The sequence below is a fragment of the Lineus longissimus genome, chromosome 10, assembly GCF_910592395.1.
Source record: "Lineus longissimus chromosome 10, tnLinLong1.2, whole genome shotgun sequence".
NCBI classification, from domain to species: Eukaryota; Metazoa; Nemertea; class Pilidiophora; order Heteronemertea; family Lineidae; genus Lineus; species Lineus longissimus.
The window spans coordinates 6,883,491-6,989,012 of record NC_088317.1 but is presented as its reverse complement, the minus strand read 5'-3'; the positions used below and the strand labels follow the sequence as shown (position 1 = coordinate 6,989,012).

General features: G+C 40.7%; 6 protein-coding genes across 7 annotated transcripts; 2 read left to right on the top strand and 4 right to left on the bottom strand.

The window, feature by feature from the left end:
• Positions 1-472: 472 nt before the first annotated feature.
• On the bottom strand, positions 473-3,406 carry LOC135494746 (mediator of RNA polymerase II transcription subunit 11-like). The gene is made up of 3 exons (XM_064783009.1): positions 3,330-3,406; positions 2,482-2,622; positions 473-1,974 (listed from the first exon to the last, which is right to left on the bottom strand). The coding sequence occupies exons 1-3, from the start codon at positions 3,403-3,405 to the stop codon at positions 1,769-1,771; spliced, it is 423 nt and encodes a 140-aa protein (XP_064639079.1). The 5' UTR covers position 3,406; the 3' UTR covers positions 473-1,768.
• A 91-nt stretch (positions 3,407-3,497) lies between these two features.
• On the top strand, positions 3,498-18,025 carry LOC135494832 (very long-chain specific acyl-CoA dehydrogenase, mitochondrial-like). Its single transcript, XM_064783119.1, has 14 exons — positions 3,498-3,625; positions 4,507-4,597; positions 5,078-5,150; positions 6,112-6,176; positions 7,144-7,252; positions 9,301-9,527; positions 11,566-11,765; positions 13,365-13,668; positions 14,100-14,186; positions 14,739-14,903; positions 15,403-15,573; positions 16,014-16,086; positions 16,621-16,769; positions 17,446-18,025. The coding sequence occupies exons 1-14, from the start codon at positions 3,561-3,563 to the stop codon at positions 17,581-17,583; spliced, it is 1,917 nt and encodes a 638-aa protein (XP_064639189.1). The 5' UTR covers positions 3,498-3,560; the 3' UTR covers positions 17,584-18,025.
• Positions 18,026-19,694: 1,669 nt separating this feature from the next.
• Positions 19,695-40,887, bottom strand: LOC135494947 (cation channel sperm-associated auxiliary subunit delta-like). Of its 2 annotated transcripts, none has more exons than XM_064783318.1 (19): positions 40,798-40,887; positions 36,815-36,902; positions 35,925-36,001; positions 35,036-35,114; positions 33,955-34,060; positions 32,906-33,093; positions 32,421-32,492; positions 31,551-31,710; positions 30,164-30,259; positions 29,390-29,472; positions 28,173-28,349; positions 27,538-27,732; positions 26,465-26,505; positions 25,744-25,923; positions 24,236-24,364; positions 23,830-24,016; positions 22,594-23,197; positions 21,913-22,132; positions 19,695-21,018 (listed from the first exon to the last, which is right to left on the bottom strand). In XM_064783318.1, exons 1-19 carry the CDS (start codon positions 40,878-40,880, stop codon positions 20,775-20,777), a joined length of 3,009 nt encoding a protein of 1,002 aa, XP_064639388.1. In that variant the 5' UTR covers positions 40,881-40,887; the 3' UTR covers positions 19,695-20,774. The 2 variants fall into 2 exon arrangements, with proteins under 2 accessions (XP_064639388.1, XP_064639389.1); XM_064783319.1 differs by having other exon boundaries at positions 21,913-22,129.
• Positions 40,888-41,122: 235 nt separating this feature from the next.
• On the top strand, positions 41,123-68,517 carry LOC135494430 (arf-GAP domain and FG repeat-containing protein 1-like). The gene is made up of 8 exons (XM_064782379.1): positions 41,123-41,286; positions 53,484-53,577; positions 55,483-55,743; positions 56,085-56,385; positions 57,211-57,468; positions 58,172-58,279; positions 59,386-59,930; positions 60,208-68,517. The coding sequence occupies exons 1-8, from the start codon at positions 41,123-41,125 to the stop codon at positions 60,265-60,267; spliced, it is 1,791 nt and encodes a 596-aa protein (XP_064638449.1). The 3' UTR covers positions 60,268-68,517.
• A 12,329-nt stretch (positions 68,518-80,846) lies between these two features.
• On the bottom strand, positions 80,847-87,079 carry LOC135495079 (uncharacterized). Its single transcript, XM_064783497.1, has 2 exons — positions 84,412-87,079; positions 80,847-83,099 (listed from the first exon to the last, which is right to left on the bottom strand). The coding sequence occupies exon 1, from the start codon at positions 87,077-87,079 to the stop codon at positions 84,479-84,481; it is 2,601 nt and encodes an 866-aa protein (XP_064639567.1). The 3' UTR covers positions 80,847-83,099; positions 84,412-84,478.
• A 6,011-nt stretch (positions 87,080-93,090) lies between these two features.
• Positions 93,091-99,537, bottom strand: LOC135494627 (thioredoxin-like). Its single transcript, XM_064782764.1, has 5 exons — positions 99,380-99,537; positions 98,468-98,572; positions 94,870-94,938; positions 94,276-94,338; positions 93,091-93,641 (listed from the first exon to the last, which is right to left on the bottom strand). The coding sequence occupies exons 1-5, from the start codon at positions 99,401-99,403 to the stop codon at positions 93,579-93,581; spliced, it is 324 nt and encodes a 107-aa protein (XP_064638834.1). The 5' UTR covers positions 99,404-99,537; the 3' UTR covers positions 93,091-93,578.
• Positions 99,538-105,522: the final 5,985 nt, after the last annotated feature.

Sequence of the window (105,522 nt, the reverse complement as noted above, 5' to 3'; positions counted from 1 at the left end):
GTTTATTCTAATTCAACCACACGAGTCCGACTGCCGTTTATACTTGTAACCCTACTATCTTCATAAGGTACCCGTAATAAATCAATTTATTGATTGTAGATGTAGGCTTCTGTCAGAAACTTTCTCTGCATACCGGCAAGACTTTCTGTAATTTCCGATACCAGATAAACGGTGCATTCTCATTTATGCCAGCCAAGAAGTGGCTTTACCGTTTTATAGGTCAATATTGTCAATATTTATAAAGAGGTTAAGATCAGGATTATAGTGTAGATGAGACATATTAGCTGTCTTATGAAACTACTCAGAGTAAACTTTTCATATGAAGTAGAATGCGGTATTTGTATAGCTCCGGTTTATTTGTAGCCCTGCATTGTTTGATGCATTGGGATATCAATCAATATCATAGGCAGGGAATAGTATTGAGAAACCCTCTCTATAAGAAATGTAAAAACGTTCAAACTTCATTGTGATGTATAGATTTATTCTGAAAATAAATATAGAAAATGGCAGTGCAAACTGTATTAAGGTACATGTACTTAAGTCACTTAGTAAGATCAGCTTGTTTGTCAATTTCATCACCACACAGCATACCACATGTAACTCTGCTGACAGAAAAGTTGGGTAGATATCATATTTTATTCCTAAACCATACAGTACCAGGCATGCCCATACTGCAAACCCTTCATCCTCTTTGTCAATTGTACAAAAGTTATTCAACATCCTGTTTCACGGCATCTGGGAAATATAAATACAAAACAAATGAAGACATTAAAATGCAATCACCTCTAACACTCAAATGACATGTAGATGGGGTAGGCCGACATACAGTTATTTGTCAGGAATTCCTGCAATGTCAGTTTCAATATTTTCGGAGTACATGTATACATTCTGGTCGCCAGACAGCATCAGTTCTAACACAGAGACAGTACGTCTCTGCCCATCATATTCCGTGAGCCTAAAATACTGGCAAGTCTTTACTTAGTCAGAGAAAATAATACGGAAGACAGTATCAACTGAAAATGATATTAAACTCTCAGTACTTGTATCAGAAAATGTCACTTATCTAATGCAGGATATCCTCAAAAAGACAAAAGCACAACATCTGAAATCTGACAGCCATATGAATTCAATCAAGGAGGCAATCCAGCTTCTGACTTCACCATCATGTCCCCCATCCCCTGCATCTCTATCTGCGGTGTCCTTGCCTCCATTATCAAGGAGGAAGAGCAGCCTCTGACTTCACCATCATTTCCCCCATCACTTCACTGGCATGTCCCCATACCCTGCATCTGCTGTGTCCTTGCCTCCACTATCAAGGAGGCAATCCAGCTTCTGACTTCACTGGCATGTCCCCATCCCCTGCATCTGCTGTGTCCTTGCCTCCACTATCAAGGAGGCAATCCAGCTTCTGACTTCACTGGCATGTCCCCATCCCCTGCATCTGCTGTGTCCTTGCCTCCAATATCAAGGAGGCAATCCAGCTTCTGACTTCACTGGCATGTCCCCATACCCTGCATCTGCTGTGTCCTTGCCTCCACTATCAAGGAGGCAATCCAGCTTCTGACTTCACTGGCATGTCCCCATCCCCTGCATCTGCTGTGTCCTTGCCTCCATTATCAAGGAGGCAATCCAGCTTCTGACTTCACTGGCATGTCCCCATCCCCTGCATCTGCTGTGTCCTTGCCTCCACTATCAAGGAGGCAATCCAGCTTCTGACTTCACTGGCATGTCCCCATCCCCTGCATCTGCTGTGTCCTTGCCTCCATTATCAAGGAGGCAATCCAGCTTCTGACTTCACCATCATTTCCCCCATCCCCTGCATCTGTTGCGGCTGCATCTGCTGTGTCCTCATCCTCATTGTGTCATTCTTCATCCTCTCCAGCTCGGCTAACCGACTTTTCACGTGTTCCAACCGATGCAGAGTCATCTGGAGATCTTTCTGGGCGGCATAACTAGAACCTTCATGGGGTTGCCCTGAAAAAAAGCAAAGAGGATAAATATCTAGATTGGTGTAGTATGTATCATTAGATTTAGAGACCGAGCTTCTTTTACCTTCTGATGATTTTTATCCCTTCTTCAGAGACTGTAAACAATACAATCTCTTTGCATAAACAAGCCATCAACACATGCAGACAATATTTTAATGTTATTACATTTAATCTTTTGTGGCGTTTTAAGGTTTTCAGCGTTCTCTAGTCAATTTTCCTGTAGTCCGGTGATAGCTTAGGTATTGTTAAAGTGTTCCTAAACATGGTAAGAAATCTTTGGTCTGGTGGTCTAACATTTTTTTATTGAAAAACCCCTAGCAAACATAAAAATGTTAGTCTACATGTAGGTGTATGTTTTTTTTCTGGTGGTAGTGGTAAGCGTCAAAATACTGTGCTCAGTCGCACGTAATACCAATCACCCCAAGACTATGTTGAGGTGGGTGATAAGTTGAAAAGTGGGTTACAATGATTAAGATGGGCACCGGGAGCATACCAGTTGATACTTGAGTGAGATAGTTTATCTGTTTTGACAATCCATTTTCAACTCCCTCCAACGTCTTCAGAAAATTTGTCGTGTGATTCTCAACCTGCTTCTGACTGGGTTTGTCTTTAGACATTTCAACGATAGCTTGACCTAGTAAAAAAGAAATTGAAAGAAATGATCACCACGAGAAGAGACTGACAGGTCTAAGGATCAGGGCAAGTTGATTGCGACTGACCAACACTATTACACTGTCTTCTTCTTACAATACCAGAATAGAAGGCCACTTATAAAAGTGTATACTAAGGGTAATGGTACAGGATATGATGGAAGAAGTAGACGCCTTCGTGGCCGACTACCCCATCCCCACTTTATCCTCTGCAAACATATCCAAATGAATCATGGAAAAAACGAGCTCATGAAATACGTGTGAAAGCCATTGGTTTTGGCTAAAATTTAGAATCCCCGATCGGAAATGACGTAGTTTGATCGCATTCAACTATAAATCCATTGAACAGTGGTGCTTGGTTAGTCAACCGATGACCTTTTTTTGGGGTGTGATCGGGGATTCTAAACTCGTTCCTTGGTTTTCCCCATCGGGTATAGTGTGATACCTCAGAAATCACACTCGGGTGGTTTCGTGTATATTTGTCCTTTCATGGAAATAACCACTTGAGTGACTTTGTGTACACAATCTAATGTAGACATACAGTGCAGTACAAATGCACGGCCAAGATAGGGCCAGAATCCATAAAATTCAAGGGGTGATTTCGTATTGATTAAGGCAACCTTATTCGTGCAAACTTCGCACATCAATGCAACAATCATAAAGGATGAACTTTGAATATCAGATAACGGACCTGCACATTGCAGAGCGTTTGCAACATCCCTTTCAATATTGTCGAGTTGCTGAAGCTTGTCACTCGGCGCAGCCATCTTGATATTTAGGCAACCTGAAAACCAGGGAGACTATTGTGTGCAAAATGTACATCGACTTATACGTAAAAGTTTTCTGGGTACAAGAGTGCCAGATACACCATCGAGTGAACGGGAAAACAGGAGTCAACAACTTCTCCTAAACAATACCGAAAATGATGCGTTTTCGGCGAGCTGTGTCTTTGCTGAGGCACTTAGAACAGTTCCAGTCTTCATCTAGGTACTATAGATATTCATTTTGTTTAGCAGTTTTTCGAATTATCCGAGATATATCCTATTCTTTGATATGCTTTTTTGTCCTTGACTAATGACTGTTCAATGCAGCAATGCTCGTCTGTCATGCTTGTATTGTGGGCATTGAACACTGTTAATTGTTAGTTATGACCCCAGTTGACCCCATATCCTCAACTTTTCGGGTCAAAGTAGAATTACGTTTGGTCAGTAGGTCAGTCAGAGGGGCTTGTGGTATTCGGCTCGACGAAGCGAAGACTCGATGACACAATCGTTGCTATGGATTTGCTAAAATCCGAGCTACGGCACACTGCAATTGCTGCTATTGGAGTACCAGCTATGGAAGGATGTGGGCCTAATGTGCAATCGCTATCATTTTGGTTCCCGAAGCTACCGATCTGAAGCTACCCCAGCGCCGCATATCAACAGCGATAAGAACCAGCCAGCTTTTCCTACTGTATTCATGCAAAATTGGGATGGGTACCAGTTGGCCTGCAGCAGCATGGCGCATGGTTTTATCGAAAATGCTATCTTGTGGGAAACAAAAAATGTACGGGTTAAATACGGTGGAAACAGCTGAAAAGGGGGTTGTAACGTTTGATACTTTATTGTATTTTCCTCCACTTATTGATAAATTACATTCCAAGCATATTCTTCAAAAAATGTCAAACTCGATCGCGTCATTGTGTCGTCGGGTCATCGAGTCGAAAACCACAAGCCAGTCAGAGGTCCTATTATTTTTGTTTCATCAAATCTTGTCATTGCCATTGGATTCGTATTAACATGTCAGTACATGTTAGTTTTAAAACTAACCCCATCCCCTCTTCTATTTTCAAAACTATTATACATGTATTCATCTTTGTATGGTAGACCAGCTGCATTTGCCGTCACCCAGAAAAGATATGCACAGTCTCAAACACAGTCAGAAGCCACTCCAGCAATAGAAAAGAAGGATGTACCGGTAAGAAGAACAATGTATTGAATTTTAGGAGTATTCTTAGTACTTCTATTTCATTGTATTTCTCCTTTTTTCTGAATGGTTTGATCTTTTTCTCTTTATGTTTTGATTTTTATCAAGGCAATTTAGATAGACCCTGAATGCCTGATAATTCAAAAAATCCCATTAGAATAAATGAAAGAGTCTTAAGAAGAGTTATGGCCTTCTCCTAAATTGTGATTGTATAGTGAAAAATAAAAATTTAAATATCCCTTGGCAAGAGTTTGCATCTGTTCACCTGTCACACGATGCCAGTCTACAGAATGTCCTGAGAAAGACAATGTCCCTCTTTCTTGTTAGCAGGCTTTAATACTATTATGGCATTTGCACTTTATGAACTCAATCAGGCAGAAGTAAGAAAAATAAGACATTTTATAATTTCTGTTGCAACAGCTGTTGTTTATGTTATGTTGTCTCGAACTCCTTTCATTTTGTATTTTCCAGCAATCGAAATCATTCGCCATGAACCTATTCAGGGGTCAGATCCAAGCTGACCAAGTATTTCCTTTTCCTGAGTGTAAGTTATAAACTCTGTTGTTTCAACCTGAGCACTAAGACAAAGAGTGAGATAGCCTGACTAAAATTCAGGCGTTTTTGTAATGTGAAAAGTGACACGTTACATCTGACATCATGAGCTCTAGGACCAGATCGAGCCTAAAAGCCAAATTCACAATATAAGCTTAGTTCTTTACTTTGTCCAAATTTGATCACACATCGGATGCCGGTGGTCATGTGTTGGACTAGTGCTGGGTTCTCCGTAGCCTTGATGGTCTGAGGGGGGGCCTTGACCAAAAAAAAGTTTTGGAATATTTTTATGACCCTGGGACACCTCTATAGATTCATGCACTTGATTGGGAACAACGTTTACATAGTGTTGGCCGTCGTCACGTCACTATGCATTGCAGCTCTGACGGTTTTGCATTACTGCAACGTGACGTGACGCGACGTCTTCGTAAACGTTGTCCCCAATCAAGTGTAACGATCTATAGTCCACTTCCTTTAGCTCCATTTTGCCTCTAAAGACATGAAAAATGCTTTATTTAAAAGTTCATAAAATTTGACCCTCTATGGCATGATGAGTCACATGTCACTACGAGCTTGACTGGTTGAGATGGACTGGTTGTTCATTTCACTATTGTCTGCCTTTTATGAAATATGAGTATATCAATTTCTTCTATTATGTCCTGGTATCATTTTAGGCTCATCTTCTGTGCGACATGCGACTCATTTTGTCGTGGTGGGTCACAAATTTAAGAAATGTAACTAAAGAAGAACTTTGAAGAAAAATGTCGATTTTTTTTCCCCGCGTGCCCGAAAGATTTCGTCAAATTTCGGAGATCCGCCTGACCATTCACACAGATCCTGCGGAGAACTCTGCAAGTGGCGTATAAATTTGGCCGATGAAATATTCTGTACATCGATACTCAGTTACGTATTGCTAAAGTCTCATCATCTTCTTCCCCTGATATCTCTTTCAGTTTTGACCGACGAGCAGAAGGAGACACTTGAAATGCTTGTCGACCCCACTTCTAAATTCTTCCAGGTGAGGCCAAAGTTTAAAGTCCTACTCCATGTTGATCTGTACCGAACTGATAACTGTGAAAATGAAAATATGGAGGTCACGTCTAATAATAATTGCAATTGAATGTTATCCCTGAAACCAAACGCCTTGGCCTGAAAGGGCAAAGTCTTTTGGGGTAAAAAGTGATGCGTTTTTGTTCAAAGTTCAATGAGTCCAGACATCATGAGTACTATTGTAGCCTCAGTAAGGTGAATTGGAGTTCTGCCCAGTTGCTAGTCAGTTCTGGTTGTGTGAATGAGTACCCCTCCCTCTGAAAAATCAAAAGGGTGCTGCTATTCTGATGCATTATACATACAAACTACTGGCTATTCTTACGACTATCATTTTCACCTTTGGGCCTTACTCCTTACCCTAATGCTAACCCTTACTCCCAGCACTAACCCTAACCCTAACCCTTCCCTTATACTAATCTTTTAACTCCCTAATTTTCTGTTTAATCTCTAAAATCCCATTAATTTAAGTTACGACTAGTCGTAAGAATAAATCAAAATGTCCTCCTTGTAAATTACGAAAAAGGACCGATTGGTTGCCTTTAACTGACCGGTGGCAGTACAGTGGCATCCAGTTTAGTATAACAATAAGATTTTTAAAAATGTAAACGTACTCTCAAGACCCCCTTTCCTCTCCCCTAAATAGTAAAGTATAAAGTTGATTTCTATCTACAATTTCACTTATTTTCGAGAATGTACAGAGGCTGCAGTGCACCATCACCCAACACACAAGTATCATTCTTGAGATACTGTGGAACCATCCCTAAGTTTGTTGCCTGTTATGCTGTCTATTATAACTGTCTCATTGCACAGATACTTAACGCACTGCGCTACTCGGTCCGAAACCTATTTTAATTAAATTCTGGCAGAAACACCATCCTCTCAACTTTATGAAGAAGATACCCTCTTGACATCCTTGACTGTGCATTTTATTGCAGGAAGTAAATGATGCCGGCAAAAACGACATGTTGGAAAAAGTTGAGGATCAAACGATGGAAGGATTGAAGGGCTTGGGTGCATTTGGTCTCCAGGTGCCACAGTCATTTGGTAAGTCATGGTTTTGGCGCAAATTTCTGTCAATTGCTGCTCATCTGCAAAGGCACCCTGGAGAGTCAGTTCCCAACAGGCCAGGAATATTTATACAAGGTGGACCTTGGTCCTGTTTAGAGCCTGGTAGAGACCTGGAAAAGGACTCTAACGACAGTTTTCCAACATGATTGACACTAATGACAGGCCAGCTAAGCAAGTTGCAGGAAGTCCTGGCTGATTATCAGCATGTTGGGAAATTCTCCAGGGTACTGAGGATTTATTCTTAATAGATCCTCCGATTTTTAGTTTGTGCCTCTGTTGAAGTGGTCCTTTGATTTTAAAATTGCAGTCAATTTCTTATTATTTCAAGAAATTCCTATACTTATCAACCTTATATCTAACAGGATTCATACAGAGGGGGAGGGGGGTACATATCCCCCCATTATTTGGGCATGGGGGGTTATATACCCCTCCCCCTCCATCATCCTGATTAATTAAGTTTTTGAAACATACAGTACAACCTCTCTATTGCGGACACCCATGGGACTTGGCGTTGGTGTTCGTAATGTAGTGGTGTCCTTAATAGGGAGGTTATGCCATTATTGTCCAAAAAAGTGTATTCATGTGATGAACATGGGGGTCGTGAAGCCTACATATTGCATATTCAATTTAGTTGTAAATATGAACTACATGTACATGTATTTCAAATAATTTGATGCCATTTATATATATATATGTATATGCGAACTTGAAATTACTTTATTGTAATACCTCATGGCATTTCTAGTGGAGGTCATATTAATTTGCCAACATTAATATATGCAGGTTGTGTTCGCATGCTACATACTACATAGACAGCGTACATCCTTAATTAGTTGCATAGAAGCATTTGATTGAGCAACTAGTAATTAGAACACAAATGGACAAACAACTCAATGGACTGCAATTAATGTTACAATATACAGTAGCTTGGCATTGTGATGCACAGTGAAGATAATTAAACAATACATTTGGTTTTAGTTAGGAGAGCAACGGACATTAAATTCACTCCACCTATGTTCATCAAATACGCAAACTACACACCTGTTAGCTCTAATCGACTACCTAAGTGAACACGGGAAGCCATCGTTTTTGTCTACTGTCCGTAATTGTGAGGTGATTGGTCCAAAAAGTCACCATGGCTGTGTCCGCAATTTGGAGTAGAGAGGTGTCCACCCTACAGAGGTTTTGTTAAAGCGAATGACTTAGAAAAAATCGGGACTGAACGAACATGTCCGTAATGTGGAGGTGTCCGCCTGGCAGAGGTGTCTGCAAGGGGAGGTTCTACTATATGTTTTAAAGTCTAATGTGGCATTTTTTAAAGATATATTAATCAAAGCATTAGTTGCAAAAAAAGGAGGGGTCGTTTTTCGAAGAAAAAATTTCCACTGACGGAAACCCTGTCCAATTATTGATGAGGTGAAACCTTCCTTTGGAAATAGTCTCGAGTGGTTCAGGAATTTCATGTAGCATGGGGAGTAATTTTGGGAATATGTTGGACATCAACAATTCCACCATCTTTCAAGGAATGTCGAGGTCTTGTTTTATAGCAGACTTGTGTCCTTCCTAAAGTTGGTCTGCCATTGCATCATCAACAACATCCCTTTCGAAACACACTGTTTTGACTATGAATAAAAGAAGTTCCTGTCAAAATACTTTCAGCATAATTTATGGTGAAGGTCACAGCGGCCTCTGAGTCAATAAAACCAGCAATTATCAGTTTAACTGCAGAAGAGAGATCCTTTCCATGCAGTAGTGGTGATTATAGTCGCATATTGCTTGTTTGCGCAGCGCTTTAGGGCAACATAGATGTTTTGACTTTGTATCTTGAGGTTGAGAAAGAGAGTTTGACTTAAAATTTTTACATCGTAGTGATTATAGTCGCATATCGCTTGTTTGCACAGCGCTTTAGGGCAACATAGATGTTTTGACTTTGTATCTTGAGGTTGAGAAAAAGATTTTGGCTTTCTCAATTGCATTTGACAAAATTTGTTAATAAACTGATATCTCTTCCCATTGGACTTCAGGTGGTGTCGGCCTAAACAACACGCAGTATGCCCGGTTGGTGGAGATCGTCGGGGCACACGATCTTGGCGTGGGAATCACTCTTGGTGCTCATCAATCCATCGGCTTCAAGGGGATCCTGCTGTTCGGTACCAAAGCTCAGAAGGAGAAATATCTGCCTCGTCTTGCCACCGGTAAACAGATGGCTGCCTTCTGTTTGACCGAACCTAGCAGTGGTTCTGATGCCAGCGTAAGTTCAATTCTACAAAGTACAAATCAGTGAATTTCTGGACTTCGCTGTCTTTTTTTTGGCTCACCATTAGGGGAGTCTATACGATAGCCCTGTGTCCGTCGTCGTCGTCGTCGTCGTCGTCATCCGTATCCTGTGTGGCACGTTTCTCAACCGCTTGTGCTATGAACTTGAAACTTTGTACACATGACCCCCTAGGTCAGAGGTACTCTGACACTGAATTTCGGTCCGGTCTGGTTCATGACTTGGCCACCAGGGGGCTAAAACTTAAAACATAAAAAGTGTGATATGTCTCTTATTAATGATCCGTTTTCAATAAAAATTTTATGGTAGGTACTCCTAGCAAGGATACATCACATACCATACGGGTTTTTGATTTGACCTATTTTTCAAGGTCACAGAGGTCAAATGGTGTAAATTGGCCGTTAGGATGTAACGATGGCACGTTTCTAAACTGCAATGACTATTGATCCCAAATTTGGTACACATTTACCCCTTAGTCAGGGGATCTCAGGGACCGAAGTTTGGTCCAATATGATTCACCACTTGACCACCAGGGGGCAAAATCCAAAAACCTTAAAAATGTGATTATTCCTTAACTTCTTGCCCGATTGCCACCAATTTGGTATCATGAGTACATCTAACCACCATACAGTATATGTCACACAGGTTTTTAATTTGACCTTCTTGTCAAAGTCACAGAGGTCAAATGGCGTAAATTGGCCGTCAGGCCGTAACTATGGCACGTTTCTTAACTGCAATGACTATTGATCACAAATTAAGTACACAAGTACCCCTTGGTCAAGTGATCTCAGGTACCGAAGTTTGGTTCGATCTGATTTGCCGTTTGGCCTCCAGGGAGGGGGCCAAATCCTAAATTCTTCAAAATGCCATTATTCCTAGTAATTACTTGCCCGATTGGCACCAATTTTATATCATAGGTACATCTAATTCTAACAACCATTCAATGTGTCACCCGGGTCTTCTTTGATTTGACCTACTTTTCAAGGTCACAGAGGTCGAATGTACTGTAAATTGGCCATTTTGGGGAAATTGTAATTGCTTGGACCTACATCAAACCTAACACTACATGACACAATACAAGCCATCTTTCCTCCACATGAGGTGAGCACAATGGCCCTGGCCATTTCATTCAGGAGTACATTACAACCTCTCTTTCAAGGACACCCTCGGGTCTGACATTGCTGTCTTTAGAAAGGTGTCCTGATTAGAGAGGTCGAATTGAATGGAAACAACCCATTTTGGACTAGTGTCCTTAATAGAGAGGGTGTCCTTTATTATAGAGGGTGTCCTTAATAGAGAGGGTGTCCTTTATAGAGAGGGTGTTCTTAATAGAGAAGGTGTCCTTAATAGAGAGGAGGGAGGTTCCACTGTACAAGCCTGTGAAACGATTTATTTACAAAACGATTGCATATGTATGGTTGCGACAAATGTCGTTATGACGTTATATACAATCTTGTGACGTCATACCATGCAAATGGCGGCCTCCATGGACCAGTGCGGTGTTTTTGGGGGGGAATTGCCAGTCAAACATGAATGGGCCCATACTATACTATAGTAGCCACATGTGACCAGGTATATCCACTCGGAACTTTCTTAGTCGTTTTATGGTTACTGTAATGAAGAGCAGTGCAGCTCTGATACTCTTTAAAAAATAAACTTCTAAAGCTCCTTATGTTCTGTCAAATTTGTGGATGCCCTTAGAGGTTTATATCACTGTTAATACTTTTAATATAGGGTAAGTAGTTAGATAAGAACATTAAAGGGACAAAATAGGCATTTCATGTAGCCAGGCAGACAAGATGAAGTTACACAAAGTTGCCAATAGGGTTCTCTCATATTTCACAGTATGTCGAAATTATTCATGCTTGTACGAGGAATGTATTTAGTGCTGAATCTGACCTGACCCAGAGCCCTTCCAGTGTATATTAGTCACCTGAAGATGGCCAAATTAGCCCCTCTGCTCCTGTCTATAGTCCCCCTTTTAATCGACCATCATATCGTCATAACTTTACAGTCAATCCGCACCAGGGCCGTCAAGTCGGCTGATGGCTCACATTACGTCCTCAGCGGGAACAAGATTTGGATCAGCAATGGAGGCCTGGCTGAAGTCTTCACCGTGTTTGCGCAGACGCCTGTCAAGAATCCAGAGACTGGAGAAGTGCGCGACAAAGTCACTGCATTTGTTGTGGAAAGGGGATATGGTGGCGTCACCAAGTAGGTTTTTAAGGATCTGTTGGACTTGCATCAGAGCGTGGCAGAAATCACTGGTTTCTGGACACCCACAGCTTATGGATGGCCAATATGATTTGGCTGCTGGAAAGATGGGTTTAAAACCCTTTTTGTGTGGCTGCCAAATATAATTTGCCTATCCTTAGGTTTGCGAATCATATTCACCCACTGAGTATCATACCTTCATGCCTGGTTCATTTGGTTTTTTTGGCTTGGTTGTATATATCTTGGGGGGGGGGCAAATTGTTAAACTTTCTTTGGGTTGAAAACCAACAAATGAAAAGTCCTAATGCATGTTTGTCAGGTTGGCCACATGCCATGCCGACTTCCACGTTTTGTTGCCACAAACAAAAATGGCCAATTTTGACATGAATTCTCTGCAGTCTGGCATCATGGAATTAGCCCTAGTCTTTCAGATAATCAAGTACGGTCATTGATGCAGGGGTAGAACTACTTCGTTGGAAGGGCCAGAAGTTTGCCTTATACCACTTTTAATTGATGGAGGCACCAGGGCTTTTTTTCTGTGGTTGGGGAGGGCATCATTGCTGGCTAGAATTAGTAGCATTGGCACTAGGGCAAAGTGCAAGAAAGTAGGAGAATGCGTAATCTGTCTTAAATGTTAAAAAAACGTTGATTAACTTAAAACCGCCTGAAGATCACCTATTCGGTCATCAGAAGCATTCAGAAAGAACAGAATGCGGCTGCTCGGCTGGTAGTGCATATATAACTCCAATTCTACATAAACCATGTAAACTGCACTGGTTGCCTGTAGCACAACAAATTCAGTACAAGGTTCTCATATTTCCTTTTAAAGCAATCTAGGGACTCGTTCCATCTTATAGTTCCTAGCTTGTTGTCACACAGTCTCATTCATTTGACCTGAGGTCGCTGGGGTGTGTGAGGCTGCGGATATGTAGGCCAAAGCCAGTTGTCCCATCATATGGTGACCGGGCCTTGCCTCTTGCTGCCCCACAACTCTGGAATGCTCTCCACTGAACACTGTGACGCACTTCTGCTTTACTCAGCGCCGGTGGTAATTTGACGAGGGAATGAAAAATTGGCAATGAAAAACCATGCTGTAAAATTTATGTCTCTGTAGTAGTCCATCATGCTTTGTGTTCACTGATGACAAATCGTCATAGGCTGGGCCACGAATCATGCGCGATTCACCTTGTTTTCCGTAATGAATAAATTATAGGGAAACCGCAGAAATTTGTTAAAGGTGCTACTCGTTGAATCAATTCGGAACTCAAGAAATTGAATAATGAAAGCTGACGGAATCAGTTTGTTTTCACAAATTTTATTTTTTCTACGATCTCTAGCGGGTTCTTAATATGTAAAAAGAGCACTGCTGCAATACGGGTAAAGGACATAGCAACTGTCTTTCGGAAAGGTTGTGCAAAAGTCGGGGGCAACACAGGAAAAAGCTTGGGCATGGCAGCTTTTGATGTCAATGCTGTCGATAATTTTGACCCCTGATTTAGAAAGCATTTACCAGCACTTGTGACAAAAAAACTCACTACCGTAGTGAAACACAATATCCCAAATGATAGATCTAAAATATTTTGACCATTCGGTTTCCAGCGGTGCCCCAGAGAAGAAGATGGGCATCAAAGCTTCAAACACAGCCGAGGTCTATTTCGACGAGGTGAAAGTCCCTGCTGAGAACGTCCTTGGCGGAGAGGGTGGTGGGTTCAAGGTTGCGATGAATATTTTGAACAACGGCAGATTCGGAATGGCGGCCGCTCTTGCTGGCACGATGAGGTATTGCATCCAGAAGGCTGTGGAGCATGCGGGGCAGAGGACACAGTTTGGGAGGAGGATCGATTCTTACGGGACGATTCAGGAGAAGATTGCAAGAATGGCAATGGCACACTATGTGACTGAGGTGAGAATTTGTGTTGTTTGAAGCCAGTTTATCAAAGGCTTTCAAGTTTTAGCACAACTTGGTTTCATTCCTCAGGATAACTTCATACTCGAATTTATACACAGCCAATTGCCAGAATTTATTCAAGCAGGAGTTCATATATTCATTTCAGGTTGGTCACTACAAGTCTCTCGACGGGGTTTAACTTTGCTCGACTTGAAAAATTGCTTGATGTACTTCTGTTGAAGCTGTCATTTGTTGCATATTCTAATAATGCTTTTGTACAATTTTCGCACTTTTGTGATACTGAAAGGAAAACAAACTTTTGCTATTCACCCGCTAGATTCATTAGTTTTCGTTTCATTTTCGCCTCGGAAGAACAACCAAATCTGGGAGTGGAATATAAATTCACCTACACCTTAATAAAATGAATAATGGTTGGTTTCTTTCAGTCGATGGCATACATGATCTCGGCCAACATGGATGGAGGTTCAACTGAGTTCCAGATTGAGGCAGCGATCAGCAAAATATATGGATCTGTGAGTAGTTGAAGCTTTGCAGCGTTCGAGAGCAAAGCATTTTTTGTGTTATTAAAAGATTTTCAGCTCTTGTGAGGCTGTTCTGGCAAATTCTTAGGATGTTTAAGTAAGTGCAGTCTATATAAATAAGACACTCGCAAACGTTGACTATCTTTGGTTTGCAAAGGTCTGTATTAAGTGCGCCGGTTACCAAGCCAATTGGTGATTGTTATTGCTGCTGAACTTCCAGGTCTTGGGCCAGCGCGCCAACTTTAAGCCAGAGAGGAAATCCTCCTTGTCTGGCAGATTAAGTCGTGCAATATAACTGCACCACGACTTGGAATACAACTTCATTATATCCACCTTACATGTATGCACAGGTCCGATCCAAAATTCAGAATATTATTGTACAGGTTGTTTATCAATTAGAAAACGTTTACCAGTTCAGTTGAATCAAAGTTGTCATTAGACATCTGTAATTTACTGTCAAAAATGAAGTCTTGAGTGGAAGCGGTAAATTATATTGTATCTCCTGCAGCCTCTGGTTAGTCTGTATTATGATGATCTTTTCAGGAAGCTGCGTGGTTCTGCGCCGATGAGGCCATCCAGATTCTTGGTGGGATGGGTTACATGAGGGACTGCGGCCTGGAGAGAGTCATGCGAGACTTGAGAATCTTCAGGATCTTTGAAGGGACCAATGACATCCTGAGGTTGTTTGTAGCTTTGACTGGAATCCAGGTTAGTTAAGCTAAAACCTGCTTGTTCATGCATGTTATGCTCTTGGTGAAATCATTAATGTGATGCAGATTATGTCATATCTGCCCCATGGAATATGGTGATTGCCTGGCCATCGATGGTTTTTAAATATTCATAGAAACCGGCAAATAGATATGTATATGAAATGGCTACTTATGGCAAAAACCAGTTGTAATTCATGTCTACCTGATGTGTTAATCATGATACTGATATGACTTGACGATGAGGATCATGCTAGAGAATGAAATTGTTTTCGTAATGAGAAATCTTCTGATTGTGAACTTCAGTCTGTTGGGGTTTTCAATACAGTCTTCGAGGCTGCTTTGTTTGCTCTAAGCCGACAGAGTTCATCACTGCAGTTTCCATTGAGTGCCAATACTGTTCATCGACTATCGTAGCTCCATTGTTTCAAAGTGCTCATAATTTGGGTCCTGGCTAGTCAATATGTCACTCAACTATTCCCCATCTTTATCATTTACAGTATGCTGGCGGCCATCTCCGTGAGTTGCAGAAAGCCCTGAAGAATCCAACCTCCAACTTGGGCCTGATTCTTGATGCCGGTGCCTCAAGGGCCAAGAGAATGGTCGGACTGAGTACAGGAGAATCTCTCACATCTCATGTCCATCCAAATCTCTCTGGCAGTGGTACCTTGGTGAGTAGGAGTCGTACATAGGCCAATAAACCCTTCCGCTTGCAGGAGTCTCTTGCTTTCCATGTCTATGCAGACTTATCCAACAGTTGAGCCTTGTCAGTCGTACATAGGGATTTGTAGTCAGTTAACCCTTTCAGTGGGAGAGTCTCTGGCGTCTCATGTGCATGCTGACCTCTCCGGCAGTTGAGCCTTGGTGCGTTTTCAGCTGTACATAGGCCCTTGTAATCAGTTAACTTTTTCACTGGTGGGAGACTCTCTCAGTCTATGAAGGCCTGTTACAGAATCTATAAAAGAAAAAAATGACAGATTTATCAGATTTCCTGTTATTGATTCTATATCGGTGTCATCATGTAAATCACGAGAACGCTGTGTTCATCTGACTGTTCTCAGTTGTATTTTTGAATGAAATATGGCGTCTAATTGGTTGGGATTATTTCCAGGCTTCCAAGTCGATCGAAGACTTTGGCTTTGCTGTTGAAAACATGCTCATGAAATTTGGGAAGAAAGTTGTGGGTAAGTGAAAAGCTTTATTCCATTGCTCTCTTTACATGTAGTTAATGTTAGAGAACTTTTCCAATGGCGTACCAGCATCTCTCGCTGGGGCGATGCTGGCTGCTCCTGGGGTAGGATGGTTTTGTTAAGTGATGTATAAAACAACTTGTCTCAATGGATCAGGCTGATTTTAACAAGGGCTCTGACATGATAATATTGGTGATGTTGTGACATAGACGTAGCAGGTCCCTGGGAGTGTGACGTTGCTAATGATGTTGTGTGTGGGTTAGGGTTAATGAAAGAAGAATTCTAAAACATCTAGATTTATAACGAACCACAGTTTTCAGTTTAAATGCACTATGCATTGTTTGAATTCAGCGGTTATGATTAGGCAACAGTGACCGCTTGGGTTGGTGCAAAATATGGAAGCAGTCAAAAATTATTTAAAACCACATTATTCGTTATCTAATTTGAGATGTTTTAGAATAGAAATTGATACCTCTGATGTTTTATGCTTTAAACCTTTAACTGAATTCTTGCACCATCTTCCTCCAGATGAGCAGTTTCTCCTAAACCGCCTTGCTGAGGCCGCTATAGACATCTATGCCATGGTGGCTGTCCTCTCGCGGGCCTCACGTTCTATCAGCGAGGGCATGCCAACAGCAAAACACGAGGAAAATCTGGCATCCGTCTTCTGCGAGGAGGTAAGTGATGTGAACACTGGTTGTATATTGTTTTCAACTTCATGCTACAGTTCCAGTCATTTTCTTCACTTTTGGGGGTCAGGTGGTCACGTGACCTGTTGGTGGCCATCTTGGATTTCACTTTTGTGAAAATGTTCAATAAAACATTATAGTACTGAAACTGTATTTCTTATTAGTTTTTCTTTCTGTTTTTTTATGTATTATTTGCACTAGTATGTCTCCTCCACAACCCTGAAAAATTTATTTGAGAAATTTTTATTTTTGAAAAATTCCAAATGTGACCCCTAGGAGAAAAAATTAGAACTGTCAAGATCGTTAAATCACTCCAATAGCAATCCAATAGTTAGTTCCACAGTTGATTCTCAGATGGCAGTCGTGTAGTTCTGTAGTTTTAGGGGCACCACCGTACCCGCGATATTGGTACCGGCACTGGCACCGCTGTACCTACGCACTAATGGGTTAACTCATTACAAGTAAAACGTGAACAGTGACAACGTCCCTGCTAGTGTGACCATTCATTTTATAAACTGGCATTATAACGCCAGAAGTCAATCTTAGTCACCTGGCTATCAAAGCAACAACCTTTTGATTAAGGACAAACTAAACCACCAGCACAAAACCCACGGATGTGGTTGGCTGAAAATATAATTCGGCTGTCCTTTCTTTTTAATTCCAGGCTGCAGAACGAGTGAAGAAAAACCTGGCTGTCCTCTCATCTGGTCCTCACAAGCAGAACTTCAGCAAGATGTCAAGTATCTCCGAGGAAGTTGTCGCAAATGGTGGGCTGGTGCAGCCTCACCCCCTCGGGATCTAATTCCTAATGATACAATCACTACCACCGGGATGCACTAGTAACGAAACCTTTGGACTGCATTATACTTTGGCATGTCATAACATGAAATAGGTTTTTGAGTTTCTTATCAATATGAATTCTCTTTTATATCAAAGTGATATACACGTATCGGCCACACCATCCCATTTATCAAAATAACGTTTTAACTTGAGAAATTCTATTTGAGTGTCTCAAAGATCACAATCTGTATTGTAAAATTGTAAGAACATTTTTGAGTTACTGAAGTGTACTAGAAACCTTAAAGAATCACCTGAATGAAGAATTACTATGTAAACTGTAAAAATGTACAGAAAATGTTATATTTATGTCTAACTTTCTTGTAGATATTCTTGATTGTGTTTCATATTTGAGGTACATATATAAATTAAACGTAACACTATTACATATAAAACAAGTGTTTTTTATCACTGTGAGCATATAATACGAGCATATTAGTGTACCCATTGATTCAGTCGACAAGACATTGGGAGAAAAACGAACCCTGAAAGTTCATTCAAACTGAACAAAAAATCAAGGACCGTGAATGAGAGATCGCCTTTTATGAGACAATATTATAAAAAATGTTCTCACCGCACTTGACGACATTGCAGAACACGTTTTGAGAAAGATTTGCAAGAGATGCATGCAAGAAATATCGCATAACTGAGAGTGCAGGCCGACCACGCAATTTTCGGACTGCGAGGGATTTTTTCTCATTCATCCCAGATGCAGATCAGATCAGATTCCCGATTGTTGAAAGAATAGAAGACCTTCCCTCCTCAGTGTGATTTTCATTGTTGCTCCCTGTTTAGACTCTTTCACCAGGTCTCCTCCATTCACTCATCACAGAGACTGGTACTTGACAGTAATTCACGCGTCATGAACTCGATTTGGGGGCGTAAGCTTCCCGTGACCGGTCACGTGTTTTTCTGTAGGATGGGTAACCTTGATCCAAGTGAATAATCTGCAATACCAGAGCGCTCGGTATGACAGCTCATCCACTGTATACACTGAAAATATATGTGTCGCCTTGGGTAAATCAACGAGGCTTCCTGGAGCCCCCCCCCCTGCTGTGCGGCGGATAGGGTCGAGGTTACCTGGACTAATCCCTGTTGCCTCATAACGTAAGAATTCCCACGTTGCAACTTCACGCTTTCATGTGGTCTTGTCATCGACAAAATGGCCTTGTATTTGCCATTTTCTTGATATTTCTGGGGAAGTGTGGTGTTAGATAATAAGAAAGGTGTAAGAAAATAACATCACATAGTGAGCATGACCCCTCGGCCCACAGATAATAAAGGTGTGATGCGAGTGGCCATATTGAATTTCGAATCGTGCAGATTCTTTTTAATTCTTCATCACGCGCAGGAATAATTGAATCGATGTTGAAAGCTGTTTTCCTTGAGATTGACGGAAACCAATTACCAAACAGACAGACAGACAGACAGACAGACAGACAGACATCACATATGACAGCAAAAATACCCTTCCAGCCAAAATTAGGTTGAGGGGTAAAAATGGCACTCGTGTCTGATCCTCATCATTCAGATCTGGATGTTTTTAAAATAGCTAAACGATAGCATCATTAAGGGCGCTCCAGGTATAAGTTACCTCCCTTCTCAAACAGTTCCAGAGATTTTGAATTTCAACAGGTATCCATTTTGTTTTCTGACAAAAGTTGATTTCAACTTAGCACTATAGACCGTTTTACACCAGGTGGAGGAAGTCATTGCAGGCCCAAACAAACATAAATATAGGCACAACGAACAAAAGATCATGTGGTGTGCGACATACGGTCTTTTTTTTGTTGTGGCCCTCAGTGGCTTCCTCCGTCTGGTGTGAGGGCCTCAATTGATAGTTGATAGTTCCAAATGTCACTTTGCACCAAATTTCTCTTGCAATTTCTAAAATATTCCTGGAACCCTAGTCGTTGAGATTTCGTAGGTCGGTGCCATGAGAACACTTGCAAAGCTTTGTAATTGGCTGGGAAGGTAATGGAAGGCTTGCCCTTTTCTAGGTCTATGTGGAGTTGAGAGTAAAAAACAACCAAATAAGAGTAAACAAAAATAAACATTTTATTAAACCTTCCTTGAACAAAAAACATTAAAATATGGTAAAAACCATTGTATCAAAAATATAAGGTATAACACTGTTGAAAAAAAAATTAAACATGATAATAAAACGAATTAACACTTGCACAATTCCGAGTAGAGGAACAGTTTATAATTATTGTTTGCTGAAATGCAAATTAAAATCAATCAGACCGATAAAAATAAATACACCTTAAAAATACTGAGAAGTGTCTTCCCTAATCGCATTGAATGATGTGTATTCACATATTCTTCCCAGCGTAGGGAACTGGTCCAACTTTAGATGATCTGATATTGCAGCAATCATTGTCAACCCTGTAGTGTACCCACGCCCCTGCCCTTCGTCAGGTGTAAAACCCTTGGCATTTTACTCTTAGGCCAGGATTCGACACTGAAGTCAAACAGATTTTACACAGATTTTTTACTTTTATATTAAAAAAAGTTGATGAAGTTGAGAGGTGTTGGTCACTTCAAATTTTGATTTAGAAGTGTCAACTTAGAAGTTGACACTATTTCAACCTGTAAAGGGGGGACTATAGGCAGGGGCAGAGGGGCTAATTTGAACCCACAGCTATTACAAGTTTTATCCGCAGACGAGAGATTTTTTGCAGCACATAGCGTCGATTGTAATTGCAGGTAACAGTGATTTATATCGCTCATTTGCAGGGCGCTTAAGTCTCAACAAATTGTGTAGCCGATTCTCTAGGCGGGTTCAGTGGACTACCAGGCCTGCTGCACTTGATTTTTACAAATGAAAATTGGATGGGGAATTAGTCCCTTGGCCTTGCTCATCACATATCCCTGCATTATCATTATCTGCTTTACATGTAAAGTAGAACCTCTCTCTTGGGACTGACAAATGCTGTTCTTAATAGAGGTGTCCTGTTTAGAGAGGTCAAATTGAATGGAAGCAACCAATTTGGGACCAAAACTACTGTCCTTAATATAGCGGTCCTTGATAGAGAAGCGTCCGCTAAGGGAGGTTCCACTGTAAACGTATCAAAGTTTGTCATGGAAAGATAGATTTCTTGAGCAAATTTGAACTCTTTGCTATAAATTTGGGTCAAAATTGATAACAGTCTCTTATTTCTCTTTTTTATCAATCACATGTTTTGCCACGTTGGGTATCCTCAAATTTTTGAGTTTCTCACTTTCGATCTCCCCTTTCATGACGGACCTCTTGTTCTCGAGCATGGTGACGAATATGACATAAATGGCTACCAAAGTCACCAGAACGATTCCTCCAGTGATAACCAGGGTGGGGACTTGCGTATCGGGACTGGCTCCTGACACCTCGATGGCAAATTTGGTCCTCAGCTCACAGAAACTGAAATAGAAGCAAATGTCTACTGGTAGACTTTGATCAAGCTTTCTGAATCACCAACTTGAAATGTTGCTATAGGAGTCACCTCCCCGGTTGGGAGTGTCTCTGAATAGCATACAACCTTCATGGAGATCTAACAAATTTCAATAGACCTGAATGGGAACCTAACCTAAGGATATCTTGGGTGGATAATCATCACATTTCTAATATTCATCAGTTACTTCTATTAAACCATGTACTGGAATGCCAATAAGGTCAAGGGGGACACTTTGGTGCTCTGAAGAGAAATTCACAGTTGCCAGAAATCACATCCAGGCTGCACTCAACCAACTCTAGAAGTGGACCAAGACATGGCCAACTCTTAACTATGAATATGAATGCTATCAAAACAGCCTACACTATCCTCAGCCTCTCAAGAAAACAACCGAAGCAAAAATAAAAGGCACACAAATATTCCCAGGTTTACAGTATGCTGAGCCAGTATGCTCAAGATATCCCCCGAAAAGTGTCTTTTGAAGCATGAAACTTGGCCGTGGACCCTCACTTTTAAAATTCTTAACTTAGAAATCTGTTACAGGACTCCTGAGATTTTGTCAAGACTTTAGTGTGACTCCTAAGTAAGAAAGTTAAGCTCAAGCCCTGCTGAGTTCTTATTCAGAGTATTTGACTTTGTTATTTTTTCTCTTCAACGGGTGTCCATGAAAACCAAGGAAAACAGAACTGTCTGATTCACTGCACAGGCATGCCCATGGTCGAATCTCATGATGATTATCACAAGAACATTTTACGTCAGATCTCCCATTATAGATTCTATGACAGGTCATCAAAGATGGCCCAGATAGAAGTGTACTCGTTGGCATGTCTGTCGAAAGAAGCGAGAACAACCACGAAACCTACCTAAAACTTGCGTCCACAATGATCAATTCAAACACATAGATTCCATTGTGGCCCTGAAAGGTCATTTCATTGGGAAAATCGGCATTTAATATTTCGTACGGTATTTGTGAATCTGTTTCATAAAGCTCATAGCGGGCATGGTCTCCATGGTCCTCTCCCTCCACGGCACTAGATGCTTCTTCAGCTGCATGGCCATGGCCATCCTCTTCTTCATCTTCTTCTGGAATAGATAGATCTTTGATGATGTTACGACAATTTCTAAACACGCAGCATGCGCCCACTTTGTGTTCCTTGAGCAAGCTGCACCCAAACTGGTCTCTTGATATTTCTCTTAATAACAGTATGAGGCTTTCCCCGATTCTAACTCTCCCAATACCTCAAATCCCCAGGCACTCCCCAGGAACCCAGCCAATACAATCCGTTACAAAATACAAGCCTACAAATCGCTGCATGTATCACTATACCAGATACAACACGTCTCAATACGCACGCTGGTGATGTACATGGGAGCATTAGCATTACTTCAGAACAGGCCCTGCCTACCACGTTCGCCAAGATTTGAAATGGGTTTGATCGAAGGGATGACATCTTGTGTTTAAAAAAAGCTAACTTTCACTTGCTGGGCTACGGCATGGCATGGTTTGTCAATGCCTATATTCTCCCTTTAATAGAATAACCTACCTTCTTCTTCTTCTTCCTCTTCATGGCCATGTTCCTCCTCAGCAGGTGCTGGAGTTGTAGCTTCCTCCTCATGGCCATGGTCATCTTCCTCCCTCTTCACTATCCTGCTCTTCCCCACTTTCCCCAGGCCTCTTCTCCCACCTGTCTTCCCTGTCCTGCTCTTCCCCACTTTCCCCAGTCCTCTTCTCCCACTTGTCTTCCCTGTCCTGCTCTTCCCCACTTTCCTCAGTCCTCTTCTCCCGCTCGTCTTCTCTATGGAACGCTTTCTCTTCAACTTATTCAAGGCGGAACTTTTTGTATGAGACCTGATCTTCCTCTTCTTTGTCACAACTCTCTTTGATTGTGACTTTGTCCCAGGTTGTGACTTAGTCACGGTTTTACTCTGCAGAGCTCTCTTGTTCTCTTTCTCTGATTTTCCTGTTTTGGTTGAGTGAACTCTCTTTTTTCTTTTATGCCCATGCCCATGCCCATCCTCTTCTTCTTCAGCTTCTTCTTCTTCTTCTTCTTTTTCTTCTTCTCCATGACCGTGACCATCTTCTCCCTCCTCACCCTCCTCCTCCACGTGATCGTGACAATCCGCTGTCGAATTGCAGCCACAATAATTCTGAAGACGAAATTAGGAAATAAATTTAGGCTTAGTCATACCGCATAGCACTAATAATTTTTTTATGATATACTGTAAACCCAGGAATTTCTGAGTGTGTTTTAATTTCGCGTATTTGCTATCAGCAAAAAAACGCAAAAATGAAACGCTGCGAAAACAAACATGGACTCAATTACTGTAACAGTTACACTTCCAGTCTTCCCAAAAACGCTAAATTAAAATCACGCAAAAGATGCAATTTCACAAAACCACGGAAGAATAATAGCTGCGAATATTTCCTGGTTTACACTAATACAGACCTCATTTTTGTTTCTGCCCAAGCAAAGATCCCGTCAATTGAGAAACATATGAGAAGACTCCTCCTCCTTGGCTGAAGGCCCTGGACACAATGGTCAATGACTGCATTCAATATGAACAGAAGATAAAGATTTTAAACCAGGTACGACGAACGTCGGGACATTCCTAGATAGATTCGGTTGGCTGCGGTTCTCTCTTTGGCGCCATATCTCACATTACGTCCATGCATTGATTCATGCACTGCAGCACATTGCAAAACGAGGTCACGAGATGTACTTCAGTCTGTTTCAACGCGTAATCGTTGTACCAGATCAAAAGATCTTAAATCAACATACCATTCTATTCCAGTGTAGTCCAGGGTCTAGCCCAGGGCGTTTCAAACGCATATCTCTCCAAGTCTGAGGTTTTCGAAGGCAATTGATATCAGCATGCTTAACTGTGAAGTTGTATGTGTTACGACCATGGATCTCATACACAACATAGTCTGCCTTGACTTCACTCAGGAATTTGTTGCCATCATACCTGGGAAAAAACAAATAATTTCAAACCAAGTACTCAAATGTGTAAGAATATCCAGGTCTGAGATAGCTGATACATGGAGAAAACAGACTGAGTGACCGGTCCGGATCATTGGGCACTAAATATCAAGGAAATAACGATTAAAAGCCCTTTTTGTCATTTTTTTAAGAAACTCTCATGACGTGAAGCCATAAATTCCCTTGAGATATTTTGACTACTTACAAGTCGACTGTAGGAATGATACTCTCCATGTGGAAGACCGTCAGAGGACATCCTAACAGAGCATAATCGTATGTCAGCGTCTTAGGTTTGGTAGCTTTACCATCCATATAATTCGGATCATATTTATCTCTGAAAGAAGCAACAATGGAATGAAATGAACAATAATTTCTCACTCCATAACTTAGGGGAAGATCTCATGTTCGAAGTCTGGGCGTGGAGCTCGACTCCCAACTGACCATTCAACGTCAAGTTAGTAGCATCTTGTCAAGTTGCAGTACCCACCATAGACAGCTTGGTCAGATTCGGAGTGTCATTGACACTGACACCTGCAAGACTGCAGTCCACTCCCTCGTGACATCGCGTTTAGATTACTGCAACTCACTTCTGGCTGGTGCTTCTGCTGCACAAATTGCACGTCTCCAGAGACTTCAAAATCGTTCTGCCAGACTGATAACACTCAGTAGCTCTCTTTTGAACATATTACTTCAGTCCTGTTTAAACTACATTGGCTGCCCGTAAAGCTACGGATTGATTTTAAGCTACTCATCCTTGTCTTCAACTCACTTCAAGTGTTTGCACAACATGTCACCATTTTATCTAAAACTTGAATTTTATACTCCAACCAGATCACTACGGTCTTCAGACTCCCTGAAGCTGGCAGTACCACGCATTAGGCGTACCATTGGAGATCGTTCCTTCTCAGTTGCAGCCCCAAGGCTCTGGAACGATCTCCCTCTGGCAATAAAATCTGCCAGCTCGCTGCCAGCTTTCAGGAAGAGTCTGAAGAACCACCTTTTCAAATCATTTTATAATATGTATTAATACCTTTTACGTAATGTTTTTAAGTAATGTATCTAGGCCTATTTATTTTTATCTCTGTGAGGCGCCGCGATATATACATGAGCGGCGCCATACAAATATTGTTTTATTATTATTATTATTATATCTGAGCCTCTGTAATGTCAAGACACGAGTTCACACTTTTCCACAGGTGTCAAACACGTCTGGAGGTCTATTTAAAAAGTATCTATGTTTTAAGGAACTGCACACAGTGTCGCTTGATCCCATATCTTCATACTGGTTTAGGAATAGTCAACTTACGCAGAAATAGTATTAAAGAGTGTTTTCACAGTCAGCCGAGGGCAGAACAATGATTTGTCATGCCTGACTTTAAACTGAATCAAATGTTGTCATGGTCTTTTGGACTTGCTTTCTATTGTCTGTCCCTCCACTCTATAGGTGAAGTTCTCTTTGAAAAGGGTCAGGAAGCGTCAACTTATGCAGGGATAGTATAGGTGAAGTTCTCTTCCACAATGGGTAAGGAAGAGTCAACTATTGCAGGATTAGTACAGGTGAAGTTCTCTTTCACAATGGGTAAGGAAGAGTCAACTAATGCAGAATTAGTATAGGTGAAGTTCTCTTCCACAATGGGTAAGGAAGAGTCAACTAATGCAGGATTAGTCTAGGTGAAGTTCTCAAAGAGACTAGGTTATGACTAGACAACTTACGCAGGAATAGTATATGTGAAGTTCTTCATGATGTCACATCTGGTTCTGGCTTGCCGTACACGGATGCTCTTTGTGGGTCGGCATCCTACAGACACATGCGTCACCAGTTCAGGGTTTTTGTTACAAGTCAAGCTTGATTTCACACTACATGTTCGGATGCTAGTTAAACCACCAGCGGCGCTGAAAATGTGACAGGGAAATTATCAACTTTCAAGTCCTAGCACTTGATGCATATCTAGACCATTCTCGCATAGTCTCAGAACCTCGTCATCAACAGATTTCCACAATTACTGTAAACCCTGAAATAGTCGTGTCCCTTTGGCTTTTATTTTTGTGTTTATCGATAATCACAAAAATATATGGTCGCGAACAAGGAACTACAAATAACTGTTTTGGAGTCGTCAAAACGCTATTTTAAAAGTAAACAAAAATTCTTCATTTCACAAAAGCGCTAAAAATATCTTTTTAAATGGCTGTGAATATTTCCAAATTAGCAATAATTATTGATGGCCTTCAGTAGATGAAACTGTAGTGCCAAGTCATGTCAACCTCCACAGAGGGGAAACACTGGCTACGGTATTGTTCCTATCATTGAGACGGCCTCTCCTTGCCGACCGACGGTTGAAAATAGTCTTGCAAAAGTCAAGAAATTCTTGTTTCATGTTAAGAAAATTGATAAAGGCCTACTCTGTAAAAAATATTACACGTTACAAGTACTTACTGTTGTTCAAGTTGAGTTGCTTTCTGGGTCAGGGTAGTTTTCTGAAGGGAAAAAAATCACACCTTCAATACATTAGACTACAGTAGAACCTCTCTATTAAGGACACCCTCGGGACTGACAAATGCTGTCCTTATTAAGGACCTTAATAGAGAGGTCAAATTGAATGGAAAGTACCAATTTGGAACTAAAACTAGTGTCCTTTATAGAGAGGTTGTCCCTAATAGAGAGGTGTCTGCTAAGGGAGGTTCCACTGTAAATGTATCGACAAGACTTGATTATTTTATCGGGAAGGAAAAAACATGTGGTTTCTGATAGCAGCACATTTCTCAGTGAATCTCATTCTACTCAGTGTAGTAAAAGTAAACATACTGCAGTGTTGAGTTATTAAAGGAGGACTATAGGCAGGAGGAGAGGGGCTAATTTGGCCATCTTCAATTGACTAGTATTCACAGTAAGGGCCCTTGGTCATGTCAGACTTAGCACTAAATATATCCCACGTACAAGCGTGAATCATTCTGACCTACTGCGAGATGTGAGAGACCCCTATTGGTGGCTTTGTGTAACTTTATCTTGCCTGCCTAGCTGTTGCCTATATTGTCCCTTTAAGAGGGGGGATTCTAATGGCTTTTCTGTTTTTCGCCGCATTTTTGCACACTGGGAAAATTGTTCTTAAATTCTTGTTAAAAGGTCCTATTTTGAAGATTTCAAGGACTTCAGAAGCATTTTGGCGTCATAATGTAGCATCATAAGGTGGATGAAACAAATTAGGTGGTCATTTTCAAAAAAAATTTTTTTAAGGGGCGGCAATTTTTATAGGGGGCGGAAAGTGGACCCCCTGGGGGTAAGGGGGCAGGGCGCCCCTTTATTTAGGGTGTGATGCTATAATGATAATTTTAGTAGGTAAGTGCTTTTTTGAGTGGCTCATGTGTTTAAATGGCAGTGTCTTTCACCAGACAAAATCCTATTGCTGGTATTCACAGCAAGAAGCTGCAATTGAAAACATTACTCAAACTGCCAAGCGTCTTCTTGAAACCCTGTATAATATCTCAAACTGAAGTATTTGTTGCACTCACAAAACTGTCTGTGAACTCGTTATGTTGACTCTTTTTGGTATAAACGGTTTTGACTGCAACAACGCCAGGATTCGTGGCGCTAATGATGATCTTGTTCTCTACCCTTGTTCTTGTGAGTTGTGCCTGCAAGGCCAGGTCCTCACCATTGTCCAGGTACAGGACATCTTGGTGGTGGTCCCCAGATAAGATCTGCAGCTGAAAATAAGCAAATAGTTGGAATGCAATTAAAGAGGAATATGACCAAAAGCAATATTTTGCTCACATGTACCGGGCATGTGCAATGGCGGCATCGTAAAAATCATTTTGGCAGTATCCAAGAAAAAAAGATAATATGCCGCTGGCTGCATCGCGGCGCACCTTTTGGGCTCTCGATCTCGGAAGATTTTCAAAGCTTTTTTGGAGGCATAGCCACAATTTGCCTTCTCCCAAATGTCAGGAAATGATCAGAAAACACTGTTTCGGCCTTCTAAATTCTGTACCATTTTGGGGGAGAACCTCAGATCCTTTTAAAGTCCTGACTGTTATTTCTGGAGGACCAACTTTTGCACCAGGTTTTCAAATGAAAATCTCGTTCAACCGATCCATCATCATCATCATCATCATCATCATGTAGTTATAACAAACACAGATCTTACCGGACAATTCTTTAACTGTGGACGGAAACGATTCACGACATCTTTGATGTAGATTGTCTGGGTTTGGAAGACTGGATGAATGTTTATGGTGTTGCTTGGTGTCAAGATCAAGAGGTCTCCATTGTCGGTGAATGCAATAGTCGTCTCATCTGAGATGTCTTTACCGTGGTCAAAAATCTATCGAGAAAAAGGTAGGTAATTCGGCAGCGGTTTATAGTCTGGTAACCAGTGCAACTGTACATTTACCTCCTAGCCACTCCTGAAACTTTCCAGGGAAACTCAGGCAGCTGATATTGAATAGGCTTGATCCTTTCCAACCAACACCAATCATGCAAGTGAGTTTTGAGATGTATGTTTATACAGGGTTAAGTGTCTTGCTTGGGGACACTGCATCAGTTTGTGGTTCTACAGGGTTTCAAAAGACGGTACATTGTACGAAAGTGACTGACGACTGCCAAAATCAGCAGGCTCATAATATGTGTTTACCCACTGTGCTGCTACAGTTGGGTCCCAATTTGGTAGGCCAGGTGAATCTCTCCTCATGCATGGAGGAGGAGACCATTACAAGCTTCATCTTTAGTATTCAATTGAATGAGGAATTTGATTTTCGAGGATATGAAAAGTAACCTCGATTTGTGAAAAAACAAATTTTGATTAGGAAAACCGAAAGAATCCACCAAAAATAAAAAAATCTGAAAATCTTTTTTTTTCAGAAATGTTTTCCGATTGCCAAAATAAAATGGAGCTGAAATTTGGCAGTTTACAAATTCAAATTATTTATTTGCACAACTATCACAAGAACAGACAGTATGGCATATACATGCATGAATATTACACAATAAAAGACATTACATTAAAACATATCATAAGTCACATTAGTAAAATTATATTGTCATTGCTCCTGAAGAGCTGCTTGCCTTTTGTAAAAAGCCCTGGAGATAAAAATAGCAGTCTTGATGATGATGTCGTGATCAGTGCTGCTCAATGTGGAAATAAAATCTGAATTGGAGAACAAGTGACTATCTTTACAAAAAGCAATATTCTTAAAATACAGTATGAAGAATCTCTGTCTTTTTCAAAGGCAAGGCAATCAAAGTAAAGCAACCTGCCCTAGGTAACAAGCATCTAAAATGCACTGTCAATTTCAGTAATAGTGTGCCTCATGGTAAGATATGGGCCAAATATCTTATCTAGACATAATATAATTGATGACTTACTTTTATTGCCTCTGTTGTGAATCCTTCCCTCCCATAGAACAAATTCATCTCAGTCGTGAGGAATGCAAAGTTACCATCACTTGCTGGAATGAGGAACAAAAAGTGAGAAAACCTGCTCAACATGTAAGAAATCTAACCCCCTGGACAAGTATCCGATCCACTTTCTCCACAAGGTACAATTGCCACCCTTTTGTCCCCTGGAAATTTTCGGTTGTTGTATTTTCACTTGAACTTGGAGTATGTCTGCATTCGGACTGTCATTGAGGTAAATGTACTTTAGGGTATGTTATCGTAATATTCTCAAGAAAGCCAAAAACGGCACAGTAATTTTCCTCCGGTGCCCTTAAAGGGAAAATATAGGCAGCAGATAGGCAGGCAAGATAAAGTTACACGAAGTTGCAAATAGGGGTCTCTCACATCTCACAGTACGTCGAAATGAATATATTTAATGCTGAATCTGACCTGACCAAGCACCCTTACTGTGTATACTAGTCACCTGAAGATGGCCAAATTAGCCCCTCTGCTCCTGCCTATAGTCCCCCTTTAATAACAGAGTTATTTGTGTTATTTTTATAGTTTTCAGCTTTGGCCCCCTGAATCGGATCCAACTGAATTTCTGTTACTAAGAAGTGAGATCACCTGATCTGGGGTACAAGTGGACCCAATATGAGATTAGAAGTCATTGCAGTGGTTAACGCTATTATGTCAAATGTCTCCATCACTTGAGGCACAACACATATTGGGCCCTTCATTTTGAACAGCCTAAAAACTTACTTGAAATAATTTGTCTAATCGTTTCGCCTTCTTCAAAGAAATATGAAGAGTTTGACTTCTCGTGTTGATGTAATACAACTTCCATTGCAGTTTGACCTGAATGCGAAAAATATTCATTTGTTTGAAAATTTGAAATTGAAATTGAAAATTTCCAATTGTGTAAATATTAGCGCTGATGATGGATCTAAACTTCAACAATGCCATTGTATTGTACAGACTGATATGCAAATATTACCAATGCTAAGTCACAGCCAATTTACGTGCATATTTACTTTAACGATGCCAATGTTTACCTGAGCCACAACAAAATACAATTAACACAAACGGCGTCAGGCCTTTAAAGGGACAACTTGGGTCTGAGATATGTTGGTTTTTCATACAAAGATGGCTTCCAGCAGGACCAAACGTCATTGAACTGCAATAAACAATACACTAGAACAGAGTGTAACCATTGCCCTGCCTGAAAATGCAAGCAAATCCCTTGTCCAAAACTGCCTCCCAACGCTGTCCAAAATCATTATTAGAACTCAGCATTAGTGGGATATTGCAGGTGGCAGCACATGGTGGCAAGCACGGCCATTATCCGTCTGGGCAGGTTAATACCACGCCCTAGTTGTCCCTTTAAAAGATTAGGAATAACAAGACAAGGGAAGGAAACGAAAATATAAGTTGGATCACACCTTACATCGGCAGCCGGGCCTCTCAATAACTACCACTACCAGTAGTACAGAATTTAAGACACACCTTGCTGTCCATTATTTGTGCTTTTCATCATGTTTGCACCAAATATCAGTCGTTATGACATGATCTGATGTATCTTCTGACTAATTTGATTAGTGATGTCCAGAAAATGCCTCACGGATGCATTACCCAAAATGGGTTCCAGGGAGCGAGTTAAAAATGGTTATGCCCGCATATCGCCTCAAAGGAAGAAGTATGGGAAAATGTTTTCTCGTTAGAATACCAAGGGAGCCACCAACTATAAAACAGAAGAGGAACTATCATTAAAGGGGTACGCCGTTCGTAATTACTTGTGTTCCAGTTAAATAGACATCCACTAAATACATAATGCCGTAGTGCAGTTATTATGAATACAAATTTGTTTAAACTTGGTATTCATAGTATTTGTTTTATATCAGTCCACACAACGGCAATGTTGAAATTTATATTTTGTACATATTTCCGCAATTGGACATTTTAAAATTCAATTACAAATTCCACATTTTTAACGAACGGCGTAGGCCTTTAATGTAGGGCCTACATTTTACACTGGCAATGTGTAGGTGTTCAAGATATTCCCTTTTCTGGAGGTGGCTCCTCTGAAATTCTATAAGGAAGGCACATTTTCTCATAGATCTTGTCCAGTAAAGAACCAGTCTCATCTCACCTGCATTTGGGGTAAAGTAGAGCACGTGTTCATCCCAAATCAGCAGAGATCCATATGCCGAATTGACTTGAACCATATTGATGTCATCTCCCATCACCCTGAAGGGTGTGATTGACAGAGTCGGCAATGTCCCCGCATAACCACTTACTAAAACTGAGGCCTGAAAAAGTAGGGCACAGAACAAAGTACACGTTGGCGGGATCAGAGATACATGTACAGTGGAACCTCCCTTAGCGGACACCTCTCTAATAAGGACAACCTCTCTATTAAAGACGCTAGTTCTGGTCCCAAATTGGTTGTTTCCATTCAATTTGACCTCTCTAATCAGGACACCTCTCTATTAAGGACAGCACGTGTCATTCCCGAGGGTGTCCTTAACAGAGAGGTTCTACTGTTCGTGTACTTCGTGTTTACATACATACATAAGCTATCACAACACTTCATCTTATCTTGAGGGCTAAAAATCGCGCTTCTTGGGCACCCATAATAAAATTACTGCTGCCAGCTGCCATGGCGCATCTACAACCTTATAGGTTCATGGGTCATAGTAGCAGTAGTACAGTACAACTTCTTTCAGGACACCCTTGGGACTGACAAATGCTGTCCCTAATTACATAGGTTAAATTGTATAGAAACAACCTGGGCCTTCAGTCAGGATAACATCAACATCAAACATGTGGGTCAGTAGCCCAGACTCATACTACTGGTGTCGCCTGGTTTTTCTGACAGACTTTTTTCCCTCAGCCAGGGAACCATGCAGTCCCTTTACAATCTACTGGAGCTTGGTTTGATGTGGTGAGAGTTTCTGACAGATAGGATCTGCACTCTGTTTATCTTATTATCAAGTTGGCATGAGTCAACAATATTCACCTTGTTTCCAGTTTTTATGAGGATTCTAATAGATTGGTAGGCAATGGTCACAATTACTCCATAGATTCTGCCCTGCAAAACAACAGACATGTACATGTACCGGTACCTTTAAAACTGGAAAGGCATTGTTACAAAGAAGGATTATTGTACTTGCACAAATTGCACTCAATTCTGGAATAACCTCACAAACTTAATATCTGACATCTCATAATGTTGTCACTTCAAAAAAAATTACGAGGGTTACTGTCACTTAAAGCTTTAGTCTTTGGCCTCATTGGAAAACACCATAGCAGGGTCTGCAAATAAAATACCATGGCAAATTTAAGGTCATGTTTTGCAAGAATAAGTATAGGGCTGGAGGGCTGAAAACCGTGGATTAATTTTACGCCAGAGCCAAATAGAATTGGAACCACCAATGGGAATGACAACAACAACAAATTCTTTCAAAATACTCGCTACGCTGGGCTTTTCACCATCTGACTTACAGAGAACTCATTCGGGAGAGGCTTCTCGGTAAATGTTAGGCCACCATCCACGGAGAGGAAGAACTCCGACACGTTCTCATGTCTGTTGTAGGCGAGGACGACATTGCTCAGATCGGAACACCACTGGGTGGTCTGTGCACAGCAGTGGAAGGAGGAGATGTCTGTCACTTCTTCATCGTCATGAATGCCTGCAAAAAAAGTTTCATGATAAATCATGATAATGATCTGACTGAAAACTCCTCAATGCACTGTACAATAAATATATATAACTCCAGTCTCGCAAAAGAGGTGGGTCCAGCACCCTTTATAGCGATATACCGAAGGGGTTGCATGCACGTTCCAACATTCCTTCAAGGATTCTGATTGAATCAGTGCAATGATTGGAACAAAATCCATACATGCCATACAAATACATGCCATACATGTACATGTATTTTACATCTGGTTACACATCTGCATGAATGTGAGCGGAGCAGAGTAGATATGAGGAATTCAGGCATGCTACCAAATGTTTGCCAAATTTGCCAAATTTAAGAATTTGTTTTCAAAAATTAGGGATTTATAGGGAACATTAGCGGGACAAACAGGGATTTTAGGGCATTTTTAGGGAGAAAAAAATATTTAGGGATTTTTAGGAATTTTTTAGAGCCAGTAGCATGCCTTGCCTTGAGGTGCATAAACCAGTCACAAAATCTGGAATCTTTGTTCCATTTTCTGCTGATTGTTGCGCTGATGCTTACTCCTTGCAGGAGTATTTCCTCGGGGATAGGGGGTCATAAAGTTCAAACCTGGGGTGTAAAATCAACCCAAAATTTTGAAAGGGGAACTTTTTTGGAAAAAATCTTCCATTTCTTCAAAACAGGTGCGTTTTCATTCTAATGATTGTGTGACCAGTTCACATATATTCAAGATATGGTCAAAATTCAATAAAGAACTGACGAATTTGGGCCAAAATCAGTGTCTTTTGTAGAGAGGGTGGCCATGTTTACAAAGGTGTCTGCTGAGGTTAGGTTCCATTGTATTCAAAGCTAGAATAAAACTCAGCTCACCATTAGCTAGCTTGACTGACTTTTTGTAGACATCGTAGACAACAACTTTACCTCCAGCTATGAACAGAGTGTGATTGTTCACAAGGACAGCACGAGTGACAGGTTCCTTGAAACAAAAAGAACAACTGAGGATGGGAAATAAACCAAAAACATATTCATTTTTTTAAATGCCAGGATCATGTAATTACAAAACTTTTTCTCTAACAAAGATATATTTCTGAAGTTGGTCTTAGAACAATTGGTCTTGATCCACCATTACCCGAACAATATTCAAGAAAACTGTCAACTTAATCGAAAAATTAAAATCTAGACAAACATTATTGAAATATGAAATATTTGCACCAAAATCATGCCAACTTTTCACCCAAAACTGGGCAAAAGACATCTCCCTGAGACTGAGAGACCCGCCAGATACCCCTCTGCAAAAAAATCCACTCAACATATTTGACTGAAGGCCAATTCATTCACTATGACTAAAGACATGCCATTACAATTATACATGGATGGTATAGACATCTGGGAAGAAGGAAGGAACTGAAAGTGGTAAAAATTCAGATGGTTGGGTATGGGTACTAAAACGGCCAGAATTTATGCCATTTGACCTCTGTGACCTGAAAAGTAGGTGCAATAAAAAACCTGTATGATTTGTGATGTATCCTTCCTAGAGTACCTAAAAATTGTATCAAAAACAAAGCAATATGACTCTGAATAAGCGAGATGTTGCACTTTTTTAGTTTTGGCCCCCTGGTGGCCAAGTCAAGAACCAGACTGGACAGAAATTCAGTGTCAGAGGTCATCTGACCTAGGGGGTCATGTGTTCAAAGTTTCAAGTCCATAGCCCTAGCGGTAAAAACGTGCCACTGTTTTTGAAGTACGATACGACGGACGACGACTATGACAGACACCGTGATATCATAGACTCACCGTACTGTAGCTGAAGAGCCAAAAACCGAACTTCAAAGAAATCTGGCCAGTAGCTTTGCCTCCAGAGCCCGAAACGATGCGGACAAGACATTTACGCATGGACTATAGTAGGCCAGGTACTAGTAATCTCTAATTTTATCAAAATCTATCAACTTACAAAATAATCTTCCGCAGCAACTTGTTCTGTTTTGGCCACTGTTTTGAAGTTATCTTTACTGATGAACACTCCATCTTTCCTGAAAGATAATTTGGTCAGTATGGTAGGAATCCATTGAAAACGATAATGATTTGAACCATCAGCTACTTTAGATTTTATACTCTCGTCCACCTTTAGGTGACTGCGAGGGAAAAATTGTCTTCAGTTACATAATAAAATGTCCTGGGGACATTGTGCTCACCTGGGAATGATTTAGTGGTGATGATATGAGACATGGAGGTTGAATTGACTTCTAAAAGATGATAAAATGTGGCGCTATCAATGACACTTTTAGAGTTTGACCTCTGTGAACTTGACAACTATGTCTTTTAGGCCACAATTTAGCTAAATTGGGTACAGATGCCCAATACAAATAGGTGCCTACACGTACAAGTACATGCATGTATAATTGAATTTGAAGAATCTCTGACAAATAGAAGTGAAACATGCCACATCACTCAGTGATGTACATTTGAAGATGGACGGACCACCGACAGACGTCGGACAGATGACGGACAAGACGTGATGACAATTTTTGAGTAGCCATTTAAGTCAATTAAATAAAATATTATATCAAATGGCAAATGTCCAAAAATCTCTGCATGATTCCATTCACTTCTCAAAACCTTTGTTTTTGAATCAACAAATGAATTAACAAAATAAGCTGAAAATTCTTTAACTAGTGAAATAATCTTTACGATATCTGTCTACCCTGTCTGATAGTGATATGTCAAGGACTAGAGAGAGGGTATGACTATGAAAGGCAAACCACAACTATTCTTTTGTCTAATTTACCATGTTTACTGAAGGTATTACCAGAAGCCGAGAGAAGGTTCTATAAAATACTTACCCAACGAAAAGAGTCAAATCATCAATGCAGTCATGATGAAGAAGAATTGGATAGCTGACACTAGTATTCAGAGGAACCTGAATTAAAAAGAGCTCGAAATATAAAACGGTCGGTTCAATTCAGCTTAAAATTGTTTTACTACTTGAACCGTTACAAGTGAATCTTTTTTTACACATCAAGAAGACTTGTCACTTTTCAATCATGTCACAGAATTTATTTTGTGTCTCAATTTATTCACAGCAATTCACATTTCACAACCACTTGGACCTTTTTGAAAGCCCAACACCAAGTGAGTCAACTGACTTTATTTCACAATTACAGTGGAACCTCCCTAAGCGGACGCCTCTCTATTAAGGACAACCTGTCTATCAAGGTCACTACTTTTGGTCCCAAAGTGGTGATTTCCATTCAATTTGACCTCTCTAATCAGGACAGAGCACCACTCTGAGGGTGTCCTTAATAGAGAGGTTCTACTGTACTTCTATTTCCAGGGCATTTTTTATAGAGCTTACAAATGTAGTCCATGTCTCAGCTTACTCAATGTCACAACCAGTTCTAAGCTTGAGTACAACAATAACATACTCCTCAGACCAACAGAAGTCCATTAGACTCTGAGTCTGAAAGAGTGTGACGACACTCTATAGTCTAAGATTAGTTCTAGAAATAAAAAATGGCTTTCATATTCCACTGGATCGTCAGGCATAAGACGCAAATCTATAATAATAAGAAGATAATGGCTAATCATAAACCAGAGTTGAAGCACTTTATAACGACTGTCACTAATATTCATGTTATTATAGGTTCCCATAGAGATACTCTGTGCAATATCCCTCGGCAGGCTATCCATTTTGTTTTGAAGATCCAAATAATCTTATAATCTTATATCTTACTGTGACATGTTCCTCAGAAATGTGTCCATGATCGTCTATTTCTGATTCAATGGGGACGCTCTCTACAATCACATGATTCACTGGACCACTGCAAAGAAAAAGAGAACAATAATTATAATACACATGCCGACTTATCGGCGGTGAATATCAGTCCCTAAAGTCTTTCATCGCCGATAACTCCCGCCAGGTAATCTGTCGGACGCACCATCATAAACGGGTGGCCAATCGGCCTGAATTGAAAGTGCCAACCTCCGGATCAGGTTACCCTTCTTCCATACAACATGCACTTTGCATTTGGGTCAGGTCAGCATCCCTGGAACTGTTACTCATTGAACACCTGGTCTTCAATTATGATGGCTTTCAGTGCGTGTCTCGTGCGACAACCATGTGTGAGTGTAATGTTAGTGTTGTTGTGACATAGGACACATGGGAAAGAAAGGGAATGCAGGAGACTACCGATAAAGTAACAGCCCTTCTGACGGCAGATCAGGGGGGAGTTATCGGCGGTGAAGGATGGATATACGTACGACGGTGAATCGGCATGTTCAATACAAATCACACATTATTATAATGTTAAAAAAACGTCTCAGCACAATTCTACATGATTATGATATCGGTAAAACTGTTTCGAGTTATACATGAAGTTTTTTTGTAACAGGCTTAGAATCATTTGAATTCATCTAATCTTTCTGTCATCATGTACTGTAAACTGTTTCAGGGCTTTGCTAAACCCTCACAAAATTGGATTCAAAAGTATTAGGAGGTTTACAACCACCTTCTGTGTTCAATCAATTCAAATGAGCAAACATCACAACCTCCCGTCTTCAATCCAGTCAAATGAACAGACGTCACAACCTCCTGCTTTCAGATAATCAGATGTCAGAACTGCCTGTCTTCAATGAAGTCATTCAATTCAAATGAACAGATTTCAGTCACAACATCCAGCGTTCTCCTGTCGAGTCTAACTTACATGACACGTCGGTCTTAAAGGGGTTTGCCGTTCATAATTACTTGTGGTCCAGTTGAATAGGAAATAAACAATAGGGCAATTATTAGGTGTACAAATTTGTTTAAACTTGGTATTCATAGTATTTCTGTCTACACGATGACAATGTTGAAATTTATATTTGGTATGTATTTCCCCAAATGGACATTTTAAAATTTAATTACAAAAGATAATGGCAACCTTTAATCAAAAACCCAAGTTTCTCTCAAATTACAAATTAAAATTTTTTAACAAACGGCATAGGCCTTCAAGTCAATTCTCAGCACCTCGTTTTCAACCTGACCCGATATATCAACATTCAGACTTCAACGAGTCACATCTTCCCGACTTCAATCAATCGAAATGAGCGAACATCACAACCTGAGGTTTTACTCGTAGATACTTGTTAACCTCTCGTCTTTAACCGACCAGATATCTCAATATCTGGTCTTCAACTGAATATGTCACATCCTCCTAATACTTGAGTGAAAGTTGTCACAACCTGTCTTATTCACGTAGCATTTGTCACATCCTTGAACTTCAGGCAACCAAAGTGAGCAAATGTCATAACCTGTTGCCACACTTCATCAGACTTCTAAAGCAATAAGTTCTCAGCCTCTCACATCTTCAAATGACTGGACATGCTACATAGATGTATATCAATCTTCACCAAATTCCTCCTGACCTCATTCAACTCAGTTCATGACATTCATTCCTTCTCTCGTCTTCACAACCTCCAGTTTTCACACTTCTCACCACCTTTTGTCTTCAATCTGAATGGAAATCACAACCTTGACGTCAACAGTGGTTGTTTTCTCAGCATCTTCTTGTCTTCACTGTTTGGATATCTCAACCTTGTCACCATCACAATCTACTGTGATCAACCACAGGCCACTGAATCAAGTGTCAGTAAGGGGTCAAATCATTGTAAAAAGGGTTCAGGTAGAAGAGGGAGCAAGAAATCAAAGAGGGAGCAAGAATCCAAAGAGGTCTCAAGAGACCGATTCGGTCCTTTATTACAGGACTTCTGGCCTGCACCCTTGCCTCCGGATTCCTTCTCCTTCTTCCTTAACCCTTCATGGACATCTAAAAATTGTTTAACCCCTCATTGATCCTCACTGATCTGTATCAGATGTCTCAACCATTTTAAACCGCTTGTCTTTCCTCTTTGACTGATCAGATTGGTGTATCTCAAGGCCAGCGCCTCAGTCAACTCAAGCCTAAAGGCAGGCGATCCCATAATCAGCCTTCAGGTTCACTCAGCTCAGGTGAATGAAGAAATAAAAGAATAGGACATTGATGGTCACAGCCGGATTGCAAGGGCCCTGGCAAAAAGGGGGCGCAAGCTGTCAAAATATATGACCGTGTGAATGAATGTACTGGCGGATCAGATGCAGATGGCTGGAGTCATCCATCCATGATCATGCAAGTTGCAACTTCATTCATCACATCAACAATCAATCAATTCAATGACATCATCATGCATCAGATCAGTGCACATCATCATCATCATTGATCATGGATCATCATCATGACATGATGTCTGATGACTGATTGATGATGATATTGATGTGACATGACATCATGCCATATGATATAAAATCCATGCATGCATGGCCATGTATCATCCGCCATCCAAATGATCCATTCCATGCATCAGGCTGCATGCATGATTGATGATGGGGTATCAGGCTGTTTCGCTACATTGCCAGTTCGCTACAAGTCGTTTCGCTACATGTGGCGGTCGTTTCGCTACATGGTAGGTCGTTTCGCTACATGGGTGGAGTCGTTTCGCTACATGATGGGTACGGTCGTTTCGCTACACGGAGGACGTTTCGCTACATGGGTGGAGTCGTTTCGCTACATGGATGTAGTCATTATTTTTACTCTATTTTACCCTACTATAATTCCCGGTGGTGACTACAAATTTATTATAGCACAGTTTGCCGGTAAAAAAACTTATACGGTTTGATGGCGCGCAAGGGGTTCTTGTCGTCCTGGCCTGGGTTAGGCCACATAAAAAAAAGAGTTGGTGATTGTCCCCGCCCGCCCCTACGAAAAACGCCCGGCCCCATTTTTTTTAAAAATCCTAAAAAAGTTGGTATAATGTTCTCTGCTATAGGGTCAGAATTGCATGGTTGGAATCTCTATGAAATTTCCTTTCAAATGACACCAAACATGTCTGTTTAGGTTTATTGTACCCAGAGATATTTACTTGATTTGAGCGAAAGATTGCTCCTATAGCGCCACTAAGATCGTCAGTGTCATACACTGTGTAGGGGCCTATACTACAATGGTCGGGAGGACTGGTTCCCATGCCATCATATTTACAATATCTTGAAGTATTGAACTGTGAGAATTTTGAAAGAGATCAGTCCACCAACAGCTATAGGCCTACCCGTCGAACTTTGGGACATTTTTTTTTGGGACCTTTGCAAGGCCTTCGCGTTGGCTCGCTCAATCGTCTGTATCCGTGTATACGTACTTATTATTGATTGACAGGGGTCATTCAAACGCACTTCAACGCAGATTTGGAGGCCTTTGCAAGGCCTTCGCGTTGGCTCGCTCAACCGTCTGTTTCCGTGTATACGTACTTATTATTGATTGACAGGGGTCATTCAAACGCACTCCAACGCAGATTTGGAGGCCTCTGCAAGGCCTTCGCGTTGGCTCGCTCGTCTCCACCCATGTAGCGAAACGTCCTACATGTAGCGAAACGACCATACCCATCATGTAGCGAAACGACTCCACCCATGTAGCGAAACGACCTACCATGTAGCGAAACGACCGCCACATGTAGCGAAACGACTTGTAGCGAACTGGCAATGTAGCGAAACAGCCTGATACCCGATCAGAGTCTGACATGTCATTGTCAGATGCATTGATGATTGCATGATGACCGATATGTACGATGCCAATGCCACGCAAAGTAATTGACTCTGTCGTATGCTTATACTGTTGCCAGGTCAATTCTACAACTACTACTTAATGTAAATACCTTGGACAGGAGTTTTGCTGAAGGCTATAAAGTGGTAAAATTATAGAAACAGCACCAACCAAGAAAAAATTAGCAGACTGCATTTTTCATTTCGAAGATGGCGCCGGGACTCGGGAGTATTCGGGTATTTCCGTAAATGGCAATGTTTTTGGTTATTTTGTGAATACTATGCAATGCTCAGAAAAAATAAGTCATTAGCTAGACAGAGTCAACAAATTTCTCACCCTCGAGCTTTTCAAATCACCCATTAACCACGTCACTTAACCAGAACACACTTCCCTATCTATCGTGACTCACCGGAAACCTCCGGTCGGCGAAGTCCAAAATGGCGGCCAGCAAAAGAAAGCAAGATGAGAAACATCTCAAAATTTTACGTGAAATGGTGGCTTTACCGCACAATAAACACTGTTTTGATTGTCACCAACGTGGACCTACGTATGTCAATATGACAATAGGATCATTTGTTTGCACATCATGTAGCGGAGTATTGTAAGTATGACGAATGTTTTACCGGCGACTGTGCTGACGTCTTGACATTCGCCACCCACAGTGTACATTTGTGTACATCAATGCACTACACATTTACACACATTCAGTATGTTCATATTCCTGTACATAATTGGCTTATGTACATTGCATCTCCATCCAGTATCCTCCCCGTAGGTGTCATTCAGATGGCTTCTTTTTGAGTCTCGTTAGGTAGCCTATCAATATCATCATGGGTAATGGACGGTGGCAGCCAGTGCATGTGCAGTAGGCCTGGGCCTATAGGCCTATTGAAATGAGTGAGTGAAGAAAAGAAGGATGATGATTGAAGACGTAGCCTAACATAGGGCCTACATGTCATGTCACTCGGGCAGTGAGAGCATATCAAGTCATCACATTACTTTGATTATGCACGTAAGAATTAAATCGAAAATGATGTCATGTCACTGACGTTTTCGCAAATTATACAAAAGATGACGTTGAAAAAATTATTAATTAAGGATGCGTCATTGCTGTGCTGAAGTGTGCAGCCGAGTAAAATGATATTTGATAACAGGCCATGGCGCAACAAAGAACTAATCCCCCAGTATAGGCAATACCCTTCTTGATAAACAAATTCTTGTATCCAGTTAAACATTCAATCTCATGTACAGTGCCCGATATGGACACAAGGTCCCACATCGCACATGGCCTGGATACTAGGTCAATTTCCAACACCAACAGGCCTTATGTCCAGGCCATGAAGTGAAATTCGACCATGCCAAGCAATGTACATTTCATTACACTTCCGCCTAGAACCAAGAATTTGTTTAGCGATATCAACAAGGGTATGGCCTAAACTGGGTGATTGGTCCACAAGACGACCTTTCGATTGGTATTTGCACAAATTTTAGATTGCAGACTCTTTCAATTGAAGTATTTGAAAGAAACAGGCCCTGAAAAGAAGAGATTTTTGTTGCAATAGAAAAACTCTTTGAGATCAGATACTGTACAGATGTAGTATACAGTCAACTGCAATACTTTGTACACACTATTCTATGCATTCAGAAGGCATTTAGAACAGGTGCCCTACAAGTTACAGCCAGATAAATTTTAGCTGCTAGTTAGTTGTAACTACTTTTATGGCACCTGTTCTAAATGCAACTTGACATGCTTGAAGAAAGACCTTTCTAAACTTTTGATGAAAATCGCACTGTAACTTAAAAATGATATCCCAAAAGTGAGTCTGGGAAGGAACAGTGCCTCAATAGATTTTCATTTGTTACACTCTGTCCTGTTATAGTGCCACTGGGGCCTATTTCTCAAAATACAAATCACTCTGCTAATATAATACCCTATCAAGTTGAATGAATTTACAGTACAATCTCCCAACTTTGCACGTTTCCCAGGTCCGTCTAGACTGTGTGCTTGAATTGAATGAAAAACACATTTACTGTAGGCGTAGAACCTCTCTGTTAAGGGAACATTCTTCTGGACTGACGCTTTCTCATCTTAGGGATGTGTCATGATTAGAGAGGTCAAATGGAATGACTGCAACGAATTTTGGGCCAAAACTTTTAATTAGTGTCCTCAATAAGAGGGTGTTTGCTTAGGTTGGTTCCATTATAAATGTGAAATGTTCCATGACCCTTTTAAAATTGTCCATGTCATCAATGAAAACAAATGACATGATTTACATGTATCCTGTGCCTGAGGTGATAAATCTTGTCATTTTACTAAATGGCTGTATTTTCAGTCAGTACTCGGGTTCTTGCAGTATTCGATATCCCGAATTTTCGCGATTCTTATACAATGTAAGGTGAAATGGGGTAATTGTAGCCCCGGTATGATTGCAGTCCCTGGCAATGTTTTTGCTTCATATTCCGGTAACCATGGAATTATTCAGCCAACCCAAGCATGGATGAATCATGAAAGAGGTGACTCTTGAGTATCTATCACTACATCAATAGTTTTGGATTTTAATGCAACATGTTATGTAAGAGCTTTGGTTGTAAGAAGTAAACAAATCAGACACATTCACAACAAAAGTTGGGATTGAACTTTTTACAGGTTTGAATTTTCCACACTTGCAGACCATTGATGTATTTGAAACTTGGTTCAGGTGATCAGTATTGAGTGTAGAGAATGTTGTATGCTGCATTTGATGTCATTATTAAAAGTAAATTTTTCAGAGACACTTTTCTGACCAAGGTACCCTCAGGTTATTTGTAGCCCATTGGTTCGGGGTATTTGTAGCCCCTATGAGTTGCTCAATATATTCTGTCATAAATCATGAAAATGATAGGTTTTTTTACTCTTAATACCCGACTTATATTAATTTATCATAAATCTATCTGATTTAGATACAACGTTAACCCTTGGCTTTATGTAGCAACAATGATACATTTGAGGTTTCATACCAGTTTATCTAAAATTATTTCGAAATAATGTTAATATTTTCAAAGTTACCGGTGTCTCTAGTTAAAGCCACACCATTGACTAGATAGCAGCATTTCTCATGGTACATTGCATTTACCATTAAGTGGGGCCAGCTATAGTTGGAGTTGATACATGACCATTAACTGAAAGTTCAGTTTTTAATGGCGCGAGACAAGACCGTCGGTCAGTTCAGAATATCACAAGCTGTTGTCTGACACAAGGTGTAATGTACAGCAGAGAGTGATAAACAGAACTTTGTGTTTTACACCAGTTAAAAATCAGTCTGATTTACGAGGATATTGTTTAAATTGTTGGTAAGTGACTGCATCGAAGATCACTTAATGTGTTCAATAAATATCATTTGATAGCAGCAAAATCTCGTCGTCAACCTAGATTGGAATAATATTGAAAGCAGTATTACTACAAAGACAATAAACCTGTGAAAAAATATTCTCATGCATAAAAAAACATGCAATTTTAAATTTTAGTCCGGGGCTACAAATACCCCAAGGCCACGGGGTATTTGTAGCCCCTGACCACGCGTCTTGTAATGTATTGTCTCTCAGAGGCATTGTTTTAGATTAAGTGCCCTAAATTGCAGACTTAAAATTGGAAACTCGGTGCCACTACAACTTACGAGATGCTGGTTAGTTTTAGTGAATCTGCCTGGAAATCTCTTGCGTAACCAAAGTTATAGGTGAAAAAGGGGCTACAATTACCCCATTTTTCTTTATAGTATTGTACACACTTGTCTTGTTTGACCTGAGATGTCATTCAAAGAAGAGACAGGACGAGCACTTGTGTTTGTATTATCTGGTATTCATGTGATATCAATTTTGATACTTGACTTGACATGATTGACATGTACATGACTTAGAGTTAGATGATTCAGATGCCAAGACAAATTGTAATTATGATATTGACTAGAAATGCTATGTTTCATTCATACATGTCAATGTCATGTATGTACTGTCTACTGATTGTTTTGACTACATTTGTAAACAAACGGCAACAAGAATAACACATATGACATCACAATGTCATTGTCCAACCCCTGAGATGTCCTTGACGTCACTTCACGTCACCATGTGCGTAAAAATAAAAAGGTAGCATTGGTGGAATTTTAGGGTGGTGGTGTATGAGGCACGCGCCCCTCCTTTTAGGTGGAAATCAATGGTGCTTTAGGGGGCCTCTTACCAAGAAGGAAAGAGGCTATTTTCCAAATTTTAGCCTTGCAGATGCCCCGAAAAATGCATATTTCATTGCACAACATTTTAAACTTTTTTTCTGGGTGTGGCCCCTGTCTCCAGGATTGCAGCTTTGGTCCCCCCTCTTCTGGGTAGAGTTGCACTCCCCCTAAATCTAATTTCTGGATTCGCCACTGGGTTGCTGATCACTGAATTTTGCCTGACATATATTGGTCAGCTCTTCGCCAACAGTATGAACAAGTGAAATCACTGAGATCATGGTTTATCACTATGCCTGTAATCTCTATTGTCCACAGGCTGTAAGATTGTGTTGCCTGATATTGACCAGCTGGCAAGAAAATCTATATTCTAACAGGTATTACTAACAGGTGGACTGTGTTCTGTTAGGCCTTAGGGTGGGTCTGTGGAGTTGTTTGACTTTCAGTAAAGAACTTAGTTTGGAAATTCTATTCCCTACTCCATGTAGTATGCCGTATTAAAACAATAGAGTCAATCATGGGCATCGTGATTACATTATACTATAGAGAGTGATTGCTGCTGTTTTTATAGACAGCAACCTGACTGTTGACTTGGACAGGTTCAGTACAGTCAGTTCCCCTGCTCTTTCAGTCACCAGCCAATTGATGCCGCATGCTCCAAAATTTTAACCCAAAATGTCTACACCTTCTATATTTCTATGCCTTTCGCTTGAGTGCTTTGGGGCGACCAAAAACAATGAAAGAGTGGGATCATTGGCAATATTCATTCTGTGACTCAGCAAAATTTCAACCAAAATTGTGATCAGTCACGATACTCTTGAAGTGGCTGTCAGTCACCTGGTGCTGCTCAACCTGAACTTGGCATTCATGTTTATACTTGAACAAGGGTGTCTAAAATGGATTTTCTTAGCTTGTTCAAGGATTCTCCCATTCTAGCGATCATGCATACTACTGATCCTGTTCATCTTGCATGCATGACAGGAGTGTAATGGATAAGGTTAGAGCCGCTAAGCTGGCAATAAAATGTCGCTACTACAATACAAGGTGATTATTTGCCTGCAGCAGTCAAGTCTTCATTGTCCAATTGCTGTTCTGATGCATTTTTAATCATGCATCACATTGTCATTAGTATTCCATCCTGATGAAATCAAGTGATGTGATGTGCACACTGTCACTGTCACTGATGACATAATTTATCTTAGAGTACTGGGCTGCTCTATGTTTTCAAACCCATTCATCAAGTCAATGAATATTTTAGAAATTTGAACACCTCCCCCTACTGGCTACTGCATACACTTCCTGGGATGCACAGTTGTTGAAAATATTTTAGCTGTGGTCCAGTAAGGATTTAGGCCCTCATGGTAGTCAGTACCTGATATGCAAAGTGGCCTGCACTAGGTATTTACCACCATCTCATTATGCCATACACCCACTTTCTGGGAGACCCCCTTCAGCGCCAACAGGAAACAGCCCCTCACATTTTATGGGAATCTCCCAACTGGTCTGGTGACATCACGTGATGGTGGCACTGGTCATCGCTCATCGAGGCAGTCTATAAATGGCTTGTTCGCTGGGAGCCATGCCATGTTTGACAGGGTTAACAGGCAAGATGGTGGCATTACTGGTAACACTCACAAGAAGACGCTCAGTAGCGAGAGCAAATTTCTCACTTGTTGCTGGCACTATGTCCGACTGTTTCACGTCATTCTGTCCATTGATTGGTCGATTATTATGGCTGAGCACCGTGTTGATAACTTGTTTATGGGGTGTCAGCTAGACTCTGGTTTACTGGGTGCTTACCGTCACCACAGTCAGATGGTTGGTGTTCTTGGTAACGGGAAGCCGCTGATCAGTGATTGCTAATTTCGCCCTTATTACAGTTACAGGTGCTACATCGCTACTGTATAACATCATTCCATCACAGTTGATTGGCTGAGCGTTGTGTTGATAACGTGTTATTTGGTTGTCAGACTCTTGATCAGTTTTACTATGGCTGATGATCTGTCTTTGTTTAAGGAATATGCCGAGGTTTTGACCAATATCTTAGCTCCACCCGAGCGGTTTGGGTTAGACAATCAATATCGACAGTGAGGTATCAATTTCTATTCTAAAACATCTCAACTTAAATATCGAATAATGTGGGTTTAAATGCTTGTAAAATGCTTCCATATTTTGCACCAGCCCAAGCAGTTTCGGGTTGTCTTACGAGGTCTACATTATCAATTATGAAAATGAAATATTCTCACTGGGTTGTTTTTGAATTTCTGTCCAGTTGTGGCGTAGAGATAATAATAAAGCCTTAAAGGTTATTTACATTTTCTTAAAAGGAAATTCTGTCAGATATACTGAGTGTATACACCTTTCCAGAAATGGGGTGCTGAGTGTCCGAAATAGTGATGTCATAAGGGGAAACTCGGCCATATGGTGGAGGGACAAAGGAGATAGTCATCGTTGACCAGCACACTTGAATGCCTTTAATGAAGGACAAGGCTTGCATTGGAACTAACTTTTTCCCCCTTGTCCGTCATTAAAGGCATTCAAGTGTGTTGGTTGATGCTTCCTGAAATTGGTGGCTTGCATTGGAACTAACTTTTCCCCCTTGTCCCGTCATTAAAGGCATTCAAGTGTGTTGGTCAACCATGACTTTCTCCTTTGTCCCTCCACCATAAGGCCTAGTTTCCCCTTATGACATCACTATTTCGGACACTCAGCGCCCCATTTCTGGAAAGGTGTATAGGGGTTGGCATGATCAAGACCTCTTCAGGACTTGAAAAATCAGATGGCCGAATGCCAGAATGCGCCCTGCGTGATAACACGGGCACCAAAAATCAATAAACTGCATAACAGAAGATGCCCGGCTGGGCACCCAGCACCGGGCCAACTATAAACGATCAAATTGAAAGACTTTGGGCCGAATTCATAAAGGGTGTTTAGCTTAAAACAGCATTTAACTATTGAATAGACAGATTCAGGTCCTTCATGTAAAGCATCACAGAATATGAATAGGCCCTGAAACTGATTAAACAGTAGTTACATGCGAATTATCCTCGGGGACGAATTATCCGGGGACGAATTTTCCTTGGGGACGAATTATCCGGGGACGAATTTGCGGGGACGAATTTTCCGGGGACGAATTATCCGGGGACGAATTTTCCTGTACCCGTTACATGCGTCTAACCCTTAAACGCCCTTTATGAATTTGGTGTTCACATCTTTTTCTCGTACAACAGTGACACTACAAATGTATTAAACTGAGTTATGTGTTGTCTCGGTGTAAGTTCAATTTTGGTTCAACTTGTTCAGATCTAGAAAATGGGGTCATTACTTCCTTGCTAAGTGTTACTGGTACTTCCTTTTCTCCTATCTTCAATAATCAACTTGATCATAATTAAAACACGGTTTGCCCAGCTGTTACAAATATAAGACCAATCCTTGGGTTCTGACTGTCAGTTGGTCCAAATAGTCAATATAAATGTTGAAAATGCAGTTTTAACTTCTAGTTCTACATGTTCTGGTGACTGTAGTGGTACTAGGCCCTGTTACAACCAATTAGGTAACAGACTCTTCCTCAAATAAGTGACCCAACCAAATAAGTGACACAAAATCAACCGATAAAGTGACATACATGTATGTAACCGAAAGAGTGACACAAAATCAACTGATTAGATGAGTGACAATAAGTGACATTAAATCGACTGATGAGGTGACACAGTTCTGAACAGTTTACGTGACGCAAAATCAACCGATAAAGTGACCTCATCTTCCAAGGGGGGTACATTTGTACACATGCTTTTGGCGTATAGTGGACTCCGAAAACACGTTTTGTACACTGTACGCATTTTGCTTATCATTGTGTACGAGGTTTTCCCTTCCAAAAAAATGCTTCAAAATGCTTGGCAGATCTCCATTGCCCCATCCTTTGATGTACGAAGCACAGTGTCTTGTCTATTGATTTCCTATTTTACCCTCCGGGCATGTTCAACAAGTGTCCAGACTATTGATGGAAGTCACCCTATCGATCGTTGGATGCAACTCAAAGCGTATTTCCTACGACAAATACAATGCCCTTCCCTAGCCTCAGTAGATATCAAAGCATCTTCAAGTCATACACAAGTTACTGAATGCAACCCTATTGTCTACATGTTCAGTAGGCCTAATCTTGCTAACTGATCTGTGCCAGACTTATGGATAGGAAATGAAGACGGTTCATTCTCACTGTCCGAGAAAATGTAAAAAGTAGCCTGAATCATTGGTGTGCGAAATCCCCTTTAAGCTCTTCTGCATTCATTTAAAGTATATGTTTCAACTCTTGGATCCCTATTAAGACTAACCCTTTTTGGCTCACCGTAGGGGAGTCTATACGATACCGCAGTGTCCGTCGTCCGTCGTCGTCGTCGTCGTCGTCGTCCGTCGTATCCTAGTTCAAAAACAGTGGCACGTTTTTTAACCGCTAGGCCTATGAACTTAAAACTTTGTACACATGACCCCCTAGGTCAGATGACCCGTGACACTAAATTTTTGTCCGATCTGATTCTCTACTTGGCCACCAGGGGGCCAAATGTGGATATCTAAAAAGTGTGATATCTCGCTTATTAGTGACTTGTTTTCGATAAAACTTTTGTGGTAGGTACTCATAGCAAGGATACATCATATATCTTACGGGTTTTTAATTTGATCTACTTTTCAAGGTCGCAGAGGTCAAATGGCGTGAATTGGCCGTTTGAGTGTAACTATGGCACATTTCTCAACCACCAAAGCTATGAGCTTGAAACTTGGTACATATAACCCCCTATATCAGATAGCCTCTGGTGCTGAATTTCAGCCTGATCTTATTCTTGACTTTGCCACCAGGGGGCCAAAACAGAAAAAGTAAGAAGTGCAATAGCCTGCTTATTAGCAAATTGTTTTTGATGAAATTTTTATGGCAGGGACCCCTAGCAAGGTTACCTCAGATGTTGCACGATTTTTCGGATTTGACCTACTTTTTAAGGTCGCAGAGGTCAAATGGCGTAAATTTGCCGTTTGAGTGTAACTATGGCACGTTTCTCAACCGCAACAGTTATGAACTTGAAACTTTGAACAAATGACCCCCTAGGTCAGTTGACCTTTTACACTGAATTTTGGTTCGGTCTGATTATTAACTTGGCCACCAGGGGGCCCAAACTCAAAACTCAAAAAGTGTGATTTCTCGCTTATTACTGATTTGTTTTTGATAAAAGTTTCATGGTAGGTACTCCCAGCAAGGATACATCACATATCTTACAGGTTTTTGATTTGACCCACCTTTCAAGTTCACAGAGGTCAAAGTTGAAAACTTTACCGTTCTTGGTATGTTTTGTCGTTGTTCAATGTAAAGAGTTTTAATTTTGTGTAATGATGCATCTAAGAAGCCACTATTTGTATGCCAAGTTTCAGCCAGATCGGAATTCAAATATGGCCGAAATTGCATGTTTTGTGGGTTTTTCCTCGTATTGTGGCAATCCAAAGGTCGTGAGTTCAAACCCCGGTCAAGGACAGCCAAAAATATTTTTATTTTTCATCTTTTCCTTTTTAGCTCACCTCTTAGCAGAGGTGAGCTTATCCCATACCGTGGCGTCCGTCGTCCGTCGTCGTCGTCGTCGTCGTCGTCGTCGTCGTCGTCGTCGTCGTCGTCGTCGTCGTCGTCGTCGTCGTCGTCGTCGTCGTCGTCGTCGTCGTCGTCGTCGTCGTCGTCGTCGTCGTCGTCGTCGTCGTCCGTCGTCCGTTAGCAGGGCACGTTTCGTAACTGTTAGAGCTATTGAGTTGAAACTTGGTACACATGTACCCTTATGTAATGACACCTTGGAGCCCAAGTTTCGATCCGATTCGTTTCATGGTTTGGCCACCAGGGGGCCAAACGTTAAAAGTGAAAATATGCAATATCTCCCTTAATAGTAGTCGGGAAATTTTGAAAAAAATATGGTAGGTACTTCTAGCAAAGGTGCATCATATATCCTCCGGGTTTTCGATTTGACCTCCTTTTCAAGGTCACAGAGGTCAAATGGTGTAAATTGGCCGTTAGGATGTAACGATGGCACGTTTCTAAACTGCAATGGCTATTGATACCAAATTTGGTACACATTTACCCCTTAGTCAGGTGATCTCAGGGACCGAAGTTTGGTCCAATATGATTCACCACTTGACCACCAGGGGGCAAAATCCAAAAACCTTAAAAATGTGATTATTCCTTAACTTCTTGCCCGATTGCCACCAATTTGATATCATGGGTACATCTAACCACCATACAGTATATGTCACACAGGTTTTTAATTTGACCTTCTTGTCAAGGTCACAGAGGTCAAATGGCGTAAATTCGCCGTCAGGCCGTAACTATGGCACGTTTCTTAACTGCAATGACTATTGATCACAAATTAAGTACACATGTACCCCTTGGTCAGGTGATCTCAGGTACCGAAGTTTGGTGCGATCTGATTTGCCGTTTGGCCTCCAGGGAGGGGGCCAAATCCTAAATTCTTCAAAATGCCATTATTCCTAGTAATGACTTGCCCGATTGGCACCAATTTTATATCATAGGTACATCTAATTCTAACAACCATTCAATGTGTCACCCGGGTCTTCTTTGATTTGACCTACTTTTCAAGGTCACAGAGGTCGAATGTATTGTAAATTGGCCATTTTGGGGAAATTGTAATTGCTTGGACCTACATCAAACCTAACACTACATGACACAATACCATGCTCTTTATCCATCTTTCCTCCACATGAGGTGAGCACAATGGCCCTGGCCATTTCATTTCTTTTCTGAGTTCTATCTTGCATTTTCTTCATTTTTTGATTTATTTGGTGCCATAGATTTAATTAGGCGGCCATCTTGGAAATCGTTTTTTGCCGATTGCTGTAGTGTAACGAGTGATGAAATTGTTATGGTCAGGTGGATATGTCTACATCACATATCACCCTGGTTTGTTATTTGACCTACCTGTCAGGGTCACTGAGGTCAAAGTTAAAAATATATTCACCGTGACCATTGTCATGGAGTGGCACGTTTCTTCACTATCATTTTCACCTGGACTCTACAAGCTTGGAACCACAAGTCTCGGATTCACCACTTGGCCAGGGCCGGCTCTGAACTGGTCACAGATGCATGTATAAATTATGAGAGGCCTACATACTGTAGCACTTTCTGTAACTGTCTACTAAAAATACTTACGGTGAGCACAATGGCCCCTGGCCGTTTCATTAATTTACCTGACCAGTGCAGGGACAATTGAAATAAAGCCTTTTTTAAAAACACTTTAAAATTTTATATTTTCTATGCTGTAAGGGTAGGTCCCAAATGCACCCCATGTAGTCACTTGTATGATTGTGAATGTGATAGGGAAAATCTCGAATCCCCAAATGCATCCTCTATAATGATGCCTGTCAAAAAGCTGATGTCCAGTAAATGTTCGTGTTGCTGTATCCTGTGATGTACCCAGCTCAGTGCCTTGTCTATTGATTTCCTATTCTACCGGTACCCCAAGGACGTGTTCAACAGGTGTCCAGACTATTGATGTATTAAGTCACCCTATTGTTAGAAGCCACCTGAGGTGTGCTGCATCAGTTGACGTTATCTCACCATGGCTTACCCTGTTTATATCGGACATGACGCATGCTACAGTAATCTAATTCTTTTAGATCTCGTCAATTTCCTCATAAAGTGCCAAAGCTCTACTTGGTTGAATTTGAGGTGTATGTATTTATTTGTAGCTTCCTTCATGAAAGGCTCATAGTAATTCTATCTTAGTGACCAAACTTTGAACATTTAACTTTATATTGTTGAAATTGTCATCGTCATTGAACTTAAATTCATGACCACAGGAGCAGTTCAAGCCCCATCCACTCCAAACTCCCCCAGGTCCCAACATACGTCAGCTCGACTGGCCAAATCTCCCAATATCCCCTTCTCTGCAACCATTCATACTAGACTGTCTGGCTGCCTCACTCTCCAAGTAGCTGCCAGTCTTTATTAACTGAATCTGTCCAGCTGAATCCCCATCATAACAAGCTGACCATAATCTGAGCGGTCGGTCGGTTTAGGTTGTAGAGGATATGAGGAATGTTGCTGCAGAGGTAAAGTGGTACAATTGTAGTACAAATCACAAATGACATCCGTCCTGCTTTGCGTCATTGACAAACATGCATCAATTGCGCACCAGTGACACTTACAATGTTTCACGTATTTTAGGTGAAACCTAAACGCTGGTTAGCGCGTTGATGCCGCACTACTGCCGTACCAATGATGCGAATTCAGGGATGGCAATTGTGATTTGGACTGTAGCCCAGAGTACTATAACCTCCACAATGGAGAAAATAGCTTGTAGACATTTAAGCTCACAGTGGTGGTTATAATTGTACCACCTTACCTTAGGTTCGACATGTTTGATGAAGAGGTTCATTGATTGATGTATTTCAAAAAAAGATTTTAAAAATACTAGGTGCTCATAATTGCTATTGGTGCTCGTTATCGGGTTATTGGCATCTTCAGACAGATGAATTTTAGAATCAACAGAGACATGGACCTTCGGGGGCATTTTGAAAATGTTTTTATGTATACTTCTCCATCATGTCTTTTCAGACGAGGTTTAAATCCCCCACATCGGGTGAAGTCCATTTCTATGACAAGTTTCACACCAGAAGAGATGGAGTTTCTTCGATGCCATGGAAATGATGTAAGTACGCCTTCCTCGAGTGACATAGTCATAACTTGTTTCGGCCAACCAGGTGTTAAGAGCAAAATAGCCCTAGATAAGATATATCAACTGCTGCTGAGATCAGGAGTCGTTGGCCATCGATCGATAGAGTTACAGAAAAACTGCATTTTTCAAAAACATGGTCAATACCTACGCTCATGCGTATACAGGTAGATGACAATTAAACTTTTAAACTGATAGTTCTTTATCTATAAGACAACCGAGTTAATCGTGTAAATCAGTTGCAACAGCTGTTTTCTTGGTTACCATGGCAACAGACTAATCCTTGGATGTGTTCTTGATACTCTGATTTTGAGCTAGGTGAGTGTATCATCGGTACTTGTGATGCCCTCAGACAGACGATACCTGAGAACTGCAGGTTCAATTATCGCGAGACCTGACAGTGTTTCCTCAAGGAACGATTAGCAACATCCTTTTGTCTTTGGGCCTTGACACTGTCATGGTCAAATATCATCATGCAGTGTCAATGAAATGTGGAAAGACTTGTGTTGGCCGATACTTGTGCTAAACAATATGATTGTTTTGGCCGATACATGCTAAACAATATGATTTTTCATTGGTCTTTGGATGGTTTCATCGTCTTTTCCCATGACGACATACTGATCACTGATCTGTCGCCTGAATGCAGTTAAACTTGCTTAGTTGAAGCAAACTCCCAATCACCTAACAAAAATGTTGTAAGATTTAAAATCCATCATCAGCAATGTGTGCTTCTGTTTCTATTTTCATCAAATTTACAGTATCCAATCTTAGTCTAGATCTGTGAATGTGAATGTAACTATTCGCTGCAAACCTACATTCGTGCTGGCCTTGCGTTTAAAAAATTCACAAGGCTTGGCACCCGTATGTGACCAGCCACGCAAAAAGGCTGGTAGGGTCCAAATTCAGGAAATTAAGTTATTAGTGGGTTGTAAACATGTTATTTCAGAATAACTTAGAATATTTTGAAAATCTTTATGAATTAGCATGTTATGACATCATATCCATGATATCTCCGCTCGATATTGTTCAAAAACTCGGTCAAATTTCACACTTTTTTCATGAAATAAAAGATAATTTTGTGGACAATTCATATGCTAAACCACTCGAGTCAATAGGGGATTCCCCATGATGTCAGCGCGCAAATTTGCTGGTGTTAAAAACCCACCCAACCAGAACTACCTACATGTGGGTTTTACGCGCGAGATGCCTATTTCTCGATAACAACGTCAACGTCACCGCGCGGAGGTACCTTTTTTCGTGGCTGGTCACATAATACATTGTAATAGAGTTATTGTTATTTGAAAATGTAAAGGATGATTCCCAGGGGTGCCAAAGCCATTGAGGAGAGCACCCACTCTCATAGCCTTGGTAGCAGTGGTTCAACCCGTGCGAGCCTTTATAGTGCGGATGATTCACTGGCTTCTTGTCAAGTTGCCGTCCTATTCCTGACAAAATAATTGGCGTTCAGGTAGTTCGACCACAGCTTTAGTTCCTGTCACATTCCCGCCAAATTTCTCTTCCCATCACAGCCTGTCAAGCTCCAGTCATGTTCCCGTTCTAAAGGTAGGGAGCTCGTCAAAGCCAGTAAAACTCACTTCATGACTAAAAGCGACAATAGCGTCTTTGTGATTTAGTGTACTTTTTGGTGGTGTAGCTCTCATGTCCGGTCATATTTCAGTCTTGCTCCTAGTGGGAACATGACAATGCTTAAGGGGAACTTGACAGAGGTTGGTGAAACAGCCGTATAAGGTTAGCTTCACAGTCCCCACCTCTTTGTCATAGGATTTTCAGGACGGGCATGTCTGTTGGATCCGAGTGCCAGTTTGGCAGATCTAAACTGTTCAACTTACCAATTGATATCGTTTTTTTTATTTCTTGCAGTTTAACCGAAAAGTATATTTAGGATTATTTGACTCACGATCACAGACGGAGCCTGATTCAAAAGACGAACAGAAAATAAAAGATTTTATGGCACAAAAATATGAGAAAAAAAGATGGCACGTGGCACCGACTCAAAGTATGCAGGAAGAGGCGAAACGACTGAATGACACGAGTGCCAACAAAAAACCAGAAACACGACCGCTAAAGTCATTACTTGGAAATAACATACCAAAATTTAATGTTCCATCACCAAACGATCAGGTAAGAACAATATAATCATGAGTTATTCATGCAAATACGTAACCAGATCCGAAATCACGAAATTTGGAAACCTTCTGCTGACCACAGTGCTGATTACAAGTCCTGAAAGGCCTCTTGGAGTAATAGAAATATCCAAAAATTCTGTCATGTTCATTCGGCATTATCTTTCTCTGTTATAACTTTCATAATCACCGCCAAATTCTTTGGGACCCAAATTCGTGGGGACCCAAATTCGTTGTGGCTTCTAAAAGCTGACCTGGGGATAACCAAGATGGCGACTTGTCCACAAAACAAGCTCCCTGTGTGCTCAGGTAATAATATTTTCTTAAAATTCTTTCCAGTCCAAATCTCAAGTTCCATCAATGCCACAGCCACCAGGGCCAGCCTCGCGCCCCTCAGTTCCCCCCTCCAGTTCCCAGCCGACATTTACGATACCCCAAGGACCTGCCGCTGGCCGGGCGCCACTGACGAAACAGGAGAGTAAATCGTCATCCGTGTTTGACCTTTTAGGAGATTTAGGTGGTGCCGATCCATTTGCTGCCCCGGCGGCTGCCCGACCTCAGCCCCAGGCACAATTCAACACAGCATCGCCGGACGATGGATTTGCAAATTTTGAGTCGGCATTTTCAAATGATTTTGCCTGTAGGTATCTTCATGTGCTTCAGAGATGCTTTTGAATTTCTTTTCTGTCAGAGACGTAATTTTGCAACCTTTACATGACTAATCCATCATAAAGGAGCTTATGCTGTAGTTCTTCTTGAAGTCCAAAAAACTCTTTGATGTCCCCACTTAACAGCACATTTAAAGAATATATGTCATCCATGAAATTCAGTTTGAAGAAACTTTTGTCACCATCTATAAAAGTGTTGTGTCAGACAATGAAAGTCTTGTAAGTCAGCAAGGTTAATGTTGTTTCGATATCTCGGGTATCCTATAGACAGTCATTTAGAATATATATCTCATCATCATGAGTCCTGTGTTGCAAGTGCCTGGGTGTTCGGATGACGTTCACGAGGAATAGGTGATGCCACATGCTAATGTTGAAAATACAGTAAAATCTCTCTATTAAGGACACCATCGGGACTGACAAGTGCTGTCCTTAATAGAGAGGTGTCCTGAATGGAGAGGTCAAATTGAATGGAAACAACCAATTTGGGACCAAAACTAGTGTCCTTAATAGAGAGGTTGTCCTTAATAGAGAGGTGTCTGCTAAGGGAGGACACCTCTCTATTAAGGACAGCACTTGTCAGTCCCGAGGGTGTCCTTAATAGAGAGGTTCTAAGTACTGTATTATCTTTTTGTCTTTCGTTGTCTGTGGACAACAGATACAAAATGTGATTCATCAAGCCCTGCGCTTGTGCATATTAAAATTCCTTGGGTGTATGGTCTAATGTTAAGCGGTGTCTACTTGCTTTGTGTTATAGTCCTGGTAAACTGAAATTGACCAGCAATACATCTTGTCTTCAGCAGCCGCACCAGCACCCACGTCTACACCCTTCTCCACCCCCGTGTCTCAGCAGTCGAGCTCGTTTGGGTCTTTCACGTCGGCCACCATGCCCGGCACAGGAAGCACGATGATGTCACCATCTACGGCATCAACTCAGGCGCCGGCGCCGCCCACATCTACGATGTCGCAGGACGCGCAGGATCGGTACGCAGCTTTAGCCAATTTAGATAGCGTGTTTGGAGGAGGAACTAGCGGATCGCATACAGTCTCATGGGACGGTACGTAAAATTTGCAGTCTCCGCTAATGCTTGGTGTGACTTATGTAATAGGATTTTGACATAATACTTAGTTCTAATGGATAGCTTGACCCCTAAAACCTTGGTATAGAGACAAAAATCAGTTTCCCAGGTTGAATAGGTAGCGAGTTGTGATCATTTTTATGTATGGCGGCTATCTTGGACGCCATCTTGAATTCCTCAAATTGCTCAAGTGACAACATGTCATCGAGCAGTTTCTGAAAGCAGAGACCCGCAGGCACCAAAATCAACCGTAAAAAAACTTAATACAACAATGCAAGGTTCCTCTCTGCTCCCGGACTGAGAGGAACTAGCATATCAAACAAGGTTTCAGACAATGTTAGGACTACTGGTCTCTTTGGTTGAGGATAGTACACAGGGCCAACAACCCTGCTGCACAAAACAAGAAATTGGGAATCAAGGCGTGCCTGCTCCCAAAGTTGTATGACCGGACCCCTTCAGAAATTAAAAAAACTTTAATATGTTGTGCAGTGGGGGTATAAATGTGTATATTCAGTAGAAGATCCAAATGCACACCATGAACATTCTCGAGAGCTTGACTTTGGCCTTACTCGGGAATGTAAATTTGACCCATCAGCTTTATAACAGACCTATACTGTGCAGGCGCTCTGCAAGTGGTCAGCATTTTAGTTACTTGTCAGTCAGCATTTTCTTATCCATTCAGGCGGGCAATCTGGTCAATCAAGTTGGGCGGCAAGTTTTCCAAGTTCAACAACTGCGCAGGCTCCAGTGAATAACTTCAATGCTAATAGTGCGTTTTCAAGTAGTACAGGTAAGGGCCCACGCAGCTTCTCTTCTTCTTTTGTGACAAGGGAGCTTAAATACCCCTTGGCGAATGTTTTAACTAAAATTTAACTTGAGATGCCTTCCGTGCATATTGAATGCATCAGATATTCTGAAATGCCCAAATTTTGCAGGCGTTAAACTCAGATCAGATTCACAAATAAACTCAACTGCAGTGAAAATCAAAGACATACTCAATGTTTTGTTTGAACAAGGGAAGGAAACTTTGTACAAAATCTGCCAAAATCGTGAAAATGATTTTTTTCTTCAGAATTTTCATAAATTGCAAAAGTATAAATAAGTTGCAAAATTTTGCCATTACACAATGTGTACATAGTGATTGATTTGACGTATGTTTTATATTGGCGTGATTTGTAGACTTCTCCTCTTGCATCGGTTTACCTGAGAAGTGGAAGAGCAATCGATTTGTGATAGTCTTGGTTCGGGGAAAAAACCAGTGCCAGTTGGTACTTTCCGCTACCTGAAATACTTAAGTGTTGGGCAGTGCATGTCCTCTGCTGGATTAGGCTTGGGAAAAATGTCAAGCATTTGAGACTGTACAGTAAATGTTGTACAGTGTAATCACCGTGGAAAATCAATCCCCCACATTGCCGAGCATCTTATCAGGCCTTCCAGTTTGGAAAGGACATTTTATCGATTAAGTTGGAAAAATTGTGTTGTTGGGTCGTTCAGCGAAATATTGTTGTGTTTATCTTGTAATACAGTGTTTATCTTCTATAATATAGTTCTTCAAGCATGATTTGCATCAATAGAGAAAAATGCACTGCTGGTTTGTCCTATGGAAAGCAAACAGATTGTGTATTTTGCATGGATTGATTTTGTGCTTGCACCACAGAGTAACCCGCTGGTTAATTTACCACATTTTGGATGTTTTTCTTGTGAGGCAGCCATTCTCCCAGGCCGCAAGAAGCACTATATTCGGGCAGTCTGCTCGGTAAGTTAGAATGCCTGATAAGCTGCTGGCAATTTGGAGAACTCATTCTCCAGGGTGGTAATGCGCATGTTGAAAACTTTCATGTCATAGTGGTATTAAGTGGTTTTAGTGCGATAAAATCTGACCCGTTATGTTTTTAGCATCAAATCCATTTGGCAGCACTCCAGCGCCTCCTAGCTACAACCAAGTTCAGCAAATGGCTGCGACGTCAACGAGTGCCAATCCATTCTTAGCCAGCAGTCAACAGCAGCCAGCAGGTGGCGGATTTGCCCAGTTTGGCTCCCCGACGACGGCGCAGAGCAGTGGCTTCGGGAACTTCTCAGCAACTCCTGCTACAACGTCGAGTAATTTTGGTATGCAGAATGGAGGTTTCACCACAAGTGGATGGGGTCAGGCACCAGCACAGCCACAACAAAACCAAGCTTTCGGCCAACCATTTGGACAAACGCAACCAGCCCAACAACAGTTTGGTCAACAGCCGTTTGGCCAGGGTCAAGGTCAGATGAGTGCATTTTCACAACCTGGCGCCTCCCAGCCAGGTTTTGGCATGCAGAGTGGTGCTCAGTTTGGGAAACAAAGTTTTGGGATGCAGCAGCAACAGCCATTTGGTGCACCTCCTCAACAACAACAGATGGGAGGTTGGGGTCAGCCTCCACCAGCCTCAAATGCGAGTAACCCTTTTATGGTGAGTTCAAGGGTTGGGATTTTGAGAGACATATTCTTTTTAAAAAACTGAGGTTTGAGGATGATGTTATTGTCGAACAAGTGAAATTGATGAGTCAAAAAATAGAACAACAAACAAGGAACAACTCTCTTTCTTTCAGTTAGGCATGTTAAAGAGTGCTATAAATTCTCATTTTCATTTATTAGAGTGGTCCAAATCCTTTTCCTACATTAGAGTGCTATCAGTCTTATTCCTTTGTTAATGTGCTCTAATATAACTCATTTTCCTTCATTTTCAGAATACCGGTGTACCGACTCAGCAAGGAATTCCACCCAACTCGACAAACCCTTTCTTGTAGCTAGACGAGAGACTGATTTAGGAACAAATTTATAATTAAAAATATAGCGATTATGTATAAAGATTTAATATCAGTACGTGGACTCCTATGGCATGTATTGATGTATCCCTTAACCCTTTAACTGTCTAATTTGTTTTTCTGTTAACCAGGAACCGTGAATTATGGGGTAAATATTTCTTCCCTCAGTTATACGAAGAGATAACCCCATAAAATTATTCATTTCTGGATAGCCCTTGGTCTAAGCTTTCTAATGATACCAAATTTGCCACTGAAGGTCGTGCCCTTCAGGATGACCTTGACCTTTGTTTGAGATGGGGAATGCAAATTCAGAAGACAGGCACATTTATATATTGGTATTTTTGCCTCTTCCGTGAACCCTTACAAGTGCCCTGTAATGATACGAGTTTGTCAAAATAGATTTTTTTTTAAATTTCGGAGACGCCCGACCCCCCCAGCCACTTGTCCGACCCTTCCAACGGTCAAAAGTTGACGAGACGCGTGTTCAAAGCATTCCTGCGTCAGCTTGAGCCTTGTACATTAGAGCACAGTGTCGCCGCCTATACGATCATCGATGGAACTAGGCCTGCCCATGTATTAGGCAGTACAATAGTACATGTAATTACCAAACGTACAGATATGTATGTATAAAGACGGTTAAAGGGTTAATAATGAGTATAGATTCTTTAATTCATACTTGTTTGTAGGCAAGACCTTTTTACAGGTTGGTGCTCGGATTTTTTCAACAAAATATTTTAGAGAAAATTTTTTCAAAATATTCTTTGGTCTCTTGCAATATGAATGGTGTCTGCAAACCGGAGGGAGAAATTAAAACATTTCTTTGGAAAATTCGAGGTGGGGAAACCAGGGCTGTCCGAGGAGTAATAATTTATTTTTCAGTTTGGGTGTCTTTGCAAGTTTGTGGGGCTAACTAGTGCACCAACCACTAAAAAAGGCTTGCCTTATCGGTGCATGGTTGAACTGTTGCCATTTTCGTGCAAAAAACTGGAAGTGTTTGAATACGCTGTGGGTGAGTGGTGTGACGGGTAGCAGAGGCTTTCCAGTCGATTTGCCATATGTCTTGATGTGTATGACTCAACTTTTCTTGTTAGAAACAAAAATTCTATTCTACATTTCTGCCCAGGAAAACTGTCAACCTGGAAATGTTTGCATGCCTTTTATTTTCTCATTGACCGATAATTGTGCAAATTTATATGGCCACGAAAAAGAAAATTCCAATTGAAAATGCTGTCCTTGATTAAATGGTCGTCAAAAATGCTTAGTTGAAGTACACCAAAGTTGCCATCTCTTCTTCTTTTGCATTGCGAAATTTTGAGATGCATGCTCGACAGTCAGTCAATTTTTGGTAACAAAGTCAGCTGTCCTAGAGAGTTCCACCACAGAGCCCTGGAGTTTTGTGGCCAGACTGGTGTCCTTTGGGTCAGTATTCCTCTCTATTCTTCATTAGGGAGCTGATCTGAAGCACTTGGGCTGGAGTCTGGTCTCCAGCCTCAACATTCACATTGATCAGACTCTCGCAAGCCAATTCTGTGAATGTGTTTCCTAAGTCGGTAGCTTGCTATAAACTTGCTGGTGTTGAAAGATCCTGTGGACCCAACTTAAAAGCTTATCCAATGTTGACAACACAAGAGTTTCCCTGCATCGAACATTTTCTTGGCATGCACTGTAAGTTAATAGATAGTAAGGATTAACATTGAAATAGAAATTTTTGCTGATGAAGTTCGCCGTTACGCCGACCCAGAAAATGTTTGGTGGTTTGAAAAGTTGTGTGGTTTAATTTTTTTGGGTGCACTTTGTATTTATAAATGAAATAATGTGCTACCAAGGTTATTTTTCAAATGATGCTAGAATATTAAGTTTACTCATGAAAACCCATTGTACCTCTCTTACTTCAATGTATACCTCTTTACAGTTCATTTGGAGGTTAATGTTCTCACAGCATTTGACTCATACCCCCTTTACTATTATTATAGTTTTTGGCTTATGGAATTACTACTTCACTGGAGGTATTCGGCGTCTTACCCAAACTGCAATTGGAGCTAAAATGTAGACCAAAACCTGGGCAGAGTGGCCAACACTTTAGCTCCACCCTTGCAGTTTTGGTTGGAAAATCAATACCAACAGTGATGTACATGTATCAATTTCTATTCTAAAATATCTCAAATTAAACAAAATAAAATGTGGTTTTAAATGCTTTTTGACAGCTTCCACATTTTGCACGTACCCAAGCGGTTATGGTTGCCTAACCATAACCGCTGAATTCAAAACGATCAGCTTCGTTTGCGCATAGTGCATTTTTACAGTGTAAAGTGCAGTTCGTTCTAAATCCAGGTATTTTAGAATAGAAAATTACCCCTTTTCAAGCACCTTCAGCCCCACTGAACTCCCCTTATGCATGTAAAATGGATGTGTCGATTGCTGTGACCTGCCATAATTACCAAACCCTGCAATGACCACTTTATCCCGTAGACAGCAATTATTTCTGTTGCACATCATGGTGATATTCGTCACAGGTCCCAGAAATAAAAAAATCTCTCATTTGCGGGGACACCGCAATCAGATTAGATACTTCAACCTGATCATCGCAGAAATGTATCAACAAGATGAAGTTGGGTTGTTGGAGCCAACCAACCAGAGTATGCCATAAGATGCTGATGCTGGTGCGAACATTTACCTTTAAATGATCTTCTGTTCATTACATTCAATTCATAGCTTGCCATCTTTGATTCTGTAAACTGTCAAATTGTTGCACCTTTTTATATTTGTGATTTGTGAACATTTGTAAAAAATAACAAAAATCACAATTTATATTTTGGGCATATTTCTAAATTTCATTCGTTTTTTTTTTGTTAAAATTGTTTTTGCAATGTTCATTTTTGAATAACTGTGAGATAGGAAAAAAGCGAATATTTGGCATTTTACAGTAACCAGTTTTATTAATTTTGCATGCTGATATACTTTTGTTTGTGCTGTGATATATAGTTGGGTAGAGGAATGCGAGGAGGTTGAAAAGTTTCGGGAAAAAGATCAGTTACAGAGTTTGCACAATTTGACAAAACAACTGCTAGTACAGTGGAACCTCCCTTAGCGGACACCTCTCTATAAAGGACAACCTCTCTATTAAGGACACTAGTTTTGGTCCCAAATTTGTTGTTTCCATTCAATTTGACCTCTCTAATCAGGACACCTCTCTATTACGGACATTACTTGTCAGTCCCGTGGGTGTCCTTAATAGAGAGGTTTTACTGTAGTTCCTTGTGAGTCTCTCACTCTTAGTGATTTCAGAGAGGTGGGGTAGTGGGAAATTATTACTGATACTGTAAATCATGAAATTTTTGCAGCATAAAATGTTCACATGTCTTCACTTAGATTTCAATATCGTCAAATTGTGCAAATTCTTTAAACTGTATTTCACAATTTTCTTTGTTTTTTTACTTATTCTTATTTTAAATGCAATGGACATAGTTAATTTGAAATGCAATGGACATAGTTAATTTGAAACACTAGGAAGTTTTAGTTTAAAGTCAATCTATCCCGATTGATTATATAATTTTTGTGTACAAATTTTAAAACTAAACATGGAGTTCGATTTCTACCTGCCTCTAGTCTAGGGTGATGCCTTGGACTTACTGTAAAAGCCATTTCTCCTTTTGTATTGTATCATTCTTGCAAGTGGGGTTGAAAAGGAGACAAAAGATAGTGCTAAAAATAACCTCATCCAAATTACAGGGTGATTATGGCCCCAAACTCTGGCTCTGCAGGCCACTTTTAGGCTTATAACTTGAACTAGACATTGTGAATATAACTGTATTATTTCACCATAATCATATTTGAAGCAGCCCTTGTCGGTAGATACTTAGTTGACATGTTTTAACTGGTTGAGATGCATCTGTTACACATACTAGGCCTTTTACAGATGAATTGCCCTATTGTACCAGCGTCTCCCAACCCACTTAAACTCGTCAACATAATGATTAGTTGGCCTATTTCAGATTTTTGACAAGTGAGAAAGTCGCTGTCGGTGTGGTGGTTTTGACCTTGAGCAAAAAATATCCTCTTCCAAAAATAAGCTTGATATAAAACTTATTCTTACAGTTTTGCAATAAGGTAGAATGGGGTAATTGTAGCCGCTGCCTATGATATTGATTGATATCCCCATGCATCAAACAATGCAGGGGCTACAAATAAACCGGGGCTACAATTACCCCATTCTACCCTACATGTACATGTATGTCTGCCACAGAGAAATTAACAGCCTGAATATGTATTCATCTGTCCATGCCTTTTAGGAGAAGAATTCATGTGTCTAAACCTATGATGAGGAGAATGCATGTGTCTATACCTATTATGAGAAGAATTCATGTGTCTATACCTTTTATGAGGAGAACGTGTCCAAGAAAAATGACAGTCGCATCTATCTTTAAACAGTGCATCGCTAGTGTATTTTGGGGGCGGGGACTTGGTTTTCTAACTTCCCTGGAATCGGCCCTAGGGTGTTATTAACAATTGTGACAAAATGTGATCTGCTCTGGCAAAAGATAGCACTTGTCACATTACATGTGAAAAAAGAATACATCAGGAAAGTGGAAACTTGATAGGATGTGTGAAGAAGTATCTGAATCATCTCTCAAGCGAATGTCATATGGCATACATCTTGATTTTGTCTGGGTATTTCCCTCAATAAGTCAATGGTATTGCCATGATAAATTCTTTTATTGAAAAAAAACCTTGTAAACATGAAAGAAGTGGTTTATTGTGTGCAAAAACTTTCCACATTTGCGTGACGTTACAGGAAAAAATAGTGTATGTGCAACTCCCTCCGGGAAGTAAGGAATTGCGGCATCATTCTTGGGGTATTACTATCATTTGAGTTCAAAATGGGGCAATTTATACGTTACAGCTAGCAACAAATTATTTTGCACCCTGAGCCATTCCTAGAACAATCTAATCGAGATCACCCCCAAAGGTTTAGGGAGTTGTGGTAGCAACCAAGCTTTTGAAGTGAAATCTTTGTGGGAAATGTGGCAATATCACCATATAATGTTTTGCATCTGATGACGAGGGTGTTTTGATTGTTGATTGATCAAGGTTTCTCATGAGAACTTCGTTTGATCAGATATTAACCCCTTAGGTTTTGTGTACATGTAGCTCTCGAGGTCTATCTTATCCCAGGCGCATACTTTAGCCAGAGTAGGTAATAAATAGTTACGGTACTGTCATGTGTCAACTTGATCGTGTTGTGGGTTAGCGTTCTCAGGCTTGAGGAGGAGTTGCGAGACTAACTGACACCATCACTAAATGTGGTCTCAGACTTCCTGTGTAGTGCATAAGGCCTGAAGATAGCAGAATACATCAATCAATTGGGGATCATTCAGCACCCAATCAATTCATGTACACAATCATCTCAGACAAAACATATGAAGAATTGCCAGTGGGTCGCACGTGTATTAATCGATTGGGATCGAGTGATCACTAGTTGGTAGATTGCTTCTGGTATTTTTCCATTGCCTGTGTATAGCGCTCGGGTCTGGACTTGTCAGAAAATTATTAAGTATTCTGCCGAATGTTTTTATACCTTTTTGAATGTATTGCTGTGTTGCCATCTCCAGGGGAACTGTGTCACTAGTGACAGCAGTCAGTATTTCTTGCAACTCCTCTTGAAATATGTGTTGAGTTTGTGGGTATTTAGTTAAAAGGAAAGCTCACGAGATAAAGCTGGGTTGGCTCGAATGTCCTTAAAATAGTTCCTGTACAGAGGAAGTGTGCACAAACAGGTAGCTGTTTTTGTGCATCTTCTGGTGAGCCAAGAAGTACTTCAATACAGGATATTTGTAAACTCTATAAGTGCTAGCACAGCATTATTTTGGGACACTCCACTTTTGATAAAAAGAAAACTTGAAAGTCTTTTATAATTTCAAATTTCATAGTAGTATTCCCTCAAATGCTTCGACCAGTATTATGTGCATTATTTCCAAAAAAATTGCGGCTTGAGGTTAAACTGCACATTTGTAAAAAAATATCAATGTTTCGTCATTTTCTGTTGGTGTCCCTGTCTGAAGTGTACTGATTAGTTTCCCAACCTGTCACTAGGTGGTGGTAGTGGTGTGTGATAAGCACTTCGGAGAGAACGTGATCATCACGTTGACCTTAATGCTAACATTAACACTATGAAATATAAAATACTGTAATAATTATTAGCATGAACATGATTCCAATATACCCGTCATGATCAACATTCGTGATATTTTCCAGTGCTTCAAATTATTCGCTAGTGTGCAGCCCTGTGGTGGTTAAAAAGTCGCATCATTGAGCCACAGATGGCCGCATCTTGAATGTGTAGTTTTCAATTACATTTTGTCTGAATATGTGGTTGTGAAAATCTCTCAAGTGTCTTGAGAATTCACCGCCATTTCCTCTCGAAGGGGCCACATCCTCGGTCTTATTTATGAAATGAGAAGCATTTTATATCATGAGAGTAAAACAGTGGCAGTGATTTCTTTAGTGAGGCTGAATTTTTGCCTGCTGCCTGTCAGATTGTCACTAACTGATGTACAACAGCCCTGGTATTTGCATTGTCTATTGTGCTTAGCTTGCGAGATCAGCTTAAAATACAAGCACTGTGAAAATTTCAGGAATGGTTTATACATGTACCACTGCAATTTCCTAGTGACAGAATGGAGAACTATTATAGGAAAGGTGTACAGCTCGAAAAGTTTGAACTTTTTTGAGGTCTTTTATATAAACATGATGTATATACCTGAATCTCAATTAATACGAGATTTGTATCAATATTAATAAGTATCAAACTATTCTAAGTTCTGGTCTTGAGCATACATGTATGTTCTTACAGAATTTCATAACTGTTATGCTATTAAGCCACGGTTAATATGTTATTCATGAACTATCAGGTGTAATAGTGCTCCCAATCAGACTGAAAATGGCTCAGAAAGTACAACAGAACCTCTCGTTTAAGGACACCCTTAGGACTGACACAAGATGTGCTTAATGGAGAGGTGTTCTGATTACAGAGGTCTAATTGAATGGAATTGACCAACTAGGCACCAAATCCAGTGTCCATAGTAGAGAGGTTATCCTTAAGAGATAGGTGTTCTCTATCGGAGGTTAACTGTATGTCACCACACCCAGAATAAGACTTGGACCAATTTGGCGTCAAGTCTCTGTCGCACAATGCAGAAATTGTATGAAAATAAGGGTATTACCCGTGATTGTTAGGTTATGAATGTGGTGCTGTCGTGCATCCAAATCTACCTGGGCGTACCCAACGTTGTTTCATCTTTCTCCAGGCTTCTTCTGGTGGAATAAAAATGGAGAAGAAAAAACCATAGGCTGTCATGTCATGTGCTTTGACTTCCAAATTTATAACCTCACCACTTACTTGGCGTTATCACTGTCCTTAATACCTTGTCTCGTTCAGTGGCATAGTGGCCTGTTTAATCGCAAGGGGGCGCTACGAGTCGAACGTCTTCTACGTCCGTGGAGGGAAATTTTGCAATGTTGTTCTTGACATCACGTCATTTGTAGCTAAAAAGGAGCAATTCATATGTCACGACTGTGGCTTATTTTCAATCCCTCAGCACACGGCCTGAGATTCCCCGCTGTGGTTTTGGAAGTTGTGTTGGACTTTTGAGGTGAAATCTTCGGGAAATGCATGATTAGTCAGTCCCACATACACACTGTTGCTGACAAGTTGACTTGCCTTACATGTAAACCCCTTTGTCAAGCTTATTTGCACTGGGGAGGGGTTGGGGCGGTAAGGTGTTTTTCCTGCTTTTGAAGTATGTTCTATCAGACTATTGTCTGTGACAGTGTACACAGGACCATTGGCTATAAAATATTTTTTCTCATCGAACTTTGGTGATCTGGACAGCTTGTATTTGCAATCCTTTTACCGAAATCCAGATAATTGTAATTTTCTCATTTCCTTGCCTTTAGCTTTTTGAGGGGGTGGTTCCTGATCATCTTGTTTACAGATGGCTAATCTGATTTTCAGTATTGCCAGAAAAATTATGGTTCGGCATGAATGTGACACAGAATCTTAATTCTGGATGAAAAAGATTAGGCCCTGAATGACCTAAAGAGGTAGTATGGTTTCCGATGATAACATACCATCAAATCAAACCTGTTTACCAATCAGAAAAGAGAATGCGGTCAAAGCCAACCTGTAATGTGTGGCAATAACAATCCCTGATAAGCCCTATCTAGAGACCATCAGGATCTAAGCTTCTTAAATGCTGGTGCTCAGTTTTGGAAGAATTGCTGTGTAAACCTGCATTTGTCACTGTCCAAAAACATACATGCTAAACTCCGCAATTTAGGGGACATTGGCATGTTCGTTTTTCCGCAGTGTTTGTTGTAGATAGTAAATCATCCAAGAACCTACTCATTATAAACTGGTTGTTTTGTCTTTGATTATTCCCCCGAAATCTGGAGGAGACACTTGTCAACAAAATATGCCTGCAGATCTGGAGGAGACACTAATCAACAAAATGAATCCACAGATCTATAGAAGACACTTGTCAACAAAATGAACCCACAGATCTATAGAAGACACTTGTCAACAAAATGAACCCACAGATCTGAAGGAGACACTAGTCAACAAAATGAGACTACAAATCTGGAGGAGACACTTTTCCTCAAATGAGACTACAGATCTGGAGGAGACACTAGTCCGCAAAAGAAACTGCAGATTTGGAGGAGACACTTGTCCGCAAATGAGACTACAGATCTGGAGGAGACACTTGTCCGCAAATGAGACTACAGATCTGGAGGAGACACCTTTCCGCAATTGAGTCTGCAGATCTGGAGGAGACACTTGTCTGCGAATAAGACTACAGATCTGGAGGAGACACTTGTCCGGTAATGAGACTGCAGATCTGGAGGAGACACTTGTCCGCAAATGAGACTACAGATCTGGAGGAGACACTTGTCCGCAAATGAGACTACAGATCTGGAGGAGACACTTGTCCGCTATTGAGTCTACAGATCTGGAGGAGACACTTGTCCCAAAGTAAGCAGGCAGACCTGGAGGCAATTTGTTTCCAGCGTGTAGACCAGAAGGCGACACTTGTTTGACCTGGAGTAAGAAATGCCTGTCCCCACATGAGTCAGCAGGCCTGGAGACACTTGTCATCAAATAGGACTGTAGACCTGGAGAGCGGACACTTGTTCCCAAATTAGCCCATGCAGGTGTCGAAAAGCACTTGTCCCCAAATGAGCTTGCGTACCTGAAGGAGACTCTTGTTTTAATATGGGACTGCAGATCCGGTTCCCAAATACATCTGAAGACCTGGAGGAGACATATGTCCTCAACCGAGTCTATAGACCTGGATGAGACATTTGTCCTCTAATGAGCTTGCAGACCTGGAGGAGACACTTGTCCTTAAATAGGACCGCAAACCTGGGTAGACACTAGTCTTCAAATAGGACTGTTGACCTGGATAGACACTTGTCCACAAATGGGACTGCAGACCTTGACCTGGTGTAAATGCCTGTCCCCACACGAGTCGGCAGACCTGGATGAAACATTGGTCCTTAAATGAAACTGCAGGAGACACTTAGAGACACATGAGCCTGACGACATCGAGAAGACTGATGTCTTCAAATTGGACTGCTGACCTGGAGGAGACAGTTGCCCTTCCCCCTCAAATGATCCTAATAACATGAGGAGAAACTTTTCCTGAGATTAGACAGTAGACCTGGAGGAGACATTCGTCCCCAAATGACCCTGCAGACCTGTATGAGACACTTGGTTTCAAATTCCCCTCCAGTCCTACAGGAGAACCATGTCTCCCTTACGACTTCATTTTGATTATCATCTGTTAAGTATGACGCCTATGCGAAGACAAGACAGAAGTTAGACCCTCCTCGAGGTCTACCGTCGCATGCATGAGCTAGCTGAAAGAGACATCTGTCTTCAGCTTGGACTGCAGACCCGGACAACACACTTGTCTCCAATTGAGCCGAAATACCTTGGGGAGAAACTGTCGCTGTCTTGTCTTCAATTTAAATCCTAGGGAGTCACAGTCGACAGATGAGTCACAGCCGATAGATGAGAATGAAACCCCTTGGAGGCTGTCTCCGGTTTGAAATGATGTCGTAAGTCTCCATACATTTTGAGTGGGAATGAAAACTATGGGGTAAAACTTGTCCATTAATGAGACTAACCTTACATGCGAGTTTGACACCAGTCCTTAAATCATGAAATAAGAACGAGGCTGTGGGGTTAACATGGGGAAACGTCTCAGTATCTGACCTGGACAGGGCTTAGTGCTGGACTATCATCCGGGAAAGAACATGTCTTAAGAAGGGAAGCAGAACAAATCTTATTCACGAACAATACTCGTTCTTTTATTTCATACAGATATCACTTGCAACAAAAATGCCACCTGCCAAGGCAAATTTCACAGAATCATTGGTCAATGAAATTTTATATCTTAATAATTCAGTGTGGCTTTCGAACTGCGTCAGCACAATCAGGCAAGATGTCATGAAACTACTTAATTAAAACGATCCTTTCCCGACCGCGAGATTTCTTTCTCCGAACCTTTGGGGTCCACAGCGTGCATTCTAGATGTATTCTTATATCATATTTTGGCAGGAAAATGGAGAAAAGTGAAAAGTATTTTGAAATCAATAAGTTAACCATTTAAAGAAGATGTGCCTCGCAATATAGTAACAACCATGTAGCGATCAAAAATGCCCCCCTGGGAAACCTGTCCGGCTCTATTGTATTCTGACAGATTATAGTACATGTACATGTATACATGGTTCTATAGAGGTCATTGCCATCAATAGAGATTCAAAGCGCAAAATAGAATCCTTTGATACACTGAGGACCACCGTCAATATATAAAGTTCGTTAGTGCCGCGGGCCAGGCATTGTACCACCTCAGAGTATAAACCAGGCTGCAACGTTACTCTGAGGTACCACGAGACACTCGTCCTTTAATGAAATTTGCCTTGGGTCACATCATTACATACATATTTTCAGCACACAGCTGTGCGCTTCATATCGCTATCACACTATTGCTATCACAGTTCCCGTTCACATTTCGTAGGTTGCCATGTCGCAGGCGTCAATGCAAACCCTGCCCCTCCCCGTCCGCAGCTCCGAGATCACCATACTATAGTAAGTGTCGAATGCTGAATAAAGAATTAATTTCGCCGAATTTCTGTCGACAAGCAAAATAAGTACAATGTAGTGACGATTGGTGTCGACCACTTCATCAATTTTAGTTTAGTAACATAAAGTGTGCATATATGTACGTCCGTGTTCGCATTGACCACTGCATGACTGGGTCACCTTTGTTCTGAAATGTAGCTTAAAAGGGGACTATAGGCAGGAGTTCTGGGCTCCAATATGTTAGGGACTCTCTTTTGGTGACAAAAATGGACAGTTTTGAGGCGGAAGGTTGGAGCTTGGGACAAGTGATTCCTGTTCGTACAGTCCAAATCACGATCGACCTCCGTCCTGCTGCGTGCGCTCGACTTTACGCACGACCTACACGTCATAGCGAATACGGCCGATGAATGATGAGATAGTAGAGACGCCTAACGGCGACTTTGTGTAACTTAGCTCATGCCTATTGTCACCCTTTAATACCTTGTGCTTGTGACATTACATAAAACACCTCTCAAATCAAGTGGCCCTGCACACAGACAACATCCAGTATTATATGGAGATGAAAACAACTACATCCATACACGACACAAATTACTGTTATATAATAATAAACTTGTCCACCATCTTAACCCCCGTACAATTATAGCATTTGTTTAAGTGTAACTGACAGCTGATTTCTAAACTGAAGGGGCGATACTATTGTACCGTGACAATTATTGTACCTTATATAGACCCTATACATCAATCGCAAAACAGAATTCGTTGAAACAATTTGACGGTTATAACTCAAAAATATTAGTGTTCAATTAAAAGAATAGACAATATATTTAATATATTTTCCAATGTGTCTTTCACACTTCTGATAATCGAAGTGCATTTGATCCTAAATTATAATTTCTTCTCTCAAAATGGCTCACAAGGATGTGTCCGAAATACACACGCATTCGAAAAAGACACACTTAATACTGACAACAGTAACATTCACAAATATCATAATGTACATGTAACATGGTTTTTAATACAATGTACACGTATCACAACAGTATACAAAAGCAATATTTATATCACGTACTAAACCGAGGCCCCTAAATAGCTCAGCGTATTAGGCCTATTGAATGCAGTTCTTTTACCTTTTGTAATGGGACACACCGGTTTAGTAAGGTTGAGAACAGCAACTTATCACGAATCCTTATACGTATACGGACAAAACTCTGCAGATAGGGGATGCATTTCGTGTACATTTCCATCCAACGTATAAGAACCCGTGATAATTCACTGATCTCAACCTCCCTGTCTAAATTCAATAGCCTATACTTCCGGCTTGATCTCAGACATGACACTTAACTCCCATTTGACATCTCCAGAACAACTTCTAACTTGCGTTTTCTCTGTCTTCAGAACTGAAAAACTCCTATTTCTGATTTATACAATTCCATTGTTTATAAACTTCATTTCATAAAACATTTTAACAGCACCCAAAATAGCACACAACAATTATAAACACATGAATATGATATATAGTATAGAGAAAAAAATCATTGAGCTGCCTTACATAAAGAGCTGCAGTATATACTGGGTGTCAATACTGGCCATATACACATAGCACCTTCAATCATGCAACCATAAATTAATAAACTTGTTTATACATGTGAATTTATGATACCCAAAGACCAAGGAGTTTGGCCTAACGCGCATAGAGTGGCGCCGCCTGTAGCCGTATCTGTTAACTTACCAATCCTGTAGTCGAACTGCACCACATTCGTTAGTCCGGACTAAGCTAAGTTCGGACCTGATGCGGATGCGATAGAAACGGATCTAAACCCTGTAGTGGAACCAAGACTTATGTATAGACTGGTTTATAAATTTATGGTATTATTTTGCCTACTTGAACGATTCTCTAAATATCACTTTGCTTGCATGCTCAATTGTAGCTCGTATGGTAAACTCTTTGGCGTGCACACCGGTGAAAAGGGTCAAGGTGAAACTTTAGTGACTTCATTTTGCCGATCTAAAAAACACCTTAACTCATCCGAAATCCACAAAATGTTATAAGTATCGCTCGGATGATATTGTCACATTTGGTCTGCATGACCTCCGTATAATATGTGGTCCAATTTTTTTGTGTTTTGGAGTTCCTTAGATTGGCAAAATGAAGTCAAAAAAGAGGCCTACATGTACATGTAGTTTCACTGAGGCCTACACGCCGTTCGTTAAAAAAGGGACATTTCTGTTAACATGTGGGTCGGTGGTAATTAGAATAAACATGGTATCGAGGTGACTATAGACCTGCCATAACAATAAAAACTGAAATGTAGAGTGTCTATTTTTAATAGACACTCCAGGTTTATTACGTATTTGCATAAATAGAAATTCTCAAAATTCAACTTTACTAAAATTATTGTAAAATGATTGCACCATATTACCTTATGTGTAACCCAAACCCACGACTACTATCGCCCTTAGCCCTTCGAAAATCCGAGTAAGAAAACCCTGTTGCGAGATTGTGGTCAAAGGCCGTTTGTCTCTCTAGCCTACATGTAGGATAGGAATCGTTCTCCTCGGGACTCCTCTTTACTTAGTACACACCTGTATACATCATGTATTATATAGGCTGATGTCATATAGACGTCGTTCTTCGTTTACCGCCCAGATTTTGTGTTTATAATCATTTAGTACACATAACATTTACACACCAATAACACCGATTTTCCATTAATACATGTTCGTTTACACGGTCACGGTGTAAAAGGAATTTTTGTCCCCTGGAAAAATTATCCGCTTTTTTAACACCGACCGTCAGGACGTAGCAAAAGACGCCGGCAACGCTATCGATAGGGCACATTTTCCGGGGGACATGAGTTCCTGTAACATCGGCTCGTTAGTCTTAGGAAAACTAGGAAGGCTAACACTGTTCTCAAAACATGACTGATACACAACATCGACTCTTTCTTACGCTGGTTATGCGGTTACTGATGAAATGCGCAATGAAATAATCGAAACGAAACGAAACGAAATAATCCAAATGAAACATAACCAGCGAAATGCACCATTCAAAATGAACTAAACTACTGGCAGTCGACAAAGCAATTAAGGGTTTTTGGAGCTATGGATGTCCAGCAGGAGAACATTTAGTCTATTGTCTTCAAGCTACGAACTTCCATTCAAATAACGGAAGTTTTGATGTCATTTCATTTCATTCCGTTTCATTCATTCTGGGTTTCATCAGTAACCCTTATTTGTATGATTCAGAAAATCAAAACTCCTATTTTTGACGAGGGTCGTAAAGCGTCGTAAAACATGATAGCACACATTGTCAAGAAAAACATTGAGCTGCCTTTTGAGCTGCATATCACACTTTGGAGGTGTTCCAATTGGCCCAGGTCATTAACATCAACACCTATGACATACATATTGGAAAATCTCTCAGTTGTGACCTTGAACCTTATCACTGGATTAAATAATATTCCTTCCACAAATCTTGCATTTATTCAGAAATTAATAACTCCTATTTCTGATTTATAATGCTAGAACATGTAATGACGTACAATGACTTACAGGGTGTCCCCCAAAAATTATGATAAAAAGTCATGAAACGTTATTATATCAAAAAACATTACTTAATAGATTATTTTTCGACACCCTGTAATAAAAAGACGAGTCTTAAAAGCATCATAAGACTGAGACAAGCCCTATATGTGTCTCATAAGAAAAAAAATGGAAGTTTAGATTTCAAGTAGACCTATAGTTTTTTCTGAGAGTCATTATCGATGCTCTCTATGGTCGCATACAAAATCCATTTTCTAAAACCTGGCCTTGACAGAGGAATACCGTCCATATACTATAAACCAATTCACAAACCGCGACAACCAAGAAAATAATAGAGTCGCCGGTCCTTATGGAGTAGGAATTCGGCCACGCCCACATTGTTTTTTGTTTGTAAACTTGTATACACATATGCATAAACTAGAAAAGACAATTAAAGGCATACACATGTATGCCGTTCGTTTTGTAATTGAATTTGAATATTTTCTATTGAGTAAAAACGTATAGGCCTACTAAATGTAAATTCCAGCATCGCCGTTGTGTTGACATGCAGATGTATAGATAGGCTACTACAAATGTCAAGTTTCAGCAGAATCTTATTCATAATAACTGCACTATGCGGAGATAAGACTACAGGTAAGTAATTACGAAGATCACTCATCCTCGATACAAGAGCCCTTCAAATAGTCCGGGCAAATTTTATTTCCTCCTCGCTGTGAAAGATCCTGCATGGTATCCAAGATTCCCGAAGTAAAATGAACCACATATACTGCGCGTGGTGTCAAGAGCCACCATCGCCCCCTCCATCAAGTCCAGGTTTAGGGGTAAATGGACTACACGCTTTAATATTAGCATCACCAAAAACGCATTCAAGGGCATAGCTAGCTTTGGGGGACCTTTAAAAAAAATTTCGCGGTCAAAAAAGAGTTTTTTGGGTGACCTCTAGGGGGCGATTCTGCACCCCCTGCTCCCTCCCGCTAGAGCTTCGCCCCCGCACTTAAAAGTACGTGTTTTTGGCATTTTCATCTGGAAAACTCTAAAATTTGCAAAAAAGTTTAACAATGGAATGAATTTAGTTGCATCCAGTACTCTGCATATTGACTTTCTGAAAAGGTGTTAACTAGATTATCCAATCTCGGACCTCCTCTCTAAAAAAAGAAACTATTTCATACTTCGAGATGAAAAAGTGACTTTAGAGAACAGAGAATGGAATGTATCGTTTTAGTACAAATTACATAGATACAAGAGATACAAGGAATGTATTGTTTACATTAATACTGGATGGGTTGCTGGTGAAATCCGGAATAACGAAATGTCAAAATGAAAAGAAACAATCAAATTGAAAATGGACTTATATTTCGTTTCGTTTCGACGATTTCGCTTTGTTTCGATGATTTCATTCCGGGTATCATCAGTAACCTGCTGGATGCATGCACATGTACAATAAAGCTTGGTTTCATTGCATGGACACATGTACATACGTTTACAAATCTGTAGACGTCCGTGGTCTTAGTCAACAACTTACACAAATTATGAATAACGCATAATATAAACACAGTAAAGCGGTATGATGTCATGATTTGGGCCCAAATATATAGTTACATAAACTTCGGGTAGGTGCCCCCTTGAAGTCATTGTTGGGTAAAATTACTAAGATATAATGATCCACGGAACGCAGGCATTGATAAACTACACTGGACAGTAACGAATGGGAGTATAACTGCACACACGCATTAACATACATGTAGAGGACAACGAAAAAAATTGTGCGGCAAATTAGCGTTCGCTTAACATCCGCTCCAGGACAACGTGTTGGTACAATTTTATAGGCTTTGAATAGAACAATTTATACAGTAGGGTCGGCGATAATGCCTTATTTTTGGTGAAACACAGCTTGATAATAATTTTTTGGATAAAGAGAAGCAAAGCCAAAATAGTTATCACTAACACAATAAAAAACCCAAAAAATCCTTTATACGCATTCGTTGATACCATCAGCAGTAATTTTCATTTTTCAATGGCAAAATTGGTGTCAAAATATACAAATACATTTTGTGCGCGTAATCTATTTTTTTCATAAAAAATAGCCAATTTAAATTGTTTTCAAAAGATGGAAACAGGTTTATCCATACACAATTTCTTTTGAAAATACTAACGGCAAACTTATAAAAAAAACATACACTAATATTTTTATAGCAGTTGAAGTAATGTGCTAATATTTAAAAAAAAAAGTAAAATGTGAGGACGACGTTGATAATTGTGCGGTTGTTTTGTGTATAACCCTCAATACACTTACAAATTTACTGTGTGTGCTCAATTATATGAGGAAGAAGACAATTTTCAAATTGTCTGATTCTACGAAGTTCAAATTACATCCGGGGTTTTCGTAATCTGAGCCTCATTTTGGAAAAAAACTGCATTGGAACCTCCCTTAGCGGATACCTCTCTACTAAGGACAACATCTCCATTAAGGACACTAGTTTTGGTCCCAAAGTGGCAGTTTCCATTCAATTTGACCTGTCTAATCAGGACACCTCTCTATTAAGGACAGCACTTGGCAGTTCCGAGGGTGTCCTTGATTTATACTGTACCATGTAATCACCAAACATCCCTCATTTTCCACTCGAAAAGAAGGAAAAAATATTTATTTCACATGAATGCCCATATACATACGTACGCTGGATTATAGTTGGCCTATACATGTATACAGTATGCGAGCCTGTAGTATTCATTCATTTTCTTTAAAAAAATCTATTCGGGTCCAAAGCCATATGTTGCTGCCTTCTGAAGAATTAATTTCGATATCAAAATTTGACATACACGACCTGTTTTACAGGCTCCATTACAAAATTGGCCGGGATTCAAATATCTTTTAAAATCTCTCACATCTCACTTTCAGCAGTTTACCATTCTATAAAAAATCGTCAAAAACACTCCACTAATTTACAATATTATTCTTATTTACACAGACGTGTTCAGATATCAACCATTCCGTTGATTAACTCGAATTGATACCGACCTAGATTGGCTGTCTACGAAACGCCGCGAGGGGCATACTGGGCGCAGTATAAACCCTACTAAAAAAATTGAATCTCACGTCTGCTTTGGAGAATGCACGAGGGTGGAGCTGCATGTAAAATGGAGGTTAAATCCGCGGCGCCTCCCCAAAGCTTTGCGAAATGACAGCGCAACGGTTTTTGGTGCAGTACAAAATATGTACATGTACATGTACCTCGCTTTTGACCAGTTCGGTATCAATTAGTTGTTCTAAAATAAACCCTAAAAAAACACGGAAATTTTTGATTTTCACTTCTTTTTGAGTGCATTCATATATTTTGTATGATTATTTATTTATTTACATTACAACAACCCAAACGGTTATGCTTGCAGCCATTCTTTAAGCCTCGCTGTTGGTAACCATCGTTGTCAAAGAGGTCGAACTCGGTTACTGACTCTGCCTCATATCAGCTCTGCGGCAGACGTAGGGAGGTTGAGATCAGGGAATACATGTATATAAATGTACACAAAATTCGTCTCATTTCTACAGAGTTTTATCAATAGATTATTGATAACTCGCTGTTCTCAACCTCCCAGATCAATTGGCAGATTTTCGAATACAAGAGTCGGCCAATAGGCATGATAGGTCGAAATCATTTTCTGACTATTTCTGGCATTTACTTTGCTTTTACCGGGGTCGACCAGGAGCTGTATCGGGACAAATGAGAAATATTGAACGTGGATGTCCCGTTTGTTCTATTAGGCTATTTGGGCTATTAGGCCTAATCAGGGCAATCGACGTTGATATTTACAGGTCCATGGCGATTATCATATGATATCAAAGGAAAAAAACACAGGTCTTTTTATTTACACAGATTGACGAGATAAGTGTGAAATGAGCCTATACAACGTGACGATTGCAAACTATATAAAGTTATGGCACAATTGCAACCCGATACAATTTAAAGTCCCCATAAAGCGTATCAGTAAAAACAATACTTGATATGGCTGTGTATTGTTTTTTTCTCATTCGGTAAATCTGGTGCAAGATTTCAGCTGGGAGTTTTTTACATGAAGTTGTTCAGCATTGGAAGAAAAAAAAAGAAATGCATTTGTTTTTTAATTTTTTAAACATCGCAACTGTCACCAAAATCCTGCGCTGGTGACTTTTCACACTTTTCTTGTAAACCACAACAACTGTTTGCCTAATAATGGTCACAGGTGAATGATTTCTGAGCTTCATGGAAATCAATCGCCAAATTTACCGGGTGTCCCTAAAAAAACGTTCAGTCTCTCAAAATGTATTGATCACTCTATGGTAACAGTAAGTACAAATTGATACACTGCATGGTCCTAGGCTAAAATGAAGCGGTCGGACTGCTATTCATGACAATAAAAGAAAAGTGGCGCTTCATATTCTTAAAGGGAGACTATAGGTAGTAGCCAGGTAGGCAAGATAAAGTTACACAGAGTCACCAGTAGGGGTCTCTCCTATCTCACCGTATATCAAAACTATTCAGGCTTGTACGAGGAAGATGTTAATAACTGAACCATACACAAACAAGTCCCCGAACAGTGCATATAATTTACCTGAAGACCACAAATTTGACCTCATGCCTATAGTCACCCTCTAAATATCTCTGCATGTATTTCTTCTCTCGACCAATAGAAAATTGTCTTTTTCAACCAAAATTTACATGTAGGAACTGAGAATGCTATATCTACGAAGAAAGACGCGACTGTTTCGTGAACTGCGGCGTCCACTATAAAAACAGAGTACAAAACCCAATTTGAAAAGGCACATTAGATTTTGCTGGAGTGTTTATAATGTGCTGCCTTTGAAGAAAGAGTGTAATCGTCGAAATAGCATACGAAATGTATAAATTGGAAGACAACTCCACAACAGTCAGTATGTACCTAAAGAAACCAATGATCTTTACAGAACACTCATCCTTAAGCGTGCGACAGAAACGGCGAAGATACATAACGATACTAAGGGGTCAAAAAACCTCTTTCTGCCAGACCCCTACTGTATGTTAAAAGTGTGCTATTGAAAGACATTAGAAGGAAATGTTTTATAGAGAGCAAATTAAAAACACTTTCCGACCCCTGCATGGAACCACCTGGCATGCGTTGAAAGTGCTTGCCAAGTGGTTGCCCACCACGCAAGCTTGGCTACTTTAAAAGCCAGTGCTTCAAAAATGCCTATTGATTATACTGTGTCGACGCTATTCAGCTGTTTCAGGGGCACGTGTACAAAAAGCTTAGACCTGTGTAGCAGACTCGCTTAAACCGGCTAAATAGCTTCGACACAGTAAACAAGTGCGAGAAAATCTGCACAATGATCACCAGTAAAAGTACAGTAATTGTTCTTGATGCTGATGCGAATTCGTTACCTTATATCCCCAGCATACGGCATTTTGCTCAACGATTTGAATGACAAAAGAACTTTTTTATCGCCCGATCTGACGCAGGGTCTGCATGACAGGCACGCGTGCGGTTCTAAAACGGAATTGGCACTCGCTGAGGCTTCTTGGAGTTCACTGTCACGGACCAACCTACTGTAGATGGGTGACTTGGCTTCCAGCTATTGTTTTATGCGCAGCAAGCGTGAGGACGAGTGGGGCCCAGTTAGGATCATCTCCGAATTGCTTGATGCCAGGAGAGATGATGTTGATTCCAAAATTTTCATAAACCTTTTGCATCACATCAAAAATAGCAAAAAACGTACAAGATCAAGAGCCTCATTTTTCTCATCATGTTGTCCTCTAGACCATAGAAATGCAAAATTTATAAAAAAATGTTAATCCATATGTATATCATCGAAGTTGACACGAAATAGAGTGTTGATGCCAAACATGAGAATTTGTTCGACTTGCAGACATAGGCCTAATATTATCTCTGCCAGTATAAGCTTCCATGTTGTACTGGACTGCATAACTGCCCATTTTACATTGCGATCGCGCAGTGTAATCAGACTGAAAAATGGCCACGTCCACAGATTCGCACTGACTTGGGGGACTCAACACATACTATGTCTTGAATAAAACAGTGTCAACCAAAATGTTTTGATGTATTATTATAACTCGGTCCCAAACTTTCGGGTGACTGGAAGCTCTGAAAGTCCTATGATACTAAAATGGCCTAGTCAAGGTCATTTGGAGCCAATGGCGGCCAGTTCACGCAGGGACGGAACGACGTCCGCAATAACTAGAGTTCCAGTCATGGGCAAGGAGCATGGAGAGTTCATTGAGAGATGAGGCCATTTCTTCTCTCATGACATCAAGCAATTCAGAGAATAGTTTAAAGTCCGTCATGCTGTTGATGATTCATCTTGACCCTCAAGCTCCGCCGACCCGGACTCCGTTACACCATGGTTCAGAATTTGATGATCTTGTAGAGAGCAAAGTACAGGTTTTGTATTTTCATGGTGATCGCATTTTTGGGCCAGGGGTTTCACTGAACAATTGAAAAACATCACACGGTGAAGGCAAATTGTTTGTGATGGAAGACGAAACAAAAAGAAAACGATTCTTACGACAGACCATGCAGCGTCAAAATTTCACGTTCAGGAAAACTACCATAGTTGCCCCAACTTTAATCCTCGTCATCAACGTTGACATCTTTGACAAATATATATACATAACGCATATACAGAGTTCTTTGTTAAAATAAAATAATTACAAATGTATGCATCCATGCAATATCATATCATTAATTCATAGATCAATTCATACTTTGCAATATATATATATTGTGTTTGCCTTTTAGGAAGACATGGTTTTAATGTGCGGCTTGAAACTAATACACACATAAAAATTATTTAAGCGGATTACCTTACGATTTAGCCGCTTTCACAGGTTTTGGTGGACAGTTAATGGTCAAGTCTGCTGTCTTTGGAAGCAGCGAAACCTCACATAATATCCAAACAACAAAAGCTGCATAAACTGTTTTATATGTATTTCAACTCGACAACAACACAAATTTACATGTACTAGGTGTTAAAAAAAAATTGACACATTTGATTTCTAATAACTTCTAAACTGCTACTCCGATAGAGACCAAATTTCAAAAGCATTTTTAATCGAAGCCCAGACCTCACAATATGCGACTTCTTTCTCTGGGGATATCTGGAAGAGTTGATGTATGTCCGAAGGCCCTTTGCAAACGTAGACTGACGAACTGCAACAAACAATCGAGGATGTGTGCAATGACATTCGAGGTGACCAAGACTTCCTTGACAAACTAGTGATCTTCTGCATCAAGAGCCCCCCCCCCCCCCCACCGTCACTGCCTTGAACGCTGTAGAGCAATCGGAGGACGCCAGGTCAAGAGTGACAGGAAAACCAAAACAACCCCAATTATTATAATTATCCCTTATTACTCGGTTTTCATAACTCATTACGCAACCAAACCTTTACCAGAAAATACGATGGATGTCAGTTACATGTTATTAACATTTGGTCGCTATCGGAGTAGCAGTTTAGAAGTTATTAGAAATCAAAAGTGACAAATCTTTTTTCTAACACCTCGTACGTTCAATTTACATTATACGAACTGTATATACATGTATTTTGGTTACAGTGTTACAGAGGTGGTATATATATCATTTCACGGGTTAACTGTCCAGCTTTAAATATTTATGAGATGTAAATTTTACTTTGAATTCAAATCATGACGTTCCACGCGGTAGAAAAAACCAAATCTGACCTTTGTGCGGGGATAGTGTAGATGTGTATACAAATATCATCGAACACGCGACAACCCCGCGGCATTCATCTTTTCAAGAAAATATCATTACATGACTGGGACTGGGTCCTAAAAGTGAGTAGAAATTCGTTTTAACCTCCCTGCTGTATGATGATATACCGGTACCTCGCCACCGGCCACAATTTTCATTCAATTCGAGTCATTTTTTCTCTCAAAATGGATGTCTGCCTGAAACGGACATCATTCATCAATTTTACGAATATTTCCCCTAAAGTTCGATAACTTACAGAAAAATACAAACACTCAATATGGTATAATTCCACGTGATTTCCTTGCATGGGACGCATCTGGGTTCGGAGCACGAAATTAGGACGCAAGATAAAAGAGTTCACAAAAATATGTTTGTTATCACTTCAGAACTCTGCAAAGTAAAGAAAACGCATAAAAATTACATCCTGTTCTGGTGCATTAAGTTTCAAAAGATGTATTCACTAGATTCGGCTGTAGTGTGTTCCAAAATACGAGAATTCATAAGATGATGCTGAACCCAACTTCCACACACATTTCTTTGAAGTGATTTGTGCAATTCAGCACTAGGTCAAAAACTCATTTAGAATATGGGCAAGGTCAGAAATGAAAAATGACTAAGGATGTGGAAGCATGATTACATTATCTTATCTAGCACTGGGTACTGATTCTGAAAATATGGGGCTTTAAAAAAAAAGTCTGCTCTGTTCTAGGCTATCAATCCTATTGCCTGATTGTTGCTTGATTTTTGTCACAAAATACATGCCTCAAAGATTTCAACTTATTCAGCAGAGCTTAGTCAAAGCGAACACGAACATTGAATTTAAATGAGGTCCTTACTCTCTAATGAACACTTGTCCAAAATCGCGCCCAGGAAAATCATATATAATATCAAATACATTATAGGGTAAGGTGGTACAACACTGCAGGATCCATAATTGTACTAGGGCTTTAATTGTACCACTTTAACTTACATTCATGAAATAGATGATTTTGTACTCATGACAAAATACCCCATATTTTTCTTCATTTTACCAAGTGCAAGATCAGAGCTTGACGAGGTGTCGTTTTGTTCTTATTGATTTTATGTTTGCAGTGAATTAATAAAAAAACTAATTATCTGATTTCAGATAACCTGGGGTAGCTCTTTTAAAATAAAGTCGTTTTTTTTCCTTTCTGAAGTTTCATATTCTAACCTCTCTTATTATTGTCCTTATTTTTTCATAATAACAAAAAAATTTGCTCGAAATATTCTTTGTACCTTTTTTGAAGGAATTAACTTTTTTTAATTGGAAGTATTTTTCCATGTGCATTTTGTACACAAGAACCCAATGGTTACATGTACATGGCGTATCCACGACTGCCAAGACTGTAGATCTTTCGGATATTAAAATTCCGCGACACCCTCTTTGAAGTGGGACTCCTCGCCAAGTTAACTGAGGTTTTCTATCAGACATAATTTTCCACATAGAAACTGTATAGGAATTCGATATTCTGGGATACATTTTCGGGAAACTAACACCAGTGATAAATATTTTTGCATTTTGGAAGCTTTCATCCATACATAAGGTCTACTGTAAAGTTTGCCAACAAGGTATCACAAATATGAATTACACTTTGAGAAAAACGGATCTCAGGCTGTGGGTAACTGCGGCTATAATTTCACTTGGAAAAGAAGAATCACATATGCATATGTATATGCTTACCTCCGACCTCTGACCTTTAACCTGATGACGTATCACGTTCACAAAGGACAGCACCAATCAGCACCAATCAACCTGTCCCAAGCAGGAGCGCCTTCATCAGTTTTCTTTTTGCCGACTTTATTTGCTCTTTTTCGTCGAATTTCAGACTTGGGAGAGAAATGACGCTCGAGTCTCCTCGCCTGCACCAGTTTGGAAACTCAAGCTCTGCATTTCCTGTCACTTCTACCATGATGAATTGTCCGTATGCCCTCTCATGGGTATCATTCAAAACAGAGGTCAAAATTCGCACGTCCATTTTGTCCTCAAGGAGTTGGGGCGTCACGTGGACAAGAACGCGCGTAGATCGGCACAGTGCCTTTGTCATGTATACTTCGTACTCCCCGCCACAGTTGTGGACCAAGTCCCTTTGCGCCCAGCAGCAATGGTCGGCCAAGCCTAGCCCGTTTTCCAAGAATGCTACCAGTATTTCCGTCTGTTGTTTGTCTTCCTTCACATCACAGGAATAGACGAGGATATCGTGATGGCTGCTGAAGGACGACTTCAACAGATTACAAAGCAGACGATACTGAATGTCAACAACAACAGTGTCCTCCATCTTGGATGACACCTGTTCCGCTTCAGCTGCCAAATCTTCAACAACGCTTTCGTCAACTCCTGGCACCTTCAGCAACTGGGACATAACTTCTGCGTAAATACCATCCGATTTTTCACCATTTTCTTTCATGGTTTTCACAATTTGCTCAGTTTGAGCGCACAGATTTTCGAGATTTTCCCTCGCAATAGGTTTTACCGAAGTAGCAAAAAGTTCCTGAAAGTTGTTCTCGGTTACATGTAGTTCTTTGCCGTCTTTCGCAGACTGAGTATCTTCTGCTTCCAAGCACAGATTGATGGCAAACTCCCTTTCCTCTGCACAAAGGTCTCTCATACTCATAAGCAGTTTCAAGGACACCAGAGCCTCTTGAATCATGCCGCGGCCTTTGAACCACATCATTTTTCCTTCAATGTAATTCAGCATTGATTCTGAAGCAACGGTGCTCCTGTCTTTGTTGCTCTGTCTTTTCAAAGCATTCGTACTTTTGCCAATTTTCTGCACAGTTTCGTACAGGCGTAGCTCCTCTGCATTCGTAGAGACTGATATTTCTTCCCGTAATATTTCGAGAAGGACTGGGAGAGAGGGAAAGTTTTCTGACCTACTTCCGGCGGCGACCTCAATAGATTTTTTCAAGTAAAGCTTAGACCTTTCTCTGTCGCCAACTAACTCTTTTATCATACCCATCTGCATGTAAGCTTTGGCCCTGTCACCTTTCGTTGAACTTTTAAGGCTCAGTGCTTGGCGGAGCCAGCCAAACAGTTCACGCTGGGTGTCTTCTGCTGCTGGGTCGTCACAGTACCGGAAGACACATCTTGCCAAGTCTGAAAGGATCATACACGATGACTCCCCGGCAAGGTCATTGGCCCGTTTGATGTGATATATGGCTTGTTCAAGCCTGAAGTCATTTGGTGATCGTTTGTAATAGTCATAGATGTGTTGGACACTATTGGAACGTGTAAAGCGTGGCAGCGTGGCGAAGCTTTCGCGGTGTTCGATTTGAAGGAAACATCGTGTGCCATTATTGACAAAGTCGTCTTTACTGTTGTCCAACTCCATCGTGAACGCGCGGGAAAGCTGATGATGAGCAAACTCACTCTCCCGGATCATCAGGGACTTGTATAAGTAATGTTTAGCGAGTTGAAAGTTAGCTCTAGGGCCTGACAAAAACAACCTACCCAATCTCATCAATGCGTCATGGTCATGTGACATTTCGACGTCTGCTACAGCGTTCTCCAGGCAGTCCCATACATTTACGTTCCCAGCAGTCAGCCATTGCAATTTCAGCGTTCTGTTCCTCTTCGGATCAATCTGTTTATACTTTTTATATATTTCAACGTATTTTATCCAAACCTTTGTGTGGTCAGTTCTCCTTTCCAAGCAATATTTCAAAAGTTCACAGCCTCGTCGGAGCAATTTCTCTGGGTCGCCATTTTTGTTTACATCAAAACAGTTGAAATTCGTCTGCAAGTTTTTGCCCAAAGCACGGTCAATGGCGACAGCTGCATCATAGCACCAAAAGACACGAAATTCATCACAAATTGAGATCGCTTCTTGGCAGAAATTTGGGTCACATTGATCAAGTCCTTTCTCAGCAATCTCAGCGAGGAGTTTGTCGTACGAATCTCTGCAAAATGCGTTATACCTGGGCCCCATCTTTCTGTATGCAAAAGCCATTTCAGCTTTGGCGAGAAGCAAGTCCATCGGCGTAGCTTGTTGAAGAGAGGCCAGGGTGTCCAAAGCATCTGAAGGATCACCACTGTCCAAAGTCATCAGGCCCCTGTTCGCCAAACCGATGACATTCCTACCTTTGCTCAACGACAAAACGTCGTCAAGTAATCGAAATGCTTCGGCTGTTCGGTTGAATTTGAAGAGGACAAAGGCCTTCAGGTTTTTCACAGAACATACATAATGCGTTCTCAGAGATGTACTCCATATTGCGCAGTCATCCTCCTCCTTTAGCAGCTTCTGCAGCATAGCATCCAGTTTCGGGTACACCAACTCCTCATGTCCTTTGAGACTGAACGAATTCGGGTATTTGTTCAACCCAGAGCGCAGAGTTTCTAAACTTGTCGCCATATTGGTGATGTATTTCTGAATTACGCAAAAACATTGTCATCCAACAAGATGGCGTCATTTTCTGGTTCAAAACAACTATCTCATTAATATTCATGAGAGTAACCTTGCTAATTCTTGGAAACCAGGGGCTAGTTCCTTTTATGGGGTCAAACCATCTTGGTGAAGGTCAATATGTTTATAAATACCAGTATTAACATTAAAAATAGACCCAGAGTTGACAGTTCTATAAGATATTCAATTGTGTCATGTATTGGCTATTTCAAAATCAATGGGTGCCAGGTTTTCAGCATTCGATTGAGGATCTCAGGTGGTATTCGTCTGTATTGTCTCTCAAGACATCTGTTCGAGATGTGCCACTTTTTTCAATTGGTTAAACAAGAGGCAACATGTGGCGACGGTAAAAATGTCATGTTTACTACCAAATGAAGCCTTCTTCGCGTGGCTGGAGATTATGGGGAGGCGGAGCCAGCAGAGTCAGGTTAAGTTACACAAAATCGCCTATAGGCGTCTCTAGTATGCCACAATCAATCGACACTGTTCGCAATATATTGTGCGAGGAGTATTCTTATCACCTCAGACCACCCAGCTTCTGCCTAAGGCACCCCCTTTTGAGATTGCACCTGAGGTTATGTTTGATAAGTGCATGTACCTAAGACGCAATGTTCAGAAAATGATGATTCTTGTTTTTCAGCTGAAGACGGAATGTCTCGATAATCTCGGCGGAAATGACATCATTAAATTCGTGCTGCTATTGAAATATTGGGTGTTGGAAGACCAAAATCCACTACATCACGGCGACCCTGACGTCGCAGGATGGGCATTGTGGGATTAATGCGAAGTCCGTAAATATCCGCGAATTGTCGTGGTTGTCGGATAGGCGTTGATGGATCGGTCAAAGTTGAAAACCGACACTCTTAAAATTTACTAGTGAAAACAACTAATCTCGTACATTTAGTTTCGGTTGCATCACCAGTAAAAGTAGTAAAATGGTTAAGAATTACCATTTTATAAATTAAATGTTTTGGTCACTCTTCCTCTCTGCCTGGTTTTTTACTACTTTTCTGCCACTGTTTCCCTGGTTTTAAATGCCATTCAAAGAATTTCGATAGTTAAAACCACTAATTTCACAGTTGGTGCTTAAGGAACTACCAGAATAGTAAAAAATTACTAGCAGAAAGTCATTTTTGCGAATTAATTTTAAGAATGCAATGTCTGCCGACACATTCCCGGCAGAACTGATGGCTTAAGGACGGACACTGATGGGTTGTTGCATAACTGCAGACCCAATATACGCTTTCCCCTCGAAACTGACCTCTTCGGATGAGTGCACTTGGTTTGCTGTAGACAATGGTAGAGCTAAAGACATGATGTCCGGATTTCTTGGCGAAGCTGATGTTATCCCAAAGGATGTTGACATCACTTCGTGTAGTCATAGAAACTGCAATGGAGGACTCACTCTACAGTTTCCGATGTTCATTCGCCTTGCAACCCCGTCAATGAGTCCCCTATATTGACATCCTGTTCTCAGCTGAATCAAAAGAGTTTTGAAGAGCGTATGAGTCGAGGTAGTTTCTGAAACTAAAAACTTTACTCCACGCTTCAACAATTTTTGGTTAAAAAACAATTTAATCCTTCCCTTTTCTAGGAAATCGGAAGGGCATAATAGCAGGCTTTGCAGTCCGGCTTGGTCGCAGAATACCAGTCATTGAGATGTAGAGAAATACTGGGTGTGACAGAAAAAAGTGAATTGCTCAGAATAGAGGGGAGTGACCCCCGAATTTTTGTAGATATATCATTTATCTCAAATTTTAAATACAATTCTAACCAGCTAACTCTTTCCTGTAATTTCTTACTCTTGAATATTGCCTTGACCCAAATAATGTCAAAGGCCAGTGGCCAACGTTGAACTGAAAGTGCAGTGTGTGATTATTTCCATTTCTCTGCGTTTTCTGTGACATTGCAAGCATTTCAGTTTATCTTTGAATGCAAGACAAGGCTTTAAACTTTAAAACGGCACGTTACACTACTATCGAGACTGTGTTTTAGCTAGTTTTTGGAAAAGTTGAAAAAAGTATACCTCGGTTACATTTCATGTGAGATAGGAATCGACCTGAGGACATGATGTCGTAGCATGGGCGTAATAACTGATCGATATAAACTTCTGAAGGCCTAATAACCACAGTTCCCCGGCGAAGTCGAATCAGAATTGGCGAACATTGGATTGTAGGGGTAACCTGTCCGGTGTAACATCTGTGGTTGTTCCCCATGTGTCAGTGTTTCCAAGCAATAGGCAGCTAGAGAGACCACGACTTTTCAATAGGGGGGATACACAGAAAAACTTGTCAATCTATTTTTGAGCGTTCCCAAACAATGAGGGGAAACACTCAAAAACAGAAACACTCAAAAACATTACACCGGTACATGTCCATTTATATGCGTGTATGCTATATGTATATACATATGTTAGTAATAGACTGTCTCTCCCTCGGCAGATGGAGAGGGTGAAAGAAAAGTTTATCCAGTCAAGAGTTGAGGATCGATGTACCGCGTAGGCCTACACCTATAGCAAAGTCTCGTAAACGACTATTCCGTGTGGAAGTTTTTCCTGTGGTTTTCCGGAGCCCGGGCTAAATCAGGAGTACTCCCGGCCCGTAACCCCAGAATGGGCATACATGTAGGCTAATATTGGTGTAGCTGTCCGGAATAAATAGGAAAAAGCATTGTTTTTGTATAGCCCTTCACCTAATTCAGGGCACAAATCGCGCTTATTCTTACCATATCTTCCCAAGTTGTCAAGATTATTGCATGTGCTGTGTTGTGTAGCATGCACACCAGAATAGGTAGATGTGATAACAAGCACTTTGCTCAAAGTGTTCTATAAAGTGACTTAAAATGCAGTAATAGTCCGCTATGGTTACCTTCATGCACTGCCATGACTGTCCACTATGGTTACACTTGTAGTGAATGGAAATGACTCCAGCAATGTAATGTATAATCACCACATTCACTGCAAGTGGAACCAAAGCGGACAGTCATGACAATGGCACAGTCACGTTGCTGACACTGTCCGAATACCCACACTGAAATTAAAGGAGCTCATTGGAAAGGGGTTGCGGAAGATCTCGTGGTTTCTTCCGTCATCCGGATTTGAATGAATGGAGGAGATGCCGGAGGACCCGGCGATTACAATATCTAGCTTCATTTGAATCAAGAACCGGTCTTGAATTGGCAAAAAACTAGAGGATATTGGCTGGCCAAAAAAGTAACTAAATTCAAGATTTAATAACATCATGTTTAAAAATGTGCACGCTTTTGTAGCTATATGTTGACCATTTTGGTTGAAAATGTCAACTTGTGGGTTTTATCGTTTCGTCACAGTGACATTGATATGTCACATTTGATATTTGCCGACATCTTCACTTGTCGGCAAGGCGAATGCATGAAACCAAATCATACGTATGTTTGTATTGTTGGGGCGTTCAATGAACTGATCCATTTCAAGGTCAGCTAGAGACCAAGGTCATTGCGAAATAGACATATAATATTCAATAATCGCAAGTATTTCGACTTGTAGGTCAGATAGAAACATGAAACCAGAAATCAGAAACCAAATCACACACGTATTTGTGTTGTTGTGGCATTTAGGGACTTAATTAATCCATTTCAAGGTCAAAGGTCAACGTTATTGTGAATCACAAACTATGCTATGTCATATTTGATACTAATCGCAGACATCTCAACGTGTAGGACATACAGAAGCCTGAAACCAAATCACATGTATGTTTGTGCTGTTTTGGCGCTTAATGGACTAATCCATTTCAAGGTCAGAGGTCAAGGACATTACGAAATAGGCATATCTTCAACTTGTGGAATACAATCGCGCGGGAACCATGTGACATTCACAATGTCTTCTTTTTCAAATTAAGATTCGGGGAAGGATAGTTTTAGTATTCCGGTGTAGAAGTTTAAAATGTCCTAGGATAAAATGTCCGGGAACAAAGGATTCTATTATGCGCTTCAATCTCTGAGCTATTGACTGTCAGGGTATCTATAGAACCATATTGCAGAATACAATAGGACCGGACACTTTTTCCAGGGGGGACACTTTTTACTTTTACACCGGCATGGTAATTTTTGGAAGCTTTTTTATTTTCTTCGCTGTAACAAAACCTTGAAATTTGTTCTAAAACATCTAGATTGGATTTGTAGTGAACCACAGTCTACAGTGTAAATGCATTATGCGCCTATACAGTGCCTCGTTCTGAATTCAGCGGTTGTGCATAGGCCAAGGAGGATACCGCGGTGACGGCTTTTCCAAGATGGCGCTGCATATTGTAAACAAACTCGATGAGACAAGACCACTAATGAATATTCACAGGTTGGAGGGTCGAGGCCTATCAATTAGACGAGTGCATGTTTTTAACTCTCAAGTACATATTTGGAGAGATATTGAAAAAATATTTGTTGTGGCAAGTCTACAGATATAAGTCTGTCTAATTTGTCGATTATCAAAACATTTCCGTGGTCAACTACCAGTTTATTTTTCACCGTTTACTTGCCCGACTGTCCGGAATATCGTATCAAAATTTCAGATTCACAACCCCACGCAGTATTTGATGCGTCGCGGTCAAACATTGACAATTTAACTGCTAAAAGGCTTAAAAAATAAATTGTGGTCGTCTCCGATCCACGGCCAAGGGAAAATCAAGTCATCAATTAAAGTTAGATTTTTCGCATCAAATCAGAGTTATAAGTACTTTTCTGCTATGAAATAAGTCTTCAGACAATAAGTTATCATTTGAATAATGAAAAGTGCTGTTTTGATGGGGAAAAATAGGGTTTTTAAAACCAAATAGCCGGGCACCGATCTTCCAAAATTAGCGATGGTTTCAAAACAGTCTCCCAGATATGGGGCAATCTCTTCAATATCATATTGGGATTTGGAGGAATGTTTACAGATTTTACAAGTTCGAGACCTGTAGGACCTAAAACTCGCATAGATCCCCATAGATCCCCTCTATTTGTCGAGTTAGCGCCCCTGTAAGATCATGCATTTTCGGACACTAGAACGAAATCTTCCTGCGGATATCGCGGTTTCGGTAATGATTTAAGGAGAAATTGACTGTTCTTAGAGTTGTATGGGACAGAAATGAGTTCATTCTTCATGAATACATGAATATATATTATGATATGGGCGGGCTTCTAAGTCAAAACAATAACAAACTCAACTGCATCTCTACCGTGTATCGCGTAGTGCATTGCCTAGTGTATTTCGTAGTGTATTTTAGCGGAGACATTATTTCCGCACTTTGGCCACGCCAAACGTCTTTTTTATTCGTGGAAGTTTAATCTGCTCTGTAAATTTTATTTTACACAGGAAGAATCCATACCAGGTATTGCAATATTTCATGTCTATTGGTGTTTTTGTGTACAGGAGCGCACCAGACAGTGAGACGTGGAGATGTGTTCAGTGCTGGTGCTGTCATTAGACTGAATCTGATTGGCCATAGCGATCAGTAATATGGGTCGTGATCACGTGATATGACGTCACCGCGGTATCCTCCTTGTGCATAGGCAACCATAACCGCTTGGGTTAGTGCAAAATATGGAAGCAGTCAAAAAGCATTTAAAACCACATTTTTCGTTATCTAATTCGAGATGTTTTGGAATAGAAATTGAGCTGAATTGGTGGCCAAAACCTCGGCTACCCCTCGGTTTTGGTCTACATTTTAGGTCCACCCTCGCAGTTTTGGTGAGACAACCAATACCGACAGTTCGGTATCAATTACTTAAACCATTGATAGTCATTAAAGCTGACCACATTTTCTGTGTGATATCTTTCAAGCACGTGTGAATTTAGTTGCTTTTCTTTTGGCCACCCGATATATAATTTTGACAAGACCAGAGTACATGTACACATGTACAACGTAAGGTGGCAATTCAGTGCGGTTCGCACAAATTGGGTCAGACCGTTCTGGATTTTTGTCCCAACAGATATAAAGAAGGAAGCGTTGTGGTTAGAACTGTTTATTTGTTCTACGATGTACATGGGAAGAAGAATCTTCGTGGGATGAGTAAAAAGCCCAAAGTGATTCAGTATAACCTAGATGTAAAGTTAAAAAGAATTATCATCAAAATGATTTCATTCATGGGTTAAAAAAATTAGCAGCTCTCTTAAAAGCCGAGCTTTTTGATAGAAGAACAATGGCAAACATTGCATTCATTACTATTGTTATTGGATGAATTAGCAGAAAGTGCCTAATTGTTCCATTTTCCGATTCTCTGTTATATTTCCTGATTCTTTTGTTTAGGAAAAATGTTCTTTTTTGGTTCGAGTCGGCGTAAGCTGTTTCCCACTCTTCTGACATGATTACTGCCTTATAATTGATATACACCGGTAGTCTGATAAGGAAAATAGGGTGGTAACTGGCAATAAGTAGGCCTATAATCAATTTCACTTAATCTAACTCGGTTACACATTTTTGTATAGTGATAAAGTTTATTTGTGTTTGTCCAGAATAGCCTTGAGCCCCGGTTCGCTTGCACCAACTAATTCATCGACCTGAAAGAAAAGACAATAAAGATGTTAAGTACTCTAGAACAGTCAGACGAATGTCCAGTCAGCACTTGTCCTTTGGGACAGATACGCCACGACCGTCCAAGGGGAACCTATTGATTGACAGAAGAGTTCTGAAATTATTGGTCGGACGTCGATTTTATAAGTCATAGCTAACCCATTTACATGTACATGTACATGTATATACTGATTGGAAAGTTGTTGCGACAAGCCTGACAAAAAACAGGCCGAAATACGAGTACCGGTATCATGTTTTTCCAAAAAAAGTACCCCAAGATGGGCTTTTTGTTTCGGAAATGAAACAACCACCCCTGTTATTGTAACATGTAAGAATTCTATTCCAAAGTTTGGGATCAAAGCATGAATATTCTAGAAGATCTCAAATGATCAATTAAATGTGATAGTGAGTATATGGAGACTCATTGAAATCCTTTGCAAAGACAGTGTTGGCAAAGAAGCTTTAGAGAGTTTAACTAAGTTCTTCACAGCGCCCAACTTCGTCAAAAAGAGAGAGTTCAAATATGATTTTCACGTGGTCCTTTTGTAAGTATTTTCAAACTGATGAACTGATGGGCCAACGACAAAGGGAATCGGGGGGGGGGGGGGCTAACGTACTCACCTTTTTTCCGTTCTTGTAGAACTTAAATGTAGGCATGGCTGATACCTCCTCAGACTCAGCAGTCTACAAAACAAAAATGATATCTGAGTATGTGTACAGACGCAGATGAGATTGGTATGTGACGTGTGAAAAACAAACACACACATTTTGTGCGGATCATTTAACCAAAGTGATATTAGATATTATGTAGGATGTGTCGAACAAAGATGATTATTTATGTATGTGTAAAACGATGTGTTTGAATAAAAGCAACCGAAGATAATCATTATGCGAGTTTACAATTTTTGCAAAACGGAGATACTCGAGTACGTGTTAAATTTATCTAATGAGGATGATACGTGTATTCGAGTACACAGATATTCTCAACAGAAAAAGAATTTGCACATCCTGTTAGTTTGGATATTTCCTAAAGTAATCGGTGATAACCTTTGATGTTAAGCTTTTCTGATAACTCAGTATCAGGCGCTATTATGTTTTAATGACACCAATGCTTGAATACATTGACATTTGAGTATGTATAACGTTATAACAAAAAAACACACGTTACATCGGCACTAACATCGCAGTGTCAAAACGGCCGTTTTATATACATACCTCCGAATTTTTATCAACGTCAACTTTATAGAAGACAACATTAGGGTAGTCTCCTGACTCTGCGAATGCCTATGAGTGAAAGGAAATAAATTATGATATCGGTATGGCTTTCATTAATGCAGGAATTAGTCACCTATCCATCCACGATTAGTAAAATAAATTAAAAAGGGGCAAAGAATGAGGAAGCTATGGTTCTACTGTATACTGCACCTAATTAGCACGGGTTACCAGCATAAAGTATAAGCCTAGTTCATAATGATATCTTTTAATGCATACTTGATATTAGGGAGGTTGAGAACAGCGACTTATCAAGGATCCTTATGCGTATAAGGATAAAACTCTGTAGAAAGAGGACGAATTTTGTGTATATTTCTGTCCATAATGTATAAGGATATAAGTCCCTGATCTCAACTTCCCTAAAAGTGCCTATGACTAATGATAACTTCTAAAATAGAGATACGAGACCAATTTTAATGCGGTTTACGCAGGGTTGTCACAAATGTTGTTATCAATGAACACTATGATTACAATGAAAAACTTTATTGTCTTCATTATTTAGTCATCAATTTAAAACAGGTCCACGTGACAAAAACATAAAGAAAAACATATTTTTCAGCTTTTGGGAAAGTTTTAACATTTTTTTGGCCAACACGAAGGGATTTGTCAGCGAAGTGAATAACACTCAGAGGGTTTTCACCATCTCAAAAACCATTTGGGTCATTTTTACATTTTAAAAAACCTCTACGGGTTGCATATATAGGCCCTATTTGTGTGGCCGAAAAAAATTGAATGATTTTTCAGAAGCTCCGAGTGTAGTAGGCCGCTGAAGTCGAACTGCTGACATCGTACCAGTCTCCCAGCAAAGGCGGATTCCAATGATCATATTACGCAGGGTATTTCAACGCAAATCGCGTATTTTTTTCAATCAGCTACATAGTATTTTTTCAATCGGCTATATCCCAGTGGCGATAATGTGCACTTGTCCACCCTATACGCAACAAAGAACTAGTATTGGGCAATTCGCCTAACAGCAAATTGCAGACCATATCCCTGGTGAAAGTATTTTGTCATGTTGAGAAATTAGGTTTGCACCAGGATATAACCAGATAAATCAGAGGCAAATAACCCTGAATAACCAGCTGAATTAGGTTGTGACAGTAGGTGCATCATAAATACTAGAATTAGCGATGGTTCTGGGACTGCAACAACTCAGCATATGGATGGTCAGAATCCAGCAGACAACAAGCAAATGTAATCTGAATCTCAACATCTTTCGTATCTTTTGATGAGTTTTCTGGTCGAGTGAGGGAAACCAGTTGGCCATCTGATATGGCTGGTGGGGATGAAAGCTCCCAATGTTGGGACGACCAATAATACATTGCGTCTCCACATTATTTATATTATAATACCTCCCTCCATGCACACATGGTTCTGCTGCCAATTTTTTCTTCAAATGATCTAGGTGTCAATCATGCACTTGTGGGTACTGGCACCACGTAGGTAACTTCTGATCTGATCTTAAGTGGCAGGTTTTTGGTGCTTTGTCCTGGTGCTCATTTTTAAGATGACAAAACACTATCACCAGGGATATGGTCTGCAATTGCTGTTAGGAAAGTCACAACCTGGGGACAAAAAATAAATGTGATTTAGACTTCGCATTCCTTTGAAGTGTAGGTTGCAACATCCCAGGCCATTGATGCATGCATGGTCACAACATAGGGGCAACGGGAATCATGGCAAGGATTTTTACAACCATTCTTTTGAGGTGTAGATTGTGATGTGAGGGAAGTGTCTTGATCTCTACATAAAATTCCTTCAACATGGTACAACAAACCAGTCCAGTAGATATATACATGGTCATAGCATACGGCATCGAGACAACCAGTATGCAAGGACGGTTACGGCCAGGCCCAAGGGGTATGACCGATCAGCACTAAGAGTAAAAACGTAAAATGCAATAATATCTTTTTAAACTAACTGCCACAGTAGGTTTATTTATTCAGTCTTTTTGAAGTAAAAGTATTACAGTGAAAAGAACGAAATACGGCTGGAATATTATACTGGTTTGTCTTCGGACGGCAAATTCAGCACTGCACCGATGTCAAGGTTAAGACGGTTATACGACTTTGCCTCATCAGCTCCTCGTGGTCAAGGCTCCTATATCCGTGACTGATGCGGTCGCAGAACAGAACAGATGCTGATCATCCCTGTCACTGCGTCAGGCTGTAAAACAGAGCGAGGAAATATTTTAACTTCACCAGAAGTTTTATCATTCATTATTCAGACCAACAGACACTGACTACCTGCTAATAGTCTATGAATTTCATTGTCATAATTCAGAACAAACACTTATCACCTTTGCTGACAATATTTTCAGAAGGTGTGTACATTCGTGTGTCCATTTACACTGCACGTGTATACGTGCTTTACTGTATATTTCTACAGGAGTGAGCAGGATGTACAGAAAAACGATCTCCAAAACTGTTGCTTTCAGCACTCGCGACACGTTAAGCGAGGTTTTAGCAATTATTTTCAGTGAAGGTATATCTCATGTGTAGAGTCTGGGTGATTTTGAGACATTCTTAGGTGTTTCAGGCGCACAGTTTGATGAAACTTGCCCGAATTCGTAATTTTTTTGATGAATGTATATCCGCCATTGCGGGGATCTGGAAACTTTCGGATGACAAGTTTGCCTCAAAAGATGGACGTGCTCCCTATAATCACCCAAACTAACAGCGAATATATATTCTTAAGATCCTTTTCTTGACCTCTGATGAGTTAATTTTGTCTGATGCAGTGTTTCAACATAAATTTGAGGGCGATTACAATCACGAAAAAATCACACTCACCCAGTCTAGAATGCGTAGACGAAATGTCTGTTGGCTCTTCCATGTAGCGGGTATCCTCCCACCTGTTCATGGCGGGACAGATCAACGTTGAGCAACTTGCCTAATCGGTAAAAACGCGGGAGGCAGTGCTATTACCGGAACGGTTCAGAACCGGCGATTTTCATCAAAAATCACCCGAAAACTAAAAAAGTAAGCAACGGCTGCAAAAATAAAGTACACGTTGTTCGATAGCAGGTTATGAAACGTAACCTAACCAAATTTCAGGTCGTTCCGTGCGGCAGTTTCGGAGATACGTGTCGAAAACCACATCCCTCGGGTCCTGGCGATCGGCTCAGTAAAAACAATAGACCATATCCACGGAGTTGTGGATATGGTCTAAATACGCAATTGGAATGTTCTTCCTGTAGAAGCGCGATCTTCTTATGATGCTCTTGTACTCAGTGATTCAGAGCCAAGACAAACCTAAATGTGCGTTTGAGGCACAACGAACAAAACAACACGTGTACATGTATGCGACCAATACAGTCTTTCTTTGATAACTAAGTGAAATGGATTTCCGCAAGAAATGGCTGTTCCCATATATGTACATACTGTACACCGCCAAATTTTCGCACCGTTATATTTTTGCGATTCGATTTACATTTTCGCGAATCGAGGTTTTTCGCAAAAACGACCGCTAATATTCGGCGGTTGACAGAACATTATCAAATCCGGCTGACAACTCCAATGAAACAGTAATAAGAACATACCACAAACTTTGGGCCAATCATTCTACATGGTCCGCACCAGACGGCGGTAAAATCAACTGCCACCAACTTGTCAGCGGCTTCTATGAGGGCCTTGTCAAAGTCCGCCTGAAAATACAATGTAAACCAATCCAAGCACGCAGGTTATAGTAATTTTCAGACATGTACTAGATCTGATCTGACGACTCATCATAAAATGTATTAATCACAGCCCCGGGCAGCCGGTGTCCTAGTTGACCGGCCTTAGTTGACAAAGTTCAAAGAGCAACACATGTAATGTACATGTACATGTACTCTGTTTCTTTAGCTTTGGTAAGGCCTATACCCTAACGATAATCTAATGTTGTGCAACGCCATATTTTGGTAAATGTTATCTGGTCACATTAATTCCTGAGGTCAACTACCTTTGGCCAGAACATCACTTTTCGACTCGTAGTACATGTATTTCAATTAGTAAGAGTGCCAAATAATTCTTAACAATTCATATAGCTATAACAGTTTATATTACAGGCGTAGATAGCTTTATGATATGCAGGGGGAGGGGGCAAAATCCAAGAAGGCATCCACCTTAAGGGTTGACCATAGGCACCACCATTTTGCCAAGAACTTGAAATCCTAAAGCTATTAGAACTCCTTGAAAACAAAGTGTATGCCCATTTCAAGGGTGGGAGTCTGTTCTCTGTTCTCCCGAGAACAGAATCCCACCCTCGAAATTGGCATTATTTTCACTTTAAAGGAGTTCCAATTGCTTTAGGATTTTGTATTCTTGTCAAAATGATGGTACCTATATGGTCAACCCTTAAGGGTTGGCCATCGACACCACCATTTTGGCAAGAACTTGACATTTCAAAGGTCCTTTTCCAACTTTTCATGTTCCAAATTAATGAACTGGTCTTTACAGGAAAAGATACCTACCTTGGTTCCAAGGTCAATCACCATTTTGATTCTGATCGGGTCGAGGAATGTGCAACAATGGTATATATACGTCAGTAGGCTATTCGACTCTGGTCGCTATGTGAGCTGGCAGTAGACCGATCGATACACTCAATGCAATATTTATATTGTCTATGTAATGACTATGAAAAGCTATTACATGGGTCGTGCATATAGCTCACATACCTGGGTTGGTTAAATACCTGGTACTGGCACTGGCATTGACATATTTTTTGCCAGAAAATGCTAATACAGTGTTTCAGGGACAGAGATAATTAAAAAAATACATAAATCTGATGGTAAGCATTAAGTTGAATAAATTCAAAGTTTAAAAAACAAAATATAAAGAGAATATATAAAAAATATGTAATACACCCTCACCTAAGCTAGTGGGCTGCAGCCAACACCTAATACTGGTCACTCCTAGTCTGTTGCTCTAACTTATATTCCAACATGTCAGTTAATTACATGCTAACATATAGGCTACAGTATGCAGCAAGTAGGTCAAGGCATAGGCAGCCTACAGAGACTATACCATAGATCATGAGATGGCATGAGTCGCACCGTACCCGTACACCTCGTGTTTTTATTGTTATTATTGATCAATTGATTCATACGTCACAGCTTAGTGCCATGCATGGAATGTACGTAGACCGGCATACCTGTGCTGGCTGCTGCAGAGGTGAACGAGATTTTACTTTCACATTCTTCATTGGGTACCTTGTTCCCAGGTGCTTTACAGGTGTTGCATATAGGGAGTTTATTTTAGGGCAGAGACCTGTATTCATCCACGACCGGAAGTAGCTTATCAAAATGTCAAGTTGTGGTAAATACATGGCTGGGATGGACCAAAGTGGAATTAATTCTCAATCTGTGGTTGATTCTTAATCTACAGAGTCAGGCCATCACGGAAATATGCTTTTTGATAATATATTTAAGAAAATGTGGTCTCACTGGTCAGTTTAGAACTTGTACTTTGACAGGGCCATATCAATGCGCCAGTGACGTTTTGATGGATATGGTGTACGGAAATCTCTTTTTCTCAGGCAATCGGTATTGGAATTTTTTAAAACTTTATTATGCTATTGGCAAAGGGTTCTTCTTGACACATATAAAATTTTGTGCAGATTGATTGGTCCAATGAGTACTTTTTTTACCAAAACCTATGCACAACAATGTACACGTAATGTACACATGTTTTAATAGAGGACTCTGGCCTTTACAGCGTGGGATATTTTAAGTCCGACAGACATCCTAAATTATATCGAGCCTTATGGAAGTTCTATTTTTGTGTCGTAAATATGATTCAACTCCCAAAATTTAAACTTTTGTTCACTTGGAGATTCTATAACATCATTCTATAAATGCACGAGACAATTCTAACTTTTCTAGTCTATATATTGGGAATGTTTTATTTAGAACATGCAGTCAAGCTGGCCAATCAGATGCTCTGAAGCAGATCTGGAATTTCCCAATAATATTATCAGTGCAGTGCCCTAGTAAGCGCGCAGCGCCTTTAGGTTGGGGGGGAAACCCCCCAAACCCCCTGGTTGGGACCCTGCTATAGTTCCTTCCGCCAATTTTTTGTTTTGATAGACATTTTTCTCCGTGTATCGCATTAGCAGTAACTCAACTCCATCGTCATAATAGCCGGCAAAGAAATGGAAAATGTCCCCCCCCCGAAAGGTGTCCAGACTATTCTGGGACTCTGGCATGTAAAGTGCAAGCTCTATTGAACTCGCGCAACTGTCGCCATGGAGAGCCCCTCCCACCCAACCCCCGTCCTTCTGACATGTTTTAGCCAGTGCATTGGGGGGAAGGCCCCTCAAACCCCCTATTGGCCTCTCAATAAGTCCTTTCGAGCTGCTTACCCTGGGACGCTCGAGTGGAACCCCCAAACCTTCATGATGGTGCAGTCCTTTGACACGTTTAACCCAGAGCGAGGAAGAGGTACTCCTTTGATGGTACCCTAACTGCAACCCTCAACCATCATTACCCTTCCTTTTCACTGGCATGATATTGGCAAGACTCCCAAGAGGTCGTACTGGTGGCTTCCTTGAGACAATTGCTTGTGGTCGTACCTGGGCAACCAATTCAAGGGGTCAGGGATCAGGTTTTTCCCCCACCAACATGTTGCCGAATGGTTAATGCATAAAAAATTGGTTGGAAAGGGTTTTTGCAGGCCGAGACTTGAAGACACTTGACTCTTGAGGAACACCAGACTGATGAACAAAGAACCTGAAGAACATAGAACCCTCTTCATACTACCTGGGAACATAAAAAGCCTGCTAGCGAATATTGATTATTCTTTAGAAAAAACCAGAAGATCTGCAAAACCAATGGTACCCCATAACAACATACATTCCTCCTTAAGGTGTCTTCGGATTCCACCACGGTCCATGTGGATTCGTTCAAAAGGTTTATTGAAATCTCAAAATAAAATTTTCTCGAACGCCTGCCCGTCTTTTGCTTTATTATTTCGGGATTATATCCATTTTAAGCATCTTTTGGATATTATCACTAAAGTATCAAAAATCAAAACACATATGTCGGGGGGCAAACCCCCAGAAATTGAAGTTTGATTAAAAAACAGTGAGAATAATCGTGTGGTTCTCTCTCGGAGCTCAGAATAGTCGAGTTGCTTCATTCGCGCGTTTATCTCTTCTGGCGGCCATTTTAAGTCAAGTTTAAGCCATTTGAAACGAATCCATGGACTTGAGAAACATTGTTTACATTGGATACGTCGTAGTAGCGCTTCGCAGAAAAGCCTTCGGCGTTCGGCTTTTCTGCTGCGCGCTTATTAATGTAAACCTGGGATTTCCTTGGATCGTTAACATAAAACACTAGTAGAGACTGTCAGTGAACTGCAGACCATTTTGGGACGCATCCTTGTGCCAATGCCAGTGCCAGGTTTTGAACCAACCCCACATACATATGTAGTTTACATAACAATGTATTTCACAATTCCGGGGATTACATGTTGGTGTACAAACAGGCCGGATACATGTAATAGACTGCATAGGCCTGCCGTATGGTCCTATAATATAATATGCACACCGGTGTATTGATATATGTATGGGCCTATCAGATCGGTAACAGTATTGTGGCCGAATAGCAGACCCAACTGTCAAACTGAGCCGAATTCTTGGGGTTATTGGAAAACTATGGATTTGACTGGGAAAGTCTGGAATGAAAGTCATCGCTCTCCCCCGCCTGTGTGCTGTCAACATTATGATATCCGAGTGGGAATTGGGAGCTGAGAACATGTGCTAATGTTGGTAGTTGGGGAGTGGGTCCTTGGGTAAGGCACTTAGCATGCAGAAGGGTCACTAAGTGTGAGGTGTGGGTCCTAGGGCAAGACACCTGGCAGACGGATCACGAAGGTAGAGGTGTGGGTCCTTGGGCAAGACACTTGGCATGCAGAAGGGTCACTAAGTGTGAGGTGTGAGCCTATACTGTGTTTACCGTACTTTTCCCCGGGCGTTAAAATGTACCTACTCATAATTCCTGTTCAAAAGTCTGGTGAAGATCAGTTATTCTAACAAGGATAGATCATATTGACAATAGGCTTCCACTCAGAAACTCTCGTTTGTACGGTGGCCCATAGAGGACATGCGTTTATTTTCAATATATTAGAATTTTTTTTCCACAGCGATTTTTTTCTCTCGAATTACAACCGTCGTCGGATTTATTTCTCACCGCCGAAAAAATAATTTCCACCGCCGGGTAAAAAATAATAATTCCCACCACCGCCGCGGTGGATATTAATTTCCACCGCGGTGGATATTATTTCCACCGCGGTGGATATTAATTTCCACCGCGGTGGATATTATTTTCTTTGGCGTTGGTGGGAATTATTATTTTTTACCCGGCGGTGGAAATATTTTTTTCGGCGGTGAGAAATAAATCCGACGGCGGTTGTAATTCGAGAGAAAAAAAACACATTGTAAAAAATTTTTTTCTATTATATTGAAAATAAACGCATGTCCTCTATGGGCCACCGTACGTTTGACTTGATGATGTTAATAATTATTTTGGCGCGGGAAGGACATTGTGTATGTTGCTCGAGCGAAGTCCGCTTTTATTACATGGCGACGCTTTGATTGGGCGCTTTTTTCCTACCGCTAACTCCCCACAGAAAGGCATGGATTTCATCAGGGGTTTGAGAGTATATTTCAAACCACTGATTACGTCAGGATGTAATGCCATATGCGCCACTGCAGCGTGTACAAAACACTGCGCCGGCTCGAATTGAGTGCAGGAAGAAGAAGTTCGACCACATTGCGCCAAGACTGCGCAAGTTACACTGGCTCCCAGTCTCTGCACGGATTGAGCTGAAAAAATCCACTTGCAGGTATTCAAGTGTTTGAGGCACTCCGCGCCATTACATCTAAAAGAACTGATTCACACAAACATGACAAAGAAAGTAACGCGAACAACAAGATCTAGGCTGTCGGTCCTCTGTGAGAAACGAACCAGGACAAATATTGGAAACCGCAGCGATCGGTGCTAGTGGACTGCGGCTATGGAACCAGCTTCCAAAATCATTCAGGACTCAGAAAACATCGACATTTTCAAAACACAGCTGAAGACACACTTATTCAAAAGATCGCACGCCACTGGAGAGGGAGCGCTTTGAGCGAGAAATATAGTGTCAGGGAATTGCGTCATACAAAAGCTTTAAGTTTTTAGCTCCCTTTATTATTAACGCATAGCCTACAATGTAGCCGTTTCGTTTTGCACTTTAGTGGAGGAGGTCTACATGTCTAAATGAGCTAATGAATTATACACGGACTGGTCGATCTGACATTGATCCTAAAATCTCACAATGTCTATAGTGTTGAGTGAATAGAATGAAGTATTTCTATTGGAAATCTTGGAGGCTTTTTGACATTTTCCTTTTTACTACAGTGTATTGTGATCGTGTATGAGCCTTGGTAGTCTACGGTAAATCATGCCGATCAACCGACGTTGTGGGTACATGTTCATGTATATCCATCCTTCACCACCGATAGCTCCCCCTGATCGGCCGTCAGAAGGGCTGTTACTTCATCGGTAGTCTGCATTCCATTCCTTTCCCACGCGTCCACGTCGCGACAACACTAATATTACACTCACTCGTGGTTGTCGCGCGAGACACGCACTGAAAGATATCACAGGTGACGACCAGGGCCAGGTTGTTCAAAAGCACAAAAGTGACGTTATCCGTTAACGGTTACCGCCTTAAGTATTCTTATGGACGTTATCTCTCTCAGTTAATCCCATTAGAATATTCCTGTTAAGAGATATCGGCGCCGTTAAAACTAACGTGATTTTGAACAACCCAGTTCAGGTGTTCAATGGGTAACGGATCTAGGGATGCTGGCCTGAACCAAATGCACAGTGCATGTTGTTTAGAAGGGTAACCTGATTATGAGGTTGGCACTATCAATTCACGCCGTCGTTTAATTAGGTACTTTGTGTCGAGCAATTTTATTGGCCGCCCGTTTATGATGGTGCGTCTGACGGATTTCCTGGCCCTTGATGTCGGCGGTAAAAGGAGGCGACTTCAGGACTGGGTGCAGAAATCTAGAGCATGAATTGTTTTTCGTTCGGTGATAAGTACTAACACGCTGTGCATTGCATTGTTGGGGATTCCCCTTCCCCAGTTTCAACCTCGTGATGGGATTTTTGCTTAGGTGAGGATTATCCGTGTTTTACCCCTTTTATCCTCCTCCTCGGCCATAGTACCTAAAACTCTGGCGGTTTCCATGGACATGAATGGGCCTGGCCTGCTCGAAATGCTATTTACCTCAATGCAAGCGTCTTGGTTTTATTGTGCAGAGGAGGCTTTGGTGATATAATGAGGACATTTTCAGCGCAATATTTACAAGGATACAGTGATGAGGCGGTGTTAACTTCCTGTTGCCCAGGTCGGGGTTGCTTGAGACTTGCATTGGTCTAATGGCGGCGATTTCAAAGGTGAATATTTGAAGCCAAATAGCAAAAATATAGCCGAGATGACCCCCAATTTTCGCGTCAATTTTAGTAAACGACTGCCTTTGGCTATTTGCTGATGGTAGTGTCATTCCCAAATCATTCATTTTTTATCTGATTTAGGCGCATTCAAACTTTGTACCCCGACG

Excerpts from the sequence above, each read along its gene's own strand:
- LOC135494746 (XM_064783009.1), bottom strand. The coding sequence starts at position 3,405 with ATGGCTGCGCCGAGTGACAAGCTTCAGCAACTCGACAATATTGAAAGG. Across the intron at positions 2,623-3,329 it reads AAACGCTCTGCAATGTGCAG|GTCAAGCTATCGTTGAAATG; the intron begins GTCCGTTATCTG and ends CTTTTTTACTAG. Across the intron at positions 1,975-2,481 it reads TCTCACTCAAGTATCAACTG|GGCAACCCCATGAAGGTTCT; the intron begins GTATGCTCCCGG and ends GCTTTTTTTCAG.
- LOC135494832 (XM_064783119.1), top strand. The coding sequence starts at position 3,561 with ATGATGCGTTTTCGGCGAGCTGTGTCTTTGCTGAGGCACTTAGAACAG. Across the intron at positions 15,574-16,013 it reads TCTCTGGCAGTGGTACCTTG|GCTTCCAAGTCGATCGAAGA; the intron begins GTGAGTAGGAGT and ends GATTATTTCCAG. Across the intron at positions 16,087-16,620 it reads ATTTGGGAAGAAAGTTGTGG|ATGAGCAGTTTCTCCTAAAC; the intron begins GTAAGTGAAAAG and ends ATCTTCCTCCAG.
- LOC135494947 (XM_064783318.1), bottom strand. The coding sequence starts at position 40,880 with ATGCAGTCTGCTAATTTTTTCTTGGTTGGTGCTGTTTCTATAATTTTA. Across the intron at positions 34,061-35,035 it reads TTGCTGCGGAAGATTATTTT|GAACCTGTCACTCGTGCTGT; the intron begins GTAAGTTGATAG and ends TTTTGTTTCAAG. Across the intron at positions 21,019-21,912 it reads ATTGTGGACGCAAGTTTTAG|TTTCTGTGAGCTGAGGACCA; the intron begins GTAGGTTTCGTG and ends CTTCTATTTCAG.
- LOC135494430 (XM_064782379.1), top strand. The coding sequence starts at position 41,123 with ATGGCGGCCAGCAAAAGAAAGCAAGATGAGAAACATCTCAAAATTTTA. Across the intron at positions 56,386-57,210 it reads ATTTTCAAATGATTTTGCCT|CAGCCGCACCAGCACCCACG; the intron begins GTAGGTATCTTC and ends TCTTGTCTTCAG. Across the intron at positions 59,931-60,207 it reads ATGCGAGTAACCCTTTTATG|AATACCGGTGTACCGACTCA; the intron begins GTGAGTTCAAGG and ends CTTCATTTTCAG.
- LOC135495079 (XM_064783497.1), bottom strand. The coding sequence starts at position 87,079 with ATGGCGACAAGTTTAGAAACTCTGCGCTCTGGGTTGAACAAATACCCG.
- LOC135494627 (XM_064782764.1), bottom strand. The coding sequence starts at position 99,403 with ATGGTGATTGACCTTGGAACCAAG. Across the intron at positions 94,339-94,869 it reads ACGTTGATAAAAATTCGGAG|ACTGCTGAGTCTGAGGAGGT; the intron begins GTATGTATATAA and ends TTTGTTTTGTAG. Across the intron at positions 93,642-94,275 it reads TCTACAAGAACGGAAAAAAG|GTCGATGAATTAGTTGGTGC; the intron begins GTGAGTACGTTA and ends CTTTTCTTTCAG.